Genomic DNA, 144,179 nt, shown 5'->3' on the forward strand with positions numbered 1-144,179 from the left:
GGCGAATAGAGAATGTTCTTTAAGTCTCTGGAGAACAGAATAGACATGTTGGACGTGCATCATAAGGTCAGCAGAGTAGATCAGGATGTCATCCAAACAAATGACTACATATACTCCACAGATGTCTCTGAAGATATCGTTCACAAAATTCTGAAACACAGCAGGTGCGTTACTGAGCCCGAACGGCATTACGAGGTACTCAAAGTGGCCAAGGGGTGTGTTAAATGCGGTCTTCCACTCATCTCCCTTTCTTATACGGACAAGATTATATGCTCTACAGAGATCAATCTTCATAAACCAACGGGCTCCCAACAGCTGATTAAAAAGATCAGGGATGAGTGGAAGCGGATGCTGTTTTTTTACAGTGATTGCGTTTAACTCACGGTAATCAATGCAAGGTCTGAGACCACCATCTTTCTTTTCCACAAAAAAGAACCCAGCTCCAACAGGTGAGGTGGACGGTCTAATAAACCCCTTATGTAAACTGTCTGCTATGTAGTCTTTCATGGCCTGACGCTCTGGACCAGAGAGATTAAATATTCTCCCCTTTGGGAGCCGAGAATCTGGTATCAAGTCTATGGGGCAATCATACTCTCTGTGAGGGGGTAATTTCTCTGATTCCACTATGGAAAAAACATCCCCATAATCTCTAAATACATATGGTATAAAGAGAGGTTTGATTTCAACTTGGTTCACCGATAGCGATATACAGTTGTCCTGACAATGTGGGCTCCAACGCACAATATCACCCAGGTGCCAGTCTATGACCGGATTATGTGTACGCAACCATGGCATACCCAAAATAACTGCGGCTGATAAATTATCAATCACAAAAAATGACACATGTTCAGTATGTAGTGTCCCCACTGACATTGCAATTTCTGCAGCAACAAACTATACTCCACCCTGGACAATAGATGTGCCATTAATCGCAGTGGTTTTAATAGGGGCATTAAGCCTCAGCAGTGGTACACCAAGCTTCTTTGCCACCATGAAATCCACAAAGTTTCCCTCAGAACCACTATCCACATAAGCCTCCAAACACAGAGACTTTTTAAGGTATGACAGAGAGATGGGTAAAAAAAACTTTAGCAGCATCTGCCAGCAGTACCTGGGCCCCTGGGCAGGCATGACCAGAGCTGCCCAGGGGCTGACGTCCCGGGAGTGAAGACTTCTGACATCCAGCGTTTTCCCTGAAGTCTCCAGACTGCAGCATGCTTGTGTAGGAGAATGGGAGTGTTCCTCCATGCTGTGGAATGAAGCAGGTAACAGGTGCTTTTAGCCAAAGAATCAGCTCAGCCAGCGAGGCAGGAGAGGGGAAAAAAAAGTTCAGGGATAATGCTTTTATATATACGCTGGATATATAAAAACGATTTTGGGCCAGATATAATGTGACAACCGTCTGGTGCGAGTCTGGACTGCAACTGAGACAGCACCCCGAGCAACCCAGAGACCCTTTACCCCTATACAGGGATCTGGAATTACAGCAGAGCCCAGGAGGTAGCTGTCTGTATAAGAGCAGCAGACCAGAGCAGGACGGTCACCAGAAAGGGATAAATTAATGGAACCGAAGGAGTAGTCAGGAGTCCAGGTCTAAACCAGGCGGGCGGCAGAGGTATAAAATCTGCAGACAGTAGCAGAGTCAAAATCCAGGCCGAGGTCAGAGTTTTAAACCAGGAGGGCAACAGAGGTACAAAATCAGCAGGCAGTATCAGAGTCAAAATCCAGGCTAAGGTCAGAGTCAGCAATAGCAAATAACACACTAGTACACTGGGGAAACCAAGACTATATCTGGCGGCTTGCAAGACAGGCCCCAAGGTATTTGAAAGATCAGGCTATCCCTTACAGGCTCACAGTCTGATGACGTCATTTGGATCGCCCCCAGGACCAGGCCAGATGGTGATGCACCAATCCTTTCATGACTGACAGGAGCAGAGCCTCCACCCACCAGATGCCTGCGTAGGAGCCCCTTCTCTGTCACCACCACCCACGGGCGAACCACGGTGCCTCCTAGTGGCCGAGACCAGAACAGCAGTCCTCGAGTCTGACGGCAACGTGACAGTCCGGTGCCTCCCAGTGGCTGAAGCAGGAACAGCAGTCCCTGTGTCTGATGCCGACATGACAGTCCAGCGCCTCCCAGTGGCCGAGACTGGAACAGCAGTCCTCGAGTCTGACGGCAATGTGACAGTCCGGTGCCTCCCAGTGGCCGAGGCAGGAACAGCAGTCCCTATGTCTGACGGCGATGTGACACAGCCATTGGATTCCTCCAATTCTCTTTCGGAATCCCTTAAAATCTGCCTTTCTGAAATCTAACCTTGACATCTGAGTCTTCACAGGTCTTCCTCCTCTAGTTATCCAAAATTCTAAAATAGCATGGTCGCTACCTCCTAGGGTTCCAGCCACTTTTACCTCCTCAACCATTTCCTCCCTGTTTATAAGGATTAGATCCAAGGTAGCAGTTCCCCTTGTTTTCTCCCCTACCTTTTGGAAGATAAAGTTGTCAGCAAGAGAGGATAAGAATTTCCTTGACCTGTTAGTTTTGCCTGAGAGAGATTCCCAACAAATGTCAGGATAGTTGAAATCTCCCATGACAACTACAGTATGTCATATGTTTTGGAGAACTTGACCATTTGATGCATAAAGAGTTCATCCATATCTTCAGCTTGCGCAGGCGGCCTGTAGTAAATGCCTACAATGGTGTCCTTTCCATTGTTCTGTCCTTGTATTCTTACCCAAACAGTTTCCACACAACTCCCAGTCTCTGAAGCTTCAATCTCTGTGCAGATATACGCGTTTCTAACATACCATGTGACACCTCCTCATTTATCAAGTCTGTTTCTTGCAAATAAGTTATATCCTTCTAGCCATGTATTCCATTCCATATTCCATATGTCTTGGAGATCGCAGTCATACAGCTGAAGAGTTGTGGACAGTTCTCCAGGCTCAGTTTGATCAATGGCTGTCTCCACTGAACCTGCATGCAGGGAAGGCCAAGCCCGATAACGGTGCAAACCTGGTGGCAGCCCTACGGCAAGGCAAGCCCACACACGTGCCTTTCATGGCTCATGTCCTCATCCGGGTGGTAAAGTGTTCTCTCAGCCACTATTTTGGCCTGGATGAGCTGCTCCAGAAAGCACGTAAGCTGTGTGCTCATTTCTGCCATTCGTATCCCTCTCCTCATCGACTTGCATTGATAAACGGTGGAATTCCACTCTGCACATGTTGCAGTGACTGTGGCAGCAGCAACAAGCCCTGATGCAGTATGTCATGTCGTATAGCCTGGGCCAGCGCAGTACGGACATGGCGCATGTCACATTTACAGGGTGCACACAGATTAAGGACCTCTGCACCCTTCTGCACTGTTTTGAAATATCTACTGAGATGGTTACCACTGATGCTGCCATCATCAGCATCACTAGTCCGGTCATCTAAATGCTGGAGAAGACTTTGAATAGCCTGCGGGAAGAGATGGTGGTCCTAGATGAAGAGGAGAAAAGGAGGAAGCAGAGGATGTAGAAGGGATAATATTGTCTCTAAGTTCAAGACTGTTGCCACACAGGTGGGTGCCAAGGGAGGGTGGATTACTGTGATCGAGGGGGGTTGGTGATAACAGACAAGCTGTTATCTAAAGTGCAAGATCTGAGGAACAAATGGAGGAGGAAGAGGTGATGGGCAAGCAACTGTCAGATGAAGAGGATAATCCTCCCCTCTCTGTTGTTCGTGGTTGGAGGGATGGGATGGAGGAAACGAGCCTCATTGTTACCCAGCCACCAACACAGCATGGGCTTGGACCTCATGGTAGAGCCCTACATATGAGCGCCTTCTTGCAGTACTATCTGCAACATGATCCCCGTATAGTTATGATTAGGAATATTGCTGACTACTGGGTTGCCACTTTATTAGATCCACGTTATAAAACCAAATTTTGCCAGATGATTCCTGCCCTAGAAAGGGAACAGTGAATGCTGGAGTATCAAAACACACTTTTACACAACCTTAAGAGAGCTTTTCCCCAAGACACCAGTGAAGCACACCGTTCACATCGCAGCTGTAGACTTCCAACCTCTGGACAGTCAATTCTTCAACGCCAAAACATTAGCAGCAGCAGCAGTGGTGAAGTAGAAGAAGCAATTTCTGTGAGTCCTTTGACACTTTTTTAGGCCAACGCATGACGTGGGTTACTTGCTTACGTATTTTGGCCAAAATATTTACTAATACCTCTCATATTTTTTATATGTGTTGTTTGCACTTTATTTTTCAGGGTGCAGTTGGGCCCATTCAGTCTTGTAAACTGTGGTGTCTGTTCACATTGGATGCATTTGGATAGCGCTAGGCAGCCCGCCTGATCTAATAGTATGGGTGTAACTAATAGGCTGTTGGCCTGGATGATGTGCATTCCCATTGTGTGAACAGTGCCACATACAAGTCTTCATTGTGCATTAATATACCAAGCTACCGCCCCCTCCACACATTGGTAGGTTGTGAGCGGTTGTCTCATCGGTATTCTTGTACCTGTGTTGCCCCCATCCTAACTATATGGGCGCACTCACCCTGACAGTGCATTTGCTTGGAGGCCTGGGCAGGTAAGCATCTCTGCCTCTTTGCTGTGTTTTTGAACATTTGACATTTGCCTGAATTTTTATATCTACTAGTGTTGAGCGATACCGTTCGTTACCCAAAAATATCGTATCAGATGGTATCGCCCGATACGAAAAAAATATCGGGTATCGCCGATTCCGATACCGGAAGTCCCATTCAAGTCAATGGGACTTCCGGTATCGGAATTAAAAAAAGCCCTTTATTTCCTTGTTGGCTAATTCTACATAATTGAAAACAAATAAGAATCATGTAGAATGTATTGTGGGAGGTGGAGGAGACATTAAAAGCATAGTGGTTTATTCAAATCACATGGCATAGCATTAATTCCAATTTTTTTTTTCAAGACGTTCGGAGTTAAAAAGATATTGACTATGTTAACTTTTTTATATTTTGTCAGATATGTATGTTTCACAACTTCCATGCTCTTCACCTTCTTTTGTACTTCTCCCACACTTTCTCCTTCATGATCCGCAGCAGTAGCATTTTTTTTATCAACTTTTTCTTCACCTTATTCATCTTCTTCTTCTTCACCTTCTTCCCATTATTTTTTTTTCCATTCTTCATATTCTTCTTATTCAGCTATTATTAATTTTCATATGCTATTTCTTCATCTTCTTCCTATTCTTCTTTTTCTTCATTTTCTTATGGTGACAGGCATTCCTGTAGTACTTATCTATAAAAGTTATAAGATTACACCTTACGTTCTGCCTGTCACAAAAGATTTACAACAGGATTTGTCCGCGTTCAGTTTGGCCTGCAGCAGCAGGCATTTTCCAGGGGCACCACGAGGAGGAACGGACTCACCCCCATTTACTGCTTAGTCTTCTTCTGCTTATAATTTTGATATCTTCTATGCTGATTTTTAGTCTTATGCTTAATGTTCTTCTGCTTTCTGTTCTTCTGCTTTTGCTTCTTCTGCTTCTTGTTCTTCTGTCTTTTGTTCTGTATCTTGGTGGTTGTCTTCATGTTCTTTGTCCTCTTGGTCATATTATTTAGGGTCATATTTCTGGTCTTCTTTGGTGTGGTCTTCAGGGTCGTCGTCATCAGGGTCGTCGTCATGGAGATCAATAAGGATTACCAAAGACAATTTCAAAAAGCTTGATCTTGGAAATGTAGCAGAAGGTACAAGAAGGCTGAGAAACTGGCGAGAACCAGCTGACAGTACTGGAACCTGTAGTGGCAGCAGAAGGAACAAGAGCCAATGGCACTACCAAGGACCAACTGACGGTGCTGGACCATGGTTACTAAGCAGAAGGTACCTGTGCTAAAAAGCACTACCAAGGACCAGCTGACGGTGCTGGACCTCGGATACCGAGATGGAGGCACCTAGGCCAAAGGCTGTGGCGAGAACCAGCAGACAGTGCTGGCACCCGGATGGGTAGCAGAAGGAACAAGAGCCAATGGCACTACCGAGGACCAACTGACGGTGCTGGACCACGGTTACTAAGCAGAAGGTACCTGTGCTAAAAAGCACTACCAAGGACCAGCTGACGGTGCTGGACCTCGGATACCGAGATGGAGGCACCTAGGCCAAAGGCTCTGGCGAGAACCAGCAGACAGTGCTGGAACCCGGGTGGGTAGCAGAAGGTACCCATTCAAAGCAAAGTAGCCAGGCCGCAAGCCGGCCGCAGTTACCGAAACCCACAGTCCTACAGGGGGTCCATGTCCCATTGGCACTACGGATCCAGCCTTCAGTGCCAGTTCCCGCAGCCCACATAGGAGTCACCTAAACTGCAGGCACCGTAGAGTCGGCTAACCCGGCCGCAAGACGACAGGACAACGGATTGGTGGCATAGTGACCTTGACACTGCCCGGAAACAGCAGGCGTGCTGAAAACAGGCTGGGCAACAGGGAGTACCCGTGCCAAAAACACTGCCGAGAACCAGCTGACGGTGCTGGAACCCAGATGGGTAGCAAAAGCTACAAGAGCAAATGGCACTACCGAGGAACAGCTGACGGTGCTGGACCACGGTTACTAGGCAGGAGGTACCTGTGCTAGAAAGCACTACCAAGGACCAGCTGACGGTGCTGGACTTCGGATACCGAGATGGAGGCACCTAGGCCAAAGGCTGTGGCGAGAACCAGCAGACAGTGCTGGCAACCGGATGGGTAGCAGAAGGAACAAGAGCCAATGGCACTACCGAGGACCAACTGACAGTGCTGGACCACGGTTACTAGGCAGGAGGTACCTGTGCTAAAAAGCACTACCAAGGACCAGCTGACGGTGCTGGACTTCAGATACCGAGATGGAGGCACCTAGGCCAAAGGCTCTGGCGAGAACCAGCAGACAGTGCTGGAACCCGGGTGGGTAGCAGAAGGTACCCATTCAAAGCAAAGTAGCCAGGCCGCAAGCCGGCCGCAGTTACCAAAACCCACAGTCCTACAGGGGGTCCATGTCCCATTGGCACTACGGATCCAGCCTTCAGTGCCAGTTCCCGCAGCCCACATAGGAGTCACCTAAACTGCAGGCACTGTAGAGTCGGCTAACCCGGCCGCAAGGCGACAGGACAACGGATTGGTGGCATAGTGACCTTGACACTACTCGGAAACAGCAGGCGTGCTGAAAACAGGCTGGGCAACAGGGAGTACCCGTGCCAAAGACACTGCCGAGCACCAACTGGCGTTGTTGGAGCCCAGGGACAATCATGGTGTAGGCCAAGGCCTACTTGGTGGCAGTTTTAGCTTGTTTGTAGGCTACAACAGACTGTCAACATGCTCCAATTAGGCATCTGTCTCCACTCTGTTTCCAGGATTTCACGTGACCACCAACACCGCCAATTTATGCGTACAGTAGCCGTCTGCCCAATCCACACGTGTTCCTGGGTTACTGGGGTTCTGTAATGTCAGCAGATCCCCTGATGAGTGTCTGCCACTGTCTCCTGCTCTGTCCACATTCCCACTGCTTGCAGTGGGAAGGTGGACAGCGCAGGAGACAGTGGCGGACACATATTGGGGGATCTGCTGATGTTACAGAACCCCAGTAACACAGGAACACGTGTGGAATGCGTGGACGGCAACTGTGAGCAGGAACTGGCGGTGTTGGAGGTCAGGGGAAATACTAGAGACAGAGTGGAGACAGAGGCCAAATCAGAGAGTGTTTAAATCTGAAGTAGTTACAATTTGGAGGCAGCAGCACTTTGCCCTCCACACAGCAGGGGATCAGCTGACGTTACTGACCCCCACTTTCACATGAACAAGTGTTTATTTCTGTGTGGACAGCACTTCCGAGCAACAACTGACGATGTTGGAGCCCAGGGATAGTCATTTTGTAGGCTGAGGCCTACTTGGAGGCAGTTTAAGATAAGACGTTGCTTGAATTTGGAGGAAGCAGCAGTTTGCCCTCCACACAGCAGGGGATCAGCTGACGTTACCGAACCCCACTTTCACATGAACAAGTGTGTTTTTCTGTGTGGACAGCACTTCCGAGCACCAACTAGCATTGTTGGAGCCCAGGGACAATCAGGGTGCAGGCCGAGGCCTACTAGGAGCCAGGTGTAAAGCTGAGGTAATTTGACTTTGGAGGGAGCAGGACACTTTGCCCTCCACACAGCAGGGGATCAGCTGACGTTACTGACCCCCACTTTCACATGAACAAGTGTGTTTTTCTGTGTGGACAGCACTTCCGAGCACCAACTAGCGTTGTTGGAAGCCAGGGACAATCAGGGTGCAGGCCGAGGCCTACTAGGAGCCAGGTGTAAAGCTGAGGTATTTTGACTTTGGAGGGAGCAGGACACTTTGCCCTCCACACAGCAGGGGATCAACTGACGTTACTGACCCCCACTTTCACATGAACAAGTGTATTTTTCTGTGTGGACAGCACTTCCGAGCACCAACTAGCGTTGTTGGAAGCCAGGGACAATCAGGGTGCAAGCCGAGGCCTACTTGGAGCCAGGTGTAAATCTGAGGTTGTTTGACTGTGGAGGGAGCAGGACACTTTGCCGTACACACAGCAGGGGATCAGCTGACGTTACCGAACCCCACTTACACATGAGCGAGTGTTTTGTCTGTGCGGACAGCACTTCTGAGCACCAACTGGCGGTGTCGGAGCCCAGGGAAAATCAGGTAGTAGGCCGAGGCCTACTTGGAGCCAGGTGTAAATCTGAGGTTGTTTGACTGTGGAGGGAGCAGGACACTTTGCCATACACACAGCAGGGGATCAGCTGACGTTACTGACCCCCACTTACACATGAGCGAGTGTTTTGTCTGTGCGGACAGCACTTCTGAGCACCAACTGGCGGTGTCGCAGCCGAGGGAAAATCAGGTAGTAGGCCGAGGCCTACTTGGAGCCAGGTGTAAATCTGAGGTTGTTAGACTGTGGAGGGAGCAGGACACTTTGCCGTACACACAGCAGGGGATCAGCTGACGTTACCGAACCCCACTTACACATGAGCGAGTGTTTTGTCTGTGCGGACAGCACTTCTGAGCACTAACTGGCGGTGTCGGAGCCCAGGGAAAATAAGGTAGTAGGCCGAGGCCTACTTGGAGCCAGGTGTAAATCTGAGGTTGTTAGACTGTGGAGGGAGCAGGAGAGTTTGCCGTACACACAGCAGGGGATCAGCTGACGTTACCGAACCCCACTTACACATGAGCGAGTGTTTTGTCTGTGCGGACAGCACTTCTGAGCACCAACTGGCGGTGTCGAGCCCAGGGAAAATCAGGTAGTAGGCCGAGGCCTACTTGGTGGCAGTTTGCGATTGTTTCTAGACTACTACTAACTGTCAACGTACTCCAATTAGGCCTCTGTCTTCATTCTGTTTCGAGTATTTCCTCTGGCTTCCAACCACGCCAGTTGCTGCTCTGAAATGCCGTCTGCACAACCCACACTTGTTCCTGTGTTACTGGGGTTCTGTAACAGCAGCTTCTCCCTAGAGGTGAGTCAAGCAATGTCTCCTGCTCTGTCCACATTTCCACTACAAGTAGTGGGAATGTAGACAAAGCAGGAGACATTGCCGTGCTCACCTCTGGAGATGAGCAGATGTTACAGAACCCAGGTAACACAGGAACAAGTGTGGATTGTGCAGACGGCACTTGAGAGCAGAAACAGGCGGTGTTGTAGGCCAGAAGAAATACTCAAAACAGAGTGGAGACAGAGGGCAAATCAGAGAACATATTAAATCAGAGGTAGTCAGAAGTTGTAGGCAGCAGGAGAGTTTGCCGTACACACAGCAGGGGATCAGCTGACATTACCGAACTCCACTTACACATGAGCGAGTGTTTTGTCTGTGCGGACAGCACTTCTGAGCACCAACTGGTGGTGTCGGAGCCCAGGGAAAATCAGGTAGTAGGCCGAGGCCTACTTGGAGCCAGGTGTAAATCTGAGGTTGTTTGACTGTGGAGGGAGCAGGACACTTTGCCGTACACACAGCAGGGGATCAGCTGACATTACCGAACCCCACTTACACATGAGCGAGTGTTTTGTCTGTGTGGACAGCACTTCTGAGCAACAACGGGCGTTGCTGTAGCCCAGGAAATAAAGTTCAGGTCATAGAAACATGAACACAACAGGAGACCTGGATCCTGTTGCCAGCCAATTATTTATTCTGGAAGAGGACTGGCAAATTCAGGTGAGATCCAGGCCTTGTTCATTTTCAGGAAAGTAAGCCGGTCAACATTATCGGCGGATAGTCGCGTGCGACGGTCTGTTACCACACCACCTGCAGCACTAAAGACAGGTTCCGATAATACACTGGCAGCAGGACAAGCCAGCACCTCCAATGCATACTGGCTAAGCTCTGGCCATGTATCCAGCTTAGAGACCCAATACTTGAACGGGGAAGAGCCGTCTGGGAGAACACTAACAGGGCAAGACAAGTAGTCTGTCACCATCTGACGGAAACGTTGCCTCCTGCTGACTGGAGCCATCTGTGATGGTGTAGCCGTTTGTGGCGGTCCCACAAAACTTTTCCACATTTGGGCCATACTGGCCTTGCCTTGTCCTGCGGCACTGCCTCTGCTACCTCTTTGTGCAGAGCTTCCTCCACTGCCTCTACCCACATGGCTGCTTTGAAAAGCACTACCAGCAACACTTGCGGGGGGAATGGAGAACATGATGGCCTGCACAAGTGTTTCTTGGTACTCCCGCATTTTTCGCTCCCGGTTCAACTGTGGTATGAGGCTTTGTAAGTTGCCCCGGTAGCGAGGATCTAGGAGGGTGTACACCCAATAATCAGCCGTGTGGAGAATGTTGGCGATGCGGCGGTCATTTAACAAGCACTGCAGCATGAAATCAACCATGTGCTGCAGACTGCCAACTGGACCGGAAACGCTGTCCCCAGCTTGAGGCAGCATCTCTGCCTGCTCAGCATCACCCCACCCTCGCTGTACACACTGACTACTAGAGCCTTGTGTACCTCCCTCCTCTGGAGAGATGTGTTCCTCCTCCTCCATTGACTCCTCGTCATCCTCCTCACTAAGTGTCCCCTGCCTTGGCCTTTGTGTGGAAGCACGTTGCGCAGACTTGCCAGAAGCAGATGGCATTTCTGACTGCTCATCCTCGACCTCTTCAAAAACCTCCTCACTTAGGGCTTGTAAGGTTTTTTGAAGCAGACAGATGAGGGGGACAGTCATGCTGACTAGTGCATCATCTGCACTGGCCATCCGCGTGGTCATCGAAGGCACGCAAAACTTGGCAGATGTCCCTCATAGTGGCCCACTCAGTGGTGGTGAAGTGTGTCCGGCGCACAGTGCGACTTGTTTGCGCCTGATGCAGCTGGTACTCCATTACTGCTGCCTGCTGCTCACACAACCGCTCCAACATATGTAACGTTGAATTCCACCTGGTGGGGAGGTCACATATGATGCAATGTTCTGGCAGGCGGAATCGGCGTTGCAGAGATGCAATGCGCGATCTTGCCATGCTGGAACGCCGCAAGTGAGCACACTCTAGGCGAACCTTGTGCAGCAGTGCATCAAGATCCGGATAGTCCCTCAGAAAGCTCTGCACGACCAAATTGAGCACGTGTGCCAGACATGGTATGTGAGTGAGGTTGCCTAGGCCCAGAGCTGCCACTAGATTTCGGCCATTGTCACTCACTACCAAACCTGGCTGGAGATTCGCTGGCACAAACCACACATCGCTCTTGATGGCATTCCAGAGCTCCTGTGCTGTGTGGCTCCGATTCCCCAAAGAAATTAATTTAAGGACGGCCTGTTGACGTTTGGCCACACCTGTGTTCATATCTAGCCTAACAGGCTCACGCAGTGCTGAGTAGGAGGAGGACTCAATATGTACAGACTGCATTCCTGCAATCCTTGGAGTTGGCAGAATACGTACAGAGCCACTCTCCAGATCTGTACCCGGCTCCACAACATTGACCCAATGGGCAGTGAGGGAAAGGTATCGTCCCTGTCCATGGCTACTGGTCCACGCATCGGTGGTCAGGTGGACCTTGCTACTGACGGCATTTAGTAGCGCATTTTTAATTTTTCCCTCCACATGCTTTTGCAGGGCAGGGACGGCTTGCCTGCTGAAATAAAAGCGGCTGGGCACATTGTATTGTGGAACTGCCAATGTTATAAAGTTCCGGAAGGTGTTAGTCTCCACCAGCCTGAATGACAGCATCTCAAGGGCCAGTAGTTTGGCAATGCCGGCATTCAGAGCCAGTGCTCGGGGATGGTTTGCCGAGTATGGCCGCTTTTTCTCCCATGCCTGTGCTACCGATTGCTGGTGAGTGGCCTGGGAGTGTGATGATGACTGCGAACGTGGTTCAGTGGGTGGAATTTCACTGGGTCTCTGGACAACAGTGGCAGTGGTTCTTCCATGGCGTTCCAGTGAGGAAGCCGAACCAGCTGTGTGTGAGCTGGAGGAAGAGGCCCCAACACGAGCTGAAGAGGTGGTAGGTGCTGCTGAAGGTTGGCCTACATCTTCAGTGTGTGTGTGTAACTCCACCTCGTGCTTGGTACGCACATGTTTCCACATATTTGTGGTATTGAGGTTGCTCACATTTTTCCCTCGTTTCACTTTCTGATGACACAGCTTGCATTTGACAAAGCAAATGTCATCTGCAACTGTGTCAAAAAAAGACCACGCACTGCAAGTCCTGGGAGCGCCCGTTTTGTGTTTTGGAAGAGGATTGCTCCTCACGGGTGCCAAAGTGGAGGCTACAGGCAACCAAGTCTGCCCCCGCCCTCTCCCTCCTCTTTTGGCCGTTCGGGGAATCTCTTCCTCAGAGCTGCTCCCACCACCTTCCTGTGGCTGATGCCATGATGGGTCAAGGACCTCATCATCTCCACTCCCCTCTTCAAGCACCGGCTGGTCCTGAGTTGTCTCGCCAGCACCGTACGCACCAGAAATTGGCAACTGAGTCTCATCATCATCAGATGAGCACTGAGGTGTGCTGACAATAGGCACTGGCCCACCCGCCTCTTCAGATTCAGAGGGACAAAGCAGTTGCGCATCACTGCATACTCCCTCTTCTTCACGCTCTAGAATGCTGCTTGCTGGCCACCTCTTTCCAAGCCAACAGATTCTGAGAACAGAAGTAAAGATTGAGATGGCTCCTGTCCAGGGCTCTCAGACTGCCTGGGCAATTTGGCAGGTGGTGAAGAGACAGATGGTTGCTCTTCAGTGCTCTGGCCTTGGGAGGATGCGGAAGTCATTCAAGTGGATGCGTTAGCTGCCATCCATCCGACAACGGCTTCAATTTGTTCGTCACGCAGCAGTGGGGTACGGCGAGGTCCTACAAAGCTGCGCATGAAGGACTGTTGCCTGGTAAAAGTGGGGGATGCCGGGTCACTGGTGGCCGCAGGAGACACCGAATCCCCACGTCCTCTCCCTGCTGAATCCCCCCGTCCTCTCCCTGTTGAAACTACACGGCCACGACCACGTGCCTTACTCCCTGCCTTCTTCATCTTGGTAGACTGATAGGCAGAAAAGTAAAAAAGGGGGCGCTTAGTGTTCTTATTCCTGAACACCTGCTAACCAGTATAAGAAACACTAATTTGGCTAAGAGTGTGTGTACTACACTTTAATATGATCTAATGTGGCCTAGACAACTGTAAAGTGGAGTGTTTGGTGAACTTTATTTCCTTTTTTTTGGGGGGGGGCGAAAGAAAAGGATGTGACCAAAGTTTGAAAGCTATAGTATCACAAAATAGGGTGATACTAGTCTGTCTGGCTGGCCCTGAAGGGCACAAGCCAGCAAAAAGGCTCCTCTATCTAATCCTATATAGTGTTTGCAACCAACCAATGACAATGGATGCGGTTGGAAGCACACTAATATAGGAGAAAAAATCTGTCTAAATTAGCTGCAAAAAAAGGACTATGTATGAGGCAGTGACGCACGCTGAGCGGACTACAGCTATGGCTGTAGAACACACTGCAACGTGAGCTGCACTCACACACAGAGAGACCTATCAACCAAAAACAGTGCAGAGAAATGGGCTATAGCACTGAAAGGCTGCTGAAAGGCTCCGCTGTCCACTCCTTTAGTGTTTGCAGCCAACGTATATGGATACGTATGGAAGCACACTATACAGGAGAAAAAAAAGCAGCAATAAAAGAAAAATGTGTATGAGGCAGAGACACACGCTGGGCGGCCTACAAGCAGACGTGCCTGCAGGACACACTACACAGCGTGGGTCTGCACTCACACAGCCCTTGCAGACAGCTATTAAAACAGCGCTGCTGGGCTACAAAAATGCTACAGTGGTGGATTATGTAGCCTGGGTAGAGCAATAGATATTTTGGATGATCGCTATTTCTAACTGTCCCTCACAGTCTTCAACAGCAGCCTGTCCCTAACTGAATTCACAGCAGAGTGACCAGAAATGGTGGCTGCAACGGTTTTTATAGTGCATCATGACATCATTTCAGCAGCCAATCACAGCCATGCCAGTAGTTAACATGCCTACATGCCTAACAGGATGTGCCCACACTTTTGAGGATCCCCATTGGCTGAATCAAATCGAGCGGGCTCCTAGCATAATGGGAACTTCCGATTCCGGTATTCGATATGAAAAAAGTATCGGAACTAAGTATCGGAATTCCGATACAGCTAATATCGGCCGATACCCGATACTTGCGGTATCGGAATGCTCAACACTAATATCTACACTTGATTTACACAAATTATATTTTCTTGTGGTAACTCTATACTATTTAACATTAGAAGCTGTGTATTTTTGTAATTATTTGTATGTACACATGATTAATTACCACTTCTGTCTCTGTATAAACAATCCCCTTTAACCCCTTTCTGACATCAGGTGTAAATGTACGCTGATATCGGACTCCCTCCTTTTGATGTGGGCCCCGGCGCTGAGCCTACATCTTTTCTCACACATGATGGGCCAGAAGTCCCGCACATTGGTGACCCTGTCATGTGAGCGCGGGTCACTGATGGGTTGGCATGACAACCAGAGGTCTCCAGCAGACCTGTATGGCTGTCACTGCCGGATCCTATGAGCACTGCCCAGTGGTCGGCGCTCATAGCAAGTGAGCAACTCTGCTACATGCAAGTGATGTGATCATTGCCTGTATGTAGCAGAGCTGATCGGGTTATAGCAGCTTCTAGCCTCCCGTTGAGACTATTGAAGCATGCCTGTGGAAACATGGGGTGGTCAGCGGGCGCCCCGGTTCTGTGGCCGAAAACACATGGAACAGGAATTGTCCCACCAAATGCCGGCTGTCCCTTTAATATGGGCATAACGCTACTCAGACAACACACAGTGAGGGTAATGCAGTGTGGCAATGCTTTATTGAACCATAAAACAGGCAGATAACACATAGAACAGTCCCAGCAAAATACCCAACAGAGTGCACATTACAGAGTCTCAGCCTTCCGCTGATTCGCTCCCAGGATCACTACCCCACCTGTGGCACACACAGAGATGAGGTAACGACAAGTGTAGGAAGATGACAATCCATACAGTCCATACAAGGTAAAAGGCCAGTTGATCCGAGGATCATAACCTGGCTTCTCCAAACATATCCATGGTTCAGCGATGGTGAATGGAGCAGATCTGTATTCTTCCGAGGCTGAAAACCCCTAGGTTGTTTCCTGCAGAATGATAGATCCATGTCCCTCGTGATGTAAAAACTATATGAAGTATATAGTTTGAAGTCTGGGATCTGCCTATATGTGGCTAGTTTTCTGTTTTGGATAACATGATACATGAGTTTAAGTTTTTTTTGTCTAGTCTCGCTTGAATATAGATCAATATTAAATAGTCACCTGATGACGCCTTTGGTGATCACAATGAAACACGTAGAAATAAGAGGCTTGGAGAGTGAGTGTATATGTCACCTCACCCTATATACTGAGATGTGTGGTATATGTTTTTTTCTATTAGTCACCTACTGACTAACATTCAGGGGGTGAATTATGGGTATAGTTTTACATTTGGAATTAATAAAGTTTAGTTTTATCCTTTTGTCAGCAAACATGAGGAATGACAAGAGACAACCCATTTAAGAAGATTCAATTTTGGTTAAAACTATTCCAACACTATGAAAATAGAAAAAGGCTTCTCCCCTATGTGACGTTTCTGATGTTTATTAACAGCTGATTTCCAAGTAAAATATTTCCCACATTAAGAAAATGAAAAAGGCTTCTTTCATGTTTGACTGCTCTGATGTCTAACAAGAAGCGCTTTCCGGTTAAAATATTTCACACATTCTAAACAGCAAAAAGGCTTCTCCCCTGTGTGAGTTCTATGGTGAGATGGCTCAGTGGTTAGCACTGCAGCCTTGCAGCGCTGTAGTCCTGGGTTCAACTCCCACCAAGGACAACATCTGCAAGGAGTTTTTATGTTCTCCTCATGTTTACGTGGGTTTCCTCACACATTCCAAAGACTAGATAGGTAATTTACATTGTAAGCCCTATTGGGAACAGTGATGATAATGTGTGCAAACTGTAAAGGGCTGCGGTATATGTTAGCCCTATATAAAAATAAATATTATTAGTTAGATTCCATTTCTGGTTAAAATATTTCCCATATTATGAACAGCAAAAAGGCTTCTCCCCTGTGTGGGATCTCTGATGGTGATCAAGATTTATTTAACATTTAAGAGGTTTCTCCCCTCTGTGACTTATTTGGTGTGGAACAAGACTCCCTTTGTGGTTAAAACACTTTCCACATTCTGAACATGAAAAAGGCTTCTCCCCTGTGTGGGTTCTCTGGTGGATAACACAATCTGATTTATATGCAAAACGTTTCCCACATTCTGAACAGGAAAAAGGCTTCTCCCCTGTGTGAGTTCTCTGGTGAGTAACACAATCTGATTTATATGCAAAACATTTCCCACATTCTGAACAGGAAAAAGGCTTCTCCCCTGTGTGAGTTCTCTGGTGGGTAACAACATTTTTTTTCAGTGCAAAACATTTCCCACATTCTGAACATGAAAACGGCTTATCCCCTGTGTGTGTTCTCTGGTGAGTAAGAAGCACTGATTTCTGTTTAAAACATTTCCCACATTCTGAACAGGAAAAAGGCTTCTCCCCTGTGTGAGTTCTCTGGTGATTAACAATATATGATTTCTGTGTAAAACATTTCCCACATGCTGAACAGGAAAAAGGCTTCTCCCCTGTGTGAGTTCTCTTGTGGGTAACAAAATGTGATTTATGTGCAAAACATTTCCCACATTCTGAACAGGAAAAAGGCTTCTCCCCTGTGTGAGTTCTATTATGTTTAACTAAATATGATTTCTCGCTAAAACATTTCCCACATTCTGAACAAGAAAAAGGCTTCTCTCCTGTGTGAGTTCTATGGTGAGTAACAAAATGTGATTTCTGGTTAAAGCATTTCCCACATTCTGAACAGGAAAAAGGCTTCTCCCCTGTGTGAGTTCTCTGATGCTTAACACAATCTGATTTATTGTTAAAACATTTTCCACATTCTGAACATGAAAAAGGCTTCTCGCCTGTGTGGATTCTCTGGTGCTTAACACAATCTGATTTATTGTTAAAACATTTCCCACATTCTGAACAGGAAAAAGGCTTCTCCCCTGTGTGAGTTCTCTGGTGAGTAGCAAATTCTGATTTCCAGTTAAAACATTTCCCACATTCTGAACAGGAAAAGGGCTTCTCCCCTGTGTGAGCTCTTTGGTGTCTAACAAAATATGATTTCTCATTAAAACATTTCTCACATTCTGAACATGAAAATGACTTATTTACTTTAGGAGCAGTTTGTTTTTTATTGCCTCTTTTGTGTCTTTGATTTTCCTTAGTAGTCAGTAAAGAATCAGAAGATGGGACCTGTTTCATAGGATCAGATGACAGATCTTTGCTGTGAATGGATGATGATATATCTGGAGTAATAACAATCACTTCAGTTGTATCTTGTAGGATCTCAAGATCATCAGATTTAAAAATTGAAGATGTCAGCTGTCCCTCTGATCTCCTGGTACAGTCATCTGCTAAGATAGAAAACAATTATTATTTATTAATAAAATATCCTTGAGTTTTATATTTTTGAACATTTCTATTTAAACTGTCCATAAAAATGGCAAGCTATGTAAAAAAACTTTAATTTTTACCAAGACAAAGACTGTTCACAGTCTAATAGAAAACCTTGTTGGATGATCAGTAGTGTGCGGTGTTCAACTGTTGGTTCATTCTGCCTCCCAAATATCAAATAAAAAGAAACCAATCAATGTTATGTAGGCGAAAATAATACCAATTCTCATCTCACAAAAAACAAGTCCCCACTCAGGTCCATCATCTGTCAGTGGAAAAACAGAGGTTCCCGCACTATTAGTGGCTCAAATGCTGTTGAAAAGCAACAAGGTTTCTATAAACCAATCCAGCAAAATCCGCTCTCACTTCGGAGTCTTGCAGTGTGCGCAAACAACATTTAGGATTCCTGTATTTACTAATATTATAGTGAGAAGAACCCACTTAATTTGCGGTGTCTCCTGGAGCACAATCTGGGCACTATGTGCTGGGTAAGAAAATGGCAAATGTGTAATTTTCACTCTCCAACATCCACTGTGTGTTAATTTCTGGAAAGTTGCTCTGGAGTAAAAATATTCACTCCTCCTACACACGTGGTCTAAATTGATGTTACCCTTCATTTGATGACAGAAAAACCCACAATGGTGACAGAAATAACTTGAATCTGACAAAAGTAACAATAAATAAAAAATCTATGAAAATTAATAAATGAAAGTCAGACATTGCTTTCAACCAGGCTTCCACACATTAAATAGGCCTGGACAGAAATGATGATACCCTGAAAATAATGTGACAAAAGGGACATGTTAAATCGCGATGTGTCCACTAATACAGCGCTGTTCTCCTCTGGTTCAGTCCTCTGTGCTCAGCTTGCGGCTTGTGTATTTGTCTCCTGCTGTGACCGTGGCCCGTTTACTGACTACTCTTGTGTCTTCTGATTCTGTATTCTGTCCTTCTGGTTCTGACCCAGCTACCTGACTATTCTTCTTGCCATCTAACTCCACAGAATAGCAGGTAACACCATGGTCCAAGCCTAGGGGTCCCAGTGCAAGTCCAGATCCATGTAAGGGTGTTATAGGGCGATGAGCAAGGCAATCCTTGGGATATGGAAAGCAGAGAAGATAGAGCCAAGCATGTTCATGGTGGACATCTTTTGAGCTGCCAGGTGACCACGAACAGTGCTCCCAATACATTGTGTCTGCAAACTATTCCAGCTAGATCTGCATTCAAAACGCTAAATGGCGCTCCTTCCCTCCTGAACACTGCCATGTGCCCAGACAGTAGTGTACAACCGTATGTAGGGTACAGTGCGAAGCTGGAAAATAATTTGTAAGATCCATTTGTTTTCTATTATCCTTTGTGAATAATTTATCACCACATAAAGTGACACACGTCAGATATTAATAATGGGGTCTGATTAAGAACACAAAACTGGCTGCAGGAAGAGGTTAAATCAGAGGATTTTGGACACTACTGTAATCAAACACTGTGACTATAGACAATAACATCTACTGAAATGATCAAACTCCACAGTCTCCATCAGTAATAAATGAGCAGCTAGTGGTGAAACCTCTCTGGGGTAATTAGAGTATGGGGCTCGGTGACCTCACAATCTAAACTATCGTAAGATCCAATATTTTCTGTCAGATGAGTTTCATGAAGAAATATTACACATTTATAGAGAACTGTGTATAATAGTGCAGAGCGGAGATGTCTTAAAGGGAACCTGTCAGCAGGATTGTGCTCAGTAACCTACAGACACTGTCAGGTCAGCGCCGTTATACTGATTACAGTGATACCTGGTGATGAAATCCGTCTTGTGGTTGTTGTGTAATCTGTATTTGTAGTTTTCAGTTAATGAGATTCTCGTGCTCTGAGGCGGGGCTGTGGGTGGGGCTGTGGGCGGGGCTTTATGTGGTGCGCTGATTACATATTCATCTGTATTGGCTTATGACAGGTTGCTGACTTCTCACTGACCTGCCCCCATTATTACATAATGCATATAATAGCATTGATATTATTGGTGATAATGCCTATAATATTGTGGCTATTGTGAGGCTTAGAAAAAAATTACATCCAGCAAAATGTCACCGGCGATGGCGGCGCCTGCACAGTAGCATCTATAAGTAAGAGATAGAGGCTACTGGACAGGGGCCGCTGGTGACATTTTGCTGGATGTAATTTTTTTTCTAACCTCACAATAGCCACAATATTATATGCCCCCCCGAGGAAGCGGTATTTTCACCGCGAAACACGTGTTGGGGTGCACAAATCAGCGCTCTCTTTGCACCAGGACATGATGGGTATGTCCATACAATGATATTTCTCTTCCCCTTCGTTTGGGCATCTGTGCAATAGATATAATACACAGTGCTGGTCGTTTTTCTGCCTGGATTGTACTGCACTCGCTACTGCGGGGACGCTGGTCCACTGGTGATGTCTTATTGCCCCCCTTATGATATGCTGCATTTTCAGATTATATTGTCCACAGCGAATTAGATATCAGTGGGGGTCATACTCATTGCCACAGCACTAGAGATTCATACTGCCAGGGTCTAGTGCCATAGACTTCTGTGGATTAACTCTTTTCAGTGCAGACTCCCCAGCACTTTTTACCTGCACTAATCCATTTCCCTTACAAAGGGCCTGAGTGCTTTTCACATGATAACAAATTTATTTGTTGCTGATTTGTCTGTCTCAGTGGGCTTCGGGCATTCATTTATTGCCTTTTTATTATCCTATCATGATTGTTCTGTTACTCTATATGTGCCTGTTGTTTGTCAATAAAATTTTGCACTGCTTTAGATCTGGACTCCAGCATTCTCTTGTTTCTTTCCAATTTAGTGGGAGCCGTCTCTGCTGATTGAAACTACATGAGGCATAATTCTTGTACTTACAGTAATGGACTAAAAATGCTTCTTTGGAGAATTTTCTTTATATCAATCATAAAAGGGAAGTTTGGCCAGAAAGACTGGACCTGGTCTTGTAGGGACCATGAGACATTCAGCAGCACAAAAGGGAGAGAAGAGTCATCCGATAAGATCTCAGGGATCTAGGAAGCCAACAGCATCATTACCCTCTGCTTTCTCTTACAGGCCCAGCATAATACCTTTCTTCAAGTGATTTTCTATATTCTCAGCACATTCTACGTACGCTGTCATTTGGCTTTATAGTTACAGATCTGGGCAGGTAACGGTCAGCGTCTTCTAATACCAAGTGGAACCTCCACGTTGTAAGTTCAATAGAAAAGGGCTTTCAATGCCCAAAGTAAGCTAGTAACATAGTTTTGAAGGCTGAAGGAAGACCTTATGTCCATCTAGTTCAGCCTATTTTTAGTGCAGCTGTTCTGCATTGTTGATCCTGGGGAAGGCAAAAAACCCACAGAGTAGAAGCCAATTTTCTCCATAGGGAAAAAAATTCCTTCCCCTAAGCTGGGTCAACCATCTACCTATAATATTCTGTTATTCGTAACCTTCTATACTGTTACTCACAAAAAAAGCCTCCATTCCTTTCTTAAATTCATTCAGTGAGTTGGCCATCACCACTTCCTCAGGAAGAGAATTCCAGAGCCTCACTGCTCTTACCGTGAAGAACCCTCTTCTGTGCTGGTGCAGAAATTGCCTTTCCTCCAAACGAAGAGAATGCCCCCTTGTTCTTGTCACAATCCTTGGTACAAACAGTTCATTGGAGAGATCTCTGTATTGCCCTCTGATATACTTGTACATATGTATTAGGTCTCGCCTAAGTCTTCTCTTTTCTAGAGTAAATATGTGGCGCCCCTGAGGGTTCAGTCGCCACAGAGGTACTGCACCTCCTCCTGAGGTGTGGTACCCCACCATCCAGGTAAGGTGGAGACACCTGACCACACTCCAACACCTGCATCCCACACAACATAGTAGTGTAGCAAAGCACCTTTGGTGGCTCCCTGCTTGGAACACGAAGAGTGCTGGGAGGTGGGTGGAGTTTAGTCTGCACCAAAGAGCGGGGAAGATAGGATTCAGGAGCAGTTGGTGAGAGGACCGCATCACGGTCTGGGACAGGTCCTGCTTAAGCACTGGTCCCTATTTATATACATATAACATTAATGATATATAATTAAGATATACTCTTGGGCCGTTTACTATATGGGGGCTGCATTTTCGGGTAAGCACCTTGTTTCCTCCCCTTACTTTAACTCTTTGGAATTATTCCGTTATGGCACATTAGGAGTTAAATTAGATATTATTGAGGGGGTGCTTTTGAGCAGGTTTTGCTGATTCACTTATTGCCATCCTATATATGTTTTGGAGGAGTGACATTTAATACTGTATATTTTGAGATACTGGTCACTTTTATAATGTCATCTGTATTTAGTGGATTTTTCCATTAATACCATGGGCACACGTTCCAATTTTTGGTGTCTTTTGTAATGCATTGTCTAATTGTCTGTTTTTAATATTTGTATTGTATTAATAAATATATATTTCGATTTAAATGAGCTCCTGCATTCCTCTTGTTTATCAAGATATGATGTTTTCGGTTGGAACTTTCCAGAAAAATCCGGCATTCTATGACATTGAAAACTGCCAGCCTGGCAGTGGGGCTGCAGCCCCCTCTCTTCCCCTTCTGAGTTACATGGTACACTGTAGTAGTTTCCCTTCCCCCCAAGTGCTATAAACCAGGACACTTCCTGTCACACCATTTGGCTTCTCTCAGCCTCAACTGAAAGAAAAAAAAAAAAGTGCGGGAAAAGGGTCTTTGTCTGAAATCAAGGTTAGATGTAAACCTTTAAGAGGCTGCCCTGCGAAAACCGTACAAAGTAGAGATATGAAAATCATCTTTTGGTAATCTGAGCGGTCCCAGCTCCGCTACAGTGTCACTTCCGCAGTTCTAACATGTCCAGACCCTGAGATATGATTTGCTCCCAAATGGACGGTCATATCGCATAGATGTTTGATGTTTTCTTGATGGGCTCATTACGCTGGGAAACATGATACCACTGATGAGTCCATACCAGCTTCTCCCATAAAGTTATAGCTAATCTAAGTTTTGCAGCCAAATTATAACTTGGATGAGAGAGGTGGGATTAACCCAGAATGCACCTCTCTGCGATGTGACATCGCAGAGTCTATAAGGCATTCCCTTGGCAAAACCAGCAGAGGAGGGCTCCAATCCTCATGCTGACAAGAACTCCAGATGAGTGGAGATGGTGGCTCCGCCTTCTTTCTCCGCCGCATGGTTTTGCCTAAAGAGCCATGAACAACCGTGAGTGTACTTTCTATGTTCATCCATCTTTTATTTTATATTTGTAACTGTACATAATTAATGTCTCATCTTTTTAGCAACTTATCTGTAATCACTGTCCTCTTTCGGAAAATAAATGATTTGATATTTAGTCTGCCTCCATGCTCTAAGAATCGAACTATACGCCTTTGATAGATAATCGCTACTAATTCAAGGGGTTTGCCACGGACCCTCTTAATTTAACACTGTGAATTAAGTAACTGTGACTGGTGGCAGCGCGTTGTGTACGGCTATTGCGGCTTGCTGGCAGTACAGAAGGGTCTTATATTGCTGAATGAGGGGCTGCGGCCACAGCATTGATAATTCCCTTACTGCAGAAGCCTAATTGCCGGTTCACAACAGGCAGCCCGTCCGGCGACCAATTATCCTAGGTGCAGTTCCCTGACTGACCTGAGGGTAAGGGGGGTGCCGGAGAGCTGCGAGTTCCGAAGTGGAACTGAGGAAGTGGGATGTACATAAATCCCCGCAGTACTTAGAAGATTGATAGCAGTGGTGGGGCACCCAAAATACTCCCCTGCGGCAAATTGTAGAGCGAGATTAGCTTGCTGGATATTTTTGGTCACATGGTGCCAGTGGTGGGATAACTAAGATAAGCCCCCCCACTGTGCCTGTGATAGCCGTGTGCCGGCAGTGTGTCTCGTCCCTCTGTCCGCTGATACACCCCCGTCAGTGGTGGGACTGTGACATAGTGGTGACACAGGGTCCGCTGTCCATCGCGTTTTGGTGGTAGCGGGACCCCCGTCAGTCGCCGTATCGGACGAGCAGCGGTGGGCTGTTCGTCACATATTGGTGGCAGCGGTGGGATAACTACCGCTGTTCATCACATATTGGTGGCAGAGCGGTGGGATAATCCTAGAGCATTAGTGATTTGGTTTGAGCAATCATTCCTCTCACTAAAAACCTACACGGTTCCTGCGGGAATCCTGCATCATAGGTTTTGGAGAACAGACTCAGTGGTTACTAGTCCTGAGACATTAGTGAGTACTTGCAAGTATCCCCTCCCGTTTCTTCGTTTTTCTTTTCTATCTTTTATTTGGCAACCATGGCGCAGATGAGAGTGGAGTGGTATCAGCAGCAGAAAAAGGACACCCTTACTGGGTTATGCCGTACTGAGGCATAGACGCCGCAGGCGGAACCAAAGATCAAATGATCGCGGGTCTAGTGCAGCTGGACAACGACCAGAATCCAGCGGGCGCAGACGTTGGCCCAAGTGGCAATGGGGTTGCAGCAGAGGCTCCACTCATGAGCGCTGGCCCCACATTCAATCAGAGCACGCTGGACCCCTACCTGCAAGAGGCCTTGGACGCACTCCCTGCCGAAGACAGTGAGGCACGGGGGAGGCTGATCCAGCAATATCGGCAGGAGGCCCAAGCCGAGCGCCAGGCCCAGGCTGAGAGAGCCGAGCGAGAGGCGGAGAGAGCTGAGCGCCAAGCTGAGGCTCAGAGAGCCCATGAGCTGGAGATGCTCCGACAAGGGGGGCATACCCCCACAGCCCGAAGCGGTGAGCCCAGCAGCGTCCAGACTCCTAAACCCCGGCCAGAGCATTTTCCCGTGATGGAAAAGGACGGGGACTTGGACACGTTTCTGCGAGCCTTTGAGAAAGCCTGCAGACAGTACCGACTGCCCGAAGACCAATGGGCCAGGTACTAGACCCCAGGGCTAAAAGGTAAAGCTCTGGGGGCGTTTGCTTCTCTTCCGCAAGCGCATGATGATGACTATCGCGCCATAAAGGAGGCGCTGATCGCCAAATATCGGCTGACACCTGAGGTATATCGAAAGAAGTTCCGACACCTCCAACGTGGCCCACATGATAGCTACAGTGATGTAGTGCAAGGACTCAGGACCCACTTTGACCAGTGGATCCATGGACTGTCGGTTGAATCCTTTGAGCAGCTACGGGACCTGATGATCAAAGACCAGTTCCTGCATCTCTGCCCAACGGTGGGCTGTTCGTCACATATTGGTGGCAGCGGTGGGAAAACTACCCCTGTTCATCACATCCATCGACTCGTACGTCTGTTATTCTATCTGGCCTGTTGCTTAAAATTAAGTCCAGAAGGGCCGTCCCTCTAGTTGGGCCCTGCACAAGTGGTGACAGATAATTATCCTTGGACACTGACAGAAATTGGTTTCCTTTCTGAGATACGCAGGTTTCAGTTTCCCAATCTATGTCATTTGAACAGTTTTGGATGGCGGAGAATGTGGTGGTCTAGAGGCAAAATGGTGATCATGGTAATACGGCCGGACTACACCACCGATAAAGCAGCCACAGCCGGTGACTGAGAGGAATCTGTGACTTCTCTGCATTCAGTGGTTACTACTCACCTGGGTAGTCATATGTGGGAATTTCCTCTTTACACCACTCATCATCTCTCACATATGTCTCTGTAGTATTAATATGGGTCAGATCTTCACCCTGAAACAAATATTGTAAAAGTCACCGACAGATGGAGAAGTCCCATCTATGATCAGCTCTAATCCTGCCATCTCCACCGTTCTCATTACACAAGTATAAAACATATAATACTGGTGGATAAAACAAGACTGAGCACAAGACCTTCACAGCCATCTACACATCATAGGGGAGATCTCCTGACACCTTCTCTCCATCTACCTGATGATCCTGAGGAGCACTGGGATCTTCTTGCTTACAGTCCTGTGGAAGAAGAGGACGAGGACATCTTTCTGGTGTTGTCCTCTTACTGGATAGATCTGGAGGAAACACATACAGGGACTGAATTCATTCTCTACATACAGATAATTATAGGCCATGTGTATTTAGTCCTGTCTATTACCTGGAGATGTGAGGGGCTGGGGAACCTCCATTATGACATTCTTGTACAGATCTCTGTGTCCTGCATATGGTGGAAGTAGCGGTGGACAGGGCGGACTGAGAGAGGGTTGATGATGGTGATGGAGTTGGTGTTCTTTCTGAAGGCCTAGAATCAGTCTTTCGTTGATATAACAGTGGGATTCCCTGACTGCTGTGGCCTTGCAATGACACCTCAACATTTGCTGCTGTGCTAACCGGTGGGCTTACAGTGGGGGAAACAATGTAGCGTTGCTGACTACCTTCGTTGTGATCAGTTGCACATGTGGCACTTGAGGTTTGGTGTTGTGTCCACGCTTGCAAGTGCATGCTGGTTAAATGTCTAAGCATGCAACTGGTATTCAAATTTTTCAGATTTTTCCCTCGGCTAAAGGTCTTTGCGCACTTCTTACAGATAACCTTGGCCTGATCATGAGGATTTTGTTCAAAAAAGTGCCACACTGCACTCTTCCTACTTTGGCAGACATTTTGCGGCCTAGCACGCTGTGATCTTTTGACCCTCTGGACAAGCTGTCCAGCAACTCTTTTGATGTTTGGAACCTGTCTTTGGAGTGCTCCGGGCCTGCCAGATAACAGCTGTTGCGATGTCGATGTCTGCTGTGGATGCTCCTCATCTGAGCTATTGGAAGCAGCACCCTCTTCCCCCAATGGATGCCAATCTGGGTCAACAACTGGGTCATCCATCACCTCCTCTTCTATGTCATGTGCACCTTCCTCTGTGTCACCGTGTATGGTGGTATAGTGTGCGGGAAGGGGCACCTGAGTCTCATCAGGGTCAGAATCTGGCTCTGTACACTGCGAGGACAATGTAGTGCTCTGAGTGAATGTACCAGCAGAATCATCCATCAGCGGCTGTGCATCAGTGCACTCCATGTCAGATTCATCTTGGCCTGGGTAATTCACCATTTCACTTGATAATCCAGGCATGGTATGTGAAAACAGCTCCATGGAGTAATCAGTAGTATGGCCTGCGTCATCCTTCGATCTTGGTTGGGGTGAAGGACACAAGGAAAGGTGTGGTTCATGAACATGAGCCTCCAATGACGACTCAGTGCTTTTACTTTTTACAACTGAAGAAGAGGAGGCGATAGAGCTGGAGGCTGAGTCAGCAATGTAAGACAAAACTTTTTCCTGATGCTCTGGCTTTAAAAGCGGTTTGCCAACTCCTAGAAAACTAAGCGTTCGAGGCCTTATGTAGCCAGACGATGACGCAGGCTCAACACCTCCTGCATTCGGTCCTATTTTGCTCTTGCCACTACCATGAGATCCACCACCAACACCATCATTACCAGCTGCCAACCCCCGCCCAATTCCACAGCCTCTTCCACCAGCCTTCCTCATTTTTGGTAGAAATGTAGGCAAAATCCAACAAACTATATACTATGTAAAACAAGGTGTCTATAGAACAGGGGAGATTTTGAATTTCTGCACACACTTTTGGACACTGGACACTTTTGGATTGTGTGAGGCTCACTGATATCTGAGCGCTATGTGACAGGCTCGATGGCACAGCTGTGACCTAAGTGACTAGAGAATAAGTGAGATTTTGAATCTCTGCACACACTTTTGGACACTGGACACTTTTGGATTGTGTGAGGCCCAATGAATATCTGAGCGCTATGTGACAAGCTCGATGGCACAGCTGTGACCTAAGTGACTAGAGGATAAGTGAGAGTTTGAATCTCTGCACACACTTTTGGACACTGGACACTTTTGGATTGTGTGAGGCCCAATGAATATCTGAGCGCTATGTGACAAGCTCGATGGCACAGCTGTGACCTAAGTGACTAGAGGATAAGTGAGAGTTTGAATCTCTGCACACACTTTTGGACACTGGACACTTTTGGATTGTGTGAGGCCCAATGAATATCTGAGCGCTATGTGACAAGCTCGATGGCACAGCTGTGACCTAAGTGACTAGAGGATAAGTGAGAGCTTGAATCTCTGCACACACTTTTGGACACTGGACACTTTTGGATTGTGTGAGGCCCAATGAATATCTGAGCGCTATGTGACAAGCTCGATGGCACAGCTGTGACCTAAGTGACTAGAGGATAAGTGAGAGTTTGAATCTCTGCACACACTTTTGGACACTGGACACTTTTGGATTGTGTGAGGCCCAATGAATATCTGAGCGCTATGTGACAGGCTCGATGGCACAGCTGTGACCAAAGTGACTAGAGAATAAGTGAGAGTTTGAATCTCTGCACACACTTTTGGACACTGGACACTTTTGGATTGTGTGAGGCCCAATGAATATCTGAGCGCTATGTGACAAGCTCGATGGCACAGCTGTGACCTAAGTGACTAGAGAATAAGTGAGATTTTGAATCTCTGCACACACTTTTGGACACTGGACACTTTTGGATTGTGTGAGGCCCAATGAATATCTGAGCGCTATGTGACAGGCTCGATGGCACAGCTGTGACCTAAGTGACTAGAGAATAAGTGAGATTTTGAATCTCTGCACACACTTTTGGACACTGGACACTTTTGGATTGTGTGAGGCCCAATGAATATCTGAGCGCTATGTGACAAGCTCGATGGCACAGCTGTGACCTAAGTGACTAGAGGATAAGTGAGAGTTTGAATCTCTGCACACACTTTTGGACACTGGACACTTTTGGATTGTGTGAGGCCCAATGAATATCTGAGCGCTATGTGACAAGCTCGATGGCACAGCTGTGACCTAAGTGACTAGAGAATAAGTGAGATTTTGAATCTCTGCACACACTTTTGGACACTGGACACTTTTGGATTGTGTGAGGCCCAATGAATATCTGAGCGCTATGTGACAAGCTCGATGGCACAGCTGTGACCTAAGTGACTAGAGGATAAGTGAGAGTTTGAATCTCTGCACACACTTTTGGACACTGGACACTTTTGGATTGTGTGAGGCCCAATGAATATCTGAGCGCTATGTGACAAGCTCGATGGCACAGCTGTGACCTAAGTGACTAGAGGATAAGTGAGAGTTTGAATCTCTGCACACACTTTTGGACACTGGACACTTTTGGATTGTGTGAGGCCCAATGAATATCTGAGCGCTATGTGACAAGCTCGATGGCACAGCTGTGACCTAAGTGACTAGAGAATAAGTGAGATTTTGAATCTCTGCACACACTTTTGGACACTGGACACTTTTGGATTGTGTGAGGCCCAATGAATATCTGAGCGCTATGTGACAGGCTCGATGGCACAGCTGTGACCTAAGTGACTAGAGAATAAGTGAGATTTTGAATCTCTGCACACACTTTTGGACACTGGACACTTTTGGATTGTGTGAGGCCCAATGAATATCTGAGCGCTATGTGACAAGCTCGATGGCACAGCTGTGACCTAAGTGACTAGAGGATAAGTGAGAGTTTGAATCTCTGCACACACTTTTGGACACTGGACACTTTCGGATTGTGTGAGGCCCAATGAATATCTGAGTGCTATGTGACAAGCTCGATGGCACAGCTGTGACCTAAGTGACTAGAGGATAAGGGAGATTGGATTGCTTTTAAAAAAGCAGTTTGCGGAGCAGTGGGTAAACAGCAATGCCAGCCTGTCAGGAAGCCTTAAAAGGCAGCCCAACAACCAACACCACTGATACACCACTATATAGCCTCCCCTTGCACTGCACACAGTGACTGGTGTGTTGTGCAGGCCAAATTGCTATCAGCAGCAGAAGCAGTTTTTTTTTCTTCTCAGCAGGACAAAAAAAAAAAATTGGGATTGCTTTTAAAAAAGCAGTTTGAGGCCCAATGAATATCTGAGCGCTATGTGACAGGCTCGATGGCACAGCTGTGACCAAAGTGACTAGAGGATAAGGGAGATTGGATTGCTTTTAAAAAAGCAGTTTGCGGAGCAGTGGGTAAACAGCAATGCCAGCCTGTCAGGAAGCCTTAAGGGGGTTTTACACTAAGCAATATCGCTAGCAATATCGCTAAAACATCACTGGTTTTGTGACGTTATAGCGATATTGCTAGCGATATCGCTATGTGTGATACTTACCAACGACCGGCTCCCCCGCTGTCCATCGCTGATCGCGCGAGAATGTCCGGCTCCATTTCTCGTCGTCAGCTTCCTGCTGGGCTTCCTGCTGTGACGTCCAGCGACGCGTGGAGGCGGGCGGGAGGACGCAGGATCGCTGTGTGTGAATGGTAAGTATCGTGCGCTGCGTCGCTGCTGCATCGCTGTGAGATCTTTCTGTATGAAAGCTCACTAGCGATCATTTAGCGATGCACCAGCGATCCTGACCGGGTCGGATCGCTGGTTGGATCGCTGGTGCATCTCTAAATGTAAAAGGGCCTTTAGAAGGCAGCCCAACAACCAACACCACTGATACACCACTATATAGCCTTCCCTTGCACTGCACACACAGTGACTGGTGTGTTGTGCAGGCCAAATCGCTAGCAGCAGAAGCAGTTTTTTGGTCTTCTTCCCTGCCTAACGCTCTCCCTACAGAATCAGCAGCAACCTCTCCCTATACTGAGATCGGCAGAAGTAAGATGGCGGTCGGCGTGCACGCCCTTTTATACCCCCTGTGACGCCCACCAAAGCAAGCCAATCACTTGCATGCCCTTCTGAAAGATGGTGGTGACCCGTGCCTATGTCATCACGTTGCCCACAGTGTCCGTGGATCCTGATTGGCTGAAAAAGAGCGCAAAACAAACTTTTGAAACGCGACTTTGGCGCGTAAGTCGCCGACCTCGTGGCCGACCTCATCCTAGGGTCGGGTTTCGTTTCATGAAACCCGACTTTGCCAAAAGTCGGCGACTTTTGAATTTTTTCGACCCGTTTCGCTCAACTCTACTTTTAACCCTTATAACTTCCTAACAAAAAAAAATTTTGATTCCCAAATAGTGCTGATGTAAAGTAAACATGTGGGAAATGTTACTCATTAAGTATTTTGTGTGCCGTATTTCTGTGATTTAAGGGCATAAAAATTCAAAGTTGGAAAATTTGCCAAATTTTCAAAATTTTCGCCAAATTTCCATTTTTTTCACAAATAAACACAAGTTATATGAATGAAATTTTACCACAAACATGAAGTACAATATGTCACGAGAAAACAATGTCAGAATCACCGGGATCCATGGAAGCGTTCCAGAGTTATTACCTCATAAAGGGACAGTGGTCAGAATTGTAAAAATTGGTCTGGTCATGAATGTGCAAACCACCCTTGGGGGTTAAGGGGTTAAAATGTTTCTAAAGAAAAATTGTCTCCAACAATTCTTGTAAGAAGAAAAAAATAAGCAAAAAGCAGAAGACACATTTTATAATTGTTAACATGTTAAACATTTATTAAAAAGAAATTAATCTTTTTGTGCCCCAGAACATAGATGTACACCGCAGGGACGGCACAGATGAGGCTTCAACGAAAACCCTGAGAGTTTAACCCCTTGCTGCAGTGAAAAGCAAACATGGCATCTAAGAAGGTGTGACAGTTTGGCTGAATGCCCCCCGCCTCCAAGTACTCGATAGTATGGGGCGGCCTAGTTACTCCGATACTTACATGCCTAATAATGGGGTCTGGGCTGCAATGTATGAAGGTCTATTAGGCCGGGCCAGGGGCAGCGTCCAAAAAGTTACCTTATAACGCCCCCATACACATTAGACTAAAGTTCCATGAAAGCACTGATTTCGGGGGGTTTGGCCGACCATATAATGTATTTGGGGGCCTCCCGACAGATGATGTCAGGGCAGAGAAGGATCTGGCATCCTGAATTTCAGAGGATAATCCGTTTGTTCTTCCTGTAGATAATCCTCCTCTAGAGGAGTCTGGAGGCGACACTCTCATACAGACCACAGGAAAGCTGGAATATTTGTGTGTATGGGGAGTCGGGAGAGATCGCCGTCTGCCAAATGACCGTTCAGCCAACTCTGGTCTCATGTGTCTGGGGCCGTTAGTATTACACTGACAGGCAGTGATGATACACGGCACTACAGTAGTACAGGGCATCACCGGAGCCATCAGAGGCTTGTATGTTGTGTGATCGCACTGATCAGAGGGGTTTAAAAAAGGTTTAAAGTGGAAAAAATATCACAGTTTCAGCAACAAGAAATATCCATCACTATATGGAAAGCAGAGTCACTGCACAATGTTAGTTACGTCACGTCCATAACTACTTTATTATACTCTATTATCCTGTACACAGTGGAGTAGATAGAAATCACAGGTCCCACAGCAATAGCTGGAATTGGGCCCTCCAACGTAAAGAAAAAAAATCTATCTATATCTATATACACTGTTCAAAAAAATAAAGGGAACACTTAAACAACAGAATATAACTCCAAGTAAATCAAACTTCTGTGAAATCAAACTGTCCACTTAGGAAGCAACACTGATTGACAATCAATTTCACATGCTGTTGTGCAAATGGAATAGACAACAGATGGAAATTATTGGCAATTATCAAGACACCCTCAGTAAAGGAGTGGTTCTGCAGGTGGGGACCACAGACCATATCTCAGTACCAATGCTTCTGGCTGATGTTTTGGTCACTTTTGAATGTTGGTTGTGCTTTCACAGTTGTGGTAGCATGACACGGACTCTACAACCCACACAAGTGGCTCAGGTAGTGCAGCTCATCCAGGATGGCACATCAATGCGAGCTGTGGCAAGAAGGTTTACTGTGTCTGTCAGCGTAGTGTCCAGAGGCTGGAGGTGTTACCAGGCGACAGGCCTGTACAACAGGAGATGTGGAGGGGGCCGTATGAGGGCAACAACCCAGCAGCAGGACCGCTACCTCCACCTTTGTGCAAGGAGGAACAGGAGGAGCACTGCCAGAGCCCTGCAAAATGATCTTAAGCAGGCCACAAATATTCATGTGTCTGCACAAATGGTTAGAAACTGACTCCATGAGGATGGTCTGAGGTCTCGACATCCACAGATGGGGGTTGTGCTCACAGCCCAACACCATACAGGACGCTTGGCATTTGCCACAGAACACCAGGATTGGCAAATTCACCACTGGCGCCCTGTGCTCTTCACAGATGGAAGCAGGTTCACACTGAGCACATGTGACAGACGTGACAGAGTCTGGAGACGCCGTGGAGAGCGATCTGCTGCCTGCAGCATCCTTCAGCATGACCGGTTTGGCAGTGGTCAGTAATGGTGCGGGGTGGCATTTCTTTGGAGGCCACACGATGTTGGGCTGTGAGCACAACCCCCATGGAGACACAATTGTGCCTTTACCTGGAGATAAATTCCCAGTGGGGGCAATTTCCAAAATGCAATAACTTAAGTGGGGAATTCAGCTCTTTTCGCACTTTAGGGATCTGAATATGGAGTCTACAAACTACAGTGGGGAAAATAAGGATTTGTTACGCTGACAATTTTGGGGCTAAAGTCACATTTTCGTGAGGAAAAAAGTAAAATTGTCATTTCTTCCTTCCACATTGCTTAAATTCCTGTCACACTATCCAAATTCAGATATTGTCCTGTCAGAAAGGAGAATACAGGGAGTGAAAGGGTTAATAGGACTCACAGGAGGAACCGGCCCAGAAAGCAGAAGATCCAGGAGTGTCTGCCACATATATGACTGCTCTGTGCACAGGACCTGTGATGAGGTCACAGGAGGGGAGGAGTCAGGGGTCACATGATCAGGGGCCTCAGTGTGTGCAGGACTCAGTGTGCTGGAGCGCTCCCGATAATCAGCTGCGTGTGTCACGCTGTGTGATAGTCACAGCACCTGCATGGAGGGCGACACATGCAGCTGATTATCGGGAGCGCTCCAGGGATCCGGGGTCCCGATGCAGCTATTCGGTAAGCGATATTAGCCAATAACAACTTCTCCGACGATATTCGCTCATCTCTAGTAATAACAGCTCAAAGGAATTCACCGAACTTTTCATTAAGTTTAATAGCAAGACCCTATTAAATATTGAGCACCAGCGGGACGAAGCATTGACAGCGGCATGTAAAAGTGTGGGCGCCCCGGGTCAAAATGACCGTTATTGTGAGCAGTAGTAACATGAAGATGAAATGATCTCTAAAAAGCCGAACCTCTAAGATGGCACATGGCCTTTGTATTTTAGGCAAAAATAATAATAATAAAAAAAAAAAAAAATATATATATATATATATATAGACTTTTTACAATTTCATAATTGCAAAAAGGAAAAAGGGCGCGATGCAAAACTTTGGGCACCCTTGGAGATTTGTGTACTGAGATAATTTTGATCAAAGTTTCACACCTTAATTAGCTTGTTAGGGTTATGGTGAGATCACATGGTGACCAGGAGCTACAGTCTGAAGAAAGGGCTAAAAAGCCTTCACTAGACCCCTGTACAGCTGTATAATGAGGCCCAGGCTTTATAGTGACGGGACAGGAGTGAGGGCCTGTTCCCAGGAGCTACAGTCTGAGGAAAGGGCTAAAAAGCCTTCACTAGACCCCTGTACAGCTGTATAGTGAGGCCCAGGCTTTATAGTGAAGGGACAGGAGTGAGGGCCTGTTCCCAGGAACTACAGTCTGAGGAAAGGGCTAAAAAGCCTTCACTAGACCCCTGTACAGCTGTATAATGAGGCCCAGGCTTTATAGTGAAGGGACAGGAGTGAGGGCCTGTGCCCAGGAGCTACAGTCTGATGATAGGAACTGAAGGAGTTAAATTGAGTTCTGTCTATGTTGCATTCTCTTGTTTAAAACCTTATCTGTTCTTCGAGGAGATGTCTCAGACATCTCCCTTGTGAACCAAGGTCAAATACCTCTGCTTTTTCGCCTAAATGACTTTCTTTGTCGAAAACAAGTTGTAAAATCATTTGTACTGCGCATGTCTGTAAATGTCTAAATTCTTTACTATAAAAGACGGAAGCCTAACTGATAAGCCAGAGGCGTCTTGGAGGCATCCTGAGTTGTATTATACAGCTGGTGTCTGTGTAGTTCTTCTCGATGGAGCTGATTTAATTAGAGACATATGATGCTTCACACCCAAGAACATCGGTCCTTCAGATGAAAGAGTAATCTGAGGGATCCCGACAGTTTCCTGGCGCCCGAAACAGGGACCTGATATAGGCACCTCTCCAAGACTACCCGATCTACAGACCACTCCAGTTACTGATGAAATTGTGAACAGCAGACCTAAACACCTGGCCAGGTAAGAGATCAATTTTTCTCTTCTCTGCTCTTCATAATCTATCATTATAACTAAGGTCCGTATAAAGGGGAATCTAGTAGAGGAGGGGGCCGTAAAATCAGGTCCATATAAGAACTCTGAGGAAATCGGGTGTGACACGCATATGTAATTTCTGCTCGAATGAGAGGTTACTGTAGGTTCTGTGTGTGCACAGCTATTTTTAGAAAAAGAGCTGATGCAAATCAAAATGGGAGAGGTCTGACATTATGGAATATAAGGCTGGGTGAACAGTTCATACTGCGCAGCCCGGACGGACAAGTTTTTCACTATAGACGGTTCCGCACTAGGAATAGAGGAGGTTGTTGAATGGCTACTTTGATTTGAAAGGTTGTGGAAAGTAGACAAATAAGCTGCACAGTAGGTATTCGTTCAAAGAGTGGTGATATTGCCTAACTGGGCCATGTGACAGCGTCCTTCCGGGGAGGTCACCGCCTAAGCTTAAATCAACACCCTTTACGAATAAACCTTGTGACAGATAAGAGTGTGACCGAATGAGCACAGGACCGTGAAATGAGCCTGTGACAGGATATGACTGAAGAACCCCAGTAGATGGACACTTTATTTACAATCCTGTGTGTTGTGGGAGTATTTCTGTTCGGATGCTACATAGCATATAAGTACACGAAACACGTAGTACACCGAGGAACAGACACTCCATTTAGCCTGTTAGCACCTTAGGAAGAAGGTAACGAGGTATAGTAGAGCCTAGTCTTGAGCTTACCCAATACACCACCTAAGGCAGGGGACTAACAGGAAGACAACAAGAGAGACAGGATAAGAATAAAAGATAAGATGGGGAACAGTCAGGGAAAGATACCTGAAGAAGGAAATCGGTTATGTGATATAATTGAGGATAGATATGGAAGTAGTGCAGCAAAGAACCTGGAAAAAGTATTAATCAAATCCAAAGTGCAAGATAGGCAGGCTGTGTGAATCCTTGTATATATGTCTATGACAACCTCTGAATAAGATGAGAGATGAGTAATTGAGTAAAAAAAAAAAAAAAAAAAAAAAAAAAATCAGTGAATGAGCACGTATGAATGAATCATCACACATCATTTTTGTGTCAAGAGATTTGTGACCTTTCTAGTTGTGGTGGAATCCCGGACAGATGCGTTATAGATATTTCAAATCTACATCTGAGACTGAATGAATTGAGTAATGATATAGTTCGTGTTATATGTGGCATTACATTGTAAAGTTTCCTGAATGCATTTGGCCAGAAAAAGGGCAAGGCATGGTTAATCTCATTATACAGTTATCTGCCCTTACAGTGAAATCCCGTGATTTTGAGTTTCTTTGTAGAAATTGATTTTGATAAGTCTAAAGAACTACAGAATTCTGTGAAGGACGACGCTGCATTCTGATGGGAGGGGGGAATGATACCGCTGCGTAGTTTCTTCTCCCTTCGCTCTTATCTCTGCTGAGTGTGAGCTGTGCTCAAAATTCTCTGTAATTCTATCCGTAAGGTACAAGCTGAAAGATTTGTGCATTTTAAAGCAACAGTACTTAATTGAAGATTGGAAGTTAAAAGTAAGATATGGTGCCTAATTTAGAAGGGAATTGTAAGTGATTGCTTGGTCATTAATGTGTTTGAACCTGCTTCTAGTTGTGTGATTGATTTGTATAGCAAATTGTGTCAAATTACAAGAGACAGAGAAGGAAGGAAGCAGTAAAACAAGTGGGACAAATATTGAAAAAGGCAAAAATACCAGAGTGTGAATGTTTGGATGTACAAAAAGGCACAGACAAGGGAAGAAAATAGCAAGTGAATAAATGATGCTTGAGAATGTGCAGCAGTGTGGAAGGTGTATTATGAATGTTTGATTGACAAAGTGTAACCAGAGACCCAGACAAAACAGATGGACTTGTAAACACTGTGGTCAGACTCAGATAAACCCAGACTGAATAGCTACTTGTGTGACCTGTGCTACTGACCTAAGAGAATTGCACTAAATCCTATCCAGACAAGATCATAAGAAGCTGACATGATAGTGTGGATAGTGGGTAGTGGGGACATTGGCCCTTGAGGAGTAAGCTGACAGTAGACATCAGACGGCCAACCCCATCAGGACCTAGAAGTGTGAATAGAATAAGAAAGATACAGGTGTATTATCCCTGGAGCCCCTCTGACCAGCTAGCTTTGCTGAAGCAGCTGCCTGCCCCTGAGGACCAACCATTCCCGTTTTACAGACACACAGATGTGACAAAGAATCAGGCTTGGGGCATGGATGATAAATCTGCACGATCTGGGGAGACGTACTGTGAGTCACTAAGACAATGGGCTGCAGTGGAACAATCAGAGCAGTCTGTACTCCTGACTAATGTGACACAGCAAAGAGGAGAGAGAGTAGAGATATACCATGGACGGTTACAGCTGAAATGGGCAGACATGTGGTACATTTGCATAAATCCACTTGATGTTAGAATACTGGTGGATGCATTCATTGACGGTATGAACAAAGACTTACGAGACGCAGTACAGACAGCCAGACCTGAATGGAGACATGTAGATCCGAAAGACCTCCTTAAGGTAGCTAAAGAAATTGAGCAAACAAGGACAATAAAACGACCTGTCATGTATGCTGGAGCACAAGGAAAAAAGTGGAGACGTAATAGGGAAGGCATGTGAGATGACACTGACGTTTCTTTTGACAATCTATTCCCCACATGACATCCATGCCATACTCCTACAAGTTCAACCAAAACATCTGTCTATGGCCAGACAGCTCAGACTTGAGTGTGCTCGACTAATTCCTGAGTATGTCACTCCTCAAAAGATGTAACGTTCTGAATCCAGCCACCCTCCTGCCTGTGGATTCAGAAAAGGGGGAATTGGTGACCGTATTGGCAAGTGAGGAAGGATACTTTGACATGACGCATGAACATGTCTGCATAGAACTGATGAGTCAGGAGACAGTTGGGTTTGCACACATTCATGAAAAACCTGTTCCTAATGCAGACTTTGAGTTTCTTTTTTGTAGATGGCCCCAGATACCACCAGGATGGACGATTCTACACTGGATATGCAGTAGTATCCTCACATGAGGTAATCCGAGCGGAACCACTCTCTCCTCACATGTCGGCGCAGGAGGCAGAGTTGAAGGCACTCACTGAGGCGTGTAGAGCCGCTGCAGGTAAAGTCGCTAATATTTTCACAGATTCGAAGCCCATTAAAAATGCAGAGCTGGTGAAACAATTGATGGAGGCATTGATGTTACCAGTCCAGGTTGGCATTGTCAAGGTAAAAGCACACACAAAGGTGACTCCGTGGAGGTAGAGGGCAATAGAAGGGCGAACGAGGCTGCTAAAATAGCACAAGGCGGCCTAGAGAGAGCAGTGGACGGTGGCGGGGAGTCAGCGTATTCCAGCCACATTGGGTCTAGATGTCCTGAAATCCCTCCAGCAAAAGGCTGCCCAAACAGAGAAGGTACACCGAGGGAGACTGGGAGCTGAGCTGAACTCAAATGGAGTATGGGAGAATAAGGATAAAATGTGCCCACCAAAGTCCCTGTTCCCAATCATGGCGCAAGCAGCACATGGCCCCAATCACACCTCAAAAAGTCACATGTGTGCCATGGTAGATGCCTTCTGGATCGCTCCTGGCTTCAGTTGCGCAGCCGCGAAACTTGTACAATCATGCCTCATCTGTGCACAGCACAACCCAGGTAAAACAGTAAAAGTCCCTAAGAAAGCGACACCTAGGCCTCTCTACCCGTTTCAGAGACGGCAGATTGACGACATACAGCTACCAAGGTAGGAGTGTATGCAAATATCCTAGTATGTGTAGATCTCTTCTCTGGATGGCCAGAGGCCTACCCGGTGAAAACGGCTACAGCTCGAGCCACTGCAAAGAAACTGGTGATGGAACTAATACCACGATTCGGTGTCCCTGAAACAATTGAATCAGACAGAGGTACACACTTTACTGCTGAGGTAATGCAAAATGTCATGCAAATGATAGGTGTAGAACAGGCATTTCATACACCCTACCACCCACAGAGTTCAGGGAAGGTAGAGAGAATGAACGGGACACTAAAATTGAAAATACAGAAAACCATGGAACAAACCCATAAACCATGGCCAGAGTGTCTCCCATTAGCATTATTCTCAGTAAGGTACACACCCACGGGGGAAAACTAAACTGTCACCCTTCGAGATACTGTTTGGAAGACCACCGAACACAGGGTTGTACTACCCACAGGTCTTAACACTCAATGTGGATAATTTGACAAGTTATGTAATCCAGTTGCAAAAGCATTTAACTCAAATGCATTCTCTAGTTTTCTCTTCCATTCCAGATCCAGATAGTGTGGAAGGAACTCACTGTCTACAACCTGGTGATTACGTATATGTCAAGAAACACTCCAGAAAGACCCTTGAACCCCGATGTCAAGGACCTTACCAAGTACTCCTAACAACGCCTACTTCTGTTAAGTTGGAAGGACGACCAACCTGGATCCACGCATCGCATTGCAAACTAGCCACAGGAGTTAACAAAGCATAAGAGTGCATAATGTTTTGGTTTGGTTTTGTTGCATTATCTGTAATAATGGTAGCTGCGTGGGACAATCTAAATTCTCCAATGTCCTTGAATAATAAGTTTATACAACATCATGAAAAATTACTGAATGATTGGTCAAATCATTTGCTGGATCTGCACACATTCAGCAGTATCAGCCACTAGTATTCCGTTCCTTGTTATTCCTGTGCCACCCGAGGAATTATTTGCCTGGACCAGTTGTTCTGATACACTTGCTAATAATGCCACAAATAATGTGAAGTTATGGAACACAACTGTTGGTATACCTATTGTGGGATGGGTAGGATACCCTTGGTGGCAGGGTAATCTTTCAGGAAGTAATACATACCTTCAATATCTGGCATATAAAGGGGGGGCTTGGGTACCCAGGAATAGAACTCGATTAACCTACCTGGGGCAAATTCCAATGTATGGCCTACAAGTTAGTTTTAATGTAACTTCCCACTCTACTGATGCCTTCAAACCAATACTGCTAGAAAGAAGGTTGCATAATACGTCCTGGGAGTATTCCAATTTATTTCCCCAGGGCAATAATGAAACTTGTTTTAATATTTCAGGTAATATACCTTGCAACGAGTCATCTGGATATGAGAAAGGAACTCCCACCTGTGGAAATCCCGATGTAGGGTATTGTAGCCCTTTACAATGCATATAAATGGTTGCCAGTAGGGGTAAAAGGTGCTTGTACTCTGGGTCGTTTGACTCCAGCTACCTTTGTTATTCCGAATGACCAGTTGAATACTCAGAGCATACCTAAACACACGTTGTACAAAAGAGCTGCTGACAATACACCTCGCCTCTCTGGGAGACCACATATAGTGCAGATGAGTGTGGCCAATAAAATTGTCAGCTCTATTTTTATTTATCCTATGATTACTCAAATGTGGGATAAATTAGTCAGGGCTACAGATTACTTAGATGACCAAATATGGGATATATTGGATATATTGAACACCACCGTTGCTGTCCAAAATCAGCTCATCATAGCCACTAATCAGCATACCATAGTATTAGATTATTTAACTGCAGCGCAAGGAGGTGTCAAGTCATCGGACCAGCTTGCTGTCATTATATAGATCCCAACAGTAGTTTAAAGTTAAGATCAAAAATAGAGGATGTTCAAAAACTTAGAGATCAGTACAATAAAGACAATGATCGTACTAAGGATAGTTGGTGGTCAGATACATTCTCCTTTCTTAATCCAGCTAATTGGTTTAAGGGTATTGGAGGCTGGATAACTGGGATTATACTAAGTCTATTACGTATTGTTGTTTGTATCTTCGTAATATATGTGCTATTGAAACTTGTTTTTTGGTGTATCTCTGTATGCAAGAAAAGATGTAGAAATAGATAAGGAAGTTTGACTGTAAACAACAAGAATTTAACTATTATTCCTTTGAGTCCTAGATTGACATCTCATTTCTGGCATGAAGGAGCGTACTCTTGCAATGATGGACGTGGCTTCAGTATCTGGGGGATGGAGAAGGTAGAAGACCTGTCTCCCTCAGGCAACCCGTCGGCCTGGGATAGTACCTGGTGAACGAGCCACTATCCGCTGTTGTTGCAGGATCCAGTGTTCCAGATTGTGGAAAATGAAGATGTCAAAGGGGGGAATGATAGGAACTGAAGGAGTTAAATTGAGTTCTGTCTATGTTGCATTCTCTTGTTTAAAACCTTATCTGTTCTTCGAGGAGATGTCTCAGACATCTCCCTTGTGAACCAAGGTCAAATACCTCTGCTTTTTCGCCTAAATGACTTTCTTTGTCGAAAACAAGTTGTAAAATCATTTGTACTGCGCATGTCTGTAAATGTCTAAATTCTTTACTATAAAAGACGGAAGCCTAACTGATAAGCCAGAGGCGTCTTGGAGGCATCCTGAGTTGTATTATACAGCTGGTGTCTGTGTAGTTCTTCTCGATGGAGCTGATTTAATTAGAGACATATGATGCTTCACACCCAAGAACATCGGTCCTTCAGATGAAAGAGTAATCTGAGGGATCCCGACACTGAGGAAAGGGCTAAAAAGCCTTCACTAGACCCCTGTACAGCTGTATAATGAGGCCCAGGCTTTATAGTGAAGGGACAGGAGTGAGGGCCTGTTCCCAGGAGCTACAGTCCGAGGAAAGGGCTAAAAAGCCTTCACTAGACCCCTGTACAGCTGTATAGTGAGGCCCAGGCTTTATAGTGAAGGGACAGGAGTGAGGGCCTGTTCCCAGGAGCTACAGACTGAGGAAAGGGCTAAAAAGCCTTCACTAGACCCTTGTACAGCTGTATAATGAGGCCCAGGCTTTATAGTGAAGGGACAGGAGTGAGGGCCTGTTCCCAGGAGCTACAGACTGAGGAAAGGGGTAAAAAGCCTTCACTAGACCCCTGTACAGCTGTATAATGAGGCCCAGGCTTTATAGTGAAGGGACAGGAGTGAGGGTCTGTTCCCAGGAGCTACAGTCCGAGGAAAGGGCTAAAAAGCCTTCACTAGACCCCTGTACAGCTGTATAATGAGACCCAGGCTGTATAGTGAAGGGACAGGAGTGAGGACCTGTGCCCAGGAGCTACAGTCTGAGGAAAGGGCTAAAAAGCCTTCACTAGACCCCTGTACAGCTGTATAATGAGGCCCAGGCTTTATAGTGAAGGGACAGGAGGGAGAAAAGTGGGGAAAGGAGCCAGAAGAGCCGGACTGCCCATCACTAACCTGCAGAGCCGCACTCCACATATATGGCTGCTCTGTGCACAGGACCTGTGATGAGGTCACAGGAGGGGAGGAGTCAGGGGTCACATGAGCTCCGGAGTGCAGACCTCCATGGAGCCTTCTCCTCAGTCAGTGACATTCCCGCCATTATTCGCCCCTCACTACTGGCACAATTACCCCGCGCCGCCTTCTCTACACAGTGTTATGTGTGGAATGTAACGTGTGCTTTCTCTGGAGGGAAATAGACCCCACACAGGAGGGAATTCTCACCAGTTACCGGCCGTCTACTATATGGCGGCATATGATTGTGCTATCGACTCTGCACCAGGAGCTAAAATTCCCAAATCTCTAATGTAACCGCTATTAGAGAAGATATAACAAATTTCTCCTAAACTCACACAGCGGAGGAGGCCTCACTTGGAGTAATGTGACTCGCGCACAGAAAATCTATTCCCGGTTCTGTGATTAAGTTATCGGCCTACAGGAAGAAGAAAGGTCTGAATTACAGCCCAGACTGGAGGAGAAACTGCAGAAGTTAGAATTGGCCAATCAGCGCTCTTCACCCCTATACTTATCTACACAAATACAAGACATGAAATGACAATTAGACGCCATTCTCACCACCAGAACGGAGAGGCGCTAACTTGGAGTAAAGCCGCGTTTTATCACCATGCCAATAAGCCTAATAAGATGCCGCTCGTAAGCTCAGAATGAGAGAGTCACTGCATATAATCTCCTCTATAAAAGACCCTAAGGGTCAGACCTCAGCCCACCCCGATGTCATGTATAGCACTTATAATGAACACTCCCAGAGTTTGTATTCGCCCCACAATCACCCCCCTCACTACTGGAGTCATTCCTTCACACACTACATCTACCTAACCTGACTGAGTCCGCGGCACAACAACTCCATTTACACATCTCTGAGGAGGAAATAGTTTCATCAATCAAAAAACTAAAAAGAGGAAAGGCCCCGGGGCCAGATGGTCTTACAGCAATATATTATAAAAAATGCAGCGATGTGCTGACACTACATATAAAAACCTCTGTAATTCACTACTAAATGGCTCACAGCTGCCCCCTGAGCTCTACGTGGCGCATGTAACCGTAATCCCTAATCCTAAGAAAGATCATCTCACCACAAATTATAGACCTATATCCCTCTTATACATTGACTTCAAAATCTTTACATCCATTGTGACTAACAGGATCAATAAAATCCTCCCTCACCTCATCCATCGGGGTCAGGTTGGTTTTATACCAGCGCGACAGGCCCCAGATAATATTAGGAGAGCGTTAAATATTATTCATACAACTAACCTACAGCGAAAGTGACTTCTCCTGCTTGCATTAGATACTGAGAGGGCTTTCGATTCGGCGTCCTGGACATATCTCTTTACGGTTCTATCGGAAGTCGGATTCTCCCCTGAACTTATAAAGTGCCTCCAATTGTTATATGATAGCCCTATCACTTATGTAAAACTCCCGTCACCACACCCCCTCCAATTAATATTCAGAGGGTACCAGGCAGGGCTGTCCTCTATCTCCGGATCTTTTTGCACTTGCAAAAATGGAACCCATTGTGGAAGCAATAAGGAGAGATCAGAATATCCTGGGCCCTGAGAATATGGGAGACCAATATAAAGTCAGCCTCTTTGCAGATGATCTCCTGCTAACATTAATAAGTCCCCACACTTCACTCCCACACTTGTTTTCCCTCCTTCAACAATTTGAGAAGATCTCAGGGTTAAAGATTAACATTGATAAATCCGAAGCATTATTTGTAAATTTTCCTAAGACAGAGCAAACTAATATAGCCTCCCATTTTGGGTTTATATACAAAGAACATTATCTAACATATCTGGGTATCAACTTAACAGCCAACAGGTCACCTCTGTTTAGGTGGAATTACTCTTCACTGATCCAAAACTTCCAGAGGGACCTGGATAGATGGGCTTCCTCAAAGTTATCCTGGCTCGGCAGAACACATGCATTAAAAATGGTGTCACTGCCTCGCTTCTTATATCTATTTAGGTCCCTCCCAATTATGGTACCAGCCAGAACCTTCACTCAGTTACACTCCATGATGTCTAAGTTTCTTTGGCTAGGAAAACAACCCAGAATTGGGCAAAAACGTATGTTCCGACACAGAAAAGAAGGGGGTTTATCCCTCCCTAATTTTACACTTTATTACAAGTCGGCACAGATTGCTCCATTAATAAGTGCGTGTTCATATCCCAATAGTCCGAGATGGGTTATTCTGGAATCATTTCTCTCCAAACCATTCTCTTTATCAGGCCTAATGTGGACCACAGACCGACTTCCACGGGGGTTAATGAATGTGGCTCCTTTTACAGTCCACTCGTTGCTTCTTTGGAGGAAAGTCCGGTTTAGCTATAACTTACAATCAAGCCCTTCTCCCCTGACAGCTATATTACAAAACCCCATGTTCCCGCCAGGCCTTGAGCCTCAAATTTTTTCTTGGTGGAAGCTGAAAGGTATTCATATACTTAAACATTTGTGATCCCCATTTAATATCTTACTTGACAGATAGGAATTTGTTCAAAAATTTGAACTTCCAGCTAGGGAGGTAATGCGATTGAACCAGATCTTCCACTTTGGAAAGCAGATCCTCCCGAGCGGTACTACTCTCAGGGCAATGAGTTTTGAAAAATAATGTCTAAATGACCCTTTGGGCAGGGGAATGATCTCATTGATCTACTATGCTATAAATTCTCCACAAAATGATAAAAAATTTGAAGTATATGTTACAGTGGGAGGAGGATTTGGAGTTTGAACAGTCAATTGATGAATGGTATCGTAGCTGTGACACCCTATCAAGAGGTAGTCACCAGACTTCCCTTGTGGAGACCTCCTTAAAACTATTGTACAGAGTCTATTATGTACAGGAAAAAATTCACAGCATTTTCCCCAATATCTCGGGAGACTGTTTTAGGGGCTGTGGAATATCTGGTGACATGAGACATATTTGGTGGTCTTGTACGGTGGTTTCTGGGTTTTGGGAGAAGGTGAAGCATCTGATAGCACAGATGTATGGTGGACCAGTTGATCTGGAACCTTTTACTCTTTTACTGGGAACCAGGCCTTCCCGGCTTCCAGAAAGCTTTCAGAAGCTAGTAAACTACTTATGTATGGCCACTAAAATCCACATTGAGGCAAAGTGGAAGTCGTCCTCACTGCCAATATCTATGGTGAAAGAGAAGATGAGCGACATTATGTTATTCTCATTTGTGGCCCCAGCGTTTCTTGTAGAATAAATCCCTTTCTCACACAGTCCTGTAGTAATGACTTTGTTCTCACGTTTTGTAGGAGGGTTCGTCTGACTCCATCTTATGTTATCAGTATAAGTGCGAGAGATGAGAGACCGACGACCGCAGTTGTACCGTGTGTGTCCTGCATCAGTTCTACAGTGTGAGAGATGCGGGGTCTGTGACCGAAGCTGGGGGTATACGGGTGCATACAGCATACACAGAGGGGTCTGTGACCGAAACTGGGGGTATACGGGTGTATACAGCATACACAGGGGTCTGTGACCGAAGCTGGGGATATACGGGTGTATACAGCATACACAGAGGGGTCTGCGAACGAAGCTGGGGGTATACGGATGTATACAACATAGACAGAGGGGTCTGTGACCGAAGCTGGGGGTATACAGATGTATAAAGCATACACAGAGGAGTCTGTGACCGAAGCTGGGGGTATACGGGTGTATACAGTGTACACAGAGGGGTCTGTGACCGAAGCTGGGGGTATACAGGTGCATACAGCATACACAGGGGTCTGTTACCGAAGCTGGGGGTATACGGGTGTATACAGCATACGCAGAGGGGTCTGTGACCGAAGCTGGGGGTATACGGGTGTATACAGCATACACAGGGGTCTGTTACCGAAGCTGGGGATATACGGGTGTATACAGCATACACAGAGGGGTCTGTGACCGAAGCTGGGGGTATACGAATGTATACAGAGTACACAGGGATCTGCGAACGAAGCTTGGGGTATACAGATGTATAAAGCATACACAGGGGACTGCGACCGAACCTGGGGGTATACGGGTGTATGCAGCATACACAGAGGGGTCTATGACCGAAGCTGGGGGTATACGGGTGTATACAGCGTACACATGGGGGTCCGTGACCAAAGCTGGGGGTATACAGGTGTATACAGCATACACAGCAGTCTGCGACCGAACCTGGTGGTATACGGGTGTATACAGCGTACACAGGGGTCTGCGACCAAAACTGGGGATATACGGGTGTATACAGTGAACACAGGGGGCTGTTACCAAATCTGGGGGTATACGGTGTATACAGTGTACACAGAGTGGTCTGCGACCGAAGCTGGGGGTATACGGGTGTATACAGCATACACACAGGGTTCTGAGACTGAAGATGGGGGTATACAGGTGTATAAAGTGTGAGAGACGCGGGGTCTGTGAGTGAAGCTGGGGGTATACAGGTGAATACATTATACACAGGGGTCTGCGACTGAAGCTGGGGGTATTTGGGTGTATACAGTGTACACAGGGGTCTGCGACCAAAACTGGGGATAAACAGGTGTATACAGTGAACACAGGGGGCTGTGACTGAAGCTGTAGTATACGGGTGTACACAGCGCACACAGAGGGGTCTGCGACCGAAGCTGGGGGTATACGGATGTATACAGCGTACACTGTGGGGTCTGCGACCGAAGCTGGGGGTATATGGGTGTATACAGTGTACACAGAGGGGTCCACACAAACACGGCTCCGCTCCGTACACCTCGTACACACACAGCTCCACTCCATACACCTCGTACACACACGGCTCCACTCCATACACCTCGTACACACACGGCTCCACTCCATACACCTCGTACACACACGGCTCCACTCCATACACCTCGTACACACACGGCTCCACTCCGTACACCTCGTACACACACGGCTCCGCTCCGTACACCTCGTACACACACGGCTCTGCTCCGTACACCTCATACACACACGGCTCCGCTCCGTACACCTCGTACACACACGGCTCCACTCCATACACCTCGTACACACACGGCTCCACTCCATACACCTCGTACACACACGGCTCCGCTCCGTACACCTCGTACACACACAGCTCCACTCCATACACCTCGTACACACACGGCTCCACTCCATACACCTCGTACACACACGGCTCCACTCCATACACCTCATACACACACGGCTCCGCTCCGTACACCTCGTACACACACAGCTCCACTCCATACACCTCGTACACACACGGCTCCACTCCATACACCTCGTACACACACGGCTCCACTCCATACACCTCATACACACACGGCTCCGCTCCGTACACCTCGTACACACACGGCTCCACTCCATACACCTCGTACACACACGGCTCCACTCCATACACCTCGTACACACACGGCTCCGCTCCGTACACCTCGTACACACACAGCTCCACTCCATACACCTCGTACACACACGGCTCCACTCCATACACCTCGTACACACACGGCTCCACTCCATACACCTCATACACACACGGCTCCGCTCCGTACACCTCGTACACACACAGCTCCACTCCATACACCTCGTACACACACGGCTCCGCTCCGTACACCTCGTACACACACGGCTCCGCTCCGTACACCTCGTACACACACGGCTCCACTCCATACACCTCGTACACACACGGCTCCACTCCATACACCTCGTACACACACGGCTCCACTCCATACACCTCATACACACACGGCTCCGCTCCGCACACGTCGTACACACACAGCTCCACTCCATACACCTCGTACACACACGGCTCCACTCCATACACCTCGTACACACACAGCTCCGCTCCGTACACCTCGTACACACACGGCTCCGCTCCGTACACCTCGCACACTCATGGCTCCACTCCGTACACCTCGTACACACACAGCTCCACTCCATACACCTCGTACACACACGGCTCCACTCCATACACCTCGTACACACACAGCTCCACTCCATACACCTCGTACACACACGGCTCCACTCCATACACCTCGTACACACACGGCTCCACTCCATACACCTCATACACACACGGCTCCGCTCCGCACACGTCGTACACACACAGCTCCACTCCATACACCTTGTACACACACGGCTCCACTCCATACACCTCGTACACACACAGCTCCACTCCATACACCTCGTACACACACGGCTCCGCTCCGTACACCTCGTACACACACGGCTCCGCTCCGTACACCTCGCACACACATGGCTCCACTCCGTACACCTCGTACACACACGGCTCCGCTCCGTACACCTCGTACACACGCGGCTCCGCTCCGTACACCTCGTACACACACAGCTCCGGTCCGTACACCTCGTACACACACGGCTCCGCTCCGTACACCTCGTACACACACGGCTCCGCTCCATACACCTCGTACACACACGGCTCCGCTCCGTACACCTCGTACACACACGGCTCTGCCACATCCACCCTGTAAACCCCTCCTGACCCCACACAGAAACTTCCCCTCATCCGGCACCATGACAACCAGCACAGCAGAGTCCTGCACACACTGAGGCCCTGATCATGTGACCCCTGACTCCTCCCCTCCTGTGACCTCATCACAGGTCCTGTGCACAGAGCAGCTGTAGAAATCTCCGGCCTCGGGGGTCTCACCAGACTTCGCTCTTTTCTTGCAGGGGCCGCAGTGGATTTCATCCTGGATCCATAGAGCTGAATAGAGGAGCGATGTTCCTTCACTCTGATGGGAATTGATGGTGACGCTGATGAGTCTATGAGGAACGTGTTCAGCTGCCGACTCCGAGGAGGAAACTGCTTGTTGTCTGTGGCCTAAATATATAGGTTTTATTAGTAGATGTCAGGGAAGAAAACTAAACCCTGTAAGATAATAAATCTCCTCCTATGTTTCCCTTATTATCTCCAGTAATTGTATTATTACACAGGATTCTTATGATGTTACATCGGATCATCTTCTTCTCATTCAGGTCTCTACAATATCGGATCCTCTCAGTGAAGATCTTCTACAAAAGAGAATTTTCCTGATTTACCCATCAAGGATGGATATGGACAGAGACAAGATGGCGGAGAGGATGTTACACCTCACCCTAGAGATCCTCTTCCGTCTCACTGGAGAGGTGAGAGATTCTGATGACATCACATTACATCATTCTTATCTATGGGAATAACAGATGGACAGAACTGGAGAGGTGAGGACTCTGGGAATGTCTGGAGTGAGATTTATTACTGTGTCTCTCCATAACCAGGATTACACAGTGGTGAAGAAGACCTCTAGTGATCGCTGTCAGGACCCTGTGTCTGAGGGATGTGGAAGACCCCTGAGCCCAATCACGGGGCCTCCACCTCACCCACTGATCCATGAGGACATCAATGACCAGAAGATCCTAGAACTCATCTACAAGATGATAGAGCTGCTGACTGGAGAGGTGACACTGCTGGGAATGCTGGGACATTATACAGTAACACTATGAAGGGATCGGGGGATGACGGTATCATTGTATGTGTCAGGTTCCTATAAGGTGTCAGGATGTCGCTGTCTATTTCTCCATGGAGGAGTGGGAGTATTTAGAAGGACACAGAGATCTGTACAAGGACGTCATAATGGAGGTTCCCCAGCCCCTCACATCTCCAGGTAATAGACAGGACTAAATACACACGGCCTATAATTATCTGTATGTAGAGAATGAATTTAGTCCCTGTATGTGTTTCCTCCAGATCTATCCAGTAAGAGGACAACACCAGAGAGATGTCCCCGTCCTCTTCTTCCACAGGACTGTAACCAAGAAGATCCCAGTGCTCCTCAGGATCCTCAGGTAGATGGAGAGAAGGTGTCAGGAGATCTCCCCTATGATGTGTAGACGGCTGTGAAGGTCTTGTGCTCAGTCTTGTTTTATCCACCAGTATTATATGTTTTATACTTGTGTAATGAGAACGGTGGAGATGGCAGGATTAGAGCTGATCATAGATGGGACTTCTCCATCTGTCTGTGACTTTTACAATATTTGTTTCAGGGTGAAGATCTGACCCATAATAATACTACAGAGACAGATGTGAGGGGTGATGAGTGGTGTAAAGAGCAGATTCCCACATATGACTACCCAGGTGAGTAGTAACCACTGAATGCAGAGAAGTCACAGATTCCTCTCAGTCACCGCCTGTGGCTGCTTTATCGGTGGTGTAGTCCGGCCGTATTACCATGATCACCATTTTGCCTCTAGACCACAACATTCTCCTCCACCCAAAACTGTTCAAATGACTTTGGGCATTGAAAGCCCTTTTCTATAGAACTTACGGCCAGGAGGATCCACCTACCCCCTGGGATTAGGAGACGCTGACCGTTACCTGCCCAGATCTGTAAACTATAAAGCCAAATGACAGCGTACGTAGAATGTGCTGACAGGTTAGAAACTCACTTGAAGAAAAATCTTATGCCGGGCCTGTAAGATAAAGCGGAGGGTAATGATGCTGTTGTCTTCCTAGATCCCTGAGATCTATTCGGATGACTCTTCTCTCCCTTCTGTGCTGCTGAATGTCTCATGGTCCCTACAAGACCAGGTCCAGTCTTTCTGGCCAAACTTCCCTTTTATGAGCGACAACAGTAAATGTGCAGTGAGGCCAAGTGTGAATTTCTGTCCAATAACAGCAGAGTTTCCCTTTATCCTGACTTTTCAATTTGTATTAAAACCAACTAACTTCAAGGAGGATTGTGATAATCTACAGGACAAATATTCCACCTGTGCCATGATAGATCTCTAAGCTGTGCGTGGCTGAGGGCTGTAATATGCACTGCTCAAAAAATATAGGGAACACTTAATCAACAGAATATAACTCCAATTAAAGCAAGCTTCTGTGAAATCAAACTGTCCACTTAGGAAGCAACACTGGTTGACAATCAATTTCACATGCTGTTGTGTAAATGGAATAGACAACAGATGGAAATTATTGGCAATTATCAAGACACCCTCAATAGAGGAGTGGTTCTGCAGGTGGGGACCACAGACCACTTCTCAGTACTAATGCTTTCTCTCATGTGGCACAGGTAGTGCAGCTCATCCAGGATGGCACATCAATGTGAGCTGTGGCAAGACGGTTTGCTCGTGATCTGTGGATGTCGGGCACTCAGACCATCCTCATGGAGTCAGTTTCTAACTGTGCAGACACATGGACATTTGTGGCCTGCTGGAGGTCATTTTGCAGGGCTCTGGCAGTACTCCTGTTCCTCCTTGCACAAAGGCAGAGGTAGCAGTCCTGCTGCTGAGTTGTTGCCCTCCTACAACCCCCTCCATGTCTCCTGGTGTACTGGCCTGTCTCCTGGTAGCTCCTCCAGCCTCTGGACACTACACTGACAGACACAGCAAATCTTGCCACAGCTCGCATTGATGTGCCATCCTGGATGAGCAGTACCTGAGCCACTTGTGTAGGTTGTAGAGTCCATCTCGTGCTACCATGAGTGTAAAAGCAAAACCAACATTCAAAATTAACCAAAACATCAGCCAGAAAGCATTGGTACTGTGATGTGGTACTGAGATGTGGTACTGAGATGTGATCAGTGGTCCCCCACCTGCAGAACCACTCCTTTATTGACAGTTTGATTTCACAGAAGTTTGATTTACTTGGAGTTATATTCTGTTGTTTAAGTGTTTCCTTTATTTTTTTGAGCAGTGTTTATTTATTCACGCCTGCAGGAGATGTGTTGGCTCCAGCCCTGGTTTCATAGATTTACTAAGCGTCATGAATTCCATTATGTTTTCCATCCTCAGGAATTCAGATTACTGCACAATCTCTCCTGAAATGGGGGCACTAATACTTTCTCTACTCTTCTGGTCAGGACTCATAGTGGCTCCAATGGTCCACCATAAATGAGTGCAGCTCCAGTTTAGTGTTCTCCCCTCGTTTGTTGTTGTCGGGGGTGTATGATCTTTTTTTATTCTATGTCTTTTTTTACCGGTATGATAGTGTAATTATGGTGGGATCGCCCTGCCTCAGTTATCTGAGTCTGTATCTCCGTGTTAGTCCTTAATGAAAGGTCTCCATCACCTCTTCCAAATGCCTAAGATCTAAATTCGTCACCCGTCAGCTCTGCTCTCTTATAAATAGTTCTATGTTAAAGTATATTTCTTGTTGAAACTTATGTGATAGAAAATGTTGCCCTTTACGATACTTTATATTGCCAAGAGCCACTGAGACCCATACTCTAATTACCCCGAAGAGGTTTTACTATTAATTACTCATTTTTTATACTTAACCCATTAACATCCATGGATGTGCACAGTCCATCATGGCCGGGTGTAACTTCCCGCACCATGACGGACTGTGCACGTCATGCATTTGAACTGTCACTGTGTGTAAACACGCAGTGACATTTTCAGTGCCGCCAGCTGTCTGACAGCTGACAGGCACGGCAAGGGGTGCAGGGACCCTTGCAGTCGGTCCCTGCACCAAGAGTGCTGTGATTGGTCAGTCAATCTGACTGACCAAACACAGCAGCGATCGGGCAGGAGATGCTGAAATTTCAGCATCTCCTGCCTGATCAGTTCAGGAGCTCAGCGCTGCGGTGGATGAGCATCCTGCAATGACAGCCAGGAGCGGCGTCCGCACCACCCCTGGCTGTTAAGTACCTGACTGCTGCGATCGAGCGCAATCGCAGCGTTCAGGGGGAGGCAGAGGGTCGGGGGCTCCCTCTCCCTCAGATTGGCATGCCCGCGATGTAATCGGGGGGCCCGATCTGTGCCATGATGCCCCTGGGGGTTTGTCATGACAATCTCCAGGTCATCCAGCTACAGAAAGCCGCTGAGACCATGCTCACAGCTCACAGCACGGTCTCAGCAACTTTCAATGCTGGAGCATTGCAATGTATTATACCATCAATCAAAAGTGAAAGTCCCATAAAGGGACTACGTAAAAATTAAAAAAAAAAATTAAAGAATCTCCTAATGAATACACATTTTTATGTAAAAAAATAAAATAAAAAAAATATACATGTTTGGTATCGCCGCGTTCGTAAACATCCCATCTATAAAAAACGAGCCACCACACAGAGTCATCAGCGAAAAAATCAAAAAGTTATAGCTCGCAGAATAAAGCGATGCAAAAATAATTATTTTTTCTATAATAGTTTTTATTGTGTAAAAAAAAAAAAAAAAACGCGAAAACATAAAAAAAGGATAGAAATGAGGTGTCGCTGTAATCGTAGTTATCTGAAGAATAAAGCTGCCTTATCAATTTTACCACACGCAGAACGATGGAAAAAAAAAATAAAACAATTCCTGAATTTCTGTTTTTTGTTCATTGTGCCTCCACAAAAATCAGAATATAAAGCGATCAAAAACTGTTATGTGACCAAAAATGGTACCAATAAAAACGTCAGCTCGTACCGCAAAAATCAAGCTTGCACAAGACTCTGTCGGCCAAAATATGGAAAAATCATAGCTCTCAAAATACGGCGATGCAAAAACTTCTTACAAAAAATTCTTCCAAAAAAAAAGCGTCTTTTAGTGTGTGAGAGAAGCTAAACATGAAAAAGGATATAAATCTGGTATCGCTGTAATCGCACCGACCCGAGGAATAAAGTCACCATATCACTAGTACCGTACGAGGAACGGAGTAAAAAATAACACCAATTCTTCACCTTTTATGGATTTGCTCATTCTGCCTCCCAAGGATCGCAGTAAGGCGATCACATTGGTTCCCCCCACATATGGGGTATCAGCGTACTCAGGACTAATTGCACAATAGCTTTTGGGGTCCAATTTCTCCTGTTACCCTTGTGAAAATAAAAAATTGGGGGGCAAACAGATCATTTTTGTGGAAAAAAATGATTTTTTTTTATTTTCACAGCTCTGTTATAAATTTCTGTGACGCACTTGGGGGTTCAAAGTGCTCCCCACACATTTAGATAAGTTCCTTGGGGGGTCTAGTTTCCAAAATGATGTCACATGTGAGGGTTTCCACTGTTTAGGTACATCAGGGGCTCTCCAAATGCGACATGGTGTCCGATCTCAATTCCGGCCAATTTGACATTCAAAATCTCAAATGGTGCTGCTTCCCTTCCGAGCTCTGCCGTGCGCCTAAAGATTGGTCTTCCTCCACACATGGGGTATCGGCGTACTCAGGAGAAATTGCACAACAAATCTTGTAGTTCGTTTTCTCCTGAAACCCTTGACAAAATAAAAAAGAATTGTATCCAAAGAAAAATTTTTTTCCTTCCACATTGCTTCAATTCTTGTGAAGTACCTAAAGGGTTAATAAACTTCTTGAATGTGGTTTTGAGCACCTTGAGGGATGCAGTTTTTAGCATGGTGTCACTTTGGGGTATTTTCTGCCATATAGACCCCTCAAAGTGGCTTCAAATGTGAGGTGGTCCCTAAAGAAATGGTTTTGTAAATTTTGTTGGAAGAATGAGAAATCGCTGGTCAACTTTAACCCTTATAACTTCCTAACAAAAAAAAAATTTGTTTACAAAATTATGCTGATGTAAAGTAGACATGTGGGAAATGTTACTTATTAATTTTTTTTTGTGTCCTACAGTATCTCTGATTTAAGGGCATAAAAATAACAAATTTGAAAATTGCAAACTTTTAAAAATTTTCGCCATATTTCCATTTTTTTCATAAATAAACACAAGTCATATCAAAGAAATGTTACCACTACCACAAAGTACAATATGTCACGAAAAAAACATTCTCAGACTCAGCGGGATCCGTTGAAGCATTCCAAAGTAATAAGAACATGAAGGGACAGTGGTCCAATTTCAAAATTAAGGCCTGGTCATTAACCTACAAAATGGCTTGGTCCTTAAGGGGTTAAACAGACTGTTCAGCTTGATTATTTCAGAAGAAGTGTTATTGTCTATAGTCACGGTTTTGCCCATCATCCATGATCTTCTTTAACCCCTCTCCATCTGGACTTACACACAGACCCCTAGGCTTGGGCCACGTTGATACTTGCTTTCCTGTAGTATGAGATTAGAGGAATAGTCGGGTAGTCTGGCCACAACCGGGAGGGCAGAGAAAATACAAAATGAGAAGATGCAAGAGTCGTCAGTAAACAGGCCAGGATCACAACAGGAAACCAATACACAAGGCGGGTGCTGAGTACCCAGGACTGAACCAGAGGAGAACAAGCCTGTATCTCGCAGCTTCCAACAATATGCTCCGAACTTTAGTAGGGTGTGGTACTTTCCAATTGGCTGAAGTAGGGAGCAGATTACTCCAGCTGGACAGCGTACACACCCAAACTGCCAGAATGGATGGTACCACAGGTCGTAGGCACCTTAATCTTAGTGGCTGGAGAGAGCCTGCACCACCCAGAGCTTCAGGTTCTGATGTCTCCTCCACTACCAGCGCCGCCTGCAGACTGAATAAGCAGATATCATAGGAGCAGATCCCAGAGAAGATGGGACACAGCATTTGTAGAAGCCCTAATATGTCAAAATGTCAGAAAAATCGAGCAGTAGAAATCCCCATAAAGTGACTCCATTTTGGACAGTATAACCCTCAGTGAATTAATCTATAGAAATAGTCACAATTTTGACTCCACAGCCAATTTCCGGTAAATAACGCGCAGTGAATGTTGGAGAGTAAAAATTGAAAATATACCATTTATTACCCAACACAGTGCCCAGATTGTGCTCCAGGAGACACACATCGTAAATTAAGAGTGTTCTTTCTATAGTATTGCCAAATACATGGATGCTAAATGTGGTTTGGGCGCACTACAAGGATCAGCAGCGAGGGGGAAATTTGACTTTGGGAGAGCGGATATTGCTGAATTGGCTTATGGAAACCATGTTGCTTTTCAAGAACCTTTGAGCCACTAATAGTGTGGGAACCTCCTGTTTTTCCATTGACGGATGATGGATCTGAGTGGGGACTTGTTTTTTGTGAGATGAGTAGAACTTTTTATTGATATTTTTGTCTACATAGCATTGGTGACTCTTTATTCCATATTTGGGAAGCAGAATGAACAAACAGTTGAACACCACACACTACTGGTTCATATTATGAGGCTTTCTATTAGACTGTGATACTGTCATTCTGGTGAATAATTCAAATTTTTTACATAAACTGTCATTAAAAATTGGCAAGTTAAGTAGAAATGTTCAAAAATATTAAGTTTGAGGATATTTAATTGAAAAATAATAATTGGTTTTATTCTTAGCAGATGACTGTACCAGAAGATCAGAGGGAACGCTGACATCTTCAATTTTTAAATCAGATGATCTTGACATCACACAGGATACAATTGAAGTGATTGCTGTTACTCCAGATATATCATCATCCATTCACAGCAAAGATCTGTCATCTGATCCTATGAAACGGGTCCCATCTTCTGATTCATTACTGACTACTAAGGAAAATGAAAATCACAAAATAAGCATTAAAAAACAAACTGCTCCTAAATCAAAGAAGCGGTTTTCACCTTCGGAATATGGAAATAGCTTTCCCCTTGAAAAGTCTTTTCTTAAACATCAAACAATTCAAACAGCAGAGAGCAGATTTTCTTGTTCCAAGTGTGGGAAATGTTTTAACCAGAAATCAGATTTTGTTATACACCAGAGAACTCACACAGGGGAGAAGCCTTTTTCCTGTTCAGAATGTGGGAAATGTTTTAACTGGAAAAGGAATCTTGTTATACACCACAGAACTCACACAGGGGAGAAGCCTTTTTCTTGCTCCAAATGTGGGAAATGTTTTACCTTGAAAGCGCATCTTGATCACCACCAGAGAACCCACACAGGGGAGAAGCCTTTTTCCTGTTCAAAGTGTGGGAAATGTTTTAACTGGAAACAGCGTCTTGATAGACACCAGAGAACCCACACAGGGGAGAAGCCTTTTTCATGTTCAGAATGTGGGAAATGTTTTAGACACAAAAGGAATCTTGTTATACACCAGAGAACCCACACAGGGGAGACCCCTTTTTCATGTTCAGAATGTGGAAAATGTTTTAACTGGAAGCAGGATCTTGATAGACACCAGAGAACCCATACAGGGGAGAAGCCTTTTACATGTTCTGAATGTGGGAAATGTTTTACCCGGAAAGCGCATTTTGAGCACCACCAGAGAACTCACTCAGGGGAGAAGCCTTTTTCCTGTTCAGAATGTGGAAAATGTTTTAACTGGAAAAGTAATCTTGTTATGCACCACAGAACTCACACAGGGGAGAAGCCTTTTTCATGTTCAGAATGTAGGAAATGTTTTACCCGGAAAGCGCATCTTGATCGCCACCAGAGAACCCACACAGGAGAGAAGCCTTTTTCATGTTCTTAATGTGAAAAATATTTTAAATGGAAATGATATTTTCTTAACCCCTTTCTGACATTTGACGTACTATCCCGTCCACGTGACCCGGGCCCGTATGACCGTGGATGGGATAGTACGTTATTGCGGTCACCTGCGCTCACGGGGGGGAGTGCAGCTGATCGCGACCGGGTGTCAGCTGATTATCACAGCTGACACCCGGCACTATGTGCCAGGAGCGGTCACGGACCACCCCGGCACATTAACCCCTGGCACACTGCGATCAAACATGATCGCAGTGTACCGGGGCATAGGGAAGAATCCCTGCGTGCTTCCCTGAGCCCCTTGGAACAACGAGATGTGCTCGTTCCTGCTTCCTGCAGGCCCCCAGATCCAAAATGGCCACGGGGGCCTTCGGGGTCCTGCAGGGAGGTGGCTTTCTAAGTGCCTGCTGAGAGCAGGCACTGAGAAATCCTCCTGCAGTGCCTGTCAGATTGCTGATCTGACAAAGTGCACTGCAAAGTGTCAGATCAGCGATCTGACACTATACAGTATTGTCCCACACTGGGACAATATAATAATGTAAAAAAAAAAAAAAACCTTAAAAATTATTTTATAAAAATTCCTAAATAAAAGAAAAGAAAAAATATTCCCTAATTCTTTTTTTGGTAAATAAAAAAAAACAATAAAAGTACACATATTTAGTATCGCCTTGTCCGTAACGACCCGCCCTATATAAAACTGTCCCACTAGTTAACCCCTTTAGAGAACCCCTTCCAAAAGAAAAAACAAGGCAAAAATGATACTTAATCATCATACGGCCGATCAAAAAGTGCAATAACACGCGATCAAAAAGATGGATATAATTAAACATGGTACCGCTGAAAACGTCATCTTGTCCCGCAAAAAACGAGCTGCCATACAGCGTCATCAGTGAAAAAATTAAAAAGTTGTAGCTCGCAGAATAAAGCGATGCAAAATTTTTTTTTAAATAAAATTGTTTTTATTGTACAAAAGCGCCAAAACATAAAAAATAAATGAGGTATCGCTGTAATCGTACTGACCCGAAGAATAAAACTGCTTTATCAATTTTACCACACATGGAATGGTATAAACACCCCCCGAAAAAGAAATTCATGAAATGCTGGTTTTTGTTCACTCTGTGTCCCAAAAATCGGAATAAAGAGTGATAAAAAAATGTCACATGCCCAAAAATGGTACCAATGAAAACGTCAACTCATCCTGTTATGGAAATTTGGTTAGGATAAATCTATCCCTGTGTGTGCTGTGGCCGTTCCCAATTAGACTGAGTATTTTTGAGCGCTCAAGAATCAAGAATGAGACTGTACACCAAAGTGACAGAATAACATTCCATCAATACTCATGGTTTATTGTACATACATGGTTTTATAATTGCATATAGAAGGGGGTGGTTAGTTAATTCCCATATTGTCAAGCTTCAATGTTATTGGCTGTTTGAGTATATGGAGGATTCTGGTCAAGGCATAACAAAATGGCTGATTTAGCAATTTATGAGTAGCTGTCGCCTTTTCCTGCTAATCAGCAAAAATCGAGACATCAGCTTGGGCCATCTGGTGTTGGTTCCTGTTTTTTAGAGTCTGGAATGTACCAAGGAGCTGTCTGGTTTGCACTTGTCTGGTTTATGGGGTTATTAGGTCATTCTAATCAATTGATTATAGTATATATCAGATATGCATATATAGGAGTATACATGCAAGTGAGATCTACATGAAATACATATATATACATATTTTTTGCGGGACTGTGATGGAAATATATAAGACCTCACACGACTCTGTGGGTCGAAATATGGAAAAATTATAGCTCTCAAAATATGGTGATGCAAAAAGTATTTTACAATAAAAAGTGTCTTTTAGCATGTGACAGCTGCAAAACATGAAAACCCGCTATAAATAGTAAATCAAATCCCCCTTTATCACCCCCTTACTTAGGGGAAAAATAATAACATTAAAAAAAGTATTTATTTCTACTTTTCCATTATGGTTGGGGCTAGGGTTAGGGGTGTGTTGGGGTTAGGGTTCGAGTTAGAATTGGGGGGGTTTCTACTGTTTAGGCACATCAGGGGCTCTCCAAATGTGACATGGCATCTGATCTCCATTCCAGCCAATTCTGTGTTGAAAAAGTCAATCGGTGCTCTTTCCGAGCTCTGCCATGTGCCCAAACAGTGCTTTTCCCCCACATATGGGGTATCAGCCTACTCAGGACAAATTGCACACCTTTTGGGGTCCAATTTCTCCTGTTACCCTTGGGAAAATAAAAAATTGGGGGCAAAAATAGCATTTTTGTGAAAAAGATTTAATTTTCACGCCTCGGCGTTATAAACTTCTAGATAACTTCCTTGGGGAGTTTAGTTTCCAAAATGGGGTCACTTGTGGGGAGTTTCCACTGTTTAAACACATCAGGGTCTCTCCAAACGTGACATGGCGTCCGATTTCAATTCTAGACAATTTTGTGATGAAAAAGTCAAACGGCGCTCCTTCCCTTCCGAGCTCTGCCATGCACCCAAACAGTGGTTTACCCTCACAAATGGGGTATAGCATACTCAGGACAAAATGCTCAATTCCTTTTGCAGTCCAATTTCTCCTGCTACCCTTGGTAAAATAAAAATTGGACCGGAAATATTTTTTTTCTCTAAAAAAGTTTTTTTTTTAAACATTCAAAAAATTCCTGTGAAGCACCTGAAGAGTTAATAAACTCCTTGAATGTGGTTTTGAGTACTGTCAGGGGTGCAGTTTTTAGAATGGTGTCACTTTTGGGTATTTTCTTTCATACTGACCGCTCAAAGTGACTTCAAATGTGATGTGGTCCCTAAAAAAAAAAATGATGTCATGAGAAATCGCTGGTCAACTTTTAACCCTTATAACTTCCTAGCAAAAAAAATTTTGGGTTCCAAAATTATGCTGATGTAAAGTAAACATGTGGTGTGATGTACAATGTCGGCAAGATATGTTTTCTGTTGCAATGTGCTAACAAATCCTCCATCCTAGGACATTGTAAACTGTCAGTAATAGGAATTCCTTCCCCCCAGGTTTTATCAACCCTGCCACTTCCTCTGGAAGAGCAGGAATGTTAATTAGCTAGACCATCTTCCTCACACCATTTGGCTTCTCTCAGCTGAAAGAGAAAAAAAAGTGCGGGAACTAAACTCTTTGTTTGAAACCAGGAGTTTGAATAAAACAATAAGGGATTGTCCCGCAAAAACCATACCCAGCAGAAATATAAAAATCATATTTCTGCGATCCGAGCAGACCCAGCTTCGCTGTGGTGCCTGTTGCAAAACTCTCGGATGTCCAGAACCTGAGATATGATTTGCGCCCAAATGGACGGTCATATCGCATAGATGTTTGATGTTTTCTTGATGGGCTCATTACGCTGGGAAACATGATACCACTGATGAGTCCATACCAGCTTCTCCCATAAAGTTATAGCTAATCTAAGTTTTGTAGCCAAAACATAACTTGGATAAGAGAGGTGGGATCAACCCAGAATGCACCTCTCTGTGATGTCACATAGGAAAGTCTATAAGGCATTCCCTGGCAGAACCAGCTCAGAACAGCTCAAGTCGTCGTGCTAGAAAGATCCAGATGAGCGGAGAAGTGCAGCTCCGCCTCCACCCACCTTAGCCGCATGGTCTGCCTAAGGAACAATATGGAACTGTGAGTGTAATCTCTTTGTTTTCTCCACTTTTATTTTATACCTGTACTGTACATATTTTATGTCTCAATTTTATAGCAACTTTTATCTGTAATCACTGTCCTCTTTCGGAAAATAAATGAAATTATTTAGATCTGTCTCTATGCTCTAAGAATCGAACTATACGCCTTTGATAGATAATCGCTACTAATTCAAAGGGTTTGCCACGGACCCTCTTAATTTAACACTGTGAATTAAGTAACCGTGACTGGTGGCAGCGCGTTGTGCACGGCTATTACGGCTTGCTGGCAGTACAGAAGGGTCTTATATTGCTGAATAAGGGTCTTCAGCCACAGCATTGATAATTCCCTTACTGCAGAAGCCTAATTGCCGGTTCACAACAGGCAGCCCGTCCGGCGACCAATTATCCTAGGTGCAGTTCCCTGACTGACCTGAGGGTAAGGGGGGCGCCGGAGAGCTGTGAGTTCCAAAGTGGAACTGAGAAAGTGGGATATACATAAATCCCCGCAGTACTTGGAAGATTGATAGCAGTGGTGGGGCATCCAAATTAAACTCCCCCTGCGGCAAATTGTAGAGCGAGATTAGCTTGCTGGATATTTTTGGTCACATGGTGCCAGTGTTGGGATAACTAAGATAAGCCCCACTGCGCCTGTGATAGCCGTGTGCCGGCATTGTGTCACGCCCCTCCGTCCGCTGATACACCCGTGTCAGTGGTGGGACTGTGACATAGTGGTGACACAGGGTCCGCTGTCCGTCGCGTTTTGGTGGCAGCGGGACCCCCGTTAGTGTCGCCCGTAAGTGGACGAACGGCGGTGGGCTGTTCGTCACATATTGGTGGCAGCGCGGTGGGATAATCCTAGAGCATTAGTGATTTGGTTTGAGCAATCATTCCTCTCACTAAAAACCTGCACGGTTCCTGCGGGAATCCTGCATCATAGGTTTTGGAGAACAGACTCAGTGGTTACTAGTCCTGAGACATTAGTGTGTACTTGCAAGTATCCCCCTCCCGTTTCTTCGTTTTTCTTTTTCTATCTTTTATTTGGCAACCATGGCGGCAAAAGGAGAACCTTGGTACACCCGGCAGACAAAGGAAGTTCTTGCTGCGTTATGCACGTACCAAGGCCTTGACGCCACGAACAAAAACAGAGCTCAAATGATCGCGGCTCTAGTGCAGCTGGACAACGACCAGAATCCAGCGAGCGCAGAAGTTGGCCCAAGTTGCAATGGGGCTGCAGCAGAGGCTCCACTCCTGAGCGCTGGCCCCACATTCAACCAGAACGGGGTGGACCCCTATCTGCAAATGGCCTTGGACGAACTCCCCGCCGAAGACAGTGATGGGCGGGTGAGGCTGATCCAGCAAGCTCGAGAGAGAGCAGAGCAGCGAGCCGAGCGCCAGGCGGAGAGAGCTGAGCGCCAAGCTGAGGCTGAGAGAGCCGAGCGCCAGGCGCAGAGGGCCCATGAACTGGAGGTACTCCAGCGGGGTGGGAATGCCCTCACAGCCCGAAGCCGTGAGCCCAGCAGCGTCCAGACTCCTAAACCCCGGCCAGAGCATTTTCCCGTGATGGAAAAGGACGGGGACTTGGACACATTTCTGCGAGCCTTTGAGAAAGCCTGCAGACAGTACCAGCTGCCTAGAGACCAATGGGCAAGGTACTTGACCCCAGGGCTAAAAGGCAAAGCCCTGGAGGCATTTGCTTCTCTTCCGCCAGAAGCCGATGATGACTATGACGCCATAAAGCAGGCGCTGATCGCCAAATACCGGCTGACACCTGAGGTATACCGAAAGAAGTTCCGACACCTCCAACGTGGCCCACACGATAGCTACAGTGATGTGGTGCAAGGACTCAGGACCCACTTTGACCAGTGGATCCATGGACTGTCCGTTGAAACCTTTGAGCAGCTACGGGACCTGATGATCAAAGACCAGTTCCTGCATCTCTGCCCAGCTGAGGTCCGACAGTTCATCCTGGACCGCGAACCAACGAACGCGGACAAAGCGGCGCAGATCGCCGACAACCACGAGGCCAACCGGAAGCCCGAGACGCGGAGGCCAGTCGCCACCAGCTGGAAAGGGGGTAAGCCAGCAACCAACCCCAATGCCCCAGCTAGCCGTCCCTCCGGAGGCCCTGTCCCTGTTGCCAACAACAGGCCGGCTACTGACAGTCGCCTGTGTCACCACTGCCAGCGGCCTGGTCACTTCTTTTACACCTGTCCGAACAGGCCGAAGAACCCCCCAGCCAAGGCCCCCGGGCCCAATGCCTCTGTTCTTTTGGTGGGAGGTGTGGTTGGGAGGGCTGACGACAACGTTCAACCTGTTCAGGTGGGGGCCCGTCTTGCTACAGGCCTCAAGGACACCGGGGCTGAACGAACCCTCATCCGTCCTGGACTGGCGGCCCCTGAAGAGTTTGTTGAGGGGAAAACCCTGACTGCCACCGGGATTGGAGGCACCCGTTGTCCCTTGCCAGTGGCACGAGTTTTTCTTGACTGGGGTGCCGGGAGCGGGTTGAGGGAGGTGGGAGTGTCTGAAAATTTGCCCACTGATGTTTTATTGGGGACTGACTTGGGGAGGATGGTTGCATACTATGTCCCTGACACCCTTCCCCAAACTGATAATAAGGGTAACGTTAACCCTGATGATGTTGATGATGGGAAACTGAATGTGTTACCTGCTAATGCCTTGATGAGTAATGATGCAACTAACAACCATTCTTTCCCCAGGTACGATGCTGATGCTGATGTGAATGTACCAAAGCAAACTGATAACCATTCTTTTCCTAGGAATGATGATGTTGATGTATCTGTGCCGACTGAACACGTTAACCCTTTCTTTGAAACGGTAGATGTGTCCACAGGTACCGAGGTGCTCAGCCCCGTCACTCTGCGGAGTGAGACGGCTGAGGAACCCCTGGCAGGAGCAAGCAACGGTGCTCAAGAGAATGGGGAGGTGCATGGGGACCATGAGGAAGGTAATGCCATGCAGCTGACCAGTGCCACCGAGGAAGGTAACTGGCCCATAAGTAGCACTGCTCCTGAAGTGTTGGGGGTGGATGGGGAGGTAGAGCCCAGGGCAGCACCAGCTGGTGGGTCTGCAGAAATCCCCAGGGAGACAGCATACATAGCAGCTGTCACACGCAGTCAGAGTGCCCAGATCGCAGGTAACGCACTGTCTTCTGGACCCTCTGCTGTTACAGGAGAGACTGAACCAGAGGTGAACCCAGAGCCGGTTCCAGAGGGTCCCAGTAAAGAGGGGACCCTGACGTCACTTCTGGCAGCCTCCAGCATGGAGTTCCAGGCTGCTCTGCACTCAGATGCCAGCCTGGAGAAATTGAGAGGTCTCGCCGAGACGCCCACCTCCAAGTCTGATAAGGAGAGGGTGTTCTGGGAACGAGGAAGGTTGTACCGGGAGACAGTACCCGGAGATCCTAAAAAGGAGTGGTTGAGGGAAAGACAGCTGGTCGTCCCCTATCAGTTCAGAACTGAGTTGTTGCGGATTGCCCATGAGATTCCACTCGCTGGACACTTGGGGATCAGCAAAACAAAGGCACGGCTGTCTCAACACTTCTATTGGCCCAAGATGGGGACAGATGTAACACACTACTGCCGCTCCTGTGCCACCTGTCAAAAAGTGGGTAAGGCGGGGCCTGCTCTTAAGGCTCCCCTTATTCCTTTGCCGGTGATAGAGGAGCCTTTCCAGAGAATCGCGGTGGACATTGTAGGACCGCTGTCCGTCCCCAGCAGCTCCGGAAAGCGATACATTCTCACCGTGGTAGACTACGCTACCCGGTACCCAGAGGCAGTAGCTCTGTCTTCAACCAGGGCAGATAAGGTGGCTGACGCACTGGTGACCATCTTTTCAAGAGTAGGATTTCCCAGGGAGATGCTTACCGATCAAGGGCCCCAATTCATGTCTCGCCTAATGGAGGCTCTCTGTGAGAAAATGCAGGTGACGCAGCTGGTATCGAGTCCGTATCACCCACAGACTAACGGTTTGTGTGAACGTTTCAACGGTACCCTCAAACAGATGCTCCGCATACTGGTTGAGACCCAAGGGCGCGACTGGGAGCGGTACCTCCCACACCTGCTGTTCGCTTACAGAGAAGTTCCGCAGGCTTCGACCGGGTTCTCCCCCTTCGAGCTCCTGTATGGCAGGCGAGTCCGGGGACCCCTTGGGTTGATAAGAGAATCCTGGGAAGATGAGCCAAACCCCACAGAAGTGTCCATCGTGGATTATGTCATGCGCTTCCGTGACAAGATGCAGACCTTGACGCAGTTGGTGCATGACAACATGACGCAGGCTCAGGCTGACCAGAAGCACTGGTACGACCAGAACGCCCGGGAGCGGACCTACCAGGTGGGTCAAAAGGTGTGGGTGTTGGTCCCGGTACCAACGGATAAGCTTCAGGCAGCCTGGGAAGGCCCGTACGTCGTCCACCAACAGCTCAACCCGGTCACCTACGTGGTCACGCTTGACCATGCTCGGGGTAGGCGCAAGGCCTTTCACGTCAACATGCTGAAGGCGCACTACGAACGTGAAGCTTGCATCCTACCGGTCTGCAATCTGCCAGAGGATGGGGAGGAAGATTCCCTCCTGGACATGCTGGCCCAGGCCAAGGCCAATGGGTCCATTGAGGACATGGAGATAAGTGGTTCACTCACCGTGTCCCAGCGGTTGCAGTTGATGGCCACCCTGGAACTCTTCCGGCCCGTGTTCACCAACCGTCCTGGGAGGACGGAGTTAGCGGTTCATGAGGTGGACACCGGGAATCATGCCCCATTACGGCGAACACCTTATCGGATCTCTGAAACGGTGCAACAAGTCATGCGCAGAGAGGTCGATGAGATGTTAAGGCTGGGAGTGATTCGACGGTCAAAAGGTGCGTGGGCTTCACCTGTAGTCCTCGTTCCTAAAAAGGATGGAACCACCCGGTTCTGCGTGGACTACAGGGGGCTCAACGCCATCACAACCTCTGATGCCCACCCAATGCCGCGCATCGAGGATCTGCTCGAGCGGTTGACAAACGCCAACTACATATCCATCATGGATTTGAGTCGGGGATACTGGCAGATTCCCCTGAGCCCTGAGGCGCAGGAGAAATCCGCCTTTATCACCCCCTTTGGACTGTACGAGTCCACGGTCATGCCCTTCGGCATGAAGAATGCCCCTGCCACTTTCCAGCGGATGGTCAACCACCTGCTTCGGGGACTGGAGGAGTACGCAGTGGCGTACTTAGATGATATTGCCGTCTTCAGTTCCACCTGGGAGGAACACCTTCAGCACCTCCAGGAGGTGCTCAAGCGTCTTCACCAGGCAGGCCTGACCATCAAGCCGGGGAAGTGCCAGATAGGCATGCGCGAGGTCCACTACCTGGGGCACCGGGTAGGCGGGGGTTCCATGAGTCCGGAGCCAGAAAAAGTGGACGCAATCGTGTCCTGGCCCACCCCCAGGACCAAGAAACAGGTGAAGTCCTTCTTGGGCACTGCAGGGTACTATAGGCGGTTCGTACAGGACTATAGCGCCCTTGCCAAACCCTTGACTGACCTCACCAAGCAGAGGCTACCCCAAACAGTCAACTGGACAGATGACTGTGAGGCGGCTTTCCAAGCTTTGAAAGCAGCCCTGTGCAACTCTCCAGTGTTGAGAGCAGTCGACAGCAGTCGCCCGTTTCTGGTACAGACCGACGCCAGCGAGTTTGGCCTCGGTGCTGTGCTTAGCCAGGTCGACTCGGGGGACCAAGAGCACCCCGTGTTGTACCTGAGCCGGAAACTTTTGCCGAGGGAAGTGGCATACTCGACCATCGAGAAGGAGTGTCTGGCCATGGTGTGGGCACTGCAGCGTTTGCAGCCCTACCTGTATGGGCGCGCCTTCACGGTGGTAACCGACCACAACCCTCTGAGCTGGTTGCACACAGTGTCCGGAACCAATGGAAGATTGCTCCGCTGGAGCCTTGCCCTTCAACAGTACGATTTTACTGTAAAACACAGGAAGGGCAGTGAAAACGGCAATGCCGATGGGTTGTCCCGCCGGGGCGAACCCGCTGAGGTGCGCATGGCAGATTACCGAGAGGTAATGCCTCCTTAGCACCCTCTTAAGGGGGGAGGTGTGATGTACAATGTCGGCAAGATATGTTTTCTGTTGCAATGTGCTAACAAATCCTCCATCCTAGGACATTGTAAACTGTCAGTAATAGGAATTCCTTCCCCCCAGGTTTTATCAACCCTGCCACTTCCTCTGGAAGAGCAGGAATGTTAATTAGCTAGACCATCTTCCTCACACCATTTGGCTTCTCTCAGCTGAAAGAGAAAAAAAAGTGCGGGAACTAAACTCTTTGTTTGAAACCAGGAGTTTGAATAAAACAATAAGGGATTGTCCCGCGAAAACCATACCCAGCAGAAATATAAAAATCATATTTCTGCGATCCGAGCAGACCCAGCTTCGCTGTGGTGCCTGTTGCAAAACTCTCGGATGTCCAGAACCTGAGATATGATTTGCGCCCAAATGGACGGTCATATCGCATAGATGTTTGATGTTTTCTTGATGGGCTCATTACGCTGGGAAACATGATACCACTGATGAGTCCATACCAGCTTCTCCCATAAAGTTATAGCTAATCTAAGTTTTGTAGCCAAAACATAACTTGGATAAGAGAGGTGGGATCAACCCAGAATGCACCTCTCTGTGATGTCACATAGGAAAGTCTATAAGGCATTCCCTGGCAGAACCAGCTCAGAACAGCTCAAGTCGTCGTGCTAGAAAGATCCAGATGAGCGGAGAAGTGCAGCTCCGCCTCCACCCACCTTAGCCGCATGGTCTGCCTAAGGAACAATATGGAACTGTGAGTGTAATCTCTTTGTTTTCTCCACTTTTATTTTATACCTGTACTGTACATATTTTATGTCTCAATTTTATAGCAACTTTTATCTGTAATCACTGTCCTCTTTCGGAAAATAAATGAAATTATTTAGATCTGTCTCTATGCTCTAAGAATCGAACTATACGCCTTTGATAGATAATCGCTACTAATTCAAAGGGTTTGTCACGGACCCTCTTAATTTAACACTGTGAATTAAGTAACCGTGACTGGTGGCAGCGCGTTGTGCACGGCTATTACGGCTTGCTGGCAGTACAGAAGGGTCTTATATTGCTGAATAAGGGTCTGCAGCCACAGCATTGATAATTCCCTTACTGCAGAAGCCTAATTGCCGGTTCACAACAGGCAGCCCGTCCGGCGACCAATTATCCTAGGTGCAGTTCCCTGACTGACCTGAGGGTAAGGGGGGCGCCGGAGAGCTGTGAGTTCCAAAGTGGAACTGAGAAAGTGGGATATACATAAATCCCCGCAGTACTTGGAAGATTGATAGCAGTGGTGGGGCATCCAAATTAAACTCCCCCTGCGGCAAATTGTAGAGCGAGATTAGCTTGCTGGATATTTTTGGTCACATGGTGCCAGTGTTGGGATAACTAAGATAAGCCCCACTGCGCCTGTGATAGCCGTGTGCCGGCATTGTGTCACGCCCCTCCGTCCGCTGATACACCCGTGTCAGTGGTGGGACTGTGACATAGTGGTGACACAGGGTCCGCTGTCCGTCGCGTTTTGGTGGCAGCGGGACTCCCGTTAGTGTCGCCCGTAAGTGGACGAACGGCGGTGGGCTGTTCGTCACATGTGGGAAATGTTACTTATTAAGTTTTTTGTGTGCCGTATCTCTGTGATTTAAGGGCATAAAAATTCAAAGTTGGAAAATTGCAAAATTTTCGCCAAATTAACACTCTAGAGAAATCTGTATTCATATTATTATTTTTTTATGATGTGTATTACATTAGAATATCTGCCATTCAATTATCATAATTAATTTGCTTGTGTACTGGCCCTACTTATATCATTTAACCTAGACTGATGATACTACAAGTGTTCCTGAAGCCTGAAATTGCCATCTGTTATCTTTCAGGAGTTCTCCAGATGGTAGGCCTGGATATTCAATCAGGATCCCCAGATGTTGTCAAATTTCCAACCAAATATGGTTTTGCTTATTTATTATCTGTCGGTGGTTGAGCGTCTAGCCAATGTTGTGCAACAAGTTTGCGAGCTTGATACAATGCTTGTGAAATAGAGATATCAATTGTGGATTCAAAACTTCCGTAATCAGCCTCACATCTGCTTCCTATTTTAATGTAGCAGTCAGGGGATGGTCCCCCATGTGAAAGTGTAAGAATTGCTGATAGATGTTTAAAATTAAGCCGGTCATATATTTTGCAGCCACTATTGAGTCCAGTAAATATTTTTTTCCGTATATCCGGTGCCGCAGTGCTAAGCTGAGTTAGATATGCATGCCTAAGTTGTAGATATCGAAAGAAGTGGCCGTGAGGCAATCCAAACTCTTGTAGTAGTTTGTTAAAGCTTTTTAGCATTCCATTTTCTACTAACCGATCTAAAGTCTGAAATCCCCTTGATTCCCAACCTCCGAAACCAGTTAACTCCACCAGTCACTGATTTTGCCATAATGGGGTAACATGAGAGTATTCCCTTATCCCCAACAATCTCTTCCCCTGTCCCACACCTTGTACATTATTGCTAAGGTTGGTCTTTATATCTGTGTACTTAGTGCCCACCTACAGCACATATATGAGTGACACCCATTTTTGTTCTTGAAGGACATGACTACCATTCTTGCCCATATTCTTTTTTTTTTTCCCCACCCATGAAAATGTTCCATCTGTAAAGCTGTAAAATAGATCCATGGATCTGGAATCTCCATACCTCCCCCAGTTTTGTCCCTTTGAAGTGATGCCAGTTTTATCCTTGCATTTCGCTTGCACCATATCAGTTCTCTGAACAATGACTGCACCTTTTGGAATATGGGAGGAGAGATTCAACATGGAGAACTGGGAAGCAAATACAACAATTGTGGCCTCAAAATCACTTTAATGAGATTCCCCCCGACCTATTACAGACAGGCAATTTATACCTCACATTTATTTTGGATCTAAGTCTCTCAAGTAAGAGGTTAATGTTTAATGCTGTATAGTCTGTAAAGTTAGACCAGACCACCACACCGAGACATTTAATCTGTTCCACCACTTGTGTCCGAGCTGGTACAATTGTTACCATATGTGGGAGAGGGTCAGTCTTACTATAGATGACTTATCCCAATTGATGTTTATTCCTGAAATCAGATGAAACTCTTTTATATGTCATTATTGGGCCAGCAGATGACTCTATATCACCCACATACAGCAGCGGCATCGGCACACAGACTCATCTTGTCTATGATGTTATTACACATAAAACCAATGAAGTACTTGGAATCTCTCAGATTACATGTCAGCGGCTCATTGCTAATGCAAATAGGGGAGATGAGAGCAGGCGCCCCTGTCGTGTACCCCTGCCCAATTCACATGGCCCCGACAATCAGCCATTTACTCTCAATCTAGCGGACGCTGACCCATAGAGAACATTGATCCAATTTATAAACTTATGGCCAAATCCCATTTTGCCCATTACTTTCCATAAATAATTCCACTTGACGCGCTCAGAAGCTTTCATAGCATCAGGGAAGTTATTGGTCTATTTCCAGCCTCATTATTACTCATCTGTATAGTAAGATATCACCGTGTAATGCTGATGCCGTAGATCTGTTTGGCATAAATCCTGTTTGTCATCATGGATCACTTCCACTATCATTTTATATAAGTAGTAGTTTGGCTAATATTGTATTATCTGCAGGGAGTCTGGAGATTCAGGGTTTTCTCCCGGACAATAATTGCTTCATTCATAGATGTGGGCAATATTCCTACTGATGCGGCTCCTCAAAACCCCCAATAATTCTGATAACAAGATCCCCCCCCATATTCTCATTAGAAGTGTACTCAAAAGCTTTGCAGAGTCAAAAGGAGGAAATCTGCACCGATGCCCAAAATTTTAGCTTGGATCCGGAGCAGGATGAAGTAGGGTCCAAACAGCATCCTGACCCTCATCATCTGACGTTAACCCCGGGGAGAGGTGATCCTGATGAGGTTTACGTGGACTATACTGCGCTGTCAGGGCAAAAAGAGGAGGGTGACTCCAATGGCAAGGAATGTGATAACACAGAGGATGATGATGATGAGGTGTTACATCCCAGTTGGCATGAACATAGGGGCACACAGCTGAGTAGGTCATCTGAGGATGAAGACGACGAGGTTATGTTGCTCTGCACGTTGCAGACACGTAGTGAGTGTTACAGATCTGCAACACAGGACTAGGGTAGAAAGGGGAAAACTGACCCTGCACTATGACTAGGCAGAAACCTGGAGTGGACAACCCATTCCTTGCGAATAGACCCACCGACGATCCTAGGTTAATCTCAAAGACCTATAGATAGGGGGAGTCGGGTCCCTGAAATATCTAAGGACTGGGTACAAAAACAGGTCACATCCTAATAGAAAACACAGAGAAGGCTGCAGAATCCAACAGGATACAGAAACAAAGACTAGCAGAACCCGAGGTCCCAGCACCTCACAAGTTACACACACAGAAGGCAAAGTAAAGCACCAAGCCAGAACTCAAGTGGATTAACACTTGTCCAGCAAGGACTGGGAGGCAGGTGCTGGTTAATAAAGAGTGATACAAAAACCTGACCCAAGACAAACCCAGCACCAGAGAAAAAGACCAGCAGCCAGAACACCACAAGAAAATGGTGGATAGTCACAAACTAACCAGATTCTAACAGTACCTCCCCTTTAACGAGGATCCCCCGGATCATCTAGGCCGGGCATTATTTGGAAATCTCCTGTGAAAAGCCCTAATTAACCTTGAGGCTGAGATGTCCACAGCTTTCACCCAGGAATTGTCCTCGGGACTAAAAGCCTTCCAGGACACAAGATACTGTAACCCTCCTCTGTGCCACCTGGAATCAAGAATGTGTGAAATCTCAAACTCGCAGTTTTCATCAATTGGAGGAGCAGACGGCACCGCCACCTTATCAGGCGTGTCAACTTTCTTCAGCAAAGATACATGAAAAACTGAATTAATTTTCCAGGACAAAGGAATGTCCAATCTCACCGCTGCCGAGTTGACAATCTGAACCACTTTGAAGGGTCCTACAAACTTAGGCCCCAACTTTTTAGAAGGGATCTTCAAGTTCCTAGAGGACAACCAAACCATGTCCCCAACAATAAACCTCGCCTCCCTTCTTCTCTTTTCAAAATATTTCTTAGACCTTCTATTAGCCTGTTTCAAATTATGGCGTACACTGTTCCAAACCCTTTCCAAATTTCCAGAAAAACTCTCCTCCTCAGGCACCGCTGCCCCAATCCTAGAAAAAGGACTGAAATATGGATGCTTCCCAGTACAACAAAAAAAACACCCAGCCGAAGAAGACGTATGATTATTGAGAGCAAACTCAGCTAATGGTAGATATTCCGAACATATCTCCTGATTGTCTGCTATAAAACATCTCAAAAACTGCTCAACGTCCTGGTTCTTCCTCTCGGTCTGTCCATTGGACTCCGGATGGTAACCCAACAAAAATGACAAATGAACCTTAAGTCTGTCACAAAAGGCAGGCCAAAATCAAGCCACAAACTGAGGTTGCCTATCGGAGACATTGTCCGTTGGAACACAATGGAGGTCTGACAATCTCTTTCACAAATGCCCTGGCAAGTGTCTTAGCACAGGGTAATTTATTGAATGGGACCAGATGACACATCTTACTAAACCAATCACTACTATTCAGATGACAGAAAAACCCTCGGAGACAGGTAGGTCGGTGATAAAATCCATTGAAAGATGCATCCATGGAGAACTAGGAACCTCTAACGGGCAAAGCAACCCTGCCGCCGGAGCATGAGAAGCCTTAGGCCTAGCGCACATGGTACAGTGACATACCCACTTGACAATTTCTCTTAGCCACCCCGGCCACCAGAAACTCCAACCGATTGACTTTCTAGTCTCGGCAATCCCTAGATCACCCGCCAAACGAGACTCATGACATTCCGTAAACAAAGCTCTCCTCAGGGCTTTAGGCACAAATAATTTCCCATACTGAGTGTTAGTTGGTGCTGCATCCTGGGCTTTAAGAATGCTATTTTCCAACTCAGAACCTAATGCTGCCACCACCACCCCTCTCTGCAGAATAGATTCCTCCTTTTCAGTATTAACCGCTGGGGAGAAACTTTGAGACAAAGCATCAGCTTTAACATTCTTTGTCCCAGGGATACGTCACAGAGAAATGGAACCGGGCAAAAAAAAATGCCCACCTAGCTTGACGGGCATTCAATTGTTTAGCAGCATCCAGATCAGATTCTTATGATTAGTAAAGACTTGTATAGAATGTCTAGTGCCCTCCAAAAAATGTCCAAACACAAGCTTAATAGCCAGCAATTCTCAATTCCCAACATCGCAGTTGAGCTCCGCCTCTGAAAATTAGAATCATAGAATCGTAGAGTTGGAAAGGACCTCCTGGGCCATCTTGTCCAACCCCCTGCTCAAAGCAGGATTTGCTAAATCATCCCAGACAGATGTCTGTCCAGCCTCTTAGAAAAGAACGCACAGGGATACAACCCATCCTCTCCTTCCTGTGACAGAACAGCCCCCACTCCTACTGATGAGGCATCCACCTCTACCAGAAAGGGCTTAGTCTCATCTGTCTGGATCGAAACAGGAGCAGAGCTAAACCTCTCCTTGAAATTCTCAAAATCTTTAACAGCCTCAGGGGACCATTGGACAGTACTGGAACCCTTCTTAGTAAGATCAGTAATGAGTTTTGCGATAAGAGAAAAATTCTTTATGAATTTTCTATAATAATTAGCAAACCCCAAGAATCTCTGAATTGACTTCAAGCATTCAGGTCTAGGCCACTCCAATACCGCCTGAACCTTCACCAGGTCTATCTCTAACCCATCACTGAAAACAAAGTACACCAAAAAACTAATTTTCTGTGCTGCAAACTCACATTTCTCCAGCTTAGCAAACAGTGTGTTTTCTCTCAGAATCTGCAGAAGCTCGCAGACTCTCTGCCAATGCGACTCCAGATCAGGAGAGTAGATCAAAATATCATCCAAATAAACAATAACACTCCTACCGATCAACGGCCTCAGAGTCGTTAATTAAATTTTGAAAGAAAGCTGTAGCACTTGTAAGGCCGAAATTCATTACTAGACACTCAAAATGACCTTCCAGGGTATTAAAGGCTGTCTTCCATTCATCGCCTTCTTTTACCCACAGCAAATTATATGCCCCACGGAGATCGATCATAGAGAACCACTTGGCTCCAATTAATTGTTTAAACAAATCCAGAATTAGCAGCAAGGGGTAAGGATTGCGTACAGTGATCTTATTAATCTCCCTGAAATCTAGACACGGCCTAAGACCCCCATCCTTTTTTTTTTTTACAAAAAAGAATCCCACGGCCACAGGGGACTTAGAGGGTCTTATATGACCTGCAGCAAGACTAGTCTGCAGGTATTCCTTTAAGGCCTCCATCTCGGGAATCGTCAGAATAAAAAACGACTCTTAGGGAGAGTAGCACCTGGGACGAACTCAATAGCGCAATCATAATCTCTATGGGGTGGTAGAGCTTGTGACTCCACTTCTGAAAATACTTTCCAGTATTCCTGAATGGCTTCAGGTAGCTCACTTTTCTATAGTTACCTTCCACGACAGTATACGGAGGTTGCCTCTTTTCCCTGATGGAGGACAGGAAACACAGAGAGGTTAAAAGGCCCTCCCACCTCCCACTTGCCAGTGTCTTTCCTGTTTCCCATGGAGCAGAGAGAGGTCCGTACACTGTGGTGGCCCGCGACTGCAGTAGCGTGGACACAGGCTTGTTACCTGTATAATAAATGCTGGGCAGCTGGTGGTCGCGTTCCGCCTCCTCCTTTAGGCTGCTCCCGTCGTCCCTTCTGGGTGACCTCGGGACCCCTCTGGCCTTCCAACGTCCTCAAGAAGTCAAAGCAGGCCAGGGATCCCGGACATTCTCGTCCTCCACAGGCGATGTCCTGGAAGTGACATCAATGGAACTCACGCGTCACTTCTTGTATCGGCTTCCAGATGGAGAGCACTGACTTCCAGCTAATGGCCGTGCCCAACAGCGCATGGTGCCCGCTACTGATGCTGCTACACGGACCCAGGAGGGGGAGGGGGAAACCAAAACGCTGGGGGCAGGTGCTGGCTCTATTGAGCATAAAAAGCATGCTGAAGTCGCACATGAGGTAAGACTGGAATCCCTCAACATGGATAGCACTTCATGCCCTGCATCTGCAGAGCCCAGCGCTGCCCCTCCCACAGTGAGTGTATGCAGGGAGAGGGTCCGGAGGGTGGTTATAACTAGGGGGCCCCTTTTTCTCCTGACGTATCTCTCCCTCTTGTTTTAGGGAGGCAAGCAGGAAATAGTAAAAAGTGCCCAATTTGTAACATAAAATTGCCCTCATTATGGGATAAAAAACTCTGCCAGTCTTGCACCGACAAAGTGGTTAGAGCAGAGCAGCCATCCCTTTTAGAGAAAATTTGCTCGCTGGTCAGACAAGAGGTGCAGTCTTCCCTAGCAGCTTTTACTCCACCACCACCACCACCCCATTATCCAGGGAAGAAAAGAAAGATACAGGTCGAGGACTCTGATTCCAAGTCTGACCTGACTCATACATTGTCCTCTGGTAGATGGGAGGAACCTGTATCGCCCAGGGCCTCTGAAATCTAAAAATACTTCTTCTCCTCTGACTATATTGAGGAGCTGGTATCTGCAGTAAGCAGCACCATGAGGTTAGAAGAGGAATCAGAGCCGCAGTCCATTCAGGATCAAATGTTTGGTGGGCTAAAAATGGAAAAACGTATAGGGTTCCCGGTGCATGCCAACATACTGGACATGATTTCGCAGGAGAGGGAACTGCCAGGAAAGAGCCTCAGGACCCCTTCAGAGATGAAACATAGATTCCCCCTGGAAGGTGATTCTGTGAAATGGGACATTCCCAAATTTGACGTTCAGGTGGCAAGAGTCGCGAAAAGAACAGTGCTCCCATTTGAGGATTCTTCTCTATGGACAGAAAAATAGAGTCTCCTAAAGAAATCTTGGGAGACATCTACGTCCACTTTAAAAGATAACATCGCCTCCACCTGTGTAGCTAGAGCTTTGTTCCCTTGGCTTGAGTATTTAGAAACCCATTTATTCCAGGGTACCTCCAGGGGTGAGTTATTAGACTCTCTACCCATCCTTCATAAAGCTACTGGGTTCTTAGCGGATGCCTCCATGGAATCTATTAGAGTTGCCGCTAGGTCTCTGGTGCAATCCAACTCCGCTAGGAGAGCGCTCTGGCTCAAAATGCGGAGTGGTGACATCACCTCCAAGGCCAGATTATGTTCCATACCCTTTAAGGGGGAGTATGTCTTCGGACCGGCCCTAGATGAGATCTTAGAAAAGGCCACCGACAAGAGAAAAGCCTTCCCGGAACAAAAGCCTTTTAAAAAACTGCTTTTTCTTGTCCCACAGTCTCAAACCTCCCAAGCGAGAGGTAAAGGCAAGACAGGGAGATGGAGCTATGCAAAAGGTAGAGGAAAGAATATTCTCGTTCCACAGCAGCAGCAGGCCCAACCGGAGAAACAATGACTCCGACCCGGTGGGGGGGAGACTCTCAAGATATGCACATCAGTGGGAAAACATCACCAGTTCCCATTGGGTCCTCAATGTCATCAAGGAGGGCCTATTGATAGAGTTCATCTCCTCCCCTCCACAGGGTCTAAAAGTCACTTCCCTTCCGACTCCAAAAGATCAGACAATGCTGCGGTTAGGTCTCAGAGACCTTGTGGGATCAAATGTGATCTCCCCAGTTCTGGAATCGGAGTGGGGTCGGGGCCATTATTCTCGGTTATTTCTGGTAACCAAACCATCAGGCGAGGCCCATATTATAAATTTGAAGGGATTGAACCGGGACATAAAATATCGCAAGTTCAAGATGGAATCCGTAAGATCAGCCATCCCTCTGATCAGGCCACAATTCCCTGTGTCGACCATCTACTTAAAGGATGCCTATTTTCATATCCCAATCCTCCCGAGACACAGAAAATACCTCAGGTTTGCGGTACAGGGGAGTCATCAGGTGGAGCACTATCAGTTCAACATCCTTCCATTTGGCATCTCCTCAGGGCCAAGAGTTTTCTCCAAGGTAATGGCAGAAGCAGTGTCATTCATCCGGAGTCAGGGCGCCTGCATAGTGCCTTACCTGGAAGACCTACTGAGAGTAGCTTCCACCGAGACAATCATGGAAGCCCTGGTGTCAAAGACTCTAGATACATTAAGATCTCTGGGATGGATCCCGAATTTGAAAAAGTCTCAGCTGCGGCCCTCCAAGACCAGAAAATTTCTGGGAGTACTTTTGGACTCTGCAAAGCAAATGTCCTTCCTCCAGACAACCTCCGTCTTACCCTAGTATCAAAGGTCAGGAGGTTCAGGGACATGAGGTCCCCTACACTCCGGGAAGGCATGTCGATCTTGGGCTTTATGACAGCGTCTATACAATCGGTAGCCTGGGCTCAAGCCCACTTCAGAATCCTTCAGACTCACATCTTAGAGAACTGGAACAGTCATCCCAGTACTCTGAACAAGAAAGTGCACATGCCGGGTCGAGTAAGAGCCTCCTTGGCATGGTGGATGAACTCCAGAAACCTCCGCAGAGGCGTAAGTTGGACCCAGGTCCCGCTGACTACAGTCATGTCGGATGCCAGCAGGAGGGGCTGGGGAGCCATGATAAATCATATTCTGCTCCAGGGTCTCTGGGACCAGACAAGTGGAAAATTGTCCAATTTCAGGGAACTGAAGGCTGTTGAAGAAGCCCTTCTGGTGACCGGTCACCAGATTGCTGGACAGCACATCTGAATATATTCAGACATGACCACAGTTGCTCACATCAAGCACCAGGGCATTACAAAGTTCAGCAACCTAAAAAAGATTTCCGCTCGAATATTCTGTTGGGCCGAAAAACACCTACTGTCCCTGACAGCGGTCCATCTAGAGGGCACTTCCAACATACAGGCAGACAATCTAAATCGCCAGGACATCCACCCAGGGGAATGGAGTCAAAACAACCAAAGCATCAAAATACTGGTAGACAGGTGGGGCCTACCGGAAATCGATCTTTATGCTTCTCACCAAAACACACAGGTTGAAGCCTTCTTCTCCTTAAACCCCAGGGACAATCCAGAGGAGTGGATGCTCTAGCTCAGAGTTGGGATTTCCACCTGTCCTATGCCTTCCCACCAATTCCAATTCTGGCGAAAGTTTTGAGGAAGATCCGAGAACACCGGACCCCAACTATCTTGGTAGCCCCATTTTGGCCAAAAAGAATTGGTTCAACTTGATCACCGAAATGCAAGTAGATGGCCCGGTTCTCTTACCAGTAGAAGACGACCAGCTCTCACAGGGACCCATTCTTCACTCAAATCCCCAGAAGTGGAATCTAGCGGCGTGGTTACTGAGGCCCAAGTACTGAAAGCCAAAGGGTTGTCAGACCCAGTAATTGCTACCCTGCAAAAATCCAGGAAGCCAGTAACCAACACTATCTATAATAAAATTTGGAAAAAAATTTAATCCTTCTGTCTACCTAACTTACCGGATCCGCTTAGTCCGAATTTGTCACAAATTCTGGATTTTTTACAAAAAGGTTTAGAGATCGGCCTTAGGCCTAGCACCCTGAAGGTCCAGGTCTCAGCTCTGTTTTTGACCAGGATCTAGCAGGTCATTGTTGGATCAAGAGGTTCATGACTTCGGCCATCAGAGTGAACCCTAAGAAACAGTTGATAGTCCCTCCGTGGGATCTGAACTTGGTAATCCAGGGGCTCACAGGTTCACCCATTGAACTTTTGTCTTCCTGTTCTCCTCAAATCCCGGCATACAAAGCAGTCTTCTTGATAGCCATTACCACAGCTAGGAGAGTAGGAGAATTACAAGCCCTATCAATAAAAGGAACCTTATTTGCTTGTTAGAGATGACTCAATAGTCCTTCACCTCGATCCTCCCTTCCAAAAGTAGTCTCTGAATTCCACCGTTACCAAAAAATCGTCCTACCGTTATTTTGCCAAAATGCAGCAAACTCTAAGGAGGAAAAATTCCATATTCTTAATGTCCGACTCATTGTCCTGCATTACTTGGAGCAAACCTGTCCTTGCAGAGTTTATCAGAACCTGTTTGTCCATCCCTCAGGTCAAAACAAGGGGAAAAAGGTGGTAAAGAGCACTATCGCCAATTGGATAAAAAAAGGTATAGCGGAAGCATATATCGCTCAAAATATGTCTCCCTTAGTGGGGGTAAAGGCCCATTTAACCAGGTCCACATCAGTCTCCTGAGCAGAAAAAGAAGGTGCATCTGCAGGGCAGCAATGTGATCCTCACTGCATACTTTCTCACAACATTACGAGGACTGGACATATCATCCAGTAGGGATTTAACCTTCGGCCGTTAAGTTCTCCAGGCCGTTGTCCCTCTCTAGTGCCAAATTAGTTGGTATTCCTCCGTATACTATCGTGGAAGGTGACTAGAGAAAATAGAATTAGACTTACCGGTAATTCGGTTTCTAGGAACCTTCCACGACGGCACTAATTTCCCCCCTATACTCCTAGATAAAATCTGGGAATCAGAAGGTAAACTGGTGCTATGGTCTCAGTTATAAGTCACTGGCAAGTGGGAGGTGGGAGGACTTTTTAACCTCTCTGTGTTTCGGGTCCCCCATCAGGGCAAAGAGGCAACCTACGTATACCGTCGTGGAAGGTTCCTAGAAACCAAATTACCGGTAAGTCTAATTTTATTTTCACAACCGCAGCAATGGGTACATCACAACATTTCCCATAAGACCCCAGGATCTTATCATACTTGATGACAAGTCCAGTAGAGGATTGTGCATTTTTTACTAGGGTAACCCCAGGACAACTGGAAAAGGCAACTTATCAAGTACATGCAAATCTAAAGATTCCTGGTGTTCCATATTCAGTGAGTGCAAACCCGGTGACCTTTTGAGAAAAGCACCCATGCTCTAGAGGAGTGTTATCAATCACCACAACAGGAAAAGGGCATGATAAAGGTATAGAATCAATATTATACTTGTTTAGAAATTGTTGATCAATCAAATTAAGTGCAGAACCACAGTCCACCATCACTTGAAAATCAATAGAATGACCACGACAGGTAGAACTACCAGAAAAAGAAATTCCTGTGGACCGTAAAAATGCAATACGAACGGGAGGGTTACTGTGAGTGACCTTTTTTTCTCTTTTCCTTGCTTATGTGTCCTTCACATTGCTTAATAAAATGGTCAGCCTTACCACAATAAAGGCATAGCCCCTCAGAGAAACTTCTCTCCCTTTCCTGGGAACGAGAGGACATCGCCCCAATCTGCATCGTTTCCCCACAGTTAACGGGGCTCTCCTGAGAGACTGGATCCAGCAAAATTGAAACCTTCTCCTCATTCTGTCTGTCTCTCAATCTTCTATCCACCCGGATAGCTAACTGCATAGCAGCTTCCAGCATAGCAGGTACAGGATATGCAATGAATAAATCTTTAACCCTGTAATTCAAACCTGCTAAAAACTGACTCTTGAGTGCTGGATCATTCCAGCTGACTTCTGCAGACCATCGTCTGAACTGGGTACAATATCTCTCAGCGTTGCTAGAACCCTGTTTCAGCCGTCTGAGTTCTGCCTCGGCTGTAGTGACCCGATCAGGATCGTCATATAATACCCCCATAGCAGAAAAACGCTTCTACTGACATCAAACAAGGGTCATCCGAACGCAATGAAAATGGCCAAACTTGCGGCTCACCTCGCAGTAACGACATAATAATCCCCACACGCTGTAATTCAGCCCCTGAAGACCTGGGTCTAATCCGAAAATAAAGTAAATATGCATTTTTAAACAAAAAAAATTCCTGCCGTTTAACAGAAAAACATTCAGGCAAACCCACCTTAGGTTCTTCAGAGCGGATTCCAGGGCAATTACTCACGTGCTGTTGTAAGCTGGTAACTTCCAACGTTAACTCTTGCAGGCGTCGAGCAAGATCTTGAACGCTGTTCATATTGCAGAAATCCGGGAGGGTTTTTTTTCCTTTTTTATACTCTTTTGGGCTGGACAAACTGTTACAGATCTTCAACACAGGACTAGGGTAGAAGGGGGAAAACTGACCCTGCACTATGAATAGACTGAAACCTTACGATGGAGTGGGTGACTCATTCTTTGCGAATAGACCCACCGATGAGCCTAGGTTAATCTCAAGCAAAGACCTATAGATAGGGGGAGGGGGTCCCTGAACGATCTAAGGACTGGGTACAAAAACGGGTCACCTGCTAATAGAAAACACAGAGAAGGCTGCAGAAACCAACTGAATACAGAAACTAAGACTAGCAGAACCAGAGGTCCCAGCACTGCACATATTACACACACAGAAGGCAAAGCAAAGCACCAAGCCAGAACTCAAGCGGATTAACAGCAAGGACTGGGAGGCAGGTGCTGGTTAATAAAGAGTGATACAAACACCTGACCTAAGACAGACACAGCACCAGAGGAAAAAGACCAGCAGCCAGAACACCAAAAGAAAATGGAGGATAGTCACAAACTAAACAGATTCTAACGGTGAGGCAGCCACAACGAGCGATGCATCACCCACAACTGTGCTTCTGACCAGCAGCATCCATGGGTCTGCAGTTCGCAGGGGTGGCAAAGGTTGCCTAGCCTGGGCCTTTTTTGACACTGCAATTTATAAGCCAACTCACACAATCTGCCAACCGGTCAGTTCATCCTCTGATGGCATGATGCTGCATGCAATCAGCGTACCTTACATTTAGCCTTGGGTAAGCTGACAGTGCGCTGGTCATGCGCTGGTATGATTTAGCTGGCGCTGCGCTCAGCACACAGAAATGCAGCACAGCGCATTTGTGTGTGCTGGGCGCAGCACCAAAAGGGCACAGCGCCAGCAAACTCATACCAGCGCACAACCAGCGCACGGTCAGCGTATCCAACGCTAAACATAGGGTACGCTGATCGTATGCAGCGTCATGTGATCAGAGGAGGAACAGACCGCAGGGGGCGAGGCTGGGGGCAGGGCTTAACGGTGGCCGAGCTCTGCACCTGTAACGCTAGTGTAAAACTAGCCTAAGCTATAGACTGGACCAAGGTGAGTCATTGGACGTGGTAGATCTTGATTTTTCCAAAGTGTTTGATACTGTGCCACACGAGAGGTTGGCACACAAAATGAGAATGCTGGGACTGGGGGAAAATGTGTGTAAATGGGTAAGTAACTGGCTGAGTGATAGAAAGCAGAGGGTGGTTATAAATGGTATATTCTCTAACTGGGTCGCTGTGACCAATGGGGTACCGCAGAGATTCGTGTTGGGACCTACTCTCTTCAACATACGGTCTGTGGAAACACACTGACATGTGCAGAGACCAATTCACTTGAATAGACAAAAGGCGCTATGTCCCTCCCAAGTCTCTCTGCATGGCTAAGTAGCACTGTACAGTCACATATGGGGTATTGCCACATTCAGTAGAAATTGTGGGACAAGTTTTATTTCCAATTTTACCCACTTTTTGTGAGAAAATGTAAAATCTTTGACTAAAACAAAATTTTGGTGGTAAAAATGTAGATATTTTGTCCTCACTATCCAATGGTATAAATTTCTGTGACACACCCGTCGTGTCAGTATGATGACTGCACCCTAGATGAATTCATTGAGATGTAGTTCGTAAAATGGGGTCACTTATGGGATTCTGCTGTTTGGCACCTCGTGGCCCGTCCCAGTGGGTCATTGCACCTGCAAACCATAACAGTAAAATCCGGCACTCCTTCCCTTCTGAGCTCTCCCATGCGCCCAAACAGTGGTTTACCCCCACATATGGGGTATCAGCGTACTCAGAACAAATTGTGAGATTCTCCTGCAACCCTTGGGAAAATAAAAAATTGGGATCAAAAATATCATATTTGTGGAAAAAATACTGTGGGGTGCTCACACACATCTAGATAAGTCCCTAAGGGGGTCTAGTTTCCAAAATGGTGTCACTTGTGAGGGCTTTCCACTGTTCAGGCACATCAAGGGCTCTCCAAACGCGACATGGCATCCGATCTTAATTCCAGCAAATTTTGCATTGAAAAAGTAAAACCGTGCTCCTTCCCTTCCGAGCTCTGCCATGCACCAAAACAGTGATTTACCTGCACATATCAGGTATAAGCGTACTCAGAACAAATTGCGCAACAACTTTTGGGGTCCAATTTCTGTTACCCATGGGAAAAGTTAAATGTTCATTTTTTTGTTTTACAAAAATTCCTGTGAAGCACCTGAAGGATTAATAAATGTCTAGAATGTGGTTTTGAGCACCTTGAGGGGTGCAGTTTTTAGAATGGTGTCACTTTTGGGTATTTTTTTTTTATCACATAGACCCCTCAAAGTGACTTCAAACGTGATATGGTCACTAAAAAAAATGATGTTGAAAAATGAGAAATCTCTTTTTAATTTTTAAACCTTATAACTTCCTAACAAAAAAAAAATTTTGGCTCCAAATTTGTGCTGATGTAAAGTAGACATGTGGGAAATGTTAATTATTAAGTATTTTGTGTGACATATCTCTGTGATTTAAGGGCATAAAAATTAAAAGTTGGTAAATTCCGATATTTTCAACATTTTTCAAAATTTCCTTTTTTTTTCACAATAAACAGAAGTCATATCAAAGAAATGTTACCACTATAATGAAGTACAATATATCATGAAAAAAACAATCTCACAAGAATCGCTGGGATCCATGGAAGCGTTCCAGAGTTGGCCAGGCATTATCGTGCAAACCACCCTCGGTTTAAAGGGTTTAAAACAGGTCTGGATGCACATGATGAGAGCATTATACTGCCTCTGTACAAATCCCTGGTAACACCACACATAGAAGTACTGTATACCGTTTTGGGCACCGGTGCCCAAGAAGAATATAATGGAGCTAGAGCGAGTACAAAGGAGGGCAACAAAATTAATAAAGAGGATGGGGGAACTACAATACCCAGAGAGATTAGCAAAATTAGGATTATTTAGTCTAGAAAAAAGATGATTGAGGGGCGATCTAATAACCATGTTGTAACGGGGTCTACCCAGCTGGGGTACCTCTTTCAGTACCACCCCGTGTTTTCGGAGGTATGCTCTGCGTTGGCTGGAGTCTGAATGAATGACGCTGGCTGGAATTCCTTGGTTACATGGGCGCATATAAAAGATCACTGCTTCTCCACGTATTTCCAGTCTAACAAACGTTTTACTCACAGGACACAAAATATATCACACAGATACAGAGGGCAGGCCAATAGAAAAGCGGCAGGCCAGACATACATTACAAAAGCCGCAGGTGGCCGGAGCCTGCCGATGTTTACTGTGGGAATTACAAAGGTGGGGGGAGGGCAGACAAAAGGAGAATATCGTGTCCCCTCTGCACAGGGGCACAGCCTGTGGGCTGATGCATTAGGGACATGCATCTCACATGGAACCTATTATACATACATATAACTGCACAACATATTCTGGGTGCTGAGTGGTTCTGTAACATGTAACACGGCTCCCCTTTTCAGCGACGCGGTCGGCAAACACAGTCTGATCCTCAACGGATCAATTTGGAGATGACCGAAGTTTATGGGGTTGGTACAAGTTCCGTTTGTCGACTTAGTCCATCGGCGTTACTGTTTTGTTTGCCGGGTCTGTGGTGGATGGTGAAGTCCAGAGGTTGTAGGGCTAAACTCCACCGCAGCAATCTGGCGTTGTCTCCGGAGACCCGATTAAGCCAGACTAGGGGATTATGGTCTGTTAGGAGGGAAAACTGTCGTCCATACAAATATGGTTGCAACTTCTTGAGTGCCCATACTACCGCCACGCACTCCTTCTCGATGGCCACATAGCTTACTTTCCGACTCAGGTAAGCTACCGGGTGTTCTTGGCTGTCCGGCCCGACTTGGCTCAGTACTGCCCCCAATCCAAACATAGAAGCGTCTGTGTGAACAAGGAAACGTTTAGTTGGATCAGGTGCAGCAAATACAGGGGTATTGGTGAGGGCATCCTTTAGTTGGCGGAAGGCTTCCTCACACTCTGAGGTTCAGATTACCTGGCGGGGTTGGTTCTTATGGGTCAGATCAGTGAGGGGCTTGGCTACGCTGCTGTAATTGGGAACGAAATTCCTGTAATAACCTGCTGTCCCTAGAAATGCCATGACCTGGGTTTTAGTGCGTGGGATGGGCCATTTGGCTATGGCCTCAATCTTGGCTGGTTCTGGTCACTGTTTCCCACTTCCCACCCAATGCCCTAAATACTGAACCTCTGCTTTGCCCACGTGACACTTGTTTGGGTTCAGGTTGATTCCGGCCTGGTGGATACTGTCCAATACTGTCTGTAGGTGATTTAGATGCTCTTCCCATGTCGCACAGTAGATGGCGATGTCGTCCAGGTAGGCACAAGCATAGTCCTGGAGACCATCCAGAAGCCGGTCAGCCAGCCTTTGGAAGGTCGCCGGGGCATTCTTCATCCCGAATGGCATAACTCGAAACTGGAATAAGCCGAACGGGGTGACAAATGCCGACTTGGGAATAGCGTCAGGACTAAGGGGAATCTGCCAGTAGCCTTTGCATAGATCGATAGTGGTCAAATACTTTGCCCCCGCCAGCCGGTCTAACAACTCATCCACATGCGGCATGGGGTATGCATCCGTCACTGTTTTCTCATTGAGCTTACGATAGTCTACACAAAACCGTGTAGTCCCATCCTTCTTGGGCACTAACACTACGGGGGATGCCCAGGGACTAACTCTTCAATGACCCTAAACGCAACATCTCTTGTATCTCTTGTCGCATCCCCTCTCGTACAGACTCAGGGAAGCGGAAGGGGTTTTGTCGCGGGGGTCTGATCCTGGGTCTCAACCTTGTGTTGTGCCAGGCGAGTGTACCCTGGTCTCCCCGAAAACATCCTCTGTCGCTGCCTCAACAACTCCTCCGCCTGCTGTCTCTCCCGGGGGCCTAGGTCTTCACCCAAGTGTACCTGGTCCCATGTTTTAGACTGAGTCCTTTCCCCTAAGACATCCGGCAAGGGAAGTCTGGCTAAATCCTCGGCTTCAGGTGCACAGATGGCCACTACCTATTCAGGGCGCTCCCGGTAGGGCTTCAGCATATTCACGTGGAACATGCGGATAACCCTGGGGTCGTCACCATCGGCAACATTATAGGTTGTGTCAGCTATTTTCCCCACTACCTGGTAGGGCCCCTGCCATGCAGCTTGAAACTTATTCTGCTTAGTGGGTTCTAACACCAGGACCTTCTGTCCTATTTCCAAAGTGCGCTCTCTGGCCCTCCAATCGTACCATACGCGCTGGCGCCGCTGGGTCGCCTGCATGTTCTCACGTACAGCCTGGGTCAGCTCCTGTAGGCGGTCCCGGAATTCCAGCACATAGGGTACAATAGGCACCCCTTCTATGGGGCCCTCCCCTTCCCAGAGTTCTAGCACTAAGTCTAGGGGTCCCCTTACCCGTCTCCCATAAACCAGCTCGAACGGGGAGAACCCCGTGGATTCTTGGGGCACCTCCCGATAGGCAAACAGGTGTGGCAAGAATTTCTCCCAGTCCTTGTAGGTCCTGGTAAAAGTCCCAATGAGCTGTTTTAATGTCCCGTTAAAGCGTTCACACAACCCATTGGTTTGCGGGTGGTACGGGGCGCTTCTAATGGACTTTATGCCGCACAGCTTCCACAGTTGGTTGGTCACCTCTGCTGTAAACTGGGTACCCTGGTCCGAGATAATCTCCCGGGGAAATCCAACCCGTGAGAAAACCTGGAGCAGGGCGGCCGCCACCGTCTCTGCCAGTATGTTAGGTAACGCAACCGCCTCTGGATATCGTGTGGCATAATCTACCACTGTCAATATATACCTTTTCTCTGACGGACTGGGTTTGGCTAACAGCCCTATCAGATCGACCGCTACTTGGCTAAATGGTTCCTCCACAATGGGGAGGGGGCGTAATTTGGCCTTGCATCGATCCCCCCTCTTGCCAATGCGCTGGCAACTGTCACAGGTCTGGCAGTACTGACGAACATCATAGGTTACCCCCGGCCAAAAGAAGTTTTGTGTCAGACGATGCCTTGTGCGACTGACGCCGAAGTGCCCGGCCAAGGGTAGAGGAGTCCCTGCTTCCATACAAGCTGTTCCCCTTCCAGTACCCCTCTCCCCTCCTGTTCCTTCCCACGATATCCCTCTAATGAAGGATCCTCAAGTAACTCCCTCTTAAATTCATCTGGGGTGGCCCAAGAAATGTGTCTGGCTATGGGAATACGTGTAGGGCTGGGATATCTTACCTGGGCCTCCTCTGAGTGTGATTCCGCCTCCGCAGCTCGAGCTTGTCTCCGGGTGGTCACAGGATATGTCTCAGCCAGAGGGGCCACCGAGAATGCAGATAACATGGGCCCCAAGTCATTTCCCAGCAAGACGTCTGCAGGCAAATCCTCCATCAAGCCGACCTCAACAAGGACATCCCCAACTCCCCAGTTCAGGTGAATCCTGGCAGTGGGCAGTCGATGTATAGCTCCCCCTGCTACACGGACTGCCACTGTCCGGTCCGTCTTCTCTTGGTCCCGGATGAGATGAGGCTTCACAAGGGTCAAAGTTGCTCCGGAATCTCTTAGTCCCTGCATACGTTTCCCATTAACCCACACGACCTGTCGATGCTGTTGTCGATTATCTGCCCATGCTGCCTGCACGGGGTCTACTTCATGCAGCGCTAGCTCCATCTCTTCCACCCCTTGGTTAGTCGTAGCCCCCAATGCCGGGTCAGCTTCGCCTTGGTAGCAGTGTACAGCAGCCCGGCTGAAGGTAGCTGTTCCCGCCTTTGGCCACTGGGTATGCTGAGTCTGGTTGGGACATTGTCTTTGCAGGTGGCCCAGCTGACGGCAAGTGTGGCAGGCCGGGTTTCTAGCTGGTCCCTCTACAATCTTCGGTGGTTTGGGGCCCTCCAGGTCCATGGGCGGGCCCCTAGTGACCATCTTTGATCCGGACAACTGCGGCCTCCTGGCATCATGATGTTCATCGGCCAGACGAGCGGCTTCCTCAAGAGTCGTTGGCCGCCTTTCCCGAAGTCATTCCTGTGTCTCGGGGGTTAGTCCATTAAAGAATCGTTCTAACAAGAAGAGCTGGAGGACGTCCTCCTTAGTGGTTGCTTGGCTCCCTTGTACCTACTGTAGCAGTGACCGCCATAATTTACAGGCCCATTCAGCGTGGGTATCGGTTATGCGTTTTATAAGACCGCGGAACTTTTGGCGGTATGCCTCTGGTGTCAGCGCATACCGGACCAAGATCACTTCTTTGATCCGCTCATAGTCCATACAGTCCTCATCAGGTATCGTGCGATAGGCGTCCGCTACCCGGCCTGTCAGCTTGCTGGCCAGAATCTGAACCCGTTCCTCCGGCTTCACTTGGTGAAGGGCACACTACCGCTCAAAGTCCTGCAGAAAGCCATTAATGTCTTCCTCTACCTCCCCCAACTGTTGGAAGGCATTATACTGGATCTTTTTGTGGCTTACTGTTGAAGGTACCTGGTCGATGGCCAGAGCTCCCCCTGCTCGCTGACTCTCCTCTCTCCGCTCTGCCACCTCCATCTTGGCCAGCTCCACTTTGGTCCGATCTGCCATCTCCATCTTGGCTAGCTCTATCCTGGTCCGCTTGGCCATCTTTTCCTTCAGATCAGTACGCACATCAGCCATCACCTATCGTATGACCTCTACTGCAGGGTTCGGGCCATAGAACGCCAGTCTGCTCTTTACCTCCTTCTGGAATTCGGTCTCCTCCACGTTCACATTGGGGGGCGCTGCACTGTCGTGTTCCATGATGGCTGCTATCAAATCCGCTTTTGTTTTGTTGCTGGCGATCAACCCTCGGGCTTCCACCAGATCTTTTAATGTAGTCCTCTTTAACGTCTGGTAGTTGTTTTCCATTCTTTCCTCCTGTAGAAGGGGTATCATATCCTGCTGTCTACCACCAGTGTAACGGGGTCCACCAAGCTGGGGTACCTCTTTCAGTACCACCCCGTGTTTTTGGAGGTCCGCTCTGTGTTGGCTGGAGTCTGAATGAATGACGCTGGCTGGAATTCCTTGGTTACATGGGCGCATATAAAAGATCACTGCTTCTCCACGTATTTCCAGTCTAACAAACGTTTTACTCACAGGACACAGAATATATCACACAGATACAGAGGGCAGGCCAATAGAAAAGCGGCAGGCTAAACATACATTACAAAAGCCACAGGTGGCTGGAGCCTGCCGATGTTTACTGTGGGAATTACAAAGGTGGAGGGAGGGCGGACAAAAGGAGAATGTCGTGTCCCCTCTGCCCAGGGGCGCAGCCTATGGGCTGATGCATTAGGGACATGCATCTCACATGGAACCTATTATACATACATATAACTGCACAACATATTCTGGGTGCTGAGTGGTTCTGTAACACATAACACATGTATAAGTATATAAGGGGACAATTCAAATATCTCTCCGAGGATCTGTTTATACCAAAGAAGGTGACGGTCACAAGAGGGCATTCTCTGCATATGGAGGAGAGAAGGTTTTTCCACCAACGTAGAAAAGGATTCTTTACTGTTAGGGCAGTGAGAATCTGGAATTCCCTGCCTGAGGAGGTGGTAAAGCCGAACTCAGTCGAGGGGTTCAAGAGAGGCCTGGATGTCTTCCTGGAGCATAACAATATTGTATCTTACAGTTATTGGGTTCTTTAGAAGGACGTAGATCTGGGGATTTATTATGATGGAATATAGGCTTAACTGAATGGACACATGGCTTTTTTTAACTATGTTAACATGTTTTGCTGTGGGAATTCCACTGCGCAAAAATGCAGACCAGCAGATATCAACTATCAGCCATCGAATCTGCTGCTACTTCCTCCTCTCTGTTACCGTGCCAACTATTGAGACGCAGGTCTTCAACCGCAAAATCTCGGATTCTTTACCCACTCCAGTCACGCTGACCGACAAGCCTGCTTTTTTTGACCGATCAGAGAGAATGATCACACCACAACTTTCTCAATCCACAGTAACATCTCCACCTGCAACTCTCTCACGGTCCAGCAGTTTGTTCGGTTCATCGTACTCTGGCATTTCTCAGCACTGCAGCCAGCCCATGGTTCCGCAGTTGTGGTCACGTAAAAGATTGCTTTGTCATGCGTAGGAGGAAACAAAGAGGTTGAACTCCACCATCTCCAATTTGTTGGCCACGGAAATGCTGCCTTTCTGCCTGATAGATACAGTTTCTGAAAGCTGATAGCCGTTGCAGTCCCCCAGTACCAATTACCCAGTTGCCATTACTCTTCTAAGAAAGCTGTGCCTATGCTACACCAGCATGTATATCAAAGAAAAAAGCCAAGAAGACATACAGCATAGAAAAATTATCAATTTTATTGCATAGGATACACAAAAACACCACAATATTAAAAACATTTAAAAGAACAACGGTTATTATGACATAACCTGTAAACCTGGGAGCAGTGACAAGTCCTACATAACATCACACAGTTATACATATGTAATGTGTGCAGCAAGTCCACATAGTAAATATTATGTGTACAATAGACTCAGCCCTGAAACACAATCTAGATGTATGCTACCACTAGGCACAATAATTTCAATGTGTCCACAATTGTGTCCTAAGAGCCTAAATATTCAGGTCCATATGGACGGAGCAAAGATGTAAAAGACACAAATTGTGTCTAACAGATTCAGCCCAATACAGCTCAAACTATTGCTAAATGCATCACTCGCATAAAGGATGGAAAAAGTGCATAGTGGGATTATAATACAACACATACAAAGTATTGTGGCATCAAATATTAGCCTGGCATAATAGCCTGTGGTAAAAACCACTATATTAATAGAGTACAATAGAGAAGCAGGCGACGTAGGGTTAAGGAAAGCTAAAGCACTTGTTGATTGACTCATGCAAAAAACTCCCTCCCCCCTCGGTATACTTTACCACCCAGAATCACAGGCTGCTGAGATAATGACGGACATGCTCACTAAATGCAGATGAGCATTAAGACACAGATAAGTGCAGGAGGACCCGGCAGAGCTCCCATAACCCCGACGCGTGTCCTCACAGGTGTGACTTCATCAGGGGCAGAGTGAAGTGCTGGCTATTGTGAATCCACTTGGTTTAAATACACACAGAAAATGACATTAAATCCAAACAGCTGCGGGAACTCACCGCATAGAGGACGCTCCAGGTGCTGGCGGCTACTCCCTGAAGCAGAGGCCACAAGGGCGCCTGAGCTGGACCGGTGTCATGGAAGCCACACACGCTGTATAGCGATAGTACGGGGCAGAGGAAGGAGTGATTTTCATTACTGCGCCTGCGCAGTAGCATTGGAAGGTCCTGTCTCACTCCTTTAGAAGGTAATCATGTGACCTATTCTGGCAGGTCCTACAGCTAAAGTATAGCCCTACTTAACTCATTATAGCCAGAAAGAGAAGCCACAGCACTTTGATAGCGGCAGTCTCATGTAACCCAATATGAAACAATTAGATTATTATTCGTTATAGCACTGCTTTAATAACCAACGACAACCTAGTAGGGAAAAAAAATAAAAAAAATATATATTAGATTACTGATAGTTATAAATAGTGGCAATCTAGTGTGCATCGACATACAGCAATTGATTTACTGGTAATTACAGCGCAGATAAATCTATCCAATATTATCATATAACAGTGACCAAGGCGTGGACAGGCTACAATTTACAACAGCCTAGTAGAATTATTCACCAGCTGAAGCAAAAGTTCATATAGGTATAAATGGTTACGGTTACCACACGAAGATGCCACGTGTCCTAAAGGGCATATCAGGGAGGCGGACTGTCACTCATTCACCAAAATCAGAGACTCATGTCAAGAATGGGTTTTCTGAGAAACCACCACATTTGTGCAGTATTAATGTGAACTGGAGCCGTTGTTTTTAGTTCCAAAAAAGATGTTTATTTAGCACAAGTGAATAAGTATCATAGTCAATGACTATCAATTTAAAACTGTTTATAGAAGTGAAAGAATTTCAATTCACATTTAAACCAATAGAGGCATATGCCCATAGGCCAATAGCTCCATCTATTATGACCCCGTCAAAGTAGGTCAAATAGGTAAATTGAGATCCCTGCGGTCCAATAGCCGGCATAGAGGACGCTCCAGGTGCTGGCGTCTACTCCCTGAAGCAGAGGCCACAAGGGCGCATGAGCTGGACCGGTGTCACGGAAGCCACACACGCTGTATAGCGATAGTACGGGGCAGAGGAAGGAGTGATTTTCATTACTGCGCCTGTGCAGTAGTATTGGAAGGTCCTGTCTCACTCCTTTAGAAGGTGATCATATGACCTATTCTGGCAGGTCCTACAGCTGCAATCTAGCGCTGCTTACACCATTATAGCCATAAAAAGAAGCCACAGCGCTTTGATAGTAGTAATCTCATACTGTATATCCCAATATGGAACAATTAGATTATTTATTAGTTATAGCACTGCTTTAACAACCAACAATAACCTAATAAGTATAAAGAAAATAGATTACTGATAGTTATAAGTGGCGGAGAGTATACATCAACATACAACAATTGATTCGCTGGTACTTAAAGCGCAGATAGGTCTATCCAATATTATCATATAACAATAACCAAGGAGTGGACAAGCTCAAGTTTACAACAGCCTAGTGGATTTATTCACCAAGAATCATATCGGTAGAGCTGGTTACCACATGAAGATACAGCGCTGAAAAGAATTTGTCCAAAAGGGGCATATCAGGGAGGCGGAATATCACTCATTCACCAAAATCAAAGACCTGGGTCAAGAATGGGATTTCTGAGAAACCACCACATTTGTGCAGTATTGATGTGAACTGAAACAGTTGTTTATGGTACCAAAAAGGATGTTATTTAGTACATATGAATAAATACCCTAGTCAATGATTATCAATTCAAAACTGTTTATAGAAATGAAGTAATCTCAATCCACATTAAAACCAATAAAGGCATATGCCCATAGGCCAATAACTCCATCTATTATGACCCAACCAAGGTTGGTCAAACAGGTAAATTGAGGTGTCTGTGGTCCAGTAACCCTAGGAAAAAAGAGAATACATTTAGATTGGCATTCATGATGGAATTTAGAGCTACAGATGCCACATTGAGTTATCAAGATAAATACATCCAGAGAAGGCATGGGAACACCAGCTAATAAGTCCATCTCTTGTAACCAAGTATCATTGGTCAAATAGGTAAATGACAGTGACCAAATATACATCCAGAAAGTAGGCTGTAATTATGTTCATGCACATAGTGAAATTTGACGCATATGGATGCTACAACAAAGAAGATTCATCCAAAGAATGATGCATTCCCTGGTCACCAAAGGACCCGCTGCACCCATTTCAACAAGTAATTTCCACGTTTACGACATGTCAACAAAATGTAAGACGTTTATTAACAGTGCACAACTAGAAACTGGTAATATATTCGGATATCCAACAGGAGACCCACCACAAAGTTGGTGTGCTCTTCATTCACACCTAGTTTGTTATAGACATGTGTTCACCAAATCCATAAAGGAATAATATTAGTCTATGAGTCCTGTACAGGAATCCAAACAAAAAAGATTGCAGTTTAAATTTTTTTTTATTTTTTATTAGTTAGAGTGCAAGACATCATCATACTAACGCACAAAGGTGGTTTTAGGGCGTGTAGATGTACAATTGGGGCATCATAAGGAGAGAGTAATTTAAGGTGGAATAATTGCTATTCATTAAAGGCATATAGTCATTACATCCAAGGGTAGGGTCTAACAGTCTATAAATTCCATTAAAAAGACCTGATAACAGATATCCATTAAGACATAATGGAGAAAGCAATCCTAGTAGGCTGTCATTATAAATATCAAATATCCTCAAAGGGGGAGGTAACTATCCACTTGTATAAATGCATTGTATATAAACTGCATATGTAAGGTTCTTCAATCTTAAGATACTTATGGATAGTAAGAGGATACCATCTTCTGACCATCCCAACAGGAAGATACAAATGTATTAGAATGACCTATCAACCAATATCAAAATAAAGATAGTGGCTTGATGCCTTCACGCGTTATTCAAAAATGATAAATCTATAGCCCAGCCCAAATGGTCTAGACCACATAGAGTTTGGTTATATTCCACATCTTCAACCGGTGGAAGAGTTGTATCGCGAAAGAGCATTTATTATGGAATTGGAAGTGAGAGAAGACGTATCAAATCAAACCACCAATATTCGATATGTAAGATGCCCAAAAGAGCCATATTTGATGCCAACAATACAGGGAAAAATAGGTGCAAGAAAGGTAAACCAACTATCATCCAGAGAGCCTAACCTATATTTGATGCCAGCAATACCAAAATGCAAAAAAGGATTCGGGGACGATATAAATAGATCTAAAAATAAAGTCATCTTATGCCTTTCTGATGGTAATAATAGGAAACAAAAGAGAAAGCTAGGAATTTAAGATGGAACACAAGTCCAGATGGTCGTACTGACTCAAATAATCATAATTGCTTGTAGAAGCCGGAGATTAATAATTCCTCATTAATTCCCAGCGGGGCAAGGCTATGTAGATCAAAAATCCATTTAGATTCGCATCTTAGGAGTTTAGGGATAATATTTCCCCCTCTGATGTTGGTGTGGACTATTCAAGGCCCATAGCTTTTATTCCCTTTGTGCTGCTCCCATGTGAATCCAAGAAGTGGGCTGCAACAGACGAGATTGCTTTATTTTTTTCACGATCCCTTCTGGCGGTGGAGATGTTATATAGATGTTGCTGGACACGTCTTCTTAACTCCTGGGTTGTTTGGCCCACATATGGTTTTGGACAGCCACAGATCAAAAGGTATACCAGATTTCTGGACCTACAATTAAAAAAGAGTTTAGGTCTAATTGGAGCATCTACCGTGGGGATGGAATAGCCGTCTTGTGAGATCATATACTGGCAAACATTGCACCCCCCACATGCATAAGTACAATATACTCTCGTACCCCTCCCAATATGGGTTTTGGTCTCTGATAGTGGCTATGGCACCGCTGATCTTTTAAGTTTTGTGCACGTCTAGCCACCATTCTCGGGGTTGGTGAGATATAATTTGAGAGTCTAGGCTCACTTAGCAGAATGTTCCAGTTGTTGGAAAGAATTTTGTGGACATCAGTCCACTGATTGTTGTATGTCGTGATTATAGCAAGATCCTTCCTAGTGTCACGTACCCGTTTCTGTAGTAGAGCTGATCTCTCCACACTACTGGCATGTTGATATGCTTTCGATACTACTTTTTTTGGGTAGTTCCTATTTGTAAAACGGAAGGATAGATCCTTAGCATGATGACGAAAGTCTTCCAGAGAACTACAGTTCCTACGGAGTCTCAGAAACTGACCTTTTGGAATTCCATCTCTAAGATGTCTTGGGTGAAAACTGTCATAATGTAGAAGACTGTTGGTCGCAGTTGCCTTACGATAGAGGCAAGACTTGATCTTCTTCCCTTGGACAGTGAGCTTGATGTCGAGGAAGTCTATTGAGGTCTCTGAGAATGTAGAAGTCAATTTAATGTTGAGAGAATTGCTGTTTAAATCCCCAACAAACTGTTTACACTCATCCAAAGTACCAGTCCAGATTAAAAGGACGTCATCGATATAACGTCTCCAAGAAAAAAACCTTCTCGGAGAAAAATGGATGCTTAACGACTACTAACTCCTCCCACCAGCCCAAAAATAGGTTCGCATAAGAGGGTGCACATCTTGCCCCCATAGCTGTACCTGAGATCAGTCTATAGAACTTTCTATTGAAGATAAAGTAATTTTTGTCTAAGACAAAATATAACAATTCTAAGAGAAATTTGTTATGCTTACCCTCAGCCATAGGTTGTTTTTCGAAAAAAAAGGAAACAGCCTCTATTCCATGGTCATGTGCGATGTTCGTATATAAAGACTCCACATCTAGACCAACCAAAATGGTATTCTCCGGAATAGTAAGCTCCTCCAAATAAAGCATAAGATGTGCCGAGTCCCTAATGAAAGAATTCAAGGAAGAGGTCAATGGTTGGAGAAAATGATCAATGTATATGCAGGGCCGCTCCATCAAGCCCCCAATACCTGACACTATTGGCCTACCTGGAGGATTCGTAGGTGACTTGTGCACTTTGGGTAGAATGTAGAATGTAGGAGTCACCGGATGGAGAGTGGTCAAAAACTTTGTTTGTATGTGTTGTATTATAATCCCACTATGCACTTTTTTCATCCTTTATGCGAGTGATGAATTTAACAATAGTTTGAGCTGTATTGGGCTGAATCTATTATACACAATTTGTGTCTTTTACATCTTTGCTCCGTCCATATGGACCTGTATATTTAGGCTCTTAGGACACAATTGTGGACACATTGAAATTATTGTGCCTAGTGGTAGCATACATCTAGATTGTTTTTCAGGGCTGAGTCTATTGTACACATATTTACTATGTGGACTTCCTGCACACATTACATATGTATAACTGTGTGATGTTATGTAGGACTTGTCACTGCTCCCAGGTTTACAGGTTATGTCATAATAACCGTTGTTCCTTTTAAATGTTTTTAATATTGTGGTGTTTTTGTGTATCCTATGCAATAAAATTGATAATTTTTCTATGGTGATCACTGCTTTTGCTGTATGTCTTCTTGGCTTTTTTCTTTGATATACATGTAGTTTGGACATACTGTGGTCAGATGCCTATTAACTAGTTCTATTTATTTGATGGTGCCCTCTGCATTTTTTGTAAAATGTGCTACACCAGCATGTCGCAGACATCACCCGTTCCTTGACAAAATCGCTGTCTGCCAGAATGCAATTCACCACAGACACTTGGACGAGTAAGCATGGCCAAGGGCGTTACATCTCACTGACTGGGCACTGGGTGACTCTGCTGGCTGTGGGGACAGGTGCTGCTCCACAAGTCTTGGATCCCCAAGGCTTGCAGGACAAACCTCTACATTTAACACTTCCTCCACTGCTGCCTCCTCTATCGCCTCTAGGGCCTCCACCTGTGCCCTCAACCTCTGCCTTAACGAGACACGCGTTCCAAGTGTGGAGCAGACCCCCACCACCTCTGTACTTCACAGCCAGGGCTCTCTGCAATCAGGCAGTCATAAAATTGATATGTCTTGGAGATCGCAGTCACACAGCTGAAGAGTTGCAGACAGTTCTCCAGGCTCAGTTTGATCAATGGCTGTCTCTGCTGACTCTACATGCAGGGAAGGCAATAATGGTGCAAACCTGGTGGTGGCCCTATGACAAGGCAAGCCCACACACGTTCCTTGCATGGCTCATGTCCTCAGCCTGGTGGTACAGCATTTTCTCAGCCACTATCCTAGCCTGGTGATCTGCTCCAGAGAGCACGTAAGTTGTGTGCTCATTTCCACGATTGGCACCCCTCTCCTCATCGACTTACATTGATACATGGTGGAATTCCACTCTGTACATGTTACAGTGACTGTGTCAGCAGCAACAAGCCCTGATGCAGTATGTCTTGTCGTATAGCCTGGGCTAACACAGTATGGATATGGTACATGTCACATTTACAGAGTGCGCAAAAGATTAAAGACCTCTGCACCCTTCTGCACAGTTTCAAAATGGCTACTGAGATGGTTATCACTGATGCCACTATCATCAGCATCACTATTCTGGTCATCTATATGCTGGAGAAGACTTTGAATAGCCTGCGGGAAGAGATGGTAGTCCCAAAAGAAGAGGAGGAAGCAGAGGAGGACGCAGAAGGGATAATATTGTCTCAAAGTTCAAGACTGTCGCCACACAGGTGGGTGCCAAGGGAAGGTGGATTACTGTGATCGAGGGGGGTGGTGATAGACAAGCTGTTATCGAAGGAGCAAGATCCGAGCAACAAATGGAGGAAGAAGTGATGGGTGAGCAACTGTCAGATGAAGAGGATAATACCCCATGCTCTGTTGTTCATGGTTGGCGGATGGGACAGAGGAAATGAGCCTCATTGTTACCCAGCCACCAACACAGCATGGGCTTGGACCTCATGGTAGATCCCTACATACGAGTGCCTTCTTGCTGCACTATCTGCAACATGATTTCCGTATAGTCATGATTAGGAATAATGCTGACTGCTGGGTTGCCACTTTATTAGATCCACTTTATAAAACTAAATTTTGCAGATGATCCCCGCCCTAGAAAGGGAACAGCGAATGCTGGAGTATTGAAACACGCTTTTACACAACCTTAAGAGAGCTTTTCCCCAAGACAGCAGTGAAGCACATCGTTCACATCGCAGCTGTAGACTTCCAACCTCCGGACCGTCAATTCTTCAACGCCAAAACATTAGCAGCAGCAGCAGTGGTGAAGTAGAAGAAGCAATTTCTGTGAGTCCTTTGACACTTTTTTAGGCCAACGCTTGATGTGGGTTACTTGCTTACGTATTTTGGCCAAAATATTAACTAATACCTCTCATATTTTCTATATGTGTTTTTTGCACTTTATTTTTCAGGGTGCAGTTGGGCCCATTCAGTCTTGTAAACTGTGGTGTCTGTTCACATTGGATGCATTTGGATGGCACTAGGCAGCCCGCCTGATCTAATAGTATGGGCGTAACTAATAGGCTGTTAGCCTGGATGCTGTGCATTCCCATTGTGTGAACAGCGCCGCATACAAGTCTTCATAGTGCATTAATATACCAAGCAACCGCCCCTCCATACACTGGTAGGTTGTGAGCGGTTGTCTCATCGGTATTCTTGCACCTGTGTTGCCGCCATCCTAACTATATGGGCGCACTCACCCTGACAGTGCATTTGTTCGGAGGTCTGGGCAGGTCGGCATCGCTGCTTTTTGCTGTTTTTGAACATTTGACATTTGCCTGAATTTTTATATCTACACGATTTACACAAATTATATTTTCTTGTCTTAACTCTTTACTATTTAACATTATAAGTTGTGTATTTTTGTAATTATTTGTACGTATACATGATTAATAACCACTTCTCTCTCTGTAAAAACAATCCCCTTTAACCCCTTTCTGACATCGGGTGTAAATGTACGCTGATGTCGGACTCCCTCCTTTTGATGTGGGCCCCGGCGCTGAGCCCACATCTTTTCTCGCACATGATGGGCCAGAAATCCCGCACATTGGTGACCCTGTCATGTGATCGCAGGTCACCGATAGGTTGGCATGACAACCAGAGGTCTCCAGCAGACCCGTATGGCTGTCACTGCCGGATCCTATGAGCGCTGCCCAGTGGTTGGCGCTCATAGCAAGTGAGCAACTCTGCTACATGCAGGTGATCTCAGCATTGCCTGTATGTAGCAGAGCCGATCGGGTTATAGCAGCTTCTAGCCTCCTATTGAGACTATTGAAGCATGCCTGTGGAGACATGGGGTGGTCAGCGGGTGCCCCGGTCCGCTGGCCGAAACCTCATGGATCAGGGATCGTCCCATTGAATGCTCTCCCTTTAACATGGGCATAACACTACTCAGACAACACACAGTGAAGGTAAAACAGTGTGGCACACAACAGGCAGATAACACATAGAACAGTCCCAGCAAAATACCCAACAGAGTGCACATTACAGAGTCTCACCCTTCCGCTGATTCGCTCCCAGGGTCACTACCCCACCTGTGGCACGCACAGAGAGGAGGTAACGACAAGCGTAGGAAGATGACAATCCATACAGTCCATACAAGGTAAAAGGCCAGTTGATCCGAGGATCACAACCTGGCTTCTCCAAACATATCCATGGTTCAGTGATGGTGAATGGAGCAGATCTGTATTCTTCCAACCAAGGCTGAAAACCCCTAGGTTGTTTCCTGTAGAATGATAGATCCGTGTCCCTCGTGATGTAAAAACTATATGAAGTATATAGTTTGAGGTCTGGGATCTGCCAATATGTGGCTAGTCTTCTGACTTTTTCGGATAATATGATAAATGATTTTAGTTTTATTTTGTCTAGTCTCACTTGAATATAGGTCAATATTAAAGAGTCTCCTGATGAGTCGCCTTTGGTGAGGACGATGAAACCGTAGAAATAAGAGGCTTGGAGAGTGAGTGTATATGTCACCTCACCCCATATACAGAAATGTAGAGTATATGTTTTTTCTATTAGTCACCTTCTGATTAACCTTCAGGGGGTGAATTAAGGGTATAGTGTTATATTTGGAATTAATAAAGTTTAGTTTTATCCTTTTGTCAGCAAACATGAGGAATGACAAGAGACAACCCATTTAAGAAGGTTCAATTTTGGTTAAAACTATTCCAACATTATAAACATAAAAAAGGCTTCTCCCCTATGTGACATCTCTGATGTTTATTAACAGCTGATTTCCAAGCAAAATATTTCCCACATTAAGAAAATGAAAACGGCTTCTCCCCTGTGTGACTGCTCTGATGGTGATCAGGAAGCGCTTTCTGGTTAAAATATTTCCCACATTCTGAACAGGAAAAAGGCTTCTCCTCTGTGTGGGTTCTCTGGTGAGGTGGCTCAGTGGTTAGCACTGCAGCCTTGCAGTGCTGTAGTCTTGGGTTCAACTCCTACCAAGGACAACATTTGCAAGGAGTTTGTATGTTCTCCCCGTGTTTGCATGGGTTTCCTCCCACACTCCAAAGACATACTGATAGGGAATTTACATTGTGAGCCCCATTGGGGACAGTGATGATAATGTGTGCAAACTGTAAAGGGCTGCGGAATATGTTAGCACCATATAAAAAGAAAGATTATTATTAGTAAGATTCCATTTCTGGTTAAAATATTTCCCACATTGTGAACAGGAAAAATGGCTTCTCTGATGTGATCAAGATTTAGCTTCCATTTAACATGAAAGAAGTTTCTCCCCTGTGTGTGTTATTTGGTGCCTAACACAATCTGATTTATGTGTAAAACATTTCCCACATTCTGAACATGAAAAACGCTTCTCACCTGTGTGAGTTCTATGGTGATTAACTAAATCTGATTTCTGGATAAAACATTTCCCACATTCTAAACATGAAAAAGGCTTCTCCCCTGTGTGAGTTCTCTGGTGCTTAACCAAATCTGATTTCTGGTAAAAACATTTCCCACATTCTGAACAGGAAAAAGGCTTCTCCCCTGTGTGAGTTCTCTGGTGTCTAACCAAATCTGATTTATGTGCAAAACATTTCCCACATTCTGAACAGGAAAAAGGCTTCTCTCCTGTGTGAGTTCTATGGTGATTAACCAAATCTGATTTCTGGTTAAAACATTTCCCACATTCTGAACAGGAAAAAGGCTTCTCCCGTGTGTGAGTTCTATGGTGAGCAACAAAATGTGATTTCCATGTAAAACATTTCCCACATTCTGAACATGAGAATGACTTCTTTGCCTTAGGAGCAGTTTGTTTTTTAATGCCTCTTTTGTGACTTTGATTTCCCTTAGTAGTCGGTAATGAATCAGAAGATGGAACCTGTTTCATAGGATCAGATGACAGATCTTTGCTGTGAATGGATGATGATATATCTGGAGTAATAGCAATCACTTCAGTTTTATCTTCTAGGATCTCAAGATCATCAGATTTCAAAACTGAAGATGTCAGCTGTCCCTCTGATCTCCTGGGACAGTCATCTGCTAAGATAAAAACAATTATTTATTTATAAAATATGCTTGAGTTTTATATTTTTGAACATTTCTACTTAAACTGTCCATAAAAATGGCAAGCTATGTAAAAAACTTTATTTATCAAGACAATGACAGTTCACAGTCTAATAGAAAACCTTGTTGGATGAGCCAGTAGCGTGCGGTGTTCAACTGTTTGTTCATTCTGCCTCCCAAATGTAAAGTGTAAAAAAAACAATCAATGTTATGTAGGCGAAAATAATACCAATTCTTATCTCACAAAAACAAGTCCCCACTCAGGTCCATCATCTGTCAATGGAAAAACAGAGGTTCCCACACTATTAGTGGCTCAAAGGCTGCTGAAAAGCAACAAGGTTTCCATAAACCAATCCAGCAAAATCCGCTCTCACTTCGGAGTCTTGCAGTGTGCGCAAACATCATTTAGGATCCCTGTATTTAGCAATATTATAGTGAGAAGAATCCACTTAATTTGCGGTGTGTGTCTCCTGGAGGACAATCTGGGCACTATGTGCTGGGTAAGAAAATGGCAAATGTGTAATTTTCACTCTCCAACATCCACTATTCATTTCCGGAAAGTGGCTGTGGAGTCAAAATATTCACTCCTCCTACACACATGGTCAAAATTGTTGGTACCCCTCGTTTAATAACAGAAAAACCCACAATGGTCACAGAAATAACTTGAATCTGACAAAAGTAGAAATAAATAAAAAATCTATGAAAATGAGCAAATGAAAGTCAGACATTGCTTTTCAACCATGATTCCACAGAATTAAAAATAAATAAATAAAACTCATGAAATAGGCCTGGACAGAAATGAAGGTTCCCTTAACTAAAATATTTTGTTGCACAACCTTTTGAGGCAATCACTGCAGTCAAACGATTCCTGTAACTCTCAATGAGACTTCTGCACCTCTCGACAGGTATTTTGGACCACTCCTCAAGAGCAAACTGCTCCAGTTGTCTCGTGTTTGAAGGTTGCCTTTTCCAGACGACATGTTTCAGCTCTTTCCAAAGATGCTCATTAGAATTTAGGTCAGGGCTCATAGAATGCCACTTCAGAATAGTCCAAAATTTTCCTCTTAGCCATTCTTGCGTGTTTTAGCTGTGTATTGTGTGTCATTATCCTGTTGGAAGACCCATGACCTGTGACTGAGATTCTAGACACCCTGTGCCATATGCAGCAAAGCAGCCCCAGAACGTAACCGAGTCTCCTCCATGTTTCACAGTAGGAACAGTGTTCTTTTTGTGATATGCCTCATTTTTCCATCTGAGAACATAGAGCTGATGTGCCTTGCCAGAAAGTTCCATTTATATCTCTTCTGTCCATAGGAAATTCTCCCAGAAGATTTGTAGCTTGTCAACATGTAGTTTGGCAAATTCCAGTATTTTTTTAATGATTTTTTTCAACAATGGTGTCCTCCTTGGTTGTCTCCCATGAAGACCACTTTGGCTCATACAACGACAGACGGTGCAATCGGACACTGATGTTCCTTGAGCTTGAAGTGCACCTTTAATCTGTTTAGAAGTTTTTCTGGGCTCTTTTGTTACCATTCGTATTATCCGTCTCTTTGATTTGTCATCAATTTTCCTCCTGCGGCCACATCCAGGGAGGTTGGCTCCAGTCCCATGGAGCTTACATTTCTGAATAATATGTGCAATTGTAGTCACAGGAACATGAAGCTGTTTGGAGATGGTCTTATAACTTTTACCTGTAACATGTTTGTCTATAATTTTCTTTCTAATCTCCTGAGACATCTCTCTTCTTTGCTTCCTCTCGTCCATGTTGAGTGTGATACACACCATGTCACCAAACAGCACAGTGAGTATCTGTAGCCTCTATACAGATCACTCACTGATTCCAAGACTGTAGACACCTGTGATGCAAATTAGTGAACATACCTTGATTTACACATGTGGAAGCTTGGTTGAAAAGCAATGTCTCACTTTCATTTGTTCATTTTCATAGATTTTTTATTTATTATTACTTTTGTATTACTTTTGTCAGATTCAAGTTATTTCTGTGACCATTGTGGATTTTTCTGTCATTAAACGAGGGGTACCAACAATTTTGACCATGTGTGTATAGAATACAACCATCAATGAATTAATTAATTACATGGAATTACTTTATGGGGATTTCGACTATTTTGGTTTTCTGTCGTTTTTTTTCATATTAGGGCTTCTGCATATGATGTGTCCAATCTCATCTGGGATCTGTTCCTGCTGTCCAGCTGGAGCAATCTGCTCCCTACTTCAGCCAGTTGTAAAGTACCACACCCTACTAAAGCGCAAAGCACATGGCCGGAATCTGCCAGACACAGAGCTGTTCTCCTCTGGTTCAGTCCTCTGGGCTCAGCTTGCGGCTTGTGTATTTGTTTCCTGCTGTGACCGTGGCCAGTTTACTGACTACTCTTAGGTCTTCTGATTCTGGCCTTCTGGTTCTGACCCAGCTACCTGACTATTCTTCTTGCCATCTAACACCACATAATAGCAGGTAACACCATGGTCCAAGCCTAGGGGTCCCAGTGTAAGTCCAGATCCACGTAATGGTGTTAAAGGGCGATGAGCAAGGCAATCCTTGGGATATAGAAAGCAGAGAAGATAGAGCAAAGCATGGTCATGGTGGACATCTTTTGAGCTGCCAGGTGACCATGAACAGTGCTCCCAATACATTTTGTCTACAAACTATTCCAGCAAGATCTGCATTCAAAAAGCTAAATGGTGCTCCTTCCCTTCTGAACACTGCCATGTGACCAGACAGTAGTGTACAACCGTATGTAGGGTATTGTGAGAAGCTAGAAAATAATTTGTAAGATCCATTTGTTTTCTATTATCCTTTGTGAATAATTTACCACCACATAAAGTGACACACGTCAGATATTAATAATGGGGCCTGATTAAGAACACTAAACTGGCTGCGGGAAGAGGTTAAATCAGAGGATTTTGGACACTACTGTAATCAAACACTGTGATTATAGACAATAACATCTACTGAAATGATCAAACTCCACAGTCTCCATCAGTAGTAAATGAGTAGCTAGTGGTGAAACCTCTCTGGGGTAATTATTATTATTATTTATTTCTATAGCACCATTAATTCCATGGTGCTGTACATGAGAAGGGGGGTTACATACAAAGTTATAGATATTGTTAACAGTAAACAAATTTACAATGACAGACTGGTACAGAGGGGAGAGGACCCTGTCCTTGCGGACTTACATTCTATGGGATAGTGGGGAAGAGACAGAACGTCGGGGGTGCAGCAGCTCTGGTGGAGATGAGGCGGCAGAATCGTCATTGCAGGCTGTAAGCTTTCCTGAAAAGATGGGTTTTCAGGTTCCGTTTGAAGGAACTGAGGGTGGTGGATAATCGGACATGTTGAGGCATGGCATTCCAGAGGATAGGGGATATTCGGGAGAAATCTTGGGAGGCGGTTGTGTGAGGAAAGAATAAGTGTGGAGGAGAGTAGGAGGTCTTGGGAGGATCAAAGATTATGTGAGGGAAGATATTGGGAGATTAGTTCAGAGATATAGGGAGGGGAAAGGTTGTGGGTGACTTTTTAGGTCAGTGTTAGTAGTTTGAACTGGATTCGTTGGGGAATTGGGAGCCAATGGAGAGATTTGCAGAGAGGGGGAGACAGGGGAGTGGCGAGGAGAGAGGTGGATTAGTCGGGCAGCAGAATTGAGGACAGACTGGAGTGGTGCAAGAGAGTTAGCAGGGAGGCCACAGAGTAGAGTGTTGCAGTAGTCAAGGTGGGAGATGATGAGGGCATGTACAAGAGTTTTAGTAGATTGAGGACTGAGGAAGGGACGGATTCTGGAAATATTTTTGAGTTGGAGGCGACAGGAGGTAGCAAGAGATTGGACGTGTGGTTTGAAGAACAGGGCAGAGTCGAGAATTACAGCGGATTTCACGTGCTGGAGAGAGTGTGATACCGTTTACCATAATAGATAGATCGGGTAGGGAAGATATGTGAGATGGAGGAAAGATAATGAGTTCAGTTTTATCTATGTTGAGTTTTAGGAAGCGAAAGGTGAAAAAGGAGGATATGGCTGATAGACACTCCGGGATTCTGGACAGCAGAAAGGTGACATCTGGGCCAGAGAGGTAGATCTGAGTGTTGTCCACATAGACATGGTACTGAAAGCCATGGGACTTTATGAGTTGTCCTAGGCCAAGAGTATAGATGGAAAAAAGTAGGGGCCCCAGGACAGAGCCTTAGGGGACTCCAACAGAGAGGGGGCGGGATGAGGAGGTAGTGTGGGAATGGGAAACGCTGAATGTGCGGTCAGAAAGGTATGAGGAAATCCAGGACAGGGCAAGGTCTTTGATGCCAAGGGAAGAAAGAATCTGTAGCAGTAGGCAGTGGTCAACTGTGTCAAAGGCAGAGAACTGGTTAAGGAGGATGGAGAACTGTCTGTTAGCTTTGGCTGTGCGTAAGTCTTTAGTACTATTGGTCAGTAATGTTGGGTTGAGGAAAGGACGGATTCTGGAAATATTTTTGAGCTGGAGGCGACAGGAGGTAGAAAGAGCTTGGATGTGCGGTTTGAAGGACAGGGCAGAGTCAAAGGTTACTCCGAGGCAGCGGACTTCCGGTACTGGGGAAAGTGTGATGTCATTAATTGTTTTAGTTAGGTTGGGTAAGGAAGATCTGTGAGATGGAGGAAAGATGTTGAGTTCAGATTTGTCCACTAATCTTCACTCTCCTTCGCTATCCCCAAACCCCTGAACCTTCTAACCAAATAACTATCTTCCCTTCTCTATTACCCCCCCACCTCGCTTTATCTGCAGACATACTCCTTAACCGCAGACCTATCCTACTAACATACAATACAAGACGATCACTCTCCTTCACCCACCTGCTTTCCCTTTCTCTGCTTCTTCTCACTGCTGGTGACATATCCCCCAATTCTGCCCCCCGCCTCATACATCCCACTAATCCTCACCCCTATCTTTCTCACACTAAGAGAAACTACTGCAATCTCTCACACTTAAAACCTGTGCCACTGACCCCCTCCCTCCCGCACCCTCTTTCTGGAGCACTTTGGAATGCTCGCTCCATCTGCAACAAGCTCCACGTGATCCACGACCTCTTTATCTCCCACAACCTTTCCTTCCTGGCCCTCACTGAGACCTGGCTGACACCCCCTGACACGGCCTCCCCGGCCGCACTGAGTTACGGCGGTATCCCCTTTACCTACACTCCTCGCCCTGGCAACAAACAAGGCGGAGGAGTGGGTTTCCTCCTTTCTAAAAACTGCTCCTTCAATCCTATCCAACCCCCACCCTCCCTTATCCTCCCTTCTTTCGAGGTTCACTCTGTCCGTGTTTACTCTCCCTCTAATCTCTAAATGGCTGTCATATACCGACCACCGGGCTCAGCCACTGCCTTCATCGACCAATTCTCCACCTGGCTCCTCCACCTTCTCCCTTCTGACATCCCAACCATCATCATGGGGGACTTCAATATCCCTACTGACACCCACCAGCCTCCAAACTCCTGTCACTTACCTCATCCTTTGGACTTACTCAGTGTTCCTCCACAGCCACCCACACAGATGGACATACATTAGACCTCATCTTCACCCGCCTCTGTTCCCTATCTAATCTCACAACCTCTCCCTTCCCCCTATCTGACCACCATCATGCTTATGCATGCCCTCATCATCTCCTGCCTCGACTACTGCAACATCCTTTTCTGTGGTCTCCCTGCTAACACCCTCGCACCTCTCCAGTCCATCCTTAACTCTGCTGCCCGACTAATTCATCTCTCTCCTCACTACTCTTCCGCTTCTCCCCTCTGCAAATCTCTTCACTGGCTCCCATTCCCTCAGCGTATCCAGTTCAAATTACTAATACTGACCTACAAGGCCATCTATAACCTGTCTCCCCCATATGTCTCTGAACTCATCTCCCGATACCTTCCCTCACGTAATCTCTGGTCCTCCCAAGACTTCCTTCTCTCCTCCACACTCATTCGCTCCTCACCCAACCGCCTCCAAGACTTCTCCCGAACTGCCCCTATTCTCTGGAATTCTTTGCCCCAACAAGTCCGACTATCAATCACATTTGGATCCTTCAGATGGAACCTGAAAACCCACCTTTTCAAGAAAGCCTACAGCCTGCAATAACTCCACTATCTCCTCCCTCACCACTACCGGTGATATCACCTCAACCAACACCGGAACCGTTGCAACCCACCAACCTACTGTCTCCTTCCCCACCATCCTGTAGCATGTAAGCCCGAAAGGGCAGGGTCCTCTCTCCCCTCTATCAGTCTATCATTGTTAGTTTGTTTACTGTAAGTGATATCTGTAATCTGTATGTAACCCCTTCTCATGTACAGCACCATGGTATCAATGGTGCTAAATAAATAATAATAATAATTAGTGGAGCAAAAATGGTGATGGCAAATGTAAGCATGGTTAAAGAGCAGAGTAAAAAAAACAAACAAGTAAAGTAAGAAAGCAGTGGTTAGGCTGTGTTCACACACACAGCGTTTTTTTAGCGGTTTTTACCGCGGTTTTCGCTATAAAACCGCTAAAAATAAGCTGCACAGTCATTTCTATGCATTTTGCACTTTTTGTGCACATTGATGCGTTTTTTACCGCGAAAAAACCGCATCGCGGTAAAAAACGCAGCATGCTCATTAATTTTGCGGATTTTCCCCGTTTTAGGCCTCTTCCATGCGGTTTTAAACCGCTGTGGGAAAAAAACGCATCAAAAACGCATCAAAACCGCACAAAAAACCCAAGCGGAAAAATAGGTGCGGTTTCTGGGAAGGGATTCAGGTTTTTGAGCAGAACATTTCTGCAACGTGTGCACTCGGCATCACAGACTTGGCCCTCTCCTGGATCTCATCATACCTAACAGACCGGACATTCAGCGTCTCCCACTCACACACCACCTCCTCACCTCGCCCCCTATCTGTCGGAGTCCCACAAGGTTCAGTCCTAGGGCCCCTGCTGTTCTCTATTTACACCTTTGGCCTGGGACAGCTCATAGAATCTCATGGCTTTCAGTATCATCTTTATGCTGATGACACACAGATCTACATCTCTGGACCAGATATCACCTCCCTACTAACCAGAATCCCTCAATGTCTGTCCACTATTTCATCCTTCTTCTCCACTAGATATCTGAAACTCAACATGGACAAAACAGAATTCATCATCTTTCCCCCATCTCACGTGACCCCCCCTACGAACCTATCAATTACAGTAAATGACTGCCCACTCTCCCCAGTCCCACAAGCTCGCTGCCTCGGAGTAATCCTTGATGCTGATCTCTCCTTCAAACCACATATCCAAACCCTTTCCACTTCCTGCCGACTTCAACTCAAAAATATTTCACGCATCCGTTCATTCCTCACCCAAGAATCTGCAAAAACCCTAGTCCATGCCCTCATCATCTCTCGCCTTGACTACTGCAACCTCATGCTCTGCGGCCTCCCCTCAAACACTCTCGCACCCCTCCAATCTATTCTAAACTCTGCTGCCCGACTAATCCACCTGTCCCCCCGCTATTCCCCAGCTTCTCCCCTCTGTCAATCCCTTCACTGGCTCCCAATTGCCCAGAGACTCCATTACAAAACCCTAACCATGACATACAAAGCCATCCACAACTTGTCTCCTCCATACATCTGTGACCTCGTCTCCCGGTACTTTCCTGCACGCAACCTCCGATCCTCACAAGATCTCCTTCTCTACTCCCCTCTTATCTCCTCTTCCCACAATCGCATACAAGATTTCTCTCGCGCATCTCCCCTACTCTGGAACTCTCTACCACAACATATCAGACTCTCACCTACCATCGAAACCTTCAAAAAGAGCCTGAAGACCCACCTCTTCCGACAAGCCTATAACCTGCAGTAACCACCGATCGACCAAACCGCTGCACGACCAGCTCTACCCTCGCCTACTGTATTATCACCCATCCCTTGAAGATTGTGAGCCCTCGCGGGCAGGGTCCTCTCTCCTCCTGTACCAGTTATGACTTGTATTGTTTAAGACTATTGTACTTGTTTTTATGTATACCCCCCTCACATGTAAAGCGCCATGGAATAAATGGCGCTATAACAATAAATAATAATAATAATAATAATAATAATACTTAGCCTAAGTCTTACCTTTTGACCAATTTCTGGTATATTTCTCATGTATCACTTTAAATATGTCACTTCAAATGATGTCACATCTGACCAAGGTCATTTCTTATACCATTCAACTGTCCATGAAATGAAGCAAGGTGAGTGAGGGAGGGAGGAGGAGGAGGGAATTGGAGGACGGTTTACAGCAGGGGGCAATTAACAGATAATTAGAGTATGGGGCTCGGTGACGTCACAATCTAAACTATCGTAAGCTCCAATATTTTCTGTCAGATGAGTTTCAAGAGGAAATATTACACATTTATAGAGAACTGTGTATAATAGTGCAGAGCTGAGATGTCTTAAAGGGAACCTGTCAGCAGGATTGTGCTCAGTAACCTACAGACACTGTCAGGTCGGCGCCGTTATACTGATTACAATGATACCTGGTGATGAAATCCGTCTTGTGGTTGTTGTGTAATCTGTATTTGTAGTTTTCAGTGAATGAGATTCTCGTGCTCTGGGGTGGGGCTGTGGGCGGGGCTTTATGTGGTCTGATTACATATTCATCTGTATTGGCTTATGACAGGTCGCTGACCCCTCACTGACCTGCCCCCATTATTACATAATGGATATAATAGCATTGATATTATTGGTGATAATGCCTATAATATTGTGGCTATTGTGAGGCTTAGAAAAAAATTACATCCAGCAAAATGTCACCGGTGATGGCGGCGCCTACACAGTAGCATCTATCTCTTACTTATACATGCTACTGCGCAGGCGCCGCCAACGTTGGTGACATTTTGCTGGATGTAATTTTTTTTTTCTAAGCCTCACAATAGCCACAATATTATAGGCATTATCACCAATAATATCAATGCTATTATATGCATTATGTAATAATGGGGGCAGGTCAGTGAGGGGTCAGCGACCTGTCATAAGCCAATACAGAGGAATATGGAATCAGAGCACCACATAAAGCCCCGCCCACAGCCCCACCCACAGCCCCGCCCCAGAGCATGAGAATCTCATTAACTGAAAACTATAAATACAGATTACACAACAGTAAACCAGAGTTGCCCTCACTTATGGTGGACCATTGGAGCTACTATGAATCCTGAGCAGAAGATTAGAGAAAATAATATTGCTCCCCATTTCAGGAGAGATTGTGCAGTAATCTGAATTCCTTAGGATCAAAAACAATGTAATTGGTTGTAAGTTCTATAGAAAAGGGCTTTCACTGCCCAAAGTCATTTGAACAGTTTTGGGTGGAGGAGAATGTTGTGGTCTAGAGGCAAAATGGTGATCATGGTAATGCGGCCGGACTACACCACCTATAAAGCAGCCACAGCCGGTGACTGAGAGGAATCTGTGACTTCTCTGCATTCAGTGGTTACTACTCACCTGGGTAGTCATATGTGGGAATCTCCTCTTTACACCGCTCATCATCCCTCACATATGTTTCTGTAGTATTAATATGGGTCAGATCTTCACCCTGAAACAAATATTGTAAAAGTCACAGACAGATGGAGAAGTCCCATCTATGATCAGCTCTAATCCTGCCATCTCCACCGTTCTCATTACACAAGTATAAAACATATAATACTGGTGGATAAAACAAGACTGAGCACAAGACCTTCACAGCCGTCTACACATCATAGGGGAGATCTCCTGACACCTTCTCTCCATCTACCTGATGATCCTGAGGAGCACTGGGATCTTCTTGGTTACAGTCCTGTGGAAGAAGAGGACGGGGACATCTGTCTGGTGTTGTCTTCTTACTGGATAGATCTGGAGGAAACACATACAGGGACTGAATTCATTCTCTACATACAGATAATTATAGGCCGTGTGTATTTAGTCCTGTCTATTACCTGGTGATGTGAGGGGCTGGGGAACCTCCATTATGACGTTCTTGTACAGATCTCTGTGTCCTTCTAAATACTCCCACTCCTCCATGGAGAAATAGACAGCGACATCCTGACACCTTATAGGAACCTGACACATACAATGATACCGTCATCCCCCGATCCCTTCATAGTGTTACTGTATAATGTCCCAGCATTCCCAGCAGTGTCACCTCTCCAGTCAGCAGCTCAATCATCTTGTAGGTGAGGTCTAGGATCTTCTGGTCATTGATGTCCTCATGGATCAGGGGGTGAGGTGGAGGCCCCGTGATTGGGCTCAGGGGTCGTCCCCATCCCTCAGACACAGGGTCCTGACAGCGATCACTAGAGGTCTTCTTCACCACTGTGTAATCCTGGTAATGGAGAGACACATTAATAAATCTCACTCCAGACATTTCCAGAGTCCTCACCTCTCCAGTTCTGTCCATCTGTTATTCCCATAGATAAGAATGATGTAATGTGACGTCATCAGAATCTCTCACCTCTCCAGTGAGACAGAAGAGGATCTCTAGGGTGAGGTGTAATATCCTCTCCGCCATCTTGTCTCTGTCCATATCCGTCCTTGATGGGTAAATCAGGAAAATTCTCTTTTGTAGAAGATCTTCACTGAGAGGATCCGATATTGTAGAGACCTGAATGAGAAGAAGATGATCCGATGTAACACCATAAGAATCCTGTGTAATAATACACTTACTGGAGATAATAAGGGAAACATATGAGGAGATTTATTATCTTACAGGGTTTAGTTTTCTCCCCTGACATCTACTAATAAAACCTATATATTTAGGCCACAGACAACAAGCAGTTTCCTCCTCGGAGTCGGCAGCTGAACACGTTCCTCATAGACTCATCTTCCATAACGCTAATTCTCGTCTCATTACCGACACGGGAATCGGCATTAGCAATACTGCAGGAGAGATTCATTACACGCGACATGAGAAATAACTCCTTCATGATGAGGACGACATCTTCATCTTCTACTGCGGCTCTAGAGACAGATGTGGCCAGAGTCGGTCACTGCCTCCATCCCCACCGGCCGTCTATATGAAGGTTTCCCGTCTTCCCCGCACTGGAATCTTCTCTCACGTTAGATCTCAGCTCTGATTCACACAGAAGTTTCACACATCTCCAGTTCCAGACACTGACTGAGAGAATCAGCCTCCATTTTATCTGCCACACCCCTGGGAATGGGACATGTCAGCAGTCATTCCCACCCATCACTGGAATGGCCTAATAACTCTCTCAGCACTATATGTGCTGGAGCATTCTTCCAAGCTCACATCACCGCAGCTAAGAGCCACGATGACACATATCTCCCCTCAAGGACTCGTCCGGCGCCCATCTTACACCCCCATACACATTAGACTAAAGCTCCATGAAAGCACTGATTTCGGGGGGTTTGGCCGACCATATAATGTATTTGGGGGCCTCCCGACAGATGATGTCAGGGCAGAGAAGGATCTGGCATCCTGAATTTCAGAGGATAATCCGTCTGTTCTTCCTGTAGATAATCCTCCTCTAGAGGAGTCTGGAGGCGACTCTCTCATACAGACCACAGGAAAGCTGGAATATTTGTGTGTATGGGGGAGTCGGGAGAGATCGCCGTCTGCCAAATGACCGTTCAGCCAACTCTGATCTCATGTGTATGGGGCCGTTAGTATTACACTGACAGGCAGTGATGATACACGGCACTACAGTAGTACAGGGCATCACCGGAGACATCAGAGGCTTGTATGTTGTGTGATCGCACTGATCAGAGGGGTTTAAAAAAGGTTTAAAGTGGAAAAATATCACAGTTTCAGCAACAAGAAATATCCATCACTATATGGAAAGCAGAGTCACTGCACAATGTTAGTTACGTCTCATCCATAACTACTTTATTATACTCTATTGTCCTGTACACAGTGGAGTAGATAGAAATCACAGATCCCACAGCAAATAGCTGGAATTGGACCCTCCAACGTAAAGAAAAAAAAATCTCTCTATCTATATACACTGTTCAAAAAAATAAAGGAAACACTTAAACAACAGAATATTACTCCAAGTAAATCAAACTTCTGTGAAATCAAACTGTCCACTTAGGAAGCAACACTGATTGACAATCAATTTCACATGCTGTTGTGCAAATGGAATAGACGACAGATGGAAATTATTGGCAATTATCAAGACACCCTCAAAAAAGGAGTGGTTCTGCAGGTGGGGACCACAGACCACATCACAGTACCAATGCTTTCTGGCTGATGTTTTGGTCACTTTTGAATGTTGGTTGTGATTTCATACTCATGGTAACATGAGACGGACTCTACAACCCACACAAGTGGCTCAGGTAGTGCAGCTCATCCAGGATGGCACATCAATGTGAGCTGTGGCAAGAAGGTTTGCTGTGTCTGTCAGCGTAGTGTCCAGAGGCTGGAGGTGCTACCAGGAGACAGGCCAGTACACAAGGAGACGTGAAGGGGGTTGTAGGAGGGCAACAACCCAGCAGCAGGACCGCTACCTCCACCATTGTGCAAGGAGGAACAGGAGGAGCACTGCCAGAGCCCTGCAAAATGATCTTCAGCAGGCCACAAATGTTCATGTGTCTGCACAAACGGTTAGAAACTGACTCCATGAGGATGGTCTGAGGGCCCGACATCCACAGATGGGGGTTGTGCTCACAGCCCAACACCGTACAGGACGCTTGGCATTTGGCACAGAACACCAGGATTGGCAAATTCACCACTGACGCCCTGTGCTCCTCACAGATGAAAGCAGGTTCACACTGAGCACATGTGACAGACGTGACAGAGTCTGGAGACGCCGTGGAGAGCGATCTGCTGCCTGCAACATCCTTCAGCATGACCGGTTTGGCAGTGGTCAGTAATGGTGCGGGGTGGCATTTCTTTGGAGGCCACACGATGTTGGGCTGTGAGCACAACCCCCATGGAGACACAATTGTGCCTTTACCTGGAGATAAATTCCCAGTGGGGGGCAATTTCCAAAACGCAATAACTTAAGTGGGGAATTCAGCTCTTTTCACACTTAAGGGATCTGTATATGGAGTCTACAAACTACAGTGGGGAAATAAGGATTTGTTACGCTGCCGATTTTGGGGCTAAAGTCACATTTTTGTGAGGAAATAAAGTAAAATTGTCATTTTTTTCCTTCCACATTGCTTATATTCCTCTCACACTATCCGAATTCAGATATTGTCCTGTCAGAAAGAAGAATACAGGGAGCGAAAGGGTTAATAGGACTCACAGGAGGAACCGGCCCAGAAAGCAGAAGATCCAGGAGTGTCTGCCACATATATGACTGCTCTGTGCACAGGACCTGTGATGAGGTCACAGGAGGGGAGGAGTCAGGGGTCACATGATCAGGGGCCTCAGTGTGTGCAGGACTCAGTGTGCTGGAGCGCTCCCGATAATCAGCTGCGTGTGTCGCGCTGTGTGATAGTCACAGCACCTGCATGGAGGGCGACACATGCAGCTGATTATCGGGAGCGCTCCAGGGATCCGGGGTCCCGATGCAGCTATTCGGTAAGTGATATTAGCCAATAACAACTTCTCCGACGATATTCACTCATCTCTAGTAATAACAGCTCAAAGAAATTCACCAAACTTTTCATTAAGTTTAATAGTAAGACCCTATTAAATATTGAGCACCAGCGGGATGAAGCATTGACAGCGGCATGTAAAAGTGTGGGCGCCCCTGGTCAAAATGACCGTTATTGTGAGCAGTAGAAAGATGAAGATGAAAAGATCTCTAAAAGGCCGAACCTCTAAGATGACACAAAGCCTTTGTATTTTAGGCAAAAATAATAATTAAAAAAATATATATATATATAGACTTTTTTACAATTTCATAATTGCAAAAAGGAAAAAGGGCGATGCAAAACTATGGGCACCCTGTGAGATTTGTGTACTGAGATAATTTTGATCAAGATTTCACACCTTAATTAGCTTGTTAGGGTTATGGTGAGATCACATGGTGACCAGGAGCTACAGAATGAGGAAAGGACTAAAAAGCCTTCACTAGACCCCTGTACAGCTGTATAATGAGGCCCAGGCTTTATAGTGAAGGGACAGGAGTGAGGGCCTGTGCCCAGGAGCTACAGACTGAGGAAAGGGCTAAAAAGCCTTCACTAGACCCCTGTACAGCTGTATAATGAGGCCCAGGCTTTATAGTGAAGGGACAGGAGTGAGGGCCTGTGCCCAGGAGCTACAGTCTGAGGAAAGGGCTAAAAAGCCTTCACTAGACCCCTGTACAGCTGTATAATGAGGCCCAGGCTTTATAGTGAAGGGACAGGAGTGAGGGCCTGTTCCCAGGAGCTACAGTCTGAGGAAAGGGCTAAAAAGCCTTCACTAGACCCCTGTACAGCTGTATAATGAGGCCCAGGCTTTATAGTGAAGGGACAGGAGTGAGGGCCTGTTCCCAGGAGCTACAGACTGAGGAAAGGGCTAAAAAGCCTTCACTAGACCCCTGTACAGCTGTATAATGAGACCCAGGCTTTATAGTGAAGGGACAGGAGTGAGGGCCTGTGCCCAGGAGTTACCGACTGAGGAAAGGGCTAAAAAGCCTTCACTAGACCCCTGTACAGCTGTATAATGAGGCCCAGGCTTTATAGTGAAGGGACAGGAGTGAGGGCCTGTGCCCAGGAGCTACAGTCTGAGGAAAGGGCTAAAAAGCCTTCACTAGACCCCTGTACAGCTGAATAATGAGGGCCAGGCTTTATAGTGAAGGGACAGGAGTGAGGGCCTGTACCCAGGAGCTACAGTCTGAGGAAAGAGCTAAAAAGCCTTCACTAGACCCCTGTACAGCTGTATAATGAGGCCCAGGCTTTATAGTGAAGGGACAGGAGTGAGGGCCTGTTCCCAGGAGCTACAGACTGAGGAAAGGGCTAAAAAGCCTTCACTAGACCTCTGTACAGCTGTATAATGAGGCCCAGGCTTTATAGTGAAGGGACAGGAGTGAGGGCCTGTGCCCAGGGGCTACAATCTGAGGAAAGGGCTAAAAAGCCTTCACTACACCCCTGTACAGCTGTATAATGAGACCCAGGCTTTATAGTGAAGGGACAGGAGTGAGGGCCTGTGCCCAGGAGCTACAGACTGAGGAAAGGGCTAAAAAGCCTTCACTAGACCCCTGTACAGCTGTATAATGAGGCCCAGGCTTTATAGTGAAGGGACAGGAGTGAGGGCCTGTGCCCAGGAGCTACAGTCTGAGGAAAGGGCTAAAAAGCCTTCACAAGACCCCTGTACAGCTGAATAATGAGGGCCAGGCTTTATAGTGAAGGGACAGGAGTGAGGGCCTGTACCCAGGAGCTACAGTCTGAGGAAAGAGCTAAAAAGCCTTCACTAGACCCCTGTACAGTTGTATAATGAGGCCCAGGCTTTATAGTGAAGGGACAGGAGTGAGGGCCTGTTCCCAGGAGCTACAGACTGAGGAAAGGGTTAAAAAGTCTTCACTAGACCCCTGTACAGCTGTATAATGAGGTCCAGGCTTTATAGTGAAGGGACAGGAGTGAGGGCCTGTGCCCAGGAGCTACAGTCTGAGGAAAGGGCTAAAAAGCCTTCACTAGACCCCTGTACAGCTGTATAATGAGACCCAGGCTTTATAGTGAAGGGACAGGAGTGAGGGCCTGTGCCCAGGAGCTACAGTCTGAGGAAAGGGCTAAAAAGCCTTCACTACACCCCTGTACAGCTGTATAATGAGACCCAGGCTTTATAGTGAAGGGACAGGAGTGAGGGCCTGTGCCCAGGAGCTACAGACTGAGGAAAGGGCTAAAAAGCCTTCACTAGACCCCTGTACGGCTGTATAATGAGGCCCAGGCTTTATAGTGAAGGGACAGGAGTGAGGGCCTGTGCCCAGGAGCTACAGTCTGAGGAAAGGGCTAAAAAGCCTTCACTAGACCCCTGTACAGCTGAATAATGAGGCCCAGGCTTTATAGTGAAGGGACAGGAGTGAGGGCCTGTTCCCAGGAGCTACAGTCTGAGGAAAGGGCTAAAAAGCCTTCACTAGACCCCTGTACAGCTGTATAATGAGGCCCAGGCTTTATAGTGAAGGGACAGGAGTGAGGGCCTGTTCCCAGGAGCTACAGTCTGAGGAAAGGGCTAAAAGCCTTCGCTAGACCCCTGTACAGCTGTATAATGAGGCCCAGGCTTTATAGTGAGGGGACAGGAGGGAGAAAAGTGGGGAAAGGAGCAAGAAGAGCCGGACTGCCCATCACTAACCTGCAGAGCCGCACTCCACATATATGGCTGCTCTGTGCACAGGACCTGTGATGAGGTCACAGGAGGGGAGGAGTCAGGGGTCACATGATCTCCGGAGTGCAGACCTCCATGGAGCCTTCTCCTCAGTCAGTGACTTTCCCGCCATTATTTGCCCCTCACTACTGGCACAATTACCCCGCGCCGCCTTCTCTACACAGTGTTATGTGTGGAATGTAAGGTGTGATTTCTCTGGAGGGAAATAGACCCCACACAGGAGGGAATTCTCCCCAGTTACCGGCCGTCTACTATATGGCGGCATATGATTGTGCTATCGACTCCACACCAGGAGCTAAAATGCCCAAATCTCTAATGTAACCGCTATAAGAGAAGATATAACAAATTTCCCCTAAACTCACACAGCGCAGGAGGCCTCACTTGGAGCAATGTGACTCGCGCACAGAAAATCTATTCCCGGTTCTGTGATAAGTTATCGGCCGACAGGAAGAAGAAAGGTCTGAATTACAGCCCAGACTGGAGGAGAAACTGCAGGAGTTAGAATTGGTCAATCAGCGCTCTTCACCCCTATACTTATCTACACAAATACAAGATATGAAATGACAATTAGACGCCATTCTCACCACCAGAACGGAGAGGCGCTAACTTGGAGTAAAGCCGCGTTTTATCACCATGCCAATAAGCCTAATAAGATGCCGCTCGTAAGCTCAGAATGAGAGAGTCACTGCATATAATCTCCTCTATAAAAGACCCTAAGGGTCAGATCTCAGCCCACCCCGATGTCATGTATAGCACTTATAATGAATACTCCCAGAGTTTGTATTTTCCCCCACAATCACCCCCCCTCACTACTGGAGTCATTCCTTCACACACTACATCTACCTAACCTGACTGAGTCCGCGGCACAACAACTCCATTTACACATCTCTGAGGAGGAAATAGTTTCAACATTCAAAAAACTAAAAAGAGGAAAGGCCCCGGGGCCGGATGGTCTTACAGCAATATATTGTAAAATGCAGCGATGTGCTGACACCACATATAAAAACCTCTGTAATTCACTACTAAATGGCTCACAGCTGCCCCCTGAGCTCTACGTGGTGCATGTAACCGTAATCCCTAATCCTAAGAAAGATCATCTCACCACAAATTATAGACCTATATCCCTCTTATACATTGACTTCAAAATCTTTACATCCATTGTGACTAACAGGATCAATAAAATCCTCCCTCACCTCATCCATCGGGATCAGGTTGGTTTTATACCAGCGCGACAGGCCCCAGATAATATTAGGAGAGCGTTAAATATTATTCATACAACTAACCTACAGCAAAAGCGACTTCTCCTGCTTGCATTAGATACTGAGAGGGCTTTCGATTCGGCGTCCTGGACATATCTCTTTACGGTTCTATCGGAAGTCGGATTCTCCCCTAAACTTATAAAGTGCCTCCAGTTGTTATATGATAGCCCTATCGCTTATGTAAAACTCCCGTCACCACACCCCCCTCCAATTAATATTCAGAGGGTACCAGGCAGGGCTGTCCTCTATCTCCGGATCTTTTTGTACTTGCAATGGAACCCATTGCAGAAGCAATAAGAAGAGATCAGAATTGTCATGATCCAGGACGGGGTTTCGCTTTGGCCCGTCCTGATCAGACTGGGGGTTAATTGTTCTGCCTCTCTCTGGCAGAGGGCAGCTATTTAATGCTCCCTGGACCTAGGTCCGGTGTCAGTTATACTCCTGCCCTCGGCTGAGTTAGTTGACCTTGTGTGTACATGTGCCTTGTGCCTGATATCTTGCTTGCTTGTTTGGTTTTGATCCGGTTCTGTCCCTGTTACGAGTTCTGCCTGCCCCTCTTGTACTGCGCTACTTCTCGTGTATGACTCTCTGCTTGTGACCCGACTTCTCTCTGCTTGTCCCCTTGGTACCACGTCCCCCTCTTGTGTATGACCTTTGGCTTTGTCTTACTACCCGTCTGTTTGTCCCTCCTGTGCCTCGTTTGCCCGTACTGTTGTGACCTCCATTTTGCATGACTCTGAGTTGTTGTATGGTGTCCTGTCATATCTGAAAGCAGGATGCTAAGCCCCGCCCCCTTGCAGTCACCTGACCATAGGTCCTGTGCCAGCTTGCTAACTTCAGTGTCCGCAGGTCCTGTGCATCTTTACTTTCCGGCGCTGACTGGACCCTGACACTAATAGTTTGAAGCACGCATTGTCACCTCTGCTGCCCTGCTCCACAGGTATCTTTTACCACTGTTTCTGTACTCAGGACATGCGCACTGGCTCTGTGAGCGAGTGTAGTGCGGTGTTCCTGACAAGAATATCCTGGGCCCTGAGAATAAGGGAGACCAATATAAAGTCAGCCTCTTTGCGGATGCTCTCCTGCTAACATTAATAAGTCCCCACACTACACTCCCTCACTTGTTTTCCCTCCTTCACGAATTTGAGAAGATCTCAGGGTTAAAGATTAACATTGATAAAGCCGAAGCATTGTTTGTAAATTTTCCTAAGACAGAGCAAACTAATATAGCCTCCCATTTTGGGTTTATACACAAAGAACATTATCTAACATATCTGGGTATCAACTTAACAGCCAACAGGTCACCTCTGTTTAGGTGGAATTACACTCCACTGATCCAAAACTTCCAGAGGGACCTGGATAGATGGGCTTCCTCAAAGTTATCCTGGCCCGGCAGAATACAGGCATTAAAAATGGTGTCACGGCCTCGCTTCTTACATCTATTTAGGTCCCTCCCAATTATGGTACCAGCCAGAACGATCACTCAGTTACACTCTATGATGTCTAAGTTTCTTTGGCTCGGAAAACAACCCAGAATTGTGCAAAAACTTATGTTCCATCACAGAAAAGAAGGGGGTTTATCCCTCCCTAATTTTACACTTTATTACAAGTCGGCACAGATTGCTCCATTAATAAGTGCGTGTTCATATCCCAATAGTCTGAGATGGGTTATTCTGGAATCATTTCTCTCCAAACCATTCTCTTTATCAGGCCTAATGTGGACCACAGACCGACTTCCACAGGGGTTAATGAATGTGGCTCCTTTTACAGTCCACTCGTTGCTTCTTTGGAGGAAAGTCCGGTTTAAATATAACTTACAATCAAGCCCTTCTCCCCTGACTGCTATATTACAAAACCCTATGTTCCCGCCAGACCTTGAGCCACAAATTTTTTCGTGGTGGAAGCTGAAAGGTATTCATATACTTAAACATTTGTGTTCCCCATTTAATACCTTACTTGACAGACAGGAATTTGTTCAAAAATTTGTACCTCCAGTTAGGGAGGGAATGTGATTAAACCAGATCTTCCACTTTGCAAAGCAGATCCTCCCGAGCGGTACTACTCTCAGGGCAAGGAGTTTTGAAAATTAATGTGTAAATGACCCTTTGGGCAGGGGAACGATCTCATTGATCTACTATGCTATAAATTCTCCACAAGATGATAAAAAATTGAAGTATATGTTACAGTGGGAGGAGGATTCGGGGTTTGAACAGTCAATTGATGAATGGTATCGTAGCTGTGACACCCTATCGAAAGGTAGTCACCAGACTTCTCTTGTGGAGACCTCCTTAAAACTATTGCACAGAGTCTATTATGTACTGGAAAAAATTCACAGCATTTTTCCTAATGTCTCGGAAGACTGCTTTAGGGGCTGTGGAATATCTGGTGACATGAAACATATTTGGTGGTCTTGTATGGTGGTTTCTGGGCTTTGGGAGAAGGTGAAGCGTCTGATAGCACAGATGTATGGTGGACCGGCTGATCTGGAACCTTCTACACTTTTACTGGGAACCAGGCCTTCCCGGCTTCCAAAAAGATTTCAGAAGCTAGTAAACTACTTATGTATGGCCACTAAAATCCACATTGCGGTAAAGTGGAAGTCGCCCTCACTGTCAATATCTCTGGGGAAAGAGAAGATGAACGACATTATGTTATATGAAAGAATAGAAGCAACTAGAACTGACACGTGGGATTTTTTCTTCAGGGTTTGGCATCCCTGGATGGAGCTTCACTCAGATACTCGACTGGATCAGGCACTAAGGCTCTCTCCATAGCCAACTGAGAACTGGTCACGGCCTGGGACGGGATTCATATATGATCCTACAATAGTGAGTTGCATAACCGCTTTAAACGCCCTGGATTGGTTATTGATGACACCATTGTAGATTATTGAATATCGTATAATTTAATTCTTTGTGCCTTTCCCTACCCCTGTCTATGTCCAGTCTCCCCTTATCTTATTTGAAGTTTTTGGAATGTATGTTAAAATGTTAGTTTACCCTCCTTTGCATGGGAGTTGATAACTTGGACTTGGTTTAATAAGTTTCTAAATAAAAATTTATTGAAACTAAAGTCAGGTTCCTTACTGTATGACGTTAATAACAGAAGACTTTTTGTGGCCTATGGATCAGGCCTCTATAACACACTAAATACTACATGTGTATAGAGCTGAGCCTTGCGTGTAAGGACCCCTCAGATATCTTGTCCACAGTAAGTACATACTATACAGGAATAGACGGGTGTCTAACTCCACAGCGCAGGAGGATGATATATCCATGTACTTACACAGTATAACACTCGCTGATCTGTCCGTAGATCCTAGTTTGGTCTTCTCTCCCTGAACTGTCTGTAGATCTTAGTTTGGTCTTCTCTCCCTGAACTGTCCGTAGATTCTACCTTGCTCTTCGCTCCTTGAACTGTCAGTAGATCCTAGTTTGCTCTTGTACGGGCCATGAACAGTGAAGGAGTTGGAGGAGGCAGTGAGTAAACTCCAATATGAAGCCATGGGGCCGATGGTTTCCCAGGAGAATCCTATAGAGAATATGGGGGGGATCTTGGTATCAGAATTATTGGGGGTTTTGAGGAGCCGCATCAGTAGGAATATTGCCCACATCTAAGAATGAAGCAATTATTGTCCGGGAGAAAACCCTGAATCTCCAGACTCCCTGCAGATAATACAATATTAGCCAAACTACTCGCCAATAGGTAAATAAAATGATAGTGGAATAGATCCATGATGACAAACAGGATTTATGCCAAACAGATTTACGGCATCAGCATTACACGGTGATATCTTACTATACAGATGAGTAATAACGAGGCTGGAAATAGACCAATAACGTCCATGACGCTATGAAAGCTTCCGAGCGCGTCGAGTGGAATTATTTATGGAAAGTAATGGGCAAAATGGGATTTGGCCATAAGTTTATAAATTGGATCAATGTTCTCTATGGGTCAGCGTCCGCTAGATTGAGAGTAAATGGCTGATTGTCGGGGCCATGTGAGTTGGGCAGGGGTACACGACAGGGGCGCCTGCTCTCATCTCCCCTATTTGCATTAGCAATGAGCCTCTGACATGTAATCTGAGAGATTCCAAGGACTTCATTGGTTTTATGTATAATAACATCATAGACAAGGAGAGTCTGTGTGCCGATGCCGCTGCTGTATGTGGGCGATATAAAGTCATCTGCTGGCCCAATAATGACAGATACAAAGGAGTTTGGTCCGATTTCAGGAATAAACATCAATTGGGATAAGTCATCTATATTAACACTGACCCTCTCCCACATATGGTAACAATTGCACCAGCTCGGACACAAGTGGTGGAACAGATTAAATGTCCCAGTGTGGTGGTCGGGTCTAACATTACAGACTATACAGCATTAAACATTAACCTCTTACTTGAGAGACTTAGATCCAAAATAAATGTGAGGTGTAAATTGCCTGTCTGTAATAGGTCGGGGGGGGGGGAATCTCATTAAAGTGATTTTCAGGCCACAATTCTTATATTTGCTTCCCAATTCTCCATGTTGAATCTCTCCTCCCATACTCCAAAATGTTTAGTCATTGTTCAGGGAACCGATAAGGTGCAAGCAAAATGCAAGCATAAAACTGGCATCACTTCAAAGGGACAAAACTGGGGGAGGTTTGGAGATTCTAAATCCATGGATCGATTTTATAGCTTTACAGATTCAACATTTTCATGGGTGGGGAAAAAGAGAGCGTATGGGCAAGAATGGTAGTCATGTCCTTCAAGAACAAAAATGGATGTCACTCATATATGTGCTGTAGGTGGGCACTAAGTACACAGATATAAAGACCGACCTTAGCAATGATGTACAAGGTGTGAGACAGGGGAAGAGACTGTTGGGGATAAGGGAATACTCTCATGTTACCCCATTAAGGCAAAATCAGTGACTGGTGGAGTTGACAAGTTGACTGGTTTCGGAGGTTGGGAATCAAGGGGAATTCAGACTTTAGATCGGTTAGTAGAAAATGGAATGCTAAAAAGCTTTAACAAACTATTACAAGAGTTTGGATTGCCTCACGGCCTCTTCTTTCGATACCTACTACTTAGGCATGCATATCTAACTCAGCTTAGCACTGCAGCACCGGATATACGGAAAAAATATTTACTGGACTCAATAGTGGCAGCAAAATACATGGCCGGCTTAATTATAAACATTTTTCAGCAACTCTTAGGCCGGGGTCACACTAACCGACGCAAAATACGGTCCATAGTTTACAGGCGTAATACGGATGAATGACCCCTAAATAGTGCTCCGTATGTTATCCGTAAGCAAGGTGTGGTCGCGTATTTTGCGCATGTCAGCATCCGTATGCAATCCGTATGGCATCCGTATTGCGAGATTTTCTCGCAGGCTTGCAAAATGGACATTTAACGGTTTTGAGGCCTGCTAACTATTTAAATCATTAGCCAGCACCCTATTTTTTGCCTCAGGAACAGGTGGCTGCCTCCATTCTGTCCATTTGTGAGCTTGCTTTCACGAAGTGTGTTGGTGTTCTTTGTGCAACATAGCAAACAGTCTGACTTTCAACACAACTGAGCAGGTTCTCTTCAACTGGCTTTTGTCACGCCGCTTTGGTCAGCCATACCCAGTGATAGTGGATCCGCGGAGGAGGAGACGCATGTGGGTACATCCACTTTTGAGGCAACGACTCACAAGAGGTCATTTTCACCGCCTCTATTCTTCTCTGCGGGAGCATCCGGCTAAATTCTAACAATACTGCCGCATGAACCTTGCAACATTTGATCGACTCTTGGAGACAGTGCGCCCTGGTATAACCTTTCAGGACACAAGGATGCGCAAAGCTATATCTGCAGAGGAGCAACTTCTACTCACATTACGGTATGTACTACACAACCACATTCTCTATGTTGATGATGTGTTGCCCAAAGTATGTATTTATTGCTTCATGGACTAATTTTAATGCCCTCATCTTATTCCAGATATGTTGAAACTTACAGACCAGAATGTTATGTGTAATATGTACTGAATCTCACTTAGTCATTGTGCGACAAAATATGTGTGTTAGTAGATGTGAAATCATAACAAGTTTTGTAGGTATGTACCTGTTTTTTGGTTAATTTGTGCATTCTAAAATGTTCCTTTTCTGTTGTTCTTCAGCTTCCTGTCCACTGGCCTGTCTTATGCCGCCCTCCACCATGAGTTTCTGATTGGAAGATCTACCATTTCAGGCATAGTCAGGTCGATATGTAGTGAAATATGGTCAAGACTACATCAACTCATCATGCCCGAGCCCAGGATGGAAGACTGGTTGAGGATATCAAGGGACTTTGAGGAGGAATGCCAGTTTCCTAATTGTATTGGGGCCCTTGATGGCAAACATATCCGGGTGCGTAAGCCGCCGAACTCTGGCTCCCAATTCTTCAATTATAAACAATACTTTTCTGTTGTATTGTTGGCTCTGGCCGACCCTCAATACGAGTTTATAATTGTTGACATTGTGACCTATGGAAGGGCGGGAGACTCTAAAGTCTTCAATACTTCCATTATGGCTCGGCGGCTATGCACCAACCAGTTGGATCTACCACCACCACGCCAGCTACCTGGCTCCACTCAAGAATGTGTCCCTTATGTCCTTGTGGCAGATGAGGCGTTTCAGTTAACGCGCAATGTCATGAGGCCATATCCCCGGCGCAACCTTGACCACAGGCGCAGAATTTTTAACTTGCGCCTATCATGTGCTCGGCGACTGGTGGAGTGTTCCTTTGGCATTCTTTGTGCAAAATGGTGGGTACTCCAGTCTGCCATTCAGCTGAGTGAACAAAATGTTAATGAAGTAGTTAAAGCCTGTGTGGTTCTTCATAACTTCACCAGGATACATGATTGTTCCTCCTCTGCTGGTGTTGTGCGTGGGTTGGACAATGTGCGTAGGGCGAGACCACCTATCAACCTCAACGTAGACCGCTCTCTGGCCTCAAAGTTCGTGATATTTTCACAAATTACTTTATGTCACCTGAGGGGGAAACGTCTTGGCAAGAGCATGCTGTGTCTATGTTATAATTTTGTGGTTTATGTATGTCTAAATATATATATTTCTACCCCTTCTGATTCTATGACTGTTTAATTGCATTGGTAAGCGTATGTTAGTTTGCTGACACTGTTTTTTAGAATTGAGACAGAGACGTAAAATGTAGCAGACAAATGTTTACTTGACCCTTTTTTTTGTTCCTTTTTTAAAGCAAAACATATTATTGCCATATGTGAACTGTGGCAATGTGGCAAATTGGCCTTTTTGCAGATGTAAACATTTTTACACAAACATTTTTTCATACATAGAAAAACAAAAAAACAACATAATGCCATACCAAAATGGCTAAATTATAAATTTTGGTAATTTGGGGAAGGAGAAGGCGGAAGACCAGCCTGTGGTTGCTGCTGGCTACTTTGCCCAACATCGCCCTGTGTGGGGGCATACTGTTGCCCATGATGTGGGTATTGTACTGCCTCCTGGGATTGGGCTTGGTACTGGCCAGAGTGAGACTGACCAGGGGCATCTTGTTGGGTCGGGTAGGCCCGTGTCTCATACCCACCAATATAGCCATGTCGTCCCCAACCAGGTTGGGACCAGCCTCCAACACTGGGTGGGAACAAGTGGCCATATTGGTGGGGTTGGCTATAGCTAGACATAATATGTGGCTGCTGTTGGTAAGGTTGGGGGAGGAAGGCGGTGAGGTGTAGGCCCACGTATTTGAGGATCCTCAGATCCTGCTTGAGCAAGCATGTGTGTGGGGTGTCTAAGGCGCATTAGATTTCTGGGTGAAAGCTGTCACCTCTCCAGATATTCAAATAATTCATATGGGGTATTGGGGTGTGTGCAAGCATCAAGCAGGATCTGAAAACATCCTCGAATACTGAGCCTCACCTCAAGGGAAAGGGCACGAAGATAAAGGGCCAGGCTGCGCGAGTATGCCTCCTTGCCATCATCATTATTGGCTCTAGCCAAATAGTTGAGGACCCCAGTATCCACATTTGTACGGGTATCTTGGGCAGGGATATGCCGCCTTCTTCTTCCTCGCCGGGATGGTCCAGCAGGCTGTCGGGAGCTCCGGATCTGGCCAGTTGGGCTGCTGCTCATGTTGCCCTGCTCCTCCAGTATGGCTGATGGTGCAGCAGCAGACGGTCCTGATGGTGGGGTTTGTGGTGCAGCCACTGGGTTTTTCTGACTGGATTCTTCACCCATGCTTCTTGTAGGGGGAGAAGATGGGCCAGCCACCTCATCCCCTGCAGACCCTGGATCAATGATGGGCTCTGTATCTGAGCCAGTTCCTCTCTCCGTAAGGTTGGAGTGAGTTCTGTTATGAAATAGAACGAGCCAAAAATAAATCAATATTTTTGGCCCTGTAAATTATCTGCGTAATGTGGTGTGAGGTATCTACTTACGGTCTCAGATCCAGAATAGGGGCGAGGAAGGAGAGCCGGTCATAATAAATATATTTGCGCTTTATGTGGCCCGCATCACCACTCCTGGACCGCTGCTGACTTTCCCGCCAGTACTAATCGCGGATGCTGCGCCAGCGTCTCATCACATCTTCCACTGCAATGTGACAGCAAAAATTCTCAATTTATCATATTTGCTAGGTCACATTTGCTACCAGTAGCCTAGGCAAGTGGCCTTCTAGGGTGTGTTTTCTACCCAGGGTGGCATATATAAATGGGGCATCCAGGCCAGATACACAGGGTCACAATAGTTCAGGTATCAAGTAACTACACTTAATAACTTGGTTGGCTAGGAGGATGAGGAGCTTGTGGTTTGGGCCAAATTATGGCAGTGTGAAACCACGTGTCACATCCAAATCTACCCGCCTCATGAGGCAAAAAGTACATGCACAGGAAGGGGGGGCTGATGCTATATGCATTTTTTGATGTGAGGTAATTTTAATGAGTTTTTGGGTTGTACTTACTCAGTTTCTGCTGCTCCTCATGTGGCTGATCACCAAAATCATGGAACATCTGGCGACATATGCGCCTCCTTTCTTGCCCGGTTGGCATAATGGGCATCACGTTGGTCCCAGAGTTCTGGCCGCTCCTGCACTAATACAATAAGCATCTCCACATTTAGGAAATATGGCGCCATGACGCTGCTGTACTCCGTGGAGATGTACTTCCTGGATGTCTGGACCGCTTTTTGAGCTCATTTGCATGTCTAGGCTTCTTGATGATGGATTGGCCCATTTCCTGTCACCAGCCAAAATACCTGCGTATTTCTCGCAAGTCACATGTGTGGTCCGTGTGTAATCCGTATTTTTTGTGCACCCATAGACTTGCATTGGTGTACTACGGGTGTAGTACGCTGACAAACGCAGCATGCTGCGATTGGCACGGACCGTAGAATACGGACGAGAAATATACGGCTGTTGGGAGCAAACCCATAGAGAATCATTGGTCCGTGTCTAATGCGTGCTTTTAATGCCTCTCACTCGGCCGTATTCCTCTCTAGTGTGACCCCGGCCTTACACTCTCACATGGGAGACCATCCTGACTGCTACATTAAAATAGGAAACAGATGTGAGGCTGATTACGGAAGTTTTGAATCCACAATTGATATCTCTATTTCACGAGCATTGTATCAAGCTAGCAAACTTATTGCAGAACATTGGCTAGACGCTCAACCACCGACAGATAATAAATAAGCAAAACAATATTTGGTTGGAAATTTGATAACATCTGGGGATCCTGATTGAATGCCCAGGCCTACCATCCGGAGAAATCCAGAGAGATAACAGATGGCAATTTCAGGCTTCAGGAACACTTGTAGTATCATCAGTCTAGGTTAAATGATACAAGTAGGGCCAGTACACATGCAAACTAATTATGATAACTGAATGGCAGATATTCTAATGTAATACACATCATAAAAAAATAATAATATGAATACAGATTTCTCTAGAGTGTTAATTTGGCGAAAATTTTGCAATTTTCCAACTTTGAATTTTTATGCCCTTAAATCACAGAGATACGGCACACAAAAAACTTAATAAGTAACATTTCCCACATGTTTACTTTACATCAGCATAATTTTGGAACCAAAAATTTTTTTTGCTAGGAAGTTATAAGGGTTAAAAGTTGACCAGCGATTTCTCATGACATCATTTTTTTAGGGACCACATCACATTTGAAGCCACTTTGAGCGGTCAGTATGACTGAAAACACCCAAAAGTGACATCATTCTAAAAACTGCACCCCTGACAGTACTCAAAACCACATTCAAGAAGTTTGTTAACTCTTCAGGTGCTTCACAGGAATTTTTTGAATGTTTAAAAAAAAAATGAACATTTAACTTTTTTAGAGAAAAAAAATATTTACGATCCAATTTTTATTTTACCAAGGGTAACAGGAGAAATTGGACTGCAAAAGGTACAGTATTGTGCATTTTGTCCTCAGTACGCTATACCCCATATGTGAGGGTAAACCACTGCTTGGGTGCATGGCCGAGCTCGGAAGGGAAGGAGCGCCGTTTGACTTTTTCAACACAAAATTGTCTAGAATTGAGATCAGACGCCATGTCACATTTGGAGAGCCCCTGATGTACCTAAACAGTGGAAACTCCCCACAAGTGACCCCATTTTGGAAACTAAACTCCCCAAGGAACTTATCTAGATGTGTGGTGAGCACTTTGAACCCCCAAGTGCTTCACAGAAGTTTATAAAAAAAATTAAAAAATATTTTTCACAAAAATGATATTTTTGCCCCCAATTTTTTATTTTCCCAAGGGTAACAGGAGAAATTGGACCCAAAAGGTGTGCAATTTGTCCTGAGTAGGCTGATACCCCATATGTGGGGTAAAAGCACTGTTTGAGTGCATGGAAGAGCTCGGAAAGAGCACCGTTTGACTTTTTCAGCACAGAATTGGCTGGAATGGAGATCAGATGCCATGTTGTGTTTAGAGAGCCCCTGATGTGCCCAAACAGTGGAAACCCCCCCAATTCTAACTCGAACCCTAACCCCAACACACCCCTAACCCTAATGGAAAAATAGAAATAAATACTTTTTTAATGTTATTATTTTTCCCCTAAGTAAGTGGGTGATAAAGGGGGATTTGATTTACTATTATATAGCGGGTTTTCATGTTTGGCAGCTGTCACATGCTAAAAGACACTTTTTATTGTAAAATAGTTTTTGCATCACCATATTTTGAGAGCTATAATTTTTCCATATTTCGACCCACAGAGTAATGTGAGGTCTTATATATTTCCATCACAGTCCCTCAAAAAATATGTATATATATGTATTTCATGTAGATCTCACTTGCATGTATACTCCTATATACTCATATCTGATATATACTATAATCAATTGATTAGAATGACCTAATAACCCCATAAACCAGACAAGTGCAAACCAGACAGCTCCTTGGTACATTCCAGACTCTAAAAAATAGGAACCAACACCAGATGGCCCAAGCTGATGTCTCGATTTTTGCTGATTAGCAGGAAAAGGCGACAGCTACTCATAAATTGCTAAATCAGCCATTTTGTTATGCCTTGACCAGAATCCTCCATATACTCAAACAGCCAATAACATTGAAGCTTGACAATATGGGAATCAACTAACCACCCCCTTCTATATGCAATTATAAAACCATGTATGTACAATAAACCATGAGTATTGATGGAATGTTATTCTGTCACTTTGGTTTACAGTCTCATTCTTGATTCTTGAGCGCTCAAAAATTCTCAGTCTAAGGCTAGTTTCACACTAGCGTTTATTTGACGCAGCGCACGGCGCCGCTAAGCCCCGCCCCCTGCCCGCCCCATCCGGTCATCGCCGACTACTATCGCACATGGACGCTTGAGATCTGTGCACCCTATCTTTAGCATATGGTGCGCAGATCGTGCGCTGGCCATGCGCTAGGATTTTGTCGTGCGCTGCGCACTTTTGAAGGTGCGCCGTGCGCACCGAAATGCAACATGCTGCATTCAGCGCGCACGGGCGCACCTTCAAAAGTGCGCAGCGCACGCCAAAATCCTACTAGCGTACGGCCAGCGCACGATCTGCGCACCCTATGCTAAAGATAGGGTGCGCAGATCGCAAGCGTCCATGTGCGCTAGTAGGCGGCGATGACCGGATGGGGCGGGCAGGGAGCCGGCAGGGGGCGGGGCTTAGCGGCGCCGTGCGCTGCGTGGAATAAACGCTAGTGTGAAATTAGCCTAATTGGGAACGGCCGCAGCACACACAGGGATAGATTTATCCTAACCAAATTTCCATAACAGGATGAGTTGACTTTTTTATTGGTACCATTTTTGGGCACGTGACATTTTTTTATCGCTCTTTATTCCGATTTTTGGGACACAGAGTGAACAAAAACCAGCATTTCATGAATTTCTTTTGGGGGGCGGTGCGTTTATACCGTTCTGTGTGGTAGTTTTATTCTTCGGGTCAGTACGATTACAGCGATACCTCCTTTATTTTTTATGTTTTGGCGCTTTTGTACAATAAAAACCATTTTATTTAAAAAAAATTTTGCATCGCTTTATTCTGCGAGCTACAACTTTTTTATTTTTTCGCTGATGACCCTGTATGGCAGCTCATTTTTTGCGGGACAAGATGACGCTTTCAGTGGTACCATGCTTAATTATATCCATCTTTTTGATCGCGTGTTATTGCACTTTTTGATCGGCCGTATGATGATTAAGTATCTTTTTTGCCTTGTTTTTTTTTTTTTGGAAGGGGTTCACTAAAGGGGTTAACTAGTGGGACAGTTTTATATAGGGCGGGTCGTTACGGACAAGGCGATACTAAATATGTGTACTTTTATTGTTTTTTTTATTTACCAAAAAAAGAATTAGGGAATATTTTTTCTTTTCTTTTTTTTAGGAATTTTTAAAAAATTATTTTTAAGTTTTTTTTTTTTACATTATTATATTTTCCCAGTGTGGGACATCACTGTATAGTGTCAGATCGCTGATCTGACACTTTGCAGTGCACTTTGTCAGATCAGCGATCTGACAGGCACTGCAGGAGGCTTTCTCAGCGCCTGCTCTCAGCAGGCACTTAGAAAGCCACCTCCCTGCAGGACCCCGAAGGCCCCCGCGGCCATTTTGGATCTGGGGGCCTGCAGGAACGAGCACATCTCATTGTTCCAAAGGGCTCAGGGAAGCACGCAGGGATTCTTCCCTATGCCCCCGGTACACTGCGATCATGTTTGATCGCAGTGTGCCAGGGGTTAATGTGCCGGGGTGGTCCATGACCACTCCTGGCACATAGTGCCGGGTGTCAGATGTGATAATCAGCTGACATCCAGTCACGATCAGCTGCACTCCCCCCGTGAGCGCAGGTGATCGCGATAATGTACTATCCCATCCACGGTCATATGGGCCCGGCTCACGTTGACGGGATAGTACGTCAAATGTCAGAAAGGAGTTAAGAAAATACCATTTCCATTTAAAATATTTTCCACATTAAGAACATGAAAAAGGCTTCTCTCCTGTGTGGGTTCTCTGGTGGCGATCAAGATGCGCTTTCCGGGTAAAACATTTCCTACATTCTGAACATGAAAAAGGCTTCTCCCCTGTGTGAGTTCTGTGGTGCATAACAAGATTACTTTTCCAGTTAAAACATTTTCCACATTCTGAACAGGAAAAAGGCTTCTCCCCTGTGTGAGTTCTATGGTGGTGCTCAAAATGCGCTTTCCGGGTAAAACATTTCCCACATTCTGAACATGAAAAAGGCTTCTCCCCTGTATGGGTTCTATGGTGTCTATCAAGATCCTGCTTCCAGTTAAAACATTTTCCACATTCTGAACATGAAAAAGGGGTCTCCCCTGTGCCCCTGTGTGGGTTCTCTGGTGTATAACAAGATTCCTTTTGTGTCTAAAACATTTCCCACATTCTGAACATGAAAAAGGCTTCTCCCCTGTGTGGGTTCTCTGGTGTCTATCAAGACGCTGTTTCCAGTTAAAACATTTCCCACATTTTGAACAGGAAAAAGGCTTCTCCCCTGTGTGGGTTCTCTGGTGGTGATCAAGATGCGCTTTCAAGGTAAAACATTTCCCACATTTGGAGCAAGAAAAAGGCTTCTCCCCTGTGTGGGTTCTGTGGTGTATAACAAGATTCCTTTTCCAGTTAAAACATTTCCCACATTCTGAACAGGAAAAAGGCTTCTCCCCTGTGTGGGTTCTCTGGTGATTAACCAAATCTGATTTCTGGTTAAAACATTTCCCACATTCTGAACAGGAAAAAGGCTTCTCCCTTGTGTGGGTTCTCTGGTGTATAACAAAATCTGATTTCTGGTTAAAACATTTCCCACACTTAGAACAAGAAAATCTGCTCTCTGCTGTTTGAATTGTTTGATGTTTAAGAAAAGACTTTTCAAGGGGAAAGCTATTTCCATATTCCGAACGTGAAAACCGCTTCTTTGATTTAGGAGCAGTTTGTTTTTTAATGCTTATTTTGTGATTTTGATTTTCCTTAGTAGTCAGTAATGAATCAGAAGATGGGACCTGTTTCAAAGGATCAGATGACAGATCTTTGCTGTGAATGGATGATGGTATATCTGGAGTAATAGCAATCACTTCAATTGTATCCTGTGTGATGTCAAGATCATCTGATTTAAAAATTGAAGATGTCAGCGTTCCCTCTGATCTTCTGGTACAGTCATCTGCTAAGAATAAAACCAATTATTATTTTTCAATTAAATATCCTCAAACTTAATATTTTTGAACATTTCTACTTAACTTGCCAATTTTTAATGACAGTTTATGTAAAAAATTTGAATTATTCACCAGAATGACAGTATCACAGTCTAATAGAAAGCCTCATAATATGAACCAGTAGTGTGTGGTGTTCAACTGTTTGTTCATTCTGCCTCCCAAATATCGAATAAAGAGTCACCAATGTTATTTAGACAAAAATATCAATAAAAAGTTCTACTCATCTCACAAAAAACAAGTCCCCACTCAGATCCATCATCAGTCAATGGAAAAATAGGAGGTTCCCACACTATTAGTGGCTCAAAGGTTCTTGAAAAGGAACATGGCTTCCATAAACCAATTCAGCAATATCCGCTCTCCCAAAGTCAAATTTCCCCCTCGCTGCTGAGTCTTGCAGTGTGCCCAAACCACATTTAGCATCCATGTATTTGGCAATAGTATAGAAAGAAGAACACTCTTAATTTACGATGTGTGTCTCCTGGAGCACAATCTGGGCACTGTGTTGGGTGATAAATGGTATATTTTGAATTTTTACTCTCCAACATCCACTGTGCGCTAATTACTGGAAATTGGCTGTGGAGTCAAAATTGTGACTACTTGTATAGATTAATTCACTGAGGGTTATACTGTCCAAAATGGAGTCACTTTATGGGGATTTCTAATGCTCGGTTCTTCTGACATTTTGACATATTAGGGCTTCTACAAATTCTGTGTCCCATCTTCTCTGGGAGCTGCTCCTATGATATCTGCTTATTCAGTCTGCAGGTGGCGCTGGTAGTGGAGGAGACATCAGAACCTGAAGCTCTGGGTGGTGCAGGCTCTGTCCAGCCACTAAGATTAAGGCGCCTACGACTTGTGGTACCATCCATTCTGGCAGTTAGGGTGTGTACGCTGTCCAGCTGGAGTAATCTGCTCCCTACTTCACCCTCCTAAAGTTCGGAGCATATTGTTGGAAGCTGCGAGATACAGGCTTGTTCTCCTCTGGTTCAGTCCTGGGTACTCAGCACCCGCCTTGTGTATTGGTTTCCTGTTGTGATCCTGGCCTGTTTACTGACGACTCTTGCATCTTCTCATTTTGTATTTTCTCTGCCCTCCCGGTTGTGGCCAGACTACCCGACTATTCCTCTTATCTCATACTACAGGAAAGCAAGTATCAACGTGGCCCAAGCCTAGGGGTCTGTGTGTAAGTCCAGATGGAGAGGGGTTAAAGAAGTTCATGGATGATGGGCAAGACAATAACACTTCTTCTGAAATAATCAAGCTGAACAGTCTGTTTAACCCCTTAAGGACCAATCCATTTTGTAGGTTAATGACCAGGCCTTAATTTTGAAATCAGACCACTGTCCCTTCATGTGCTTAGAACTCTGGAACGCTTCAACGGATCCCGCTGATTTTGAGAATGTTTTTTTCGTGACATATTGTACTTCGTGGTAGTGGTAACATTTCTTCAATATGACTTGTGTTTATTTATGAAAAAAACGGAAATATGGTGAAAATTTTTAAATTTTGCAATTTTCAAGTTTGTTATTTTTATACCCTTAAATCAAAGAGTGATGTCACACAAAATAGTTAATAAATAACATTTCCCACATGCTTACTTTACATCAGCACAATTTTGGAAGCAAAATTTTTTTTGTTAGGAAGTTATAAGGATTAAAATTTAACCAGCGATTTCTTATTCTTCCAACAAAATTTACAAAACCATTTCTTTAGGGACCATCTCACATTTGAAGTCACTTTGAGGGGCCTATAAGGCAAAAAAACCCAAAAGTGACACCATTCTAAAAACTGCACCCCTCAAGGTGCTCAAAACCACATTCAAGAAGTTTATTAACCCTTTAGGTGCTTCACAAGAATTGAAGCAATGTGGAAGGAAAAAAAAAAATATTTCACTTTTTTTCACCAAAATTTTTCTTTGGACAATGTTTTTATTTTGTCAAGGGTTTCAGGAGAAAATGAACTACAAAATTTGTTGTGCAATTTCTCCTGAGTACACCAATACCCCAATCTTTACACAAATACTGTTACGGGGGCACCACAGAGTATTCTAATGGGAGCCAACCTAAGCCTGTACTGGTTAAGTCATGAAAAACAAAGAAGAAAGGAACAGGCCATACAAGGGGATCACCAGAGACAGGAAAAATAGTGTACAAAATATTGAGGTTTATTGGACACAAAAAAAATGCAAAAAACATTAAAACTGTCGATAATTACGGGGCTCATAACAGGGCCAACCAGCTAAAACAAACTCCACAACAATAGAATATGAATACAGACCTAATGGCCATATAAGCAGCATACCATCTAGAAAATACCTCTACACAAGACTTATTCATATATACGATGTATAATCAAAATGGAAACATCATAGATTATAGTTGATGAGTGCCCACCTGGGCCACAATGCTGGCAGTCACCTGTAACCACACTACACAGAATACAAAAAGATATAAGCACGATAGCATGGGCAGCCTACCGATAAATAGTGCTTGAACGTTGCAAAGCATATGGGCACATGTGGCTAGGCACCAATGATGCGATATAGCGGTGCACAAAAGGTTAATGGTAAAAGCTGAAAGACACCATCTGTGTATAATAGCACAGAGTGGTGTTCATCTGGTAAAGGGACCCATGTGGAGAAGGATTAGGCAGAGCAGAGACCCGACGCGTGTCGCCACCCTCAGTGGCTTCAACAGGGGTACCTGTTCCAAGTCACCTGTGAGCTCTGTTATATACCTCTGTGAAGCCCTTGGGGGTTCAAAGTGCTCCCCACACATTTAGATAAGTTCCTTAAGGGGTCTAGTTTCCAAAATGATGTCACTTGTGGGGGGTTTCCACTGTTTAGGAACATCAGGGGCTCTCCAAACGTGACATGGTGTCCGATCTTGATTCCAGCCAATTTGACATTCAAAACCTCAAATGATGCTCCTTCCCTACTGAGCTCTGCCATGCGCCTAAAGTGTGGTCTTCAAAAACAAAGAAGAAAGGAACAGGCCATACAAGGGGATCACCAGAGACAGGACAAATAGTGTACAAAATATTCAAGTTTTTTGGACACAAAAAAACATGCAAAAAACATTAAAACTGGTCACACATGTGACACAACTCGATAATTACGGGGCTCATAATAGGGCCAACCAGCTAAAACAAACTCCACAACAATAGAATATGAATACAAACCTAATGGCCATATAAGCAGCATACCATCTAGAAAATACCTCTACACAAGACTTATTCATATATACGATGTATAATCAAAATGGAAACATCATAGATTATAGTTGATGAGTGCCCACCTGGGCCACAATGCTGGCAGTCACCTGTAACCACACCACACAGAATACAAAAAGGTATAAGCACGATAGCATGGGCAGCCTACCGATAAATAGTGCTTGAACGTTGCAAAGCATATGGGCCCATGTGGCTAGGCACCAATGATGCGATATAGCGGTGCACAAAAGGTTAATGGTAAAAGCTGAAAGACACCATCTGTGTATAATAGCACAGAGTGGTGTTCATCTGGTAAAGGGACCCATGTGGAGAAGGATTAGGCAGAGCAGAGACCCGACGCGTGTCGCCACCCTCAGTGGCTTCAACAGGGGTACCTGTTCCAAGTCACCTGTGAGCTCTGTTATATACCTCTGTGAAGCCCTTGGGGGTTCAAAGTGCTCCCCACACATTTAGATAAGTTCCTTAAGGGGTCTAGTTTCCAAATGATGTCACTTGTGGGGGGTTTCCACTGTTTAGGAACATCAGGGGCTCTCCAAACATGACATGGTGTCCGATCTTGATTCCAGCCAATTTGACATTCAAAACCTCAAATGATGCTCCTTCCCTACTGAGCTCTGCCATGCGCCTAAAGTGTGGTCTTCAAAAACAAAGAAGAAAGGAACAGGCCATACAAGGGGATCACCAGAGACAGGACAAATAGTGTACAAAATATTCAAGTTTTTTGGACACAAAAAAACATGCAAAAAACATTAAAACTGGTCACACATGTGACACAACTCGATAATTACGGGGCTCATAATAGGGCCAACCAGCTAAAACAAACTCCACAACAATAGAATATGAATACAGACCTAATGGCCATATAAGCAGCATACCAGCTACAAAATACCTCTACACAAGACTTATTCATATATACATCCTATAATCAAAATAGAAACATCATAGATTATAGTTATAGAATCATAGAATCATAGAATCATAGAATCGTAGAGTTGGAAGGGACCTCCTGGGCCATCTGGTCCAACCCCCTGCTCAAAGCAGGATTCGTTAAATCATCCCAGTCAGATGTCTGTCCAGCCTCTGTTTGAAGACATCCATTGAAGGAGAACTCATCACTTCTCGTGGCAGCTTGTTCCACTCATTGATCACTCTAACTGTCAAAAAGTTTTTTCTAATATCTAATCTGTGTCTCCTCCCATTCAGTTTCATCCCATTGCTTCTAGTCTTTCCTTGTGCAAATGAGAATAAAGATGATCCTAATACAATGTGACAGCCCTTGAGATATTTGTAGACAGCTATTAAGTCTCCTCTCAGTCTTCTCTTTTGCAAACTAAACAATCCCAAATCCTGCAACCTTTCCTCATAAGACAGGGTTTGCAGACCGGTCACCATTCTGGTTGCTCTTTTCTGAACTTGCTCCAGCTTGTTGATGTCTTTTTGAGGTCTGACCAAAGAGGAGTAGAGGGAAATAATGACTTCACGTGATCTAGACTGTATGCTTCTGTTAATACATCCTAGAATTGCATTTGCTTTTTTTGCTGCTGCATCACACTGTTGACTCATATTCAGTTTGTGATCTATTAGTATACCCAAGTCTTTTTCACATGTGCTGTTGCTTAGGCCTATTCCTCCCATTCTGTATATGCTTTTTTCATTTTTATTGCCCAGATGTAGTACTTTGCATTTTTCCCTGTTAAAAACCATTCTGTTAGTTGCTGCCCACTTCTCCAGTTTATTTATATCTTTTTGAATCCTCTCTCTCTCTTCTCTAGTATTAGCTATCCCTCCTAGCTTTGTGTCATCAGCAAATTTAATCAGTTTACCCTCAATTCCTTCATCTAAATCGTTGATAAAGATGTTGAACAATAAAGGGCCCAGGACAGAGCCCTGTGGTACCCCACTTGAGACATTCTTCCAACTGGATGTGCAGCCATTTACGACCACTCTTTGGGTCCGATCACTAAGCCAGTTATGAATCCACCTAACAGTTGCCTTGTCCATTCCATACTTAGTCATTTTTTCAATAAGGATTATATGAGATACTTTGTCAAATGCTTTGCTGAAGTCAAGATATACTATATCTACAGCATTTCCTTGATCCACCCAATCAGTGATTCCGTCATAGAAGGAAATTAAGTTAGTCTGACATGACTTATTAGTTACAAACCCATGCTGACTCTGTTTAATCACTTCATTCTTATCAAGGTACTGACATACATGTTGTTTAATAATTTGTTCAAAGATCTTTCCTGGTATAGAAGTTAGACTCACCGGCCTATAGTTGCCTGGGTCCACCTTCTTCCCCTTTTTGAAGATAGGAACAACATTTGCTCTTCTCCAGTCTTCTGGGACTTCTCCTGTTCTCCAAGAATTTTCAAATATTATGGAGAGGGGTTCAAAAATTTCTTCTGCTATCTCCTTCAGTACTCTGGGGTGTAATTCATCTGGACCTGGAGACTTGAATTCATTTAGGTTAGCTAAGTGTTTCCTCACTATCTTTCTGTTTATAGATATCCTGGATTCTTCTATTCCCTTAATAGGACAGTGAAGAACAGTTGATGTCACATTTCCTTTCTGAGAGAAAACAGATGCAAAATAGGAATTTAAAAGTTCGGCCTTCTCAACATCCTGTCTTACCATTTCATCATTTTCATCCTGTAAAAATCCTATAGCATCTTTGACTTTTCTTTTACTTTTGACATATCCCCAAAATCCTTTATTATTGCTTTTGACATCTCTTGCAAGCCTCAATTCATTGTCAGCTTTAGCTAATCTGATTTGTGCCCTGCAGGTTCTGCAGACAGCATTATATTCTTCTTTAGATATGCCTCCCTCTTTCCATTTTATAAACATTTTTTTCTTCCTTTTTAGCATGTGCTTAAGTTCTGTGTTCATCCATCCTGGCTTCCTTAAATGCTTCCTATTCTTCCCTCTTTTTGGAATTGTTAACAATTGTGCTTTGAGAATTTCATTTTTCAAGATTTCCCATCCTTCCTGGACATTTTTGTCTTTAAGGATATCCAGCCATTGGATCCCTCCAATTCTCTTTCTGAATCCCTTAAAATCTGCCTTTCTGAAATCTAACCTTGACGTTTGAGTCTTCACAGGTCTTCCTCCTCTAGTTATCCAAAATTCTAAAATAGCATGGTCGCTACCTCCTAGGGTCCCAGCCACTTTTACCTCCTCAACCATTTCCTCCCTGTTTAGAAGGATTAGATCCAAGGTAGCAGTTCCCCTTGTTTTCTCCCCTACCTTTTGGAAGATAAAGTTGTCAGCAAGAGAGGATAAGAATTTCCTTGACCTGTTAGTTTTGCCTGAGAGAGATTCCCAACAAATGTCTGGATAGTTGAAATCTCCCATGACAACTATGTCATATTTTTGGGAGAACTTGGCCATTTGATGCATAAAGAGTTCATCCATATCTTCAGCTTGCACAGGTGGCCTGTAGTAAATGCCTACAATGGTGTCCTTTCCATTGTTCTGTCCTTGTATTCTTACCCAAACAGTTTCCACAGAACTCCTAGTCTCTGAAGCTTCAATCTCTGTGCAGATATACGCGTTTCTAACATACAATGCAACACCCCCTCCTCGTTTATCAAGTCTGTTTCTTGCAAATAAGTTGTATCCTTCTAGTCTTGTATTCCAATCATGTGTACTGTCCCACCAAGTTTCAGTGATTCCAATGACATCATATTTCTTTTCCTGCGTTAGTAGTTCCAATTCTCCTTGTTTGTTGCCCATGCTTTGTGCATTAGTATAGAAACATTTTAGTTTGTGATTGGTTTCTCTTTCTCCAATATTTTTATTAATTAGATTCTTTTGTCTTTGTTCTTCCTGTTCTTCCTTTCCACTTCTAATAGCAGAGTTCTCAATAGCATTTGTCAGGTGTATGGCTTTTTCTAGTCTTTTGCTTCCCTTCCCATGTTGTTCTAGTTTAAAGCTCTCCTTACAAGTGTAGCAAGACGACTTCCAAATACATGTTTTCCAGTCTTCGTAAGGTGCACCCCATCTCTAGCAAGTAGTCCATCGTAAAGGTACCTCACTCCGTGATCCAGAAATCCAAATCGTTGCTGACGGCACCATCGACGTAGCCAGTTGTTCACCTGCAGAATCTTATTCCACCTCCTTGTTCCATGGCCATCCACTGGGAGGATGGAAGAGAAGACCACCTGCGCTCCCAGTTCTTTCACTTTCTTGCCTAAGTCTTCAAAGTCTCTGCAGATGGTTTCCAGGTCGTTTCTTGCGGTGTAGTTGATGAGTGCCCACCTGGGCCACAATGCTGGCAGCCACCTGTAACCACACCGCACAGAATACAAAAAGGTATAAGCACGATAGCATGGGCAGCCTACCGATAAATAGTGCTTGAACGTTGCAAAGCATATGGGCCCATGTGGCTAGGCACCAATGATGCGATATATCGGTGCACAAAAGGTTACTGGTAAAAGCTGAAAGACACCATCTGTGTATAATAGCACAGAGTGGTGTTCATCTGGTAAAGGGACCCATGTGGAGTAAGATTAGGCAGAGCAGAGACCCGACGCGTGTCGCCACCCTCAGTGGCTTCGACAGGGGTACCTGTTCCAAGTCACCTGTGTCCATATATACCCTTGAAGATTAGTAATGAAGCGCAGCTGCGCTACTTACCAGGCTAGCGTGGGGAGCGATGTAACAGCCATGGCCCTGAAAAGTGTATGGCCAATGATAGCGGTGCATAAGTCATGGTGGGTGTGTACCCAAAAATATTGGCGCATAGAACAGCCACTCAGTACTGCGCCTAACCCCATGCACACGTGCCGGCTGGTGCAGAGCAGGATGTACGTCATCCCTAAAGAGTGGGTTGCCGTGGCAACCAATAAACAAAGAAAACGGCGCTATAGTCACAGAGCAGCAGAGCTCTTCACCTACTGCGCATGCGTCAAGCGTGATGGAATCAAAAGTACACAGACAAATCACACAGACTGCCATGGTAGCCAGTTAAACAAAATAGCTGCGCATGCATCGTAATCACCTCAGAGGGAGCATTAGCTCCCTACGCTAGCCTGGTAAGCAGCACGGCTGCGCTTCACTACTAAACTACAAGGGTATATATGGACACAGGAAAATTAAAAAAAATCATTTTTTTTCACAAAAATTATCTGTTTGCCACCAATTTTTTATTTTCCCAAGGGTAACAGGAGAAATTGGACCCCAAAAGTTATTGTGCAATTTGTCCTGAGTACGCTGATACCCCATATGTGGGGGGAACCACTATGATCGCCTAACTGCGATCTTTGGGAGGCAGAATGAACAAATCCATAAAAGGTGAAGAATTGGTGTTATTTTTTACGCCGCTCCTCGTGCGGTGTTAGTGACATGGCGGCTTTATTCTTCGGTTCGGTGCGATTACAGCGATACCAGATTTATATCCTTTTTCACGTTTAGCTTCTGTCACACTAAAAGACGCTTTTTTTGGAAGAATTTTTTGTAAGAAGTTTTTGCATCGCCGTATTTTGAGAGCTATGATTTTTCCATATTTTGGCCGACAGAGTCATGTGCGGGCTTGATTTTTGCAGGACGAGCTGACGTTTTTATTGGTACCATGATCGGACACAAAACGGTTTTTGATCGCTTTCTATTCCGATTTTTGTGGAGGCAGAATGAACAAAAAACAAATTCAGGAATTATTTTTTTCTCCGTTCCGCGTGCGGTAAAATTGATAAGGCGGCTTTATTCTCCAGGTCACTACGATTACAGCGATACCTGATTTATATCTTTTTTTTATGTTTTGGCGTTTTTTTTTTTCACAATAAAAACTTTTATAGAAAAAAATAATTATTTTTGCATCACTTTATTCTGAGAGCTATAACTTTTTTATTTTTTCGCTGATGGCTCTGTATTGCGGCTCGTTTTTTGCGGGGCAAGATGACATTTTCAGCGGTACCATGGTTATTTATATCCGTCTTTTTGATCATCTGTTATTCCACTTTTTCCAAGCGGTATGATGATACCACTTGGAGAAAGTATAATTTGCTTTTTTATGTTTTTTTTTACGGCGTTCAAAGAATGGGTTAACTAGGGTGACACTTTTATAGGCGGGATTTTTACGGACGCGGCGATACCAAACATTTGTTTTTTTTTACTTTATTCACATAAAAATGTGAATTTATTGGGAGATTTTTTTATTATTTAATATAATTTTTCCCTCGTCCCTTTATGGGACTCTCACTTTCGATTGATGGTATAATACATTGCTCCAGCATTGCAGTGTATTAGGCCTACGCTGAAAGCGGCTGAGACCGTGCTGTGAGCTGTGAGCATGGTCTCAGCGGCTTTCTGTAGCTGGATGACCTGGTGAATGTCATGACAACCCCCAGGGGCATCATGGCACAGATCGGGCCCCCCGATTACATCGCAGGGACACCAATCTGAGGCAGAAGGAGCCCCCGACCCTCTGCCTCCCCCCCGAACGCTGCGATTGCGCTCAATCGCAGCAGTCAGGGACTTAACAGCCAGGGGTGGTGCGGACGCCGCTCCTGGCTGTCATTGCAGTATGCTCAGCCACCGCAGCGCTGAGCTCCTGCACTGATTGGGCAGGAGAGGCTGAAATTTCGGCATCTCCTGCCTGATTGCTGCTGTGTTTGGTCAGTCAGACTGACTGACCAATCACAGCGCTCTGGGTACAGGGACCAACTGCAAGGGTCCCCACACCTCATCCCATGCCT

The 144,179-nt window shown here is 45.6% G+C and overlaps 2 protein-coding genes and 2 long non-coding RNA genes across 5 annotated transcripts; 1 reads left to right on the forward strand and 3 right to left on the reverse strand.

The window, feature by feature from the left end:
* Positions 1–16,497: 16,497 nt before the first annotated feature.
* On the reverse strand, positions 16,498–102,342 carry LOC141076408 (uncharacterized). Its single transcript, XM_073563859.1, has 2 exons — positions 101,278–102,342; positions 16,498–17,960 (listed from the first exon to the last, which is right to left on the reverse strand). Exons 1-2 carry the CDS (start codon positions 101,890–101,892, stop codon positions 16,599–16,601), a joined length of 1,977 nt encoding a protein of 658 aa, XP_073419960.1. The 5' UTR covers positions 101,893–102,342; the 3' UTR covers positions 16,498–16,598.
* LOC141076432 (uncharacterized) lies at positions 36,654–41,662 on the forward strand. Its single transcript, XR_012227480.1, has 2 exons — positions 36,654–39,145; positions 39,531–41,662. It is a non-coding gene; the product is annotated as an uncharacterized lncRNA (long non-coding RNA).
* Positions 102,343–126,729: 24,387 nt separating the features above from the next.
* LOC141076433 (uncharacterized) lies at positions 126,730–131,285 on the reverse strand. Of its 2 annotated transcripts, XR_012227482.1 has the most exons (3): positions 128,501–131,285; positions 127,980–128,133; positions 126,730–127,891 (listed from the first exon to the last, which is right to left on the reverse strand). It is a non-coding gene; the product is annotated as an uncharacterized lncRNA (long non-coding RNA). The 2 variants fall into 2 exon arrangements; XR_012227481.1 differs by having other exon boundaries at positions 127,980–131,285.
* Positions 131,286–131,933: 648 nt separating this feature from the next.
* LOC141076409 (uncharacterized) lies at positions 131,934–135,116 on the reverse strand. The gene is made up of 2 exons (XM_073563860.1): positions 135,110–135,116; positions 131,934–134,195 (listed from the first exon to the last, which is right to left on the reverse strand). Exons 1-2 carry the CDS (start codon positions 135,114–135,116, stop codon positions 132,949–132,951), a joined length of 1,254 nt encoding a protein of 417 aa, XP_073419961.1. The 3' UTR covers positions 131,934–132,948.
* Between the last annotated feature and the right edge of the window lie 9,063 nt (positions 135,117–144,179).

The sequence above is a fragment of the Dendrobates tinctorius genome, unplaced genomic scaffold (genome assembly GCF_039654945.1).
Source record: "Dendrobates tinctorius isolate UK_male_01 unplaced genomic scaffold, ASM3965494v1 ptg000404l, whole genome shotgun sequence".
NCBI classification, from domain to species: domain Eukaryota; kingdom Metazoa; phylum Chordata; class Amphibia; order Anura; family Dendrobatidae; genus Dendrobates; species Dendrobates tinctorius.

What these genes read in the sequence shown, in the direction of transcription:
- LOC141076408 (XM_073563859.1), bottom strand. Translation starts at nt 101,892, where the DNA reads ATGAAACAGGTTCCATCTTCTGATTCATTACCGACTACTAAGGGAAAT. An exon ending in GGGAGAAACTTCTTTCATGT is followed by an intron (nt 17,961 to 101,277) that starts TAAATGGAAGCT and finishes TTGTTTTCTATC; the next exon opens with TTAGCAGATGACTGTACCAG.